Source organism: Eretmochelys imbricata, chromosome 3 (assembly GCF_965152235.1).
Source record: "Eretmochelys imbricata isolate rEreImb1 chromosome 3, rEreImb1.hap1, whole genome shotgun sequence".
In the NCBI taxonomy this organism is placed as follows: Eukaryota; Metazoa; Chordata; order Testudines; family Cheloniidae; genus Eretmochelys; species Eretmochelys imbricata.
This window is the reverse complement of record NC_135574.1, coordinates 203837035-203946321: the sequence shown is the minus strand read 5'-3', so window position 1 is coordinate 203946321 and position 109287 is coordinate 203837035. Positions and strand designations below refer to the sequence as shown.

General features: G+C 45.2%; 2 protein-coding genes and 1 long non-coding RNA gene across 5 annotated transcripts; 1 reads left to right on the top strand and 2 right to left on the bottom strand.

The window, feature by feature from the left end:
- Window positions 1-3222: 3222 nt before the first annotated feature.
- Window positions 3223-12295, bottom strand: LRRN4 (leucine rich repeat neuronal 4). The gene is made up of 4 exons (XM_077814099.1): window positions 11605-12295; window positions 9721-9925; window positions 5361-5498; window positions 3223-4528 (listed from the first exon to the last, which is right to left on the bottom strand). The coding sequence occupies exons 1-4, from the start codon at window positions 12293-12295 to the stop codon at window positions 3223-3225; spliced, it is 2340 nt and encodes a 779-aa protein (XP_077670225.1).
- LOC144263247 (uncharacterized) lies at window positions 6959-33136 on the top strand. Of its 3 annotated transcripts, none has more exons than XR_013345781.1 (3): window positions 6959-7126; window positions 8027-8175; window positions 33057-33136. It is a non-coding gene; the product is annotated as an uncharacterized LOC144263247 (long non-coding RNA). The 3 variants fall into 3 exon arrangements; XR_013345783.1 differs by lacking the exon at window positions 33057-33136 and adding an exon at window positions 25082-25628; XR_013345782.1 differs by lacking the exon at window positions 33057-33136 and adding an exon at window positions 19931-20616.
- On the bottom strand, window positions 25337-58894 carry FERMT1 (FERM domain containing kindlin 1). The gene is made up of 14 exons (XM_077814100.1): window positions 58744-58894; window positions 55073-55306; window positions 50585-50731; window positions 49677-49890; window positions 47747-47849; window positions 46139-46246; window positions 38848-38979; window positions 38639-38688; window positions 35233-35357; window positions 34325-34431; window positions 33090-33311; window positions 30715-30839; window positions 28330-28471; window positions 25337-25510 (listed from the first exon to the last, which is right to left on the bottom strand). The coding sequence occupies exons 1-14, from the start codon at window positions 58892-58894 to the stop codon at window positions 25337-25339; spliced, it is 2034 nt and encodes a 677-aa protein (XP_077670226.1).
- Window positions 58895-109287: the final 50393 nt, after the last annotated feature.

The window sequence follows — 109287 nt, the reverse complement described above, 5'->3', positions numbered from 1 at the left end:
CAGGGTGAAATCTGTCCTTATTGGTACATTCTGCAAGTGAAGAGTCTGAACAAATAGTGACCCCCTACAGTGGCACAGTTATAGGCTACATTTCCATGTTGCATGGTGGTGAAAAACAGTTCAATGCTGCCTGGGTTTGTTTTAAGTTCACTCTTTTCATGAGAGATTGGATTGACAGGGGGAAATAGTTTAAACTCTCCCTGCAGACAAGTAGTTATTTAGGTCTTGATGCTGCATGTTTTTGGAACAAGTAGAGCCAACATCAGCCTAATCTATAAAGAATTGTTAGTGTGGAACAGATTTAAAAAAATTAAACTTTAAAGATAGTAGAAAACCTTAGTTTGCAGGTTTTTAAATTTTCCATTTTGCTGATTCCTGAAAAAATTAAAATTATGATTCATGCTTCCTTTCTATATCATAGATGCAAAAGAGCACAATCCCTATTTTTCTATTTGCAAGTCACCTTTAATATAGGTTTGGTTTATGGAAAGTTAATGAGGATAACTGACCTCAGTGACTCAGAGTGGTATAAAAGGTATTCTCCAAGGCATAGGGTAGTTATCAAAAATTGGTGCCAAGCATTAACTGCAGCTGGAGTGGAGCAGGAGAGAAAAAATTGGGACCCAAAGTGGTGGCAGGCACTAGTAAATATATTAATGCTTGTGATACAGAATGAAAACCCAACAATCTTGACATCAGAGCACATGCTAGTGTACCAGAATAAAAATGATACTTTATTGTATGCTCCAAAAGAGATGGGCTTCGCAGATTATATTCATACAGCACCCCTGATATATAGCCACCTCTAGGATGAAGGGCTGTTAATTAACACTTGCAATCCTGAACAACACGCATGGGAGAGAAATACTTGGTCAAGACAGAAGGATAACTACAGTCTCTTGTGAACAGGGCCTTGGGTGATTTAAGGCTGAGATTTTCAAAGCTTCTTAAGTGAATTTAGATGCCCAATTCCTATGTAAATTAAATTAATTGGAATCTAAATCCCTTAGGCATCTTGGAAAATCTCATCCTAAATGTCCACTGGAGTGGACAGGATCTCAGTTTTTAAGAACTTGTCTCAACCTCTACCCACACTAGGTTGCACTGATACTCAGTTATCTCCCTCAGTATAATAATGACAGTCCCAGTCAACCTCAATATCACTAGTCTACTAACTTTGTAGATCAATCCAAGGCTTTGATAATTTAACATGGTACTAACTTGCTTGTTTTGTTCTTTTGGTGGTGGAATGATTGAGACCCATGTTATAATTGCAGCCATTTACTTTCATTTTGGAGACTCCATACAACATTCTTTCTATTATTTGTATTGTGATAGCACCTCGGAGCCCCATTCATGGGCCAGAACCCCCCACTGTGCTAGGCGCTGTACAAACATGGAACAGAAAGACTGTCCTTGCCCCAAGGAGCTTATAATATACTTTTTTTTTAATTCATTAAATCTTTACATCTTGTTCTTAAGGGGCTAGATCCTGAGTGGTGCTGCACATTTGCCATTCCCACTGCGTTGGCTGGCATTGTGGGTGTGTGGCCCCTCTCAATCGAGGACCGCAAGACCGTTCCCACCCTTCATTTTCAATCATTTGTTTTTCAATTGCATTTTTCTATTGAGTTCAAACCATCTCCAACAGCAAAAATCTCAGAGTTTACACTCATGCCCTTTTGCCCCTGTACAAACCCTCACTTACAGCTATGTATGTTCTGTATTGAGAGGAGCATGCTGTAGTGGAATAATAAGATGGAAGCAAAACCAGCATGGCAGCATCTTAACACACAAAACACTACATAGGCTATTTAAAGGTGATCTGCAAAAGTTTTTTTAAAATGGGCTTGTGGTCATTTTTGTTTCTTTATAGCATATAAAGGACTGACAGGATTTTTTTTTCTTGTTGCTCTTTTTTTCTGCTTTTATGAGGGATGTAAAGTCTGGTGAGCGCTAGTTTTGCTGGAAGACCTGTACAGGTACACCGCAGCTGTAACGTTCACTTCAGGTAAATGTATACAAGTGTACTCTGCTAGAGTCTAATAACAACAGTGTGGCCATGGCAGCATGGCTCAGTCTAGTTACCCAAGTGCAATCCCAACTGAGCCCTTGTTGCCCCAGCCAGCTATTTTGTAGACCTAGTCCCAGGGACATGTGCTAATAAGGCAGGATGGTGACACTTTCAAGAAAAGTGTTTGGGGCTGAGTAGGTATTTAAACAAAAAACCCAAAGGTCCACATTTCCAATCCTGGGTGCCTAAAGGTAGGCTCTTAAATCCACAGCGAGGCTCCTAAGTAAGGTAGACTGATTTTCAAAGGTGCAAGTGGATTTGTGTGTGTACAGCTTTTCTGATAAAGAGGGCATTGCTATTTAGGCACCTAAATAGGGCTGTGGACTTTGAGCCATCTTTTTTAATGGTCTTTAAGTGCTTAATGATGCAGATAGGGGCCTACAGGGATTTTCAAAAGCTATCGGCACCTTTAGGCACCTAAAGACCTTTTTAAAAAAAAAATCTAGCCATTCCTCTTGGTAATTTCCCCATCTGTACAAGGGGGATAGTGATATGATGGATGTTTTTCCACCTGAAATTAGGGGCTTGATGCAGGAATGACAGGACAAAATTCTGTGGTCACTGTTTTGTAGGAGGCTTGATTAGATGATCATACTGGTCCCTTCTGGTTTTAAAATCTATAAACCCTTGTGCCTTTGTAAAACACTGATATCTACCTCTGAAAGGCACTGTATACATGCTAGGGATTATTTTTATCAGGGCTTTCTGGGTGCTTCAACATCATGTTAGATTAGGTTAGAGAAGCACTATAGCCAAGGAACTTCAGGACTATGCCTCTTCCTCCTTCCACATCAGGTTGTGCCACCCCTATCCCCCCCATCCCTCCCCCCCCACTTCATTTTAAAATCATCCTCATTGGGACCTCCCACTCAGCTGCCAGAAAATAATTATACATTATAATAAAAAGGGAAACTTCACCCCAAACACAGATCTTTGGAAATGGAAAATAGAGATCTCAGAAACAGGCCAGGTGGTGTCCTGTTGTAACAAAACAAAGCATTTGGAGCCACAGATGTGCCTGGTGTAATTTCATCGGAATTACAACTGGGATGAAGTCAACCCTCTGAGGAGCTCCTAACCAAGTGAGCAGCTGGATTCCACTTAGATGTGTTGCTATAAGATGTTGATGTTGACAAAGCTACCTGGGACTAATTACATGGCTGCAGTTTTAAGGGGTAATCAAATGCTGGGTTTTTATAAGAGATGAGGTGTGTGCCATATTGCTCAGCGTGAGGCTTTTTACATTTCTGATACAGGCACACAGACAATACGATGGTAGTGATTAGGAAGACCCCACTTGCTAGGGACAAGACCGCAAAGATGGATTTATAGCTGTGTTTTGTTGTAAACTGGGTGCATGGATTGCCCAAAATCTTCTCACTCATCGTCTGGCTCGATCCTGCTTTGTTAGAAGCAATCACGCACACCCAATAGGTGGTGTCTGGTGACAGTTTGTACAGTGTGTACTGCCTCGCTGTGGGATAGATCTCACCCACCAGGGTCTGGGTCTTCTCGCTGCCTTTTGCGTGATATGCAAGCTGATAAGTATCAACGACTGAACTGGGGGCACACCAGTGGATCTGTGCTGATGTGTCTGTCATTTCAGATACTTCTCTGAGTCTTGGTGGATCCGGAACAGTGTCTTCTCCAGACACTCCAGGACACAGACATGGGGACAACCTCTGAAGTTCAGAGCATGGCTTCTGGAGGTGGTGGCAGGGGTCGTAGTCACAAGAGATTATTATCAGTTGAACTGTGGTTTCCTTTGGTTGATCATCATCGTAATAGTCATCTACATAATCCACTTGTATTACAGCATGGGTAGGATTTGGAATAGGGTTTGCCTTTGTGGGGTTTTGTGGCTGTTGATCTGTCTGAGATGGACTTACTATGCCAGGAAAAAGAGGAGAGTTTGTCCCTGTTGGTCCTGTCGCTTCAGTGGAAGTGTTATTAGTAGATTCGTAGAATGTTTCCTCTTGGTGGAACAGAGCAGTGGTCGTTGTGGCATTTCTCCTCAATGGATCTGTTTTGATTGTACTCACAGTGCTTTGCTGAGTTAAGGAGTTGCTATAAAGCTTTCCCAGAATTGTTGAAGAGGTGGCTGCTGTTCCTTCAGTAATGGGATTGGTAGTAGATTTGGAAAAAACGTCCACACTTGTGGGATCATTCTTCATCTGAGCTGTTTGCGTCATCCTTACCATGTTTCGTGGCACCAAGGAGTTGCTGTAAAGTTCTTCGGCAAATGGAGTAGAGTCCATCGTTGCTGCCACAGTAGTGGAATCGATAATGGGAAGGTTGGAAGAGTCTTCTGTGAGAGGAGGAGTGTTTGATGTGGGGAATGTGGTGTTTCTCTTGGCCTGGCATTCGTCATAGAGTTGTAACAGCGAAAGAGACGATGAGGATGAAGGCATCTCTCCGTCTTCTGGGGCTGTGTTGCAAATGGTGTCAGATGCCCTGCAGGATGAAGCAAACAAATTAGAAATGACATAACAGTTATAGGATGGCACCCTCAGTATCTATGAAATGTATCAGGTAGTGAGCTGCTAATGCCAATCAGAAACCTGTTCTCTCACATGAAATCTGGGGCCAAAGCCAAGCAGAGTCTTGACTACAGTTCTGCACTTTCAGGCTTATTTTCCTCACCATATGACCAACTTGGCTGCATACATTTTGCAAGGGGCAGCAAGTATCCCCCAACTGGGAAGGCCACGGGTCTGATTCAGTAAGGTGCAGTGGAAGTTGAAGGCACAATACACAAAGCATTACGCGCCAAAACCACGTTTGAGTAATGCCTCTCCCAGTCTGACAGCAGGGGGAGGTGTAGAGTGATGTGTAGTTACTTCCAAAGTATTCTTGGTCCCTGCTGGCTTAGGAATCAGAGCTCGCAATTTGACTGCAGATCTCCAGGGCACAATGTCATTAAGGCCACTGAGCTATCTTACATTTTATCTGTACTCGCAGTAATGTACTAATGGGGGAGGCAGAGAATAAATTATCAGTAGATGCCATTATTTTATAGTTCTGCTTGTGTTAACAGCACAGTGCTGCTTTCAAATATAATTAGTCCATACTTAATTCTTGAAGGAAACTTTATTTTAGATGTCTGTCCCTTGAGGAACAGATGGTGATTCCGAATAATATTGGTGGGGTTTGTATTTCAACAGGAAAACTACACCATCCATGCACAACTTGTAGCAAAAATTGAAGTAAACAGGCTCAGGATAATCCTTATACTGACTCCTACATTCCTGTTGTGTGAGTAATACGCTGCTGACAGGTCATTTACCTTTGCAGTACAACTCTCTTCGGATCAGAAAGTAGCCAGGAAAGTCCACAGTTGCACTCTAAAGGATTTCCATACAGGTTGATGCTGATGCTACCTGATGAGTTGATATTCCAAGGATTAAAGGAACTCAGGTTACAGCTAGGAGATGAAAATTTTCAGAATCTTTAGCAAGTGTCCACTAAGGAGTCTGCATAAGGGATGACATGCAACCTTCTTTGCTCCCTGGGGAGGCAGTAATCTGTTCCTGGCTCATAGCAGATTACTAATTCCCCCCGCAGGAAAACCAAGTTAATTCTCACGTATCACCCTCATGTATCATCACGTTCACCCCAATTTAGATTCATTCTCTGCAGCAAATTTATGTTAAAGGCATAACCAGAATGCAGTAGGAACGGCAGCAGGAAAAGAAAAGAACCCTGCACCCAGCAACTCTGCTTTGGTAAAGTTTGTCTTATCCCTGAACCCTTGCATTCATCTTGGCTTTCATTTCATCCTACACCTCTTCTCCTGCCCTATGGTCCTCCTAATTCACTCTCCAGCCTCCTTTCAACCCTTTCACGCCATGTTTGGAATAGCTTCAGTTTCTGCATGCCAAGCATCCACCTTATGTTGACTCATGGGTAGAGTCCTTCAAATCTGCAGATGTCCGCTATATATCCACAGACCATGTTTGTGGATCGCGGATCAGATGCGGATACAAATTTTGTATCCGTGCAGGGCTCTAGTCATTGGTACAGTGTTACCAGCTGTGTAATGATATTTGATGTTTTTCTGAAAGCTCTAGCTCCTGGAATCCAGGGAACAATTTGAGAATTTCAGCATTCATTAAAAAAAAAAAAAAAAAGGTAAGTTTTGAGCCCTCATAGTTGCAGAGAAAATCTTGAAAATGTGACCTGAGTGCACATGACAGGGTCAGAAATCAGAAGGCAAAGGAAAAGCACCCCACATTTATTGTTGTTTTAAAAATCTCAGGATTTTTAAGCCAATCTATGATTTTTAAGCATTACTCCTGATTTTCGAACTTGGGGATAGCAACATTGCTGTTGTCTCTGCACCTTCTTGTGCCTGAATTGTCCTGTGCTTTTTCCTTCCGAGTTAGACCTGAGTTCTGTGAACAGGGAGGCCGCCTTTGCCCATCTTCTGTACCAGCGCTGCATGAATTCTGTACCCAAATCCAGCAGTGTAGCTGAGAGCAGAGTTTGATCTTTTCTTTGTTCACTACCACTTAGACTTGTGGTCTGTCCTCTGTTCACGAATCCAGTGCCCTGTTTGTTCATTTTCTGCTGCATTCATATTCCTGGCTGGTGGCTTAAAGGATTTTCCACAATATCCTCTAAATCCTTTCCTAATCAGTCCTGACTGCTCTATTTGCAATATACTTGCTGTTCTGGTACATTGCCTTGACTGTTCATGCTACACCTTTATCTACATTAACTACTTCATAACTGTGTAACCCATGGTATGTGATGCAAAATACATCCTTAGCTCTGTATCCTTCCCTGAAAGAATCACAGAGTTGCTTTCTCCTAACACAGAACAAGAAATTCTCCAAGAAGCAATAACTACTGTCTCTCTCTGCTGCATTGCAGTTTCTGCCTAGAACTCCTCCTGCCTGGCTTCCTGATGGAGGTTTAAAGAAACAGTACAAACACCTGTACACCATCCATAAATGGAGCACTGCGGCTATTCCAGTGGAACATTGGTACTTTCCGAGATTGGTATGAGGGTCTGTTGCAACACGGGTTACCATGGACACCAGCAGTGAGGTACAGACCAACATAGTCTAGTGAATTGTGGGAGTAGACACAATAGCCAGCTGCTTCTGCTAGTGACCCAGTGTTGACTTTTTGGCCAAGCTCCAGCATTGCCAACTCTCATGAATTTTATCACGAGTCTCGCCATATTTGGCGTTTCTTACCTCAAACCCCAGCACCAGAAGTTTCTCACCCCTGTGGTTGCAGGAAAAAGCACTTGAAAACATGACCCGAATTGAACCCCAAAAGCTCAAAAACCAGAAGGCAAAGCAAAGAGCTACTCCCCCCCCCATACACTTACTATTTTTTAAAGCAATCTCGTGATTTTTAAGCCAATCTCCTGATTTTGGAGGGCCCAGCTCATGATTTTTGAAGGCGTGGGGTTGGCAGTGCAGAAGTAACTTGAAATCAATGTGAGTTAAGGAATTTACCCCAGGATGCTTCAGTCTCCTCAGCTAATGGCGCTAATGATACTTCCCTGTAGCACAGGGATGATGAGAGGGTTAGTTAGTTACATCTGCAAGGTGCCCTGAAGATGTAACTTACGATGAAAATACTTTCCCTTTCTCCCTCTCCCTAAAACATCGCATGTCCCACTGCAGTTTTCCTTGCTATTTGCTATTGCTCGAATGCCTGGCATGAGAATTTTGGATACTGATCTACAGGATACACAAAGCGGCTCCAAGCTGTCTCTTGGGGGACCCTGCTCTTAGCCTTATGCAGTGTCACACGTTACTATTACATTCCACAGCTTCCTCTCTCTTTTGAGCCAGCTCCCCCTCGGCACTTGCCTTTCACACCTGTCTGCCCTGAATCCAGTGTTTAACAATTAACCTTCATTATTTTAATTAAATCTTCTTAGGAAAGCTAAGGGTATAACACGGTGTTTCCCTTCTCCACCATCCATTGCAGAGAGAAGCTGCCAGAGCTTCAACACGACAGCAGTTAGGTCAACCCTCCTTATCCTGGTCCGCTGACTCGAATATCCTATCCAAACTGTGTTTGCTTATGCCATCCTAAGCTTTCATTTCCATTCTGGTCTCGACAATCCCCTATCCCAGGTACGTTAATCCTCCTGTTTTAGTCTTTGTAGTCGGTGAATTCTGTAGGCAGGTATTTATTATTATTATTTATTATTTGTATGACTGTAATGCATAAGAGTCCCAGTTGTAGACTAGGCCCCCATTGTGCTAGGTACTTTACACATACAGACCAAAAAAAGGGTCCCTGCCGCAAAGAACTTGCAATCTAAATAGATATTTCAAGTTCCTGGTTTGAGCATGTCTCACTTATTGTTCCCATCTCTCTTCCTAGGGTCTACCCAGTAGAATTACTTGGGTCTGGTCTACACTAATAAGGTAAGTCGATCGAAGTTACGCTAGTTAAATTATGTAAGATACATAAGTTAAATTGACGTAGCTTAGATCGACTTACAGCAGTGTCTATACTGCGCTATGTTGACAGTCGGCAGGAGAGTGTCTCCTTACCTTCTGCCTCTTGGGGAGGTGAGGTACTGAAGTCAACAGGAGAGCATTCTCCCATTGACTTATCGCATCTTCACCAGGCCCGCTAAATCGATGGCTGCAGCATCGATCACAGCAGCGCCAATTTAGCCCCCAATGCAGACAAGGCCATTCTCACAAACTTTGAAATCATCAAGTCAGTGGAGCTGCATCAATTTACACTAGCAGGGGATTTCGCTCCATAAATCTCCAGTCCATCAGCCTTATAACATCTGCTGAACGCACTTCAGCCTGGTCTAGGCTAAATACTCCAAAGGCGAGGGAATGGGGGGCATTGGGTTTTCCACAACCCAGGCGTGATTAAGCTGCAGGGTCATGAATACTTTGGGCCAGATTCTCAGTTCCATTCCTGCATCTCTGCTGAAGTCAGTGCAGCTGAGAGGGAATTCTGGCCTTTTGAGTTCAGTGAAATCTAAATCACCAGTCTGCCCAGGAAAGGAAGAAAGAACCGCACACTGACAGGTGCCAACAACTGCACCAGGCTCATTAAGGCAGTTTCAGGCGGTTTCTGCATCATGATGTGAGTTTGGCCCATGGGGCCAGATTCTCTGCTACTCCCAGTATCCACGGGTGCAGCAAGGCTGGGAGCTTGTGAAGAAGTCAGAACTGTCCCCAGAATCAGAGACATGACTAGGACAGCGCTGGTGAAATTTAGAGCAACTTCTTGGCTGCTCTAGTCTGCACCAGCTGGCTATGGCACCTAAGGGGCTCTCTGCCAGCCAGAGATCTCTGGAGTGCAGTGTACTCCAACCACACCTCTCTAACAGGTGCCCAGTATGCCCTCTATGCTAAAGGCTGCAGGGGGAGTAGCATAGGACAATGGAGAGATCTGGCATCTTTGCACCAGCTGGAGCAGGGAAGAGACTCTGGCACACAGCCTGGGAAATCCTAGTTCTGCTGTGCCAACAAGGCCTCGCAAGAATTCCAAGTGAATTGAAATGGCAGCTCCCCCATGCACTAAAGACCTTCCTATTTGGATGACTCCAGGGGAATTATGGGGACAGTGAGGGAACCCAGCTGTCACTAGACACTTTCAGCAGACAGCGGCATTTTAACACATGGATGAGCAAAGAAAATACCTACTTCTGGAAGGTGAGAAAGGTCAGGTGAGAAGCATCGTCAAATAGCTCCGTCCTCACCCTGCTCAGCGCACGGGAGTCCTGGCAATTCAGTTCTCTCAGCCTGGGCAGAGACTTGAATAGATCCAAATCGAAGCTCTTCAGCTGGGCCATCCTTGCAAGGTGGAGCGACCTAAGGCTGACCAAGTCTTGGGCCCACTCCTGCTGAACTGAAGCAGAGAAGACCCGGGTGACTGGTATGTGAGCGGAGAACTGCTGAATTTAGGACTGGCCAGTAAGCAGACTGCAGTGGATTGAGTTTTACTGAAAACTGATGCACCTGCTGGTTATAGCAAATGCAAAATAACATGAAATAAAATGAAAAACCTCACCCTGCAGCAGCGGCTCCTGGGGAGCTGGGCCTAGCTCCTTGCTCCGCGTGTTGCAACCTGGCGCACACGGTCACAGCACTGCTCAGCTGTGGCCTGGCTGCCCTTCTGTCATGATGGGGGGCAGCTGGGCCAAATCAGAATGGCGCTGTGACCCAGGTACCAGCTCACTATGCCCAGAGTGAAGAGCTGGGCCCAGCCCCGGGGCACAGAAGCTGTCGCTGCGTGGTGAGTGCCAGGTGGGGTCCAACCCCCAAGGTCCTCTCAGCTCCTAGGGCAGGACTCACCCGCCCCCCCAGCATGGATAAAATGGATAAATCAAAGTAACATGAAATTCCCCAAAAGAAAAATGAAAAAATTATAGAAAAAAATATAAGAATTTCCCAGGCCTTTAGTTATTTCCCCAGCAGTTTAGCAGCACAGCTGTAAGGCAAAGCGCCCTCACTCAGCGCAGCGCAGAGTCCTGGATTGACTAGTGACTGGGCTGGAACCTCTGCTAGGGAATGCCTGGATCTGGCTGTATGAGAACAGCAGGTTTATAATTCCCCTTCACACGTCCACAGCTACTTTCCTTTGTCTTGCTCAAAGGATTTGAACAATTATCCATTCACTGAATCTCACCAGGTCGGAATTATTTTACCCATTTGATTGGATGAAATGTTACAGGAGCCCAGGAGGGAGGTGGGGGGGGGAGAGGAAAGACTGTTGTAGAGAGGAGGAGTGGTCTTGTGGCTAAGGGACTAGACTGAGGAAGTTGGGGTGCACTCTGGGCTCTGCCGCAGACTCCGAGTCACTGCCTCTCTCTGGGATTCAGCTCCCCCATTTATAAAATGGGGATGATCATCCTCCCATGGTCCTATCTTGTCTATTTAGACTGTAGGCTCTTTGAGGCTGGGCTTGCCTCTTGCTCTGTGGATTGATAATGCCTAACACAACAAAGCCCTGATCTTGGTGGAAGCCTCTCCATGCTGTGCCAATAATAAGAGGAGAAAGTGAAGGGATTAGTAGGGTTTAGCGGTGGGGGAGGAAAGGCAGACGTTAGACAGGCCACTGAAGAACAAGAGAAGGGCTTCTGGAAGACTCTGGATAGGAAAAGAGGAGGAAAGGGAGGAGCCCAAGGCTGAGAGCTGGATAATCGGAGAGGATAGTGGACAGGGATTGAGGGATTATGAGGACAGATGAGAAATTCTGTTGTGGGCAGGTGTAGTTGCTAGGCTTGTGCTAATAGCTATTTCTCCACCTTCCCCTCTGAAGTCTTGTCTACACAAGAGAATTCCCACCACTGCTGATCGTAACCGACTGGTGGGTGTGTTTTAGAGGTTCCTCCGCTGTACCTGATCAGTGGAGGATATGAGTCTGTTACAGCCCCAGCTAGTGACCTTTAGCTCAAGCTGTCGCAACTCCTGGTAACAGCTCCGAAGGTCCGCAGTTCTACTGCTGGTAGCTGTGACACTAACAGTGGTTTCACTTCATCAGGTTTGATCAGGCCCCATGTGTACCACAAAACTCTTCAAACTTACTTTTCTCGAGAAAGGTCCCACTCAAGTCAAGCATGTCAATGGTGCTCCTAGCTCTGTTCCCGGTGTCCCCCTTCAACATGTTCATTGAAAAGGCTGACGCGCTAATCCCTCCGCCATTCCCACGCCCGAGCAGAGTGGCAGACAAGTTCAGGAACTGTAGCTGTGGATAACAGGAGAAAGCCAGAGGCTGGAGTTCAGTGATGGGGTTTCCGGCCAGCGACAGCCACTTCAGGTTTGGCAGGTGGGCGGTCTGGCATGATGGCAGAGAGGGCAATTTATTAGTGCTTAGGTCCAGGAACTGGAGGCTACTGAGGGCTCCGGTTCCCCACACAACTTCTTGGATGTGGTTGTGCCTCAAGGAGAGGGCACGCAGCTTTGGGACGTTCACTATCTCCACGCCACTCAGCGCAGGCAACTGGTTGGTGCTGAGGTCTAAGGCCTCCAGTCCCCCAGGCAGGCAGGCAGGGAAGGCTTGCAGGCTGTTGTTGTTCAGATGCAAGTGGGTCCATGTCTTGTTCCTCAGATCCTCACAGGACATGCTGGTAAGATTAACGTTGTTTTCCCAGTGGTCTTGCTGGGCCAACTGGAAAAGAGTTGTGAAATCCCCCAGCACAGCTGGAGCTGCTCTGTCTGTCAGGTCGGCCGCCGCCTCCCACTCCAGCAGAGAAAGAGCGAGCAGGAGGGATAACATTCTTTTGCTTTTCAGGGAGGGGGAAACAAAAGAGCAATATAGAGAAGTAAATTAAAGCCCTTTGGGGCTGCCACGAGCTATGTGAAAGCAAAACACTGATAAATGTTTTGCTGGTGCCTGCAGATGGTGGAGGTGATAATTAGAGTCTCTGCTGTAATTAAACTGCCATAAAGATGAGGCATTTGGGAAGGAAGTCTCATCTGAGCATATTTAAAGGTACATAAAACCTTTCATCCCAAAGGCAACCAGCATGTGTCCCAAACTGTACCTGTTATTATTTATTAGTTGTATTATCTTTCTAGCACCTAGGAGCCGCACTCATAGACCAGGAACCCATCATGCTAGGTGCTGTACAAACACACATGCAGCACTATCATCTCTGCCTACCTGTGCAGCAGCCAGCTTAGGGCTGGTCTACACACGAAAGTTAGGTTGACCCATCTACGTACTTAAGCCAACCCAAGTACCCGGTGTAGACAGTGCTTGGTCAATGGAAGAATTCTTCCATTGAACTAGACTACCACCTTTCGGAGAGGTGGATTTGCTACAGCAAGCAGAGAACCCCTTGCATTGCTGTAGTTAGTGTCTACACTACAGCACTACAGCATTGCCGCCATTAGCTCTTTCGAGTGTGGACACACTCTGAGGCTGTAAACTCTTTGGGTCAGGGACCCTCTTTTGGTTCTGTGTTTGTACAGCTCCTAGCACAATGGGTTCCTGGGCCGTGACTGGGATGCCTAGGTACTCCCACAATACAAATAAATAATAAAAACAATATGTACACAGCAAGCTACATGAGGGGATAATTTTGGTCAAAGAGAACAGGCAAACATCTCCTCTTATGTGAAGTTCAGTAGGTTCTTTAATCACCATACAGAGCAGACAGGAGCTTGCCTCTAAAGGTCCAAAAGTAAATTGGGTGGTAATCATGTTGTCCACCTTGCCATGGGTTTGTTCTCGCATGATGTGGTGCACTGGCAGTGGGGAGGCAGGGCTTGGAAGGTCAGACATGCCCATGGCAAGGTGGCTCTCCTACAAAGTGGCCTGCAGAATGCAAGTGTCGGAATCTTATGGGTTCAAAGAGAATGATCTTGAAGATTTTCAAAAGCCCCCAGGAGATTTAAGAGCACGAGGCCCATTGACTTTTCTTTCAATGTGGCTTGTGGGGAAAAGCAGCTAGGTTCCATTGAAAGTCAGGCCCCTTTGGCAAGGTCTACACTAGGAGTCCTTTGATGGTATAACAATACCAGTATACTGTACTGGCAGAGTGCGAGTGTTATTCCTGGGGGAATTCTGTGCCAAAAAATTTAAAATTCTGCACCAAAATATTATCTGCGCACAATATTTTAAAATTCTGCATATTTTATTTGTCAAAATAACTCAATATAATCACTCCAGTTTCAATTATTTTGGTAATTTATTTCAAAAGACATAAAAGATGAGGCATTATGTACTTTCAAGTATATAAAAGGTTGTTACAAGGAGGAGGGAGAAAAATTGTTCTCCTTAGCCTGTGAGGATAGGACAAGAAGCAATGGGCTTAAATTGCAGCAAGGGCAGTTTAGGTTGGACATTAGGAAAAACTTCCTGACTGTCAGGATGGTTAAGCATTGGGATAAATTGCTTAGGGAGTGGTGGAATCTTTGTCACTGGAGATTTTTAAGAGTAGGTCAGACAAACACCTGTCAGAGATGGTCTGGATAATACTTAGTCCTGCCATGAATGCAGGGGACTGGACTAGATGACCTCTCAAGTTCCTTCCAGTCCTATGATTCTATGAAAATACCTGTCAACAAGTATGTCTGTAACCCTACAGACAACAAAAAAGATTCAGGAAATGTTTTTTTGACAAATAGGTTCCTTACTAGGCAAATTAATATAGAACTCTGAGTAGTGAGTCATTTAAACTACAATACGGAACAGTATTTCCCGCACCCCTCAGATGCAGTGCAAATGCTTGGAGGAGTCAGGGGTAACAGAGGAGCTGAGGAAGAGAGAAATAATAGCTGGGAAGCAGCCTGGGAGTGAACCTGGAGGACTTTGGGTGTCGGTGGGAGAAGTATGGAACATGTGTTTTGGAGGGAGGAGGAATTGTTAGAGAGTTGGGGAGCCTCCTCCATGCAGACCCTGGCTGACCCCTAATCTCTCCTATGCACATCTGCCCCTGTCCCCATGTTTCCCTGCATCCCTCTTCCCCCATCCCCATGTGTCCCTGCACCAACACTCAGCCCTCCCTGCGGCCCTACACCTCCCTCCCACCATCCCCATGTGCTCCTGCATCCCCACTCAGCCATCCCTCCTCCCATCCCCATGTGTCCCTGAACCCCCTCCCTGTCCCCATGCATCCCCATGTATTCCTGAACCCCCACTAAGCCACCCCCTGCCCACTTGCACCCCTCACCCCATCCCCATGTGGCCCTGAACCCTTTCTGCTACCCCCATTCCAATGTGGACCTGTACCTCCTTGCCCCCCCGGTGTCCCTGCACCCCCCTGTCCCAGTCTGTCCCTCCCACTAGCCCTTCTGAACCCCCAGTCTGTGTGATTCCCCCAGCAGTCCCGTGTGCTCCACTTTGTCTGTCTCCCCATATCCCATGCCTCCTCACCTGGCCCCACAGGCAGGGTGCTATGAGGAACACAGCCTCTCCTCCTCCCTATTGGCAGCTGGCTGTTACAGTGAGCTGTCTGCTCTAGTGCCACAGCAGCCCCTGGTGGGTGAAAGGTGTAACTGCAGCGCCTCTCTGGCAGAATATATTTTCTGCAGAGAAAAAAAATCTGCAGGGAACATGAATTCTGCGTGTGTGTAGTGGCGAAGAATTCCCCAGGAGTATAGTGTGGACACAGCTTATACCAGCATTGCTGTGTTTTTGCCAGTATAGCCAAGTCTACACTTTGGCCAGCACAGCTACATCGGTCAGGGTTCACACCTCTTCACATCCCTGATCAGCATTGTTATGTTAGCAGAGTTTTGTAGCGTAGCCATTGCCTAAACCACTTCAGGGCTTTTGAAAACCTGTGCTCCTAAATCCGTTGGGCACTTTTGAAACTCTTCCCCTAGATCTGCTTCTAGCCCTTTGATAGTTACACCGCTGCCCCTTTCCCATGTGGTGGCACGGGCCTTGCAGCAGGTGACTTTCTTGGCAGTAGGGGATTCAGTGTCATGGACTTAAGGGATTTTCCAGTGTCATTGATTTCTTAGAGTGTATGCAGGGGTCCTCATTGCCTTGCACCAAAATGGTCAAAACTCAAGAGGGCCCTTTTCCCCCTGCAGAAAGAGGCCTGTCAGCAAGAAGCTGCTCCCTTGGTCACTCATTGCTTTAGCGCACTCTGCTCCCATTCCCTACCTGAGCTCTGGAGCTGTTAACCTGGAAAACCCCCAGCCTCTGAACAGCTTGTCCTGGACCCTGTGACCTAGGTAAGGGGGTTGGGTATTAGTTCTATTTTTGTGCAGCTCTGGTTGGTGCCTGCTCCTCACCAGTCCCCATCCAGAGAAAGGCGAGTGTGTATAAATCTCCTAACCGCCATAGCTGTGAGGGGTCCCTTAGGCAAGGCCAGGGCCACGGAAAATTTCCTGCTGAGTGCTTGCAGGTGGATGATTCGTAATATGCATCACACTGCCATGTATGCAACACCAGTGGATTCGATCCACTGCCCCCTCCCCATCAGAACTGTATGCAGCTCCCAGCCCCGCCCCACTGCATTTCTCCTCGTTTATGCCTGCAGAGCCTGACCCGCCACAGCGAGGAGCACTCTTTGTTCAGCCAGGAGCTGAGGAGCCTGCACCTCAGAAGTGCTCAGCTGCTTGCAGGATCTGGCCTGTCATGAGCATCTCCGGTTACATTTGCCTTCCCCATCCCTCTCCTCTGTTGTGCTTGCTCTCGGTCAGAGCTGGCTGGGTGCGTGTATGCTGCAGCCTTCACCCCTCAGCCCCCACCACAACAGCTGCCAGGCTGCTCCATGAAGTGCAGCTGCCCTCCCTAAATTCCATCTGCTGCCTCCCCAGAGCCCTGTGCACAACACAGCCTGTTCCTCTGCCCTGACATGCAGCCTTCGCCTGGAACAAGTGGGAAGAACTGAACAAAGCGACAGCTGCGATTGCACATGGAGCTAGCTATCTCTGGTACCTATACCCCCCCCTCCCCCAAATTGCCACAGTATCTGAGCAGCTCAGCCTTTAATGTATTTGTCCTCCCAACCCCCTATGAGCTAGGCCAGTGCTATTATCCCCATTATACAGGTGGGGAACTGAGGCAGATAGAGTGCTGTTTTTTGAAGGTGCCTAAAAATGCAGACAGGTGCCTGGTGGGATTTTCTAAAGGGTGTAAGCGGGTTAGGTGCCTAACTTCCATTGGATTTTTTTGTTAAATCAGAGGGAGTTAGGCGACTTTTAGAATCCCATTAGGCACCCAAGTACCTTTAAAAGTCTCACCCTAAGTGACTAGCCCAAGGTCACACAGGTAGTTTGTGGCAGAGTAGGGACTCAAACCAGGACTCTAACCATTAGATCATCATTCCTGCTCTGCTAGCATCTTGAAGCTGAACGCTCATCCAAACAAGTCTCATTGGCAGGGTGATTCAAGCCCATTACTATGTGGAACACAGAGCTCAATTGTGTTCCCATTATTGCTCTGTTAGGAATGGTTACCGTTCACTGCTGCTGCAGGTCCTGCATTGGGCCAGACATTTTCCAGTCCCGCTTGCCTTCTGTCTGCGACAGGCACGGGGAAATGGGTCTTTATGTCCCCTTTATGCTCCCCATATCAGAGGCCCTGCAAGAGCCTGCTCGGCCCTCAGCCCAAGAGACAGCAGCGTCAGGGTCCTCTGCCTCCAGCCCAGTCCCAGGGCAGCAGAAATGCCACAAGCCCTTGTGGAGCCCAGACCCAGGGGGACAGGTGGAAAATGGGCCTGTTAGAAACCCAGACGCTCACAGCCAATCCCACCCACTCAGCCTCGCCAGCATGCACATACCTGTCCAGGCCTCCTGCTGGGGTCTGCACTGCTCTGATTCCCTGGCGCTTGCTTATACACAGCAGTGACTCAGCAGCATCTGCTCTCTTCCTGCAGCTAGGGGAGAGATCTGGACTAGCCTCACTCCCCTACATGTCAGCTTCCCCACCCTCCCTGGGAGTGGGGAGGGGACAGGCCCACTCTCCTCCCCTTTCCACACACCCAGCTCCCTCACCCTTACCAGCAAGGTGGTGGGAAGATTTCCTAACACCCCCTCCCCAGGCAGGACCAGTCCCTCCCCCTTCAGTCTGAGGGGATGGGGGGGCAGAGCGAGAGAGAACAATTTCTATACCGAGCTCCTCTTCGTCCACCCACGCTGGGGTGGGGGTAGTTATTACGTCTCTTCACTAAAGGGTCAAGGTGAAGAAGGGCCGATGCTGACGCTTGTCTGCTGACACCAGCCCTGAGATTTCTCAAGCAGCAGATAAAGTCACCCCAGCCTGCTTACATTTCTCTGCAGGCGCCTGGAGACTAAAAGTGCAAACCCTGGAAACAGCCACACAAAGGCAAGTGGCTTTTAAGAGCAGCCTTACATGGAAGGAGGCCCCAAGCGAATGTCGATACCAAAGTTCTCACCTCAAGTACCATCTCTGGAGGTCTGAGGAACGGGGTGTTTCCCCGCCCCTAACCAGAGAAGGGCATAACCTGTGTTCAGCAGACTGAAGACTTAGGGAGCATGGTTCATTAATTATAAAGTGTCCCAGTTCTGCCCTTAGAGCTGGGGCAAGTCACTTCCCCTGGGTTTCCTCCCTCACCTTTTCGCTGTCTTATCTTGTAAGCGATGGGGCTATATGTTTGTACAGTGCCTGGCACACTCGGGGCCTGATCTCAGGCGGGGCCTCTGGGCACTACTGTAATGCAAATAATCATTAGGAGAAGGAGGAAGATGAAGATTTTATAGGAAAGCACACAGACAGCAGGGACAGGAGTCAATAGGGACTGCACCGGAGTGAAAGTGTAAACAAAAGCACAGAACCCTAGGTGCTACATGCAAGCCAAATAATCATCAAAGCTGTCGTTTGTGTTCTCTTTGGAGCCTTTGCTGTCTCAGGAGAGTAACATCTGTGCATGGCAGACCTGCACAGCCCAAAGACAGGACTTTAATCCATGCACTGCTTTTCCTACAGACCTTGAAAGTATGTGCATACAAGACTTATCTCGGGCCATGTCATTCACTATCTAAGGGGGGCAGGGGCTTTGCAAACTAGCAGAACATCCGAAGAAACAAGATATGGTCTCTTAATGGGACTATTGGAAGCCATTGTGGTTCCCAGGAGACGTACGGATTGTTCCCTTGTAGACTGTGGGGTCAGCTGGTTCAGTTCTAAGCCAAGGCAAAGGGTTTCCCGACCTAGTGCCTGATCCTGCTGCCTTACTCACACAAGCGGCCCCACTGAGGTCTGATCCACACTACAGACCTATATCAGTATAACTGTGTTGCTCACGGGTGTGAAAAATCCACACCCCCGAGCAACGTTGTTATACCGACCTAACACCCCGTGTAGATAGTGGTATGTTGACGGGAGAGCAATGGGAAAGCTCTCCTGTCAGCATAAAGCGTCTTCATGTAGACTTGCCCTCAGTTCTGAGGGACTGCTCACCTGACTGCGTATCCTGGGCTCCTGCTAACAACATGGTAGGAAACCATCCGTGGCTTCAGCTGTTCTGTACCTGCCCCAGTTAGTTGATTCAATTACCACTTAAAGTGGGATTAGCCAAAGCACTCATTATGGGAGCTGAGTTAGGCCAGTGCTCAGAGCTCATGAAAACTCCACCCTCAAAGCATTAAATGCTACTTTTCTTTGGACTTCCCTCATCTCCAGACTAACTCATGACAGGGTGATGCACTCTCTTTGCCTTGAGCCAGGAAGTCCTGCGGGAGCATTTGCTACTGCGAGCTTGGTACTTATGGGCAATGTATCTTCATGGGAAAATGGATTAATCACACTCTTAAAAGGCTGCCCAACTAAACTCTGAGCCAAACTCTGCCCTCACTTTTCACTCAGTCAGCCCCAGTGATTTCACCCCAGGAGTCAAACCAGGCAGCCTTTGGAGAGTTGAAAAGACAGCATGGTAACTAGCAACGGGGCCATTCGGTTCAAGCAGGGTGAAAATCAACACATAATCTTGCCCCTTACGGGCCTGACCTTGAAAAGTGCTGAGCACACAAAACTCCTGCTAACGTCAGTGGGTGTTGCAAGGTGCTCAGCCCCTTGCCTGGGCCCAATTCAGAAAGACACCGAGCATGTTCTGTAAGGTGCTGAGCGCTCTTGCAGGATCAGGTCCTGCCTTTCTTCCTCCTCAGTATTCTCCCCAGCCGTTGTCTGCATTTTGGATGGTCAGCTCTCCAGGGAACGGACTACGCCTTTCCACAGGTTAGTACAGTGCCTAGCACAATGGAGACCTGATCTGACTAGTAATAAATAGCCACGGTCATACGGATGAAGGCTCCTAGGGGTAGATAGTGTTGCCACCACCCTATTTTGAATCACACACACATTGCGATCTGCTGTAAACAGGCGGTAAGCTCTGCTGTGTGTCAGTTTCATCCACCTGCTTTCATCCACACATCACCAGCCTCCGCTGTTTCTTTAACATTTTTATTTTCTCCTCTCTCCATCTCTACCAAGGCTTCTTGTGACAAGGCAAAGGGAATGGCCAGGATCTCAGTTCGGGCATGTGTTTGGATCAGGCAGTTTTGCACAGACTGCGTATGTGGTTGTGTTTTGAAATCTAAAACAGATCCCACCTCGGCTTCTCCCTTGATCTGAGTCAAAGCCTCTGACTGTCCGAGCTGGAATGTTAAGGATGAGGCCTGCATTCCTTAATGACACAGTGAGATAAGCCAAAGCTAGGAGGGAGCAATAGAAAGAGATGGTACCAGGTTGTAAAGGCTCTGGCGCTGAGTGTTTCCCCACCAGGAAGGCAAAGAATTCTTAAAAGGAACCTAACAATGGAAGTATCTAAAAAACTGGAGAATTTCATCAAAAGCCAATAAAAGAGGAAACATTTTTGGATAGGCCAATCAAACCCCAGAGTGAGCACAAGTTAATTCTTCTCCTACAAGGAATATAAAAGCAAGAACACGTTTATTTAGCCTGTGGTCTAAACAAGCCTATGGTCTGTGCACTGCATGCTATTTGTTGTACACATGTATTATAGGTCAGGACCCCATTCCGAAATCAGTGGTAAATCTCTTTCGTGGAATTCCTTGGGAGTTGGAGCAGGCCCCAGCTATGCAAGACATGTGTAATGTTTTACCCTGATCTGATTTTCCTTTGTGACATACAGAATAGGGTGGCAACAATGGACTATTATTTAGAGCCCAAATATTCATTTCATAATTAATTTTGTTTTCGTCTAGACAATACCTCTGTCTCTGAATGCAAAAATCTTATTTCCATGGAGTTTCCCTTTAAATGCAGGGTAGGGACTTTGTAGGCACTTTTGGTGCTATGTAAACAACTCATCTAACTAGAAGGGTTTGATCCTGCAGCCATTACTCACTTCCGTAAACCAGCTGGTATCCACAAGCAAACACTGACTTCAGCAGGGTTTTTGTATGAGTAAGGCAAGCAGGCTGTGGCTCACAGTAACTGAAATGCCAAGTCACACAAAGGGCTGGTTCGTGGGGTCTAGCAAAGCAGCACTTGGCTCAGCGTGGGTGGCAATGCAAAAGGTGGCTTTGAGCTGCAGTTGGCCCAATCCTGGGGCTGCTCATCATGGGGTGTGAGTTAAAGCAGGCCATATTAGCTGCCAAGAGCTATTACAATGGCTTGGAATAGTGGGTCATGATCGGGGCACCGGAACAGGGTGGGTGTGTGTCAGTGGGCCATGCCCCCCCACTTTTTACTGGCCATAAGGGTGAGTGACGGGGAGGGGTGGAGAGGAGCAAGCGGGGAGGGGGGAAAAGGCAGAAGGGGAGCAGGGCCTCGGGGGAAGCGGTGGTGAGGCGGTTGAGGCTCAGGGAGAAGTAGGGGTCTGAGGATGGGGCTTCAGGGGAATGGGTGGCACAAGGGCAGGGGCTCGGGGAGAAGGGGCGGTGCAGGAGCAGGGCCTTGGGGGCAGCACCACAGTTCAGGCGCCTGTGTCCCCCACCTCCCACTTTTAGGGCACTTCCGCCACTCCTGGTCATGCTCCCTCGTACTGCTGGTGTGACAGACGCTCGCTCTGTTTGCCCCATGCACCAGGGACTGAACCAGGGCTAAAAGCATTAGCTCGAGCTGTAGCAGCTAAAGAGCTAAAACACTCCAGCAGGCGCCTGTCACAGACTCATGCCCTCTATGGACGGTCACAGCAGGGACCTTTAACACACACGCACTTGCAGGAAGTAGAACTGAGGGGATTTTCACCTGGCTTAAGGGCAGCTTTTTTCTGGCAAAGCAATAGCCCCAGTGCACCCGAGACTCAGGGCCTGGCTACACAAAGCATCTCAGCCCCTGGGGGAAGCTCTGACTGAGATACCGGAAACTCGTGAAGAGCCTCTCCTGCCGTTTAATTTGCTTTTGAGGCAAGGTGTCCCACACAGCAGCATTGCAAGAGGGGACTGGAGAAGCAAGGAAGCTTTTTGACGAAGACGTGAAAGCACAAGTGGCAGAGCTCTACGTGCCACCCGGGCAGCACTACGCTATTTCGTGTTCCGCGAGAATGCCCGGGGTCAGACTGAGAATTCACAAGCAACTGATCCGATTTAACTGGTGTCTCAGGGCCAGCAACGCCCCTTTGAAAGGTCACCTGCTCTTCCACTTTCTAATTATGAAGAAGTGAAAATGTTGGGCCGTGTTACCGCTTGGACAGGACTTTGAGACCTCCAGGGAAAGCACAAGGGGCTGCCTGTAGCGATACCTGGTATCCTTCCTTCTCAGGACCTTCCTGCTTTGCAGCATAACTGCACCAATGCAAGTCTCTACTGTAGACGCACTAAGTTCCTTGTACCGCTTGGCGCTGGCCGCTTGTAAACCAAGGTAAGACCCTCGTGAGTAAGATCCCAGAATAGACAAGCCCTGAGTCAGTCATGAACCGATGCCCCAGCAAGGTCCTAGACGGCATGGTGCTGTTGGAAGTGCCAGCTTCTGGACAATAGGGGAAAAAAAAATGGAGGTCTGGAATACCTGTGGTCACTATGAAGGCTATGGCGCTTTTGTAACAGTAGGGGCAGCATATTGCTTGTCAAATCAGCTGTGGGTGCAGAGAAAAATATTGGCAATGTGTCCCTCGATAAACACATCACAGAGGCGGTGGACAATATTCCATACAGGGGGATGAGACTCAAGCTGGCAAAGACCAGGAGGTAGAGGAGGGGTGGCCAACCTGAGCCTGAGAAGGAGCCAAAATTTACCAATCTACGTTGCCAAAGAGCCACAGTAATACATCAGCAGCCCCCTCCCCAATAACAGCCTCCTGACCACCAGCAGCCCAGCCGATCAGCGCCTCCCCCTCCCTTCCTGCACCTCCTGATCAGCTGTTTTGTGGCGTGCAGGAGGCTGGGTGGGGGAGGAGCGAGGGCACGGCCAGCTGAGGGGTAGAGTGGGGGCAGGGCCTGAGGCAGAGCCAGGGGTTGAGCAGTGAGCACCCCCCCCCCCGGCACACTGGAAAGTTGGCACCTGTAGCTCCAGCCCCGGAGTCGGTGCCTAGACAAGGAGCCGCATGTTAACTTCTGAAGAGCCACATGGGGCTCCGGCGCCCCAGGTTGGCCACCCCTGAGGTGAAGAATCTTTAGCGTGACCCTTCTAACTAACTTCGGAGTGATGTCAATGGGCTGTACGGGGTACCATTTCCAGCACTCCTTGGGCGGGAGGATGGTTGGCACGCTGCTAGGCTTCTGAGAGTTCACGACTATAAAGGAAAACCAGGGGAAAGACGTCCTCCAGGCTCCTGGATGAGTATATAGGGCCATCCTCCCGGCACCAGCAGGACACCATTGTTTGAAGGGTAGCAAAGATTAGCATGAGCGCAAAACAATGGAAGTTAAAGATACCGCGTGTTCGATACCCAATCCCAGTGACAGCCTTCCTTGAATACAAAAGTGTGTCTTTATTTAAGGGCTGGAACAGCAAAAATGTGTTTCAAGCCAGGCTAGAGTGGGAAACATTTCAAAATCTTACTGCACGAACATTCATATATACACAGCATACCACGTGGTTCCCTCCTGCTGCCGGCAGCTCTAGCATGCTGTGGGGTGTAGGCAGAACTCCCCATGGCATGAAGCAAAGGTAGACTTCTTCAAAATCAACAGCCTAACACAGCCTGTACCTTGGATTGCAAGATCAGTTCATGCTGCCTCTCTCTGATCTCACAGTGTCGCCTAGTGGGTAGAGCACTGGACAAGGACTGAAGTGCCCACGGTTCTGTTCCTGGCTCTGCCATGGTCCTGCTGGGCAACCTTGGGCAAGTCACTTCCCCCGGACCTCAGTTTCCCCATCTGTAAAATGGGGATAATGACACTGACCTTCTTTGTAAAGGGCTTTGAGATCTACTGATGAAAAGAACTACTTACTACTGTTGTTAGCAGCTCCCGAGCAGGCATTAAGTATCATAGATGGCTTTCTATGGTTCCTCTGCACCACGAGTGAATTTCACTAGTAGAACACCATTGGGTCTAACTCTTCCCACAGAAGGCTAAAGAAAGGGGAACAGCGCTGCTATAAGAAGAGGGAATGCTCCCCTTCCTCGGGTTTGTGGTGCTCCTCCACAGCTCCCCCTCCTGTTTCAATCCACTTGAACCCTCATGCGCATACATCGGTATGCATCAGGAATAACTCCACTGCAGCCAACAGAGAGACTGGAGTAAAACCAGACCCAGTGAGAGAAGAATCAGGCCCGACAACAGCCCAAACAAACAACACCTAGCAGTGATTCTGTAGTGACAAATTCAGCATCTCAGGATGCATGAAATCTTGGGGGTGTGGAAGTAACCCACGTACTGGGTGCCGTACTTCCTTAAGTGCATCCATGCCATTTAACTTGTCAGCATTTTATGACTGTACCTGGATTACCCTGTCCAGGGATTGAGCACTTTGCTAACAGTTGAGCACTACAGGCCTGAGCCAAATCCCACTGAAGACAATGGGAGTCTCACCATTAACTCCAGTGGACCTATCTCTCCAATGAAGAGGGATTTTGTTTTGCAGTTGTGAAGTGTGTATCTTGAAACCCAAGTCCAAAGGATTCAGCATTACAGATTTTAGTATCAACGTTCCCACAGATAATTCAGGTCTCAAGTAGATAATGGCATGTAATCACTGTTGCCCAGAATTTAATGCCACGTTCATAAAATAGCGAGGAAGCACATTTACAGGCCTTTGTAAAGTGTTAATAATGGAGAAATAGCTATTAAAACAATTATTTTAACATCAAAATGAAAATATTCCCCAAAAGACTAATGTTTAAGTGCTAAGATTAATACCTGTGTTTGACTTTATGCACAGGAGTTGTCCCTTTGACTTCAATGTGACTTCGTGCCTGTGAATAGTCCAACAACAGCAAAAAGTGTTTGCAGGACTGGGTCCTTAACTGATCCTCAGAGCTTGATAGTTCCATGTGCAAGACAGATCACAGAGTACTGAAAGGACCATCCTATGTATATGATAGGTAGTATTTTGTTCCAGTAATATAGCTTTCAAATGTATATTCATGTAGCCTTAGCTCTATTAATCCTGAGATAACATAGAAAATGGGAAATCAATGGCAGTTGCACCAGTGTAACAGAGAACAGGACGTGTATCCCAATATCCTCAAATTCCTTGTTCAGGATGCTAAAATAGGTCATCTACGTTAAACAGGAAAGAATGGGAAATGTCCATCAACAAATCAAGATAAAGTGAACCTTTGGTGAAATCTTCACATAGCACGAAAACAACCAACCAAAGAAGTCTTACTTCCCTAATGTTGATCAAGAGTCACCTTATCCCATCCCTCTGACACAGGATAAGTACACGGTCTGCTATTCCATCAGCCAACAGAAGAAACAGTATAAGAGAGAAAATCTTATATATAGTCTGCTCCTTTTTGCCAGCAAACAAACATGTTGCTTCACCTCATTCCTGTCCTCCAGTTAATTTATGGAACAGATCTTCATCCAGTGTTTCATTTTGGTCTTTGGAACGAGTGGACAGGAAGATGTAACCTCCAATGTATTCATGGACAACCTTGCAATCTGCACTCAGGCACGTGAAAGCAATGGACACATTCTGATCAAACTCAATTGCAACCTAAAGAGAAAATGAACAGCAAAAACCAGTAATGAAAATAAACAAGATCACCTCTGTACCAGTGATCACGTGAATCTTTAGAATAGACGGAGCCCAATAAATACCTGTTGGTCGATAAATGCCTAAATAAATAAATAAATAAATAAATAGCTGGCATTGCTAATAAGAGTAGTGTGGGAAAAGGATTTCTGAATTTTCAGTAAGCCCTTTTTCCCCAATCTGTTCAGTTAGGGCCCTCTTGTGGTCAAATCTCCCTTACTGTTTTTACAGCCAAAACAATAAGCCATTTCACTGATCACACTAAGGTAGCTGGGGAAGTTCCTAGCTTTTAAACAGATCAGTGGGAATGTTGCAAAGAACAGGAACGACCCTACTTTGAGTCTGTATGCAAACAAGTTAAAGAACGTTACTATTTAATTATTGTTCAGGATGTCATGTGCTGAATCCAAGTGTGATTTGGGGGCTAGAATTCTAGTTGTACAAAGCCTGGCTTTTGGGCAATTCTGCCTCCTTGTGATCCTGGTATAGCAGCTCCTCACCACACCCTCCCAGACCCTGGCACACAAGGGGCATTCTTGGGGGATAGCTGGAGCTTCTCGCACTTCTGTTATCCCTGGCTTCTGGAAAGGCCCTTGGGTCTAAGGGGAGCCAGGTGTAAGCTAGAGCAGGGGCTTTCAACCTTTTTCTCTCTGAGGTCCCCCCAACATGCCATAAAAACTCTATGGCCCACCTGTGCCACAACAACTGTTTTTCTGTATGTAAGTTGCTCAGGTATTGGCTTCAGCCCTGAGTGGCAGGTCTCGGGGACCCAGGCTTGAGCCCCATGCGGTGGGGCTTCAGCTTACTGCCCTGGGCCCAAGCAAGCCTAATACTGGCCCTGCTTAACAGACCCCCTGAAACCTACTTGCAGTCAGGGGGCCCCGGACCCCTGGTTGAGACCCACTGAGACAGAGCAGCCTGAAGGCTGCTCTGACTTATGTCAAGGGTCAGGCTACTCTCTGGCCCCCGAATCTAGGATTCACAAAAGGTGTCTTAAAGCCACCTTTACCCTCCAATTACCAAATCCTACACTGAGCAAAGCTTGGCTGGACCAAGGAAGCTGAGCGTCTTTGTAAAAATGACATTGGGGCGCTCCATATTTACCCTCTCTCAGCAACTTATGCATTGAAGTAGCAGAGCTTGAAGATTATTTCCATGTTATCCCTGCAAACTCAGCCTGGGATCTGAGAGTCAAGTTGGGTTCTTTCTGCATCTCACATCATTCCCAGAAATCAAGATTCTGCCTCTGGAGTTTAGAGAATGATGGGTCAGACAGACTGTAATCCCAGCTGCGTCTGCTATCACTTTACTGGTAAAGCATTAAAAACACATTGGAAGCCGATTCTGCTCTTGAGCTCACCTGTACCATCCCAATGAAATCAGGGGCAGAATTTAACTGAGGGCTGAATTTGTCCCCTTTCTAGTCAGTTACAATGAGCAGATCTGATTTAGGCATAAAGGGAGCAGATATGTTAAACAGGTGCCATTTTTGCATTTTTCTGACTGTGCTTTAAAACTGAGTTTTCAGTCTCTGCCTTTTTAAAAAAAACAGTATAATACCTATGTTGTATGTAGTGTCGTCGTAGCCGTGACAGTCCCAGGATATTAGAAAGACAAAGTAGGTACGGTAATCTCTTTTATTGGACCAACTTCTATTGGTGAGAATGTAGCCTGATCTGTAGATTCTTGTATTAATTATACGGATTACTTAAGAATTCCCAGTTATCACTTTGAGGGTTGACAGGTTCTTGTCCCAGGATCAGGCCCAGTGTTATTAAAATTACTGTAGAGGTGGGAACCCCGATGTGCACAGTTGCAACACTCACCCTATAGGAAAACTTCTGCACTTACAATAGTTTGTTAATACATTTAGCACAGTCACAAACACCCCAACTCAGTAAAGGTAGATAGAGCTACTACAGAATGTCCATCTGCACATCCATATACTCACACCATCTCCTGCAGAACAACCTGAAATGTGAGCCATTATTTTCCTCATCACCAGAGGCCATCATTCTGGCCCCTTCCAAAGACTATGTCTCTCTCCTACCGTCCGAAGGCTGGGATACAACTTGTATAATATGGTACGCTGATGCCACCATGTCTAACGCCTATTCAGCGGGGGTTTCTCCCCTCTTCCTTATTTGTATTTCCTCACCCTATTAACGTTGAGGTGCCCTTCTCCCATATGTTAGTACATCAATGATCTCAACTTATCATCATATATGTTAATTCCTTGCCATGGCACTCTTGTGGGCAGTCATCTGCAGATGTTAACTCATGTTCCTGTGGTTGACTGTGTCATTATGAGCAGAATTTCCCCTTATACACTCTATTCCCAGTTCCTCAAAACTTGGAGGTTACAATTGGGCCATTTATCTGTGCCTAAGTTCATAGCTTCAGCACTTAGCATAAGGCTTGAGGCCTAATGTCTTACAGGGTACAGGCCTGTAAGTTCCTTGCATGGCTGCTGAATATAATAAAGGCAGAATATAATGAAGACAAGGCAGTGAATAAAATAAAGGCAAACTAGTCCTATGGGCTACAAGACAGACAAGATTTCAAGCTTCAAAGAGCTCTGTGTGGCTCAAAAGCTTGTCTCTCTCACCAACAGAAGTTGGTCCAATACCTCACCCATCTTATCTCGCTAGTCACACAAATGGATTATTTAATAAACCGTGACATCAGGCTAGTTTTGGGCTTTAAAAAATGATCTGGTGAAAGCATCTTCAGGAGATTGAAATGTAGGAATTGGACATGAAAAGCTGTTCTGATTTTACCTGACGTATTTCCCAGTTCACATTCCACTGCTTCATACTGGAGAATCTCCATGTTGTGATAGGATCCCCAGTGGCTGCATCGATCCTAATCAGCCTGTTATAGGAAACTCCCAGCAGATCATCCTTCTTGCTTCCTTTAAACCTGGGGCGGGGGGGGGGGGGGAAGGGTGAAAGCAGATTCATTTTGCAGCATGTTTCCCTAGTGAGATATTTCACCTGTTCCTTATGCAAGTGTGGCAAAAAGGGGGAGGAGGCTTCTGCTGCCTTTGCACAGGTCAGCCGCAAGGTGAGCGCCCAGAGGCAGCCTGTACAACGCAGGAGGTTGGAGCAGTAACGGGCTTGAATCAAACCCGCTGATCACAACATCCTGGAACTTGGGAAAGTTTGGCTCCTTCTCTGCTGCAGTGCGTGGCACAAGGCAGGCAAGAATATGGCTTGGTAAAATATGGCAGTGGCTATGAAAATACAGCAGAAGAATGTATTCACATGAGAATGTAGCTATTCAGCCACCAACATTTTAGGGAAATAAAGGAGGACTGTATGAAAAACACAGGGAAAAAAGCTTATTTTAAGGGATGTGTAAGAGTGCTGGCCTGTAAACACAGGGATGGCTGGCACATCTTTATTATTATTGTTATGATTTATCTTGTGGTAGCACATTGGCACCCCAATCATGGACCAGGACCCCATTGTGCTAAGTGTTATACAAACACAGAACAAAAATGTAATCCCGGCTCCAAAGAAACTGATACAGGGACATAGCCCCTTTAAGCCTGGGGGCTGCTGGGAGTTGTAGTTTCCACACAGATCACATGATGGCAGGGCGGGTCCATTGACAGTGTCATGTGACACCTGCAGGAGACTATATAAAGTAATGCTCCTGCCTCACTCTGGAGGAGATGAGTATTTGAGGTAAGACCAAGTAAAGTCCTTCCATGGGAACTTGGCAAGGGGCCTAGGAGATAGCTAGGAAAAGCATTTCCTTCCCCCCACCCCACTTGCTGAAAGCTGGAAAGGCCTCTTTAGCACTTGGAAGTGTTTTGTGTTACTTTGATTCTATTTTGGAATCTCGTCTAAGATGACAAAGCTGGCCCTGTGTGAAAGGACTTGAACCAGATCAGAATGTGTGTGTGTATGTGAGAGAGATATCTGCCTATCAGTTTACAGGACATCATTGCACAAATATGTTATCTATGCTACAAAATCATTCAGTTGTATCACAGTTTAGGACCTTTTGCAGCATTGTTGATGAAACATGGGACAAAGTGCATCCTAAATCGTCTTTATACAAGACAGAAGGCACAAAATAAGGGATGTGCCTTATAGGTTTTTTTTTTTGTTTGTTTTGCTCTGTAAATTTTGCTGAACTTTTTGGAGAGAGCAATTGTGACTCAATGGTCTAAATTCTGCCCTCAGGTTCACCTGTATATCCCTACTGAAACCTTAGGAAGACCCAGTAGAGCAGCATGAGATGGATGCTGCAAGGCAATAGCTAAGAGCAGAATTGGACCCTATTTGTTCAGGCCCAGCTTCCAGCTGAGGGCAGGTCTACACTATCGGGCTAAGTCGACCTAAGTTACGCAACTCCAGCTATGTGACTAATGTAGCTGAAGTCAACGTAGCTTAGGTCGACTTATTGCGGTGTCTACACCACACTGGGTCGACGGGAGAAACTCTCTTGTTGACTTACCTTATGCTTCTCGTTCTGGTGGAGTACCGGAGTCAACGGGAGAGTGATCGGCGGTCAATTTAGCGGGTCTTCACTAGACCTGCTAAATCGACTCCCAGTGGATCGATCACCACACGTTGACCCCCGGTAAGTGGAGACAAGCCCTGAGATATGGAGGAGCTGACAGTTTGCTTTCTGAATGCATATCATACGTAATGAATTGCCAAAACAGGTGTGATGCTCAAAAGAAATGCAGTGTTGCATCTAGCGCTAATGGGAAAGAGCAGGAGTGATGAAATGCAATGCATAGTTGAGAACACGGAGAAGGAAATGGTGCTTTTCCATCTTTGAGTCTATATGAGTGATAAGTCTAGTTTATTCCTCCGGGTACCTTACTTCAGTCAAAACTCATCATGTTTTGTACAATGCAAACACAATGGGGCGTAACAAGGCTCCTAAGTGCTACCACCTAATAAATAGTAATATTTCTATTACCGTAACGCATAGGAGCCCTTGTCCTAGGCCAGAACCTCATTGTGCTTGGAGCTGTACAAACCCAGAATAAAGCTGGTCCTAAAACAGCATGCAGGTTTCCAGAATTTAAGATGGGTCCTTAAAAAAAAAAAAGTGTAAGATCGTGTTCTGAGACCTGAGATTCAAAGGAGTCTCTGACAATCACTGACCAGGAAAACAGCAGGGCAGTCTGACATCATTACCTTACAATGTAGTATGTTAAACCGAACTCAGGGAGGGACTGCCACGCCTGGATAAAACGCAACTTGGCTTCCACTAGCGGCATCCGTGCCACGTTTTGGTGGGCTTCCAGAATGCGGGCGGCCAACTGAGAGAGACAGGGAGAGAGGAAGGAGTTCAGCGGGTGGAGGACTACTGTACAAAAATGTCCTTTGTTTTCTTTAAATAAAATAGTGTCTGCTCCAGGGCCATGTTCAGACACAAATGGTTCAGGATGAAGTAGTCACTGTCCTAAGTAAACAAGGTGCTGTATTCACTCAGGGACAGATCCTGACCTGTGGCCTTGTTCTCCTCAGCGCAGATCAGGAGAGACTGGGGCATAAAGATACCTGCCTGATCCTCATTTTCTGCTGTGCTGGACTCCAGCATAAAGCAGAGCAACCTCAGGGCTGCTCTATTTTATGTTTGCTGCCCACCTCCCCTAAGGAGCATTTCACAGCTGGAGACTGCCGGGATGTTAGGAGGCCCTGGCCACATCCCCTGCACTGCAGGCCAGGTGTCGGGCGGTATAGGAGCTCCTACGGTGGCCCATTGCCACCCAAGGATTCCTCTAGGCATGCGGGAGCCTTGTGAAGCCAGACCTAATGAATTTATGACTGCTCTACCTTGCCTGATTGGTGCAGAGCAGCGGGCGTGCACGGAGGGAATCAAGTGACAGCACAGGAAGAGCTTTTAGCTTCCAAGCTGCACATTCAGGACAATATGGCGCTCCGATCCCAGCTAGCCTGGGGCAACGGCTCATTCCAGCACCCTGCGCTGCCTCAGGCTAGCGATTCTTTGGCTGGCTCGTTTCTGGTTCTCATCCTACATCCTTGTTTTGGCCCGGCGCACTTCCCTGTTTCTGCTTTGCGCTGGGTCCACTTGTGGCTGCTACCCCGACTTGCCCCGCAGAAGCTCATGGCGTGGAAACTGCATTGCCGTGCGCAGAGTCACTCTGGAGCCATGCTGCTGGAATGCTAAATATGCTGCCCAGGAGCCCTGCAGAGTGCTGGGGAAATGGACCCCGCTCACCTGCTGGGGTAGGCAGATCAGGTTGAAAGTGAATGAGAGAAGCAAGCTCCTTTATGACACCAGGCCGTTGTTACATTTGGTACTCATTCATGCCCATTGCAGTCACTGCACTTAGCCTCACTCGTGCAATCTAGTGACAAGTACATCGGTGCAAACAAAGGTGCTCTTTGCTAGGGAGCAGATTTACCACGCGGATTCCTGATCTAATGCCAGGGCTGGGCTCTGGAAGCCTATGAGGCCTGCAGCGGGGGCCGCTCTGAGTCTGTGGCCCTATAAAAGGAGAAAACCCTACAGAGAGAGCTGAGTTGCAGGTAGCTCGGCTATCTGGCTTTGGAGAGGAGCCTGCTGATAAGTTCTGGGAGGAATGGGCTGACTTGATTTGTTACATGCAACAATTCGTTACTCGACAATTGTAACTTGATCAATTCAAACCCACTGAGTGACAAACTGGTACAACTTCGGGGGGGGGAGGGGGTGTAGAGCTTCCTGGCAAACTTTTTTCCAGTCCTCCCCAAATTTTTGAGACTTCAAAACTTTTCCTGTTTTGAAACAGGACGAAACTGAGCCCTTTTTAAATGAAAAACGAGAGAGAGAGAGATCAACCCTCCACCCTAGAATAGCCAAGAGGTTCAAGACCCTGGGCTGCCTCAAGCAAAGCACAGCCTTAAACCTGGGTCTCCCACCTGCATCCCAGGCAAGTGCTCTAACCACTGGACTATTGGCTGTTCTGGGAGGTGGTGTTTGCAAGTACGTACATACATATCTTCTGGTGCCCCCTCCCCCGACCTAAGAAACCTTCTCTCCAAAACAGACCCTGTCCCGTGAACTTTTTCTGTTTCAGAGAACTGGCTTTTTCCAACAAAAAACAGTTTAGCCAAAACATTTCCCGACCAGCTCTGCTAGGGGTTGGGGCACCACGGGAGGTTTTTCCCCTCCTTTCCCAGTCTAGGGGGCTACTGGAGGACCCTACCTACCTAAGGTACAGACAACCGCGTCCCTGGTGCATCCTTCTGGGGTGCCAGCACCATCAATAGGAGGTGGCCGCTGGCTTTGGAGCCAGAGGGGTGGCTGCAGGGGGCTTCCTGGGAGAAAGCAAGTGTTGAGAGCCTGTCGCTGTGTTTGTTTTAAAGAGACAGGCCTCTCATTCAACCCCGAGGAGGAGAATTATTGTTGTAAGATATTCCTGGCTGTGGCCAGGAGCCCCTTGAGAAGTTTCCCAGCACTGTTCTGAGCCAGTCCGACCCTGGGCTCCACCCCACAGCGTATCAGGAGCCTGTCACCTCTCCTTTCCCAGGGGCCAGTCTAACCCTGATGACGCCAGCCGTACCTGTTTGGACTTGTATTTTTTGGCATATCGTGGTGAGACAAAGCGTTCCGGTTTCATGTCCACGCTCTCTGGATCGGAGACCGCCTGCGGAGACGTGGTCCGGTTCTTCATCCTCAGGAATGAAAGGATTTTATGCACCTCGGGCTGGTAAGAGCTGTCTGCCATTGTTTTGCCTTTCGCAGCTAAGACACAAGCAGCCATCCAGCATGCATATTGATTCTCCTGCAATAAAAACCCAATCGTTTGCAATTACTGGCCAAATTCTTGCTGTTTGTTGCTCACAAGCCGTTCATTATGATCATTCAACACCCAAAATTCAAGCTATGTCGATTAGTTTTGTTTGGACAATGCTGCTCTCTGATTGAGTTAGTGTAACTCAACTCAGACAATTAAGTTTGCGAGTTCTAAAGCAGCTTCCCTGGAATATTCTGATGTTTATTTGAAATCAGCTGTTAATATTCCGGCTTGGTAGAACATTCACACAGGGCCTGACTTTGAGAAACACCTAGCATATGTAGTTCCCACTGGCTTCAGTAGCAACTGTGGGTACTCAGCATATCTGACCCACAGGCATAAACAGAGCAGAAGCAAATTCAATATTTTATCCAAGTGAATATTTGTGGGAAGCCATTTGATACATTCTCCTGGCTCCAGCAATGGCTACTGAGCTTAGTGAGTAAAATAAAATGCTTTGGAATAGAGCCGGGGGGAGAGATATTTTCCATGGAACTTTTTTTTGTGACCAGAATGAAAATTTTCACAAAGAATCTTCATTTGGGTCAACGTGACAAATTTCAGTAAAATAAAATTCAAAGAGAGTGTGTGTGTGTGTAAAAATCACTCTTATTTTTCGACTATCCTTCCCACTGCTCGTTTTTCCAGTGGGAAAACGTGAGGGGAAAAAAAGAAAAAAGTGTCTGAAAAATTCAAACAAAACATTTTCATTTATTTTGAAATTTTTCACCGTGTGCGTACTTGTTTCAAACGGCTCTGCATGTGACGACATGAATGAACTCTGTTTTCTTGTTACTTTATCCCCTCTACCAGCCCACAGCCCATTCGCCTGTTTTGTCCACTTGTGGCATCCTGTCTGACGTAGATTGTGAGATCTCTGCGGCATCTTTATTTATCCGTACAGGGTCTATCACAGGGGCTGTTCTGTGACTTGCCTTCCTAGGAGATGCCATAATAAACATCCAGAATGAGGAATGTGCTTTATGTGTCTCATTACTCACATTATCGCATCTGAAATACACTTCATTCATGCCATCAGCAACAGGAACGAGTAATTTAATTCCAAATTTTCTCCCGGCTACATTTACATCCGGTACAACTTCACATCCTAAATGACAGAAGGACAAAAGGAAATGAAGGATACATGTATTTAGTTCCTGCTCCTCTGACGTTAACTATTATCGCCATGGAAAGGCTGTGTTTAAATGACTGTTTCTGAGATCTGTGGGCAAGATTTTCAAACATTAGCCCAAAGCGAGGCACCTAAATGACTGGTCTAATTTGCAAAAGTGCTGAGCACCTGCAGTGCTAAGAGCATGATGTTTAACTCAACACACAAGGATGTCTGAAATCCTCGACATGGATCTGAGCATTATAAAGGAGATGTGTTTAGTGGAATAGGGTAACATTTCCAAAGGCACCTAACTGATTTACGAGGCTAAGGCCCATTTTCAAAAGTGACTAGTTTTGAAAATGGGTCTTTGGCACTTTTTGGAATTTTACCCCAAATCCTCTATTACCAGTTTACTTTTCCCCCACCCCAAGGACAGAGGTGAGAATTTGCCTTAAACATATAGTATAAATATTTGGAAACAGAAGTGTCTCAAAGAGAGGGTCTGATCTTCATCTTCTCTCAACTTCCACTGAGTTCAGTGGCCCTCAGCACTTTGCAAGTCAGGCCAGACAGGCTCGGAACACCTTCTTTGGGGCTAACACCGTTTGGCTGGGCCTCTTTCTGCAGGTAAAGCCTGTATGATCAGGCCCCAAACAGGCCAATATCTGTAAACAGCTGTAGGATTAAGTGCTACCATATTTATCTTTTAGTATACAATTTACAATGAATTCTAGATTAATTTTTCCATACTATGAATGAAAGAGTAAATATGGTAAAGGAAAAACAAATGCCTACCTTTTAGGTTTAGCTTCTCAATGGGTTCCCCCTGCCCAGCTTCCTTGTTTTTAAAATAAGATACTGAAGTGTCTTTAAAGACAAACCAATACTGCTTGAAGGCTTTTAGCGTTAGCTTCTTGGGCCTACAAATAAAGAGGATGTGAATCAGTTTTATGGCTTATATTGCAACCTTCAAATCACTGGGCCATAGACTGCTCTCAGATACACCAGTATAGACCCAGAGTAGCTCCACCGAGGTCATTCATTTACTGACTTGAGAGGAGTTACTCATGATTTGCACTTCTGTAAGTGAGAGACAGCTCAATCCCCATTGTCCAGAACAAACTCGAAGCTACCCTGAAATCCAGGTATGTTTATACCCAGAATATTGATGAAGATCCATTTTTAAGTTTTACATTAATAAAACAGTATCAATCTCTTCTAAAAAGGCTAAATGAGGTTTTGTCTGATAAATACCCTACTGCTAATACAACATATACATTAATTCTGATGCTCCAGATGGTTTCCGAGGCCTTGTCTTTATTACAAAAGTTGCATCAGTTTGACTAAATTGATCTTTACTTAGATTGTACGATCTCTGGGGCAGGGACTGTCTTGTTGTTCAGTGTTTGTACAGTACCTAGCACAATAGGGTCCTGGTCCTTAACTAGGGCTCCTAGGCACTATAATAATAATAAATAATCATTTTAAATCCGTCTAGAAGAACTGCTGTAAACCCCTCATGGACACACACTTAAACCGGTTTGACTCTGGCTTTAATCAGTTTCATTTAATTGAGTACTTTGCCAATGCAAGCTAAACCTCTTAAACCAGTTTAAATGCATCTACCTTAGGGAGGAGTTGCAATTGTTTAATTAACCGAGTAACATTTTCTCCAGGACTATCCACAACTTGGGTGCGATTCTCGTCTTGTTTATATTGGTCTAAATCAGGAGTAACTCTACTGATAATACACTAGCAAGAGGAGGATCAAACTTAATATGTTTGAAGAGACATAATCACTATTTTAAGTTAAAAACATAATCTGCTTAAAATACCGTTGACTTCAGTAGTGAAACCCTTCATGTCCCAATACTAAAGTTATGATCAATCTTTAAGAATTACAGAACAGTACTGTCCATTTAGTACTGGAGCTGATTGGAAAATGAGCATTTTTCCATCTAGAAAATTTTGACGTCAAAAATCCAAAAAACTTTTTGGCAATGGATAATATTTGGTTTTCATTTTTCTGATGGGAAAAACTCCAAACCACAAAAACAAAACCAGTAAACATTTCAGAGGAAAGCGGACACCAGCTGTGAAAACTTTTGTTTAGTCAAAAACCCAATTTTCCAAAAAAGAAGAAGTTTGGACAGAAATTTTTCAACCAGCTCTACTTATTACTCATTTAACAAAACAAAACCAAAACAAAAACAAACACCATAGTTCAGTAGTTCTTGGGCCAGATGCGAGTGAACTACCCAATATTATCTGGTTTCAGAGTAACAGCCATGTTAGTCTGTATTTGCAAAAAGAAAAAGGAGTATTTGTGGCACCTTAGAGACTAACCAATTTATTGGAGCATAAGCTTTCGTGAGCTATAGCTCACTTCATCGGATGCTCAGATAAATTGGTTCGTCTCTAAGGTGCCACAAGTGCTCTCTTTCTTTTTGCCAATATTATCTATCACTCATACAAATGCAAAGATTGTTTTCCCCAGTATGTTGCAATGACACACAGTGATTCAACAGGATGCATGTGAATGCATCTGTCGATGCAAACATGTTCGGGTTTGCAAAACAGTGTATTTAGCGTGCAACAAAGCAAGTATTAGTACACTACTAGCCTTTTAAAGGAATGTTTTACATCTAATCTGATTTTCATATATACTTTGAAATGCCTGTGTGATTTATAACATTCGTAATGGTTAAAAATAATCACTGAATGCTGTCTAAAGATAACCGTCTTGTTGGGGGTGGGGGTGGGGAACAAACAATCCATTCCTAAAACTAAGGAACTGATAGCACTTAAAAGGGTTCAGTTCTCTTTCATCTTAACACACCTTGGAAGCGTCATGACTGTTGAATTGATTTCTTTTCTGGCAACCTTCATATGCAAATATGACAGCTATATATTGCAGGTTTATTTGAGCCATTTAGCAAGCGAGGTCAGTTCAATATGATTTGTCAAGAGAATGAAACTGATAAATAATCCCACAATAGAAGGCTTCGTTTCTCTAAAAACTGGGTCCGTTTTGAAAGAACAAATGGTTACAATCTTGCAGTTACTGTGATGTGATTCTGTACAACAGTCTCCGCATGACCGTTTGTAATGTGATGATAGAATTGCACTTTTTGGACTGTTTCTTGTGCAGGTTACAGGTTATTAGGCTTGGCAGAATTCAATTTTAAAAAAAAATAATTTTGACAGACATTTTTATTTTTAAGCTTATTTTCCAATTTTAATCAACTTAAATTTTCACAGTTGTGGGGACCCATTGGGGTTCAGATGATGGGGAGGTCAGACATTAATTATTTAATGACAATAGATGTTGAGATTAAAAATGTTTAAGTTTTATCATCATTAACACAAATTGTCCACATCACATGTCAAAATATACAAGTAAATAGCCTTAATTCAAACTCTAAAAACTTCTCAAGTAGCATTTTTCTTACTTTGCCTATCTGCAAACTTTATGATCAACAGAAATAACTTTTCATCTGTTTGTGTGTGTATGGTGAAATCGAACTTTACCAATAAAAAAATCGAACCCTTTGAAGGCTAGGTATGAAAGACCTGATTCACCACAGCATTACTCCAATTTCAAACTGGTGTAACTCCATTTGAAATCCTTTAAATCTGGCCCCACGTTTGTGTTACTGTTTCTAACCAGCTGTAATATTTAAGTATTTACTGTTAAAAATATTAGAAAGAAATGCAAGATTGTGAGGAGGACTTTCCCCCTTAAGTTATAAATTTTTGGAGACAAAAAATTAAAAAAAAAAATCAAATTGGAAGAAAAAAAAGTGAAAAATTTGATTTAGGAAAAAAAGGCAATTTTTTTGTCAAAAGAAGTTTTGATGGAGAATTTTCAGAGAACTCTGATGTATAAAGGGACGGATCTTCAGGAGGTGTAGTTCCCTTGACTGCAATGGAGGTACACTGACGCAGCGTACACCAGATGTACACCAGATCAAGATCTGGAAAAAAAAAAAAAGTAACAAAAAAGCAGCAAAAAAGGACATTATGCCGAAATGCCAGTTATGTCATTTGTTATATACAAATATCAGATATCTTCACTGCTCTCCTCAAAATCATTGATATAGTTAGAGATCACTTGGACAGGATTAAAAGGCAACAAAACGGAAGGAATCTTTACATGCACAGCTTTTTTTTTTGGTTTAATCTTTATGTATTTACTCACCTAAATAGCCTGAGATTATCTGCAAGTTTCGGTATGTCTGTAATGTCCTCCTAAGGATAATCAAGGATACATTCTATTACAACACACTTCCTAAACTGCTGTCACACTCTTCAGGTCCTGCTTTCTTACCAGAGTTCTCAGGATATAAAGCTAAGGGATTTGATTCAGTGACTTCAGTGGGAGCGAGCTCGGGACCCCAAATGACATACCAAAGTGTTATCCATTTTTCCACCTTCCAGCGTTACTTCCAGATTGGAAAGCGCAGCTTCCACTTCATCTACTTCAGATTCATTTGTGAAGTCTTGTGCCTCTGATGATAACGATAACTTGCTTAAGTGATACTGTAATAAAATATAGAGAGTTGGATTGAAAGGCCTAGTTTATTTCAAACATACTGTCAATATCACTAGCTACCTGTAAGTGAAGACTCTGAAAAGAGTGCAATCGATTTTCTAGGGTGGGGTCCACCTGGTATGGGCCTCCATAGTGAGGAATTAGGATGGAATTTCCATTGACTAAACAATAGGGTAAATACAATAGGATTTCTAATGCAATTATTGCTAAAAAGCTTGTATGGCGATTCCCATTGGTGACATTCCACTCTTGGATAGTTCTACATTCTGTCAGGGTGCCCCCCCACCCCCCGGCTAACAATCTCACCTCTGGCCCCACAAACGTTTCTAAAAGATGTTCTGGTTCAAACAGGAATTATGCTAGGGAAGTTCTATGGCCAGTTGTGATGGGGGTAAGCAAGGCCCAATTACCCACCTAGGTACACCTGGAGGAGGACCCAGGGAGCAAGGAGGACTAATTAAAGAGGAGGCTCCGCTGGACAGGAACAAGGGGAACCTATATAAAGCCCATAGCTGAGAGCAGAAGGGGGTGGGGCCGGGGTGATGGAGGATTCCCTGACCCCAAATGAAGTCACTCTGGAAACTGAAGAAGAGTCTATTAGAGAGGGAGAATGGGTACAAAGGGGTTGTCTACACTTACAGAGCTGCAGCGCTTAATGAAGATGCTACCTACACTAGGGGTATAGATTTTCCCCTGAGCGACGTAGTTGTACTGATATACGTTTGTAGTGCAGGCCAGGGCAAAGTAGGGGAAAGAAAAGAATAGAAGCAGAATCAGATGATGATAGCAGCAAAAAAGAAAAGCTGAGGAAGGAAATAGCCCAAAATGTTCTCTTGGTAAGATCCCTAGCCAAAGAAATAAGATTACACAATATTAACCCTGTGAAAGTAGCTGCTTGGATTTAAAAAAAAGTGTAGGGGATACTGTAAGAGCTAGGAAGCTGTGGGATGGTGATCTTCTAGTTGAACGTAAAAACAAAGAGCAAGCTGATAAACTGCTAAAAACTAAAATCCTGGGAAAGTTAAAATAAGTTACCAGCTACCAAAGTATTTGACTGAAATAAAGGGTGTAACAGATGGCATGGTATTAGAGCTGACCAGTGATGAGATAACCAAAAGCATAGGAGAAGATAAAGTATTAGTCACTTCCTTACTAATGAGTAAACGAGAAGAAAGCAAGGCATCAACAGCTGTACCGGTTACATTCAAGGGAGCAACTACACCTGGGAAAGTAACATTAGGTTTTCAGATACTGAGAACTCAGCCATATAACCCCCGCTCTTAAGGTGTTATCAGAGCCAATGGTATGGACATGTAGTGGCTGTTTGTAAAGGGAAAACAAGACGTGGTAAATGTGGGGGAAAGCATTCCTATGAAAACTGTTGAGAAAAGACAGAGGTCATGGGTCGTAACTGTGGTGGTAACAACAGTCTGGCATATGGAGGGTGTATTGGGGGCAAGCTAAAGAGATACAAAAAAGACAAAAACTGTCAGTAACATGTGAAAACTGGAAGGAGACTTTCAAAGCAGCACGTGGAGAAGAAAAAGAGACAATCAGCACAGGAAAAGGGGACCCGCAGACAGAGCCTTGTTCTATAAAGAATATGATAAACGCCGCATAAGGAATAGGTTTTCCCAATTACCTACCAGTAGTGAAAAAAGAAAGGTTTATTGCATTTGTGATAAAAGTGATGGACTATATATGACAAACGGGGGGAATCAGAAAAAATGAAAATTAACAGAAGGGCACTGGAGAAATACTTGTATATTAGCAACTTGTCAATGGACCACATTTGTTCAATTTTGAATGAAGTTAATGGTGAAATATGACTAGTATGACAGGTTTCAGAGTAACAGCCGTGTTAGTCTGTATTCGCAAAAAGAAAAGGAGTACTTGTGGCACCTTAGAGACTAACCAATTTATTTGAGCATGAGCTTTCGTGAGCTACATTGCTGGCACATGATGGCATAAATCACACTGGTGGATGTGCAGGTGAACGAGCCTCTGATAGTGTGGCTGATGTTATTAGGCCCTGTGATGGTGTCCCCTGAATAGATATGTGGGCACAATTGGCAACAGGCTTTGTTGCAAGGATAAGTTCCTGGGTTAGTGGTTCTGAAAGCTCATGCTCAAATAAATTGGTTAGTCTCTAAGGTGCCACAAGTACTCCTTTTCTTTTTATGACTAGTATGGGGATCTCAGTCTTTTGTTGGAATGCACACAGCCTGACAGCACATGGTCAAGAACGAAAAGGAAATATCCTGGAAATGAAAGCTAAACCAGATGTCATATGTAACCAGGAAACGTGGCTGAAAAGCTTGCCTTTAAAATTCCAGGGTATCTTGCTGTTTGGCAAGACCAAAAACGAGGAAGAGGAGGAGGTGTTTTGTACTTTCATAAGGAAAAGATTAAACGACAAAGCAGTCGAGAATGAAGAAGCAAGCCGACCGTACAATACTGCGAGATCCCAATGCAGAAGAGTAATATTTCTTTAAGGATTTATACTATTTATAATTTGTGGCAAATTAGGAAGTTCAGAGCTACAAGAGATAGTGAAGAATGCTAAAAGACCATATGTTATATGCAGTGACCTAAACAGTCATCATAAATTGTGGGGGAAGTAAGACAACGGGTAAACATGGTGCATGCTTAGAAAAGTTCATTGATGAAAACAATCTAGTAGTTTTAAAACAATGGCAGCCCAGCTAGATTTAATGCAGCAGGTAGTAGTTTTTCCTAATTACATCTGGGAATTATAACAACAGGTATCGAAAGTAAATGCAACTGAGAAGTATATATGGAAGAAGGAATGGGGAGTGACCATTTCCCTGTATTTATTACTTTCAAGGGCAAAGTAAGGTGGAAGACAATGGCAGTGACCCACCTGGAATTTTAAGAAAGCTAACTGGGAGCTATTTACAAATAAATGTACTGAATTTGTGAATAATCATTGGGTGAGCGATGACAGAGAATTTCAGTGATAATGTAACAAAGGGATTAATGGCAGCAACTACGGTAACCATACCTGGGATATTTAAGTACCCCAAAACTAAAAAATAAAACTAAAAATCACTTTCCATGGTGGAATGAGGAATGCAAAATGGCAGTTAAAGAAAGAAACAAATCCTATAAAAAAAAGCAAAAAAATACAATGAATAATGAAGATCTAATGAAGTATAAAAGTAGTAAGGCAATAGCACAAAGCATTATAAAAAACAAAAATCAAAGAAAGGGTTGGAGTAAGTACTGTGGGTGGATAAACTAAGATCCCAAGACATCAGAAATATACAGGCAAATTAGAAGAACGAATGGAATTCAGACTAAGGCTATGTCTACATGACATCATTTACAGCTGTGCCATTGTAGCACTTCTGGTGAAGATGCTCTAAGCCGACGAAAGAGAGCTCTCCCATTGGCTTAATAATTCCTGCCTTCGCGAAAGGCAGTAGCCACGTTGGCAGGAGCTCTCATATCCTGTCTGGGTAAAATTATGGAGTGAATGGAAGATTGGATGCCTATTTGGAACACAATGGCATTACAGAGATGGTGCAGAGCATTTTACGAAAGGAAGATGCACCAGTGAGCACACTGCATAATTAGAAACTGTAATGCAAAGTAGTAGGAGATACAGGGGTCTTTATTTTTGAGTAGAAGGACCATACAGGTCAGAGTTGGGAAGTTATGTCGAATATATAGAATATTAACACTTCCCTGCGGTGTACCATTTTTATCAACCTAAGTGCTGGGGTAGGTGTCACTCTATTCACCCTGCTCTGTGGGTTAGGAGCAGGAATATTGAGGTGGCAGAAGAGAGACTCAAAGTGTTGAGAGACCTCCGGCTGGGGAAATGCATGGGATTTCAAGTTCTCCATTGCTAAAGCCAAAGGATTGTTTTTTTAGAAAAAGGAATGTAAACAGTATCTGTATGGAGAACACATGTAGTTAAAAGGTTCAAATTCTGAGGGGTAATATTTGATACTAAATTACTTTGGAAAGATCATATAAACTATGTTAAAGATAAATGTACAGGAAGGATTAATCTGTTTACAAGGCTTCAGAGCAGCAGCCGTGTTAGTCTGTATCCGTAAAAAGAAAAGGAGTACTTGTGGCACCTTAGAGACTAGTCTTTACAAGGCTTGCTGAGACTAACTGGGGGTGGATAAGAAAACACTGCTGATGGCATACAGAGCCTTAATCACACCAGTTATGGACTATGGCTGCCAAGCTTTTGGGGCAGCACTAAAATCAGATCTTAAAAAATTAGATTTAACGCAAACCCAGACACTACAAATGGTGTGTGGTGCATTTATAACAACACCTCTGTGTGCACAGAGAGCTGCAGGTGAAATGCCAGTTACGCTGTGAATGAAACTACTGGACCTAACTTTCTGGGCCAACGTTAATGGGAACTGCAACGATGAAAGTGCTAAACAAATTTATGAGCATTGTTGGGAATTTGATAGGCAAACTATAGCCTACCATGTTAGACAGCCACATGCCGTTCGAGATGAAGTGTGGAGGCAGGAATTGAAAGACCAGGAAAAGCCGAATGAAATCAAAACTTTCAGTCATGGGAAAATGAGTTATGGATGGAAAGTCACATGTCCAAACATGGATATATATTTACTTTATAAACTTAAGGGTAAAAGAGAGGCAGTAGGTGTTTAAAAATGCAGTATACCAGTATATAGATGAAAAGTGGAGTCGGTTTTGTTAAATATATGCAGATGGTATTTTTTTAACCTAACAAAAAAACCAAAACAAACCCAAAATGGGAAGAGTAGTGACGGTATATTATATACCAAAATTGGGCATCAGTACATCTAAAAGAATATCTGACTATTTGGCTGTCACGCAGAGGTGGATTAAAGGTCTCCTGGGGCCCTGGGTTGGAGCAAGCAGGGGGGCCCCGGCACTGGAACTGTGGCCTGCCCCACCCCTTCTGCTGCAGCCCCACTCCTGTTCTACCCATGGCTCCACCCCATTCCACCCTCACCCCCCCCCCCGAGGCCTCACCCCATTCCACCCATGGCCCCAACCCATTCTCCCCCTTCCACCTCCCCCACTGTGGCCCCAAGACTGGAGAAACTCTGTGCCGCAACGGGGAGAGCTCCTCCAGTCTCATGGCCGTGGGGGGCGGAAAGAGAGATTTGTCCAGTAGCCCCAAATTGGCCAGAGCCCCTGGGCACGGACCCCGTGTGATAATCTGCCACTGCTGTCACAACAGCTGAACGAGTAGCAATAAATTAGATCTGGGATGTATGCCCAGCAGCAGTGGTAATTTTTTTCTGATTCAATCTCAGGCTTTATGGCAATAAAAAAGGGCATCTCAGAACGTAGAAGTGATTTAATCAATTAAGTTATATTTCTAATAACAGAGTCAGTACAGATGGGGATATGTGTAGCATTAGCTTGGACCCCAGTACATATTGTGTTAACACAGAACAAAATGGCGGACAAAGCAGCTAAAAATGCTGTAAGAAATGGAAGGATTGACATAGAAATACACTTGGGGAAACCTGGTACAGAGAAATGTAAAAGACAAATGGCAAAAAAATTGGATTAATGAAAAAGGAGTCAGAAGATTTTTTGAATGGTGCCCTAGAGTTCTGACATATATCGTAATACAGGGCCTGGATTGGACTATGGAAGTGCTTTTATTAAGAGTACAATCTGACCATTGTGGCTTAAACAGAAATCTTTTTTAAATAAAAAGTCAAGAGATGGACTATATTTACCTGAAGGTGGAAGAAACAATCCATCATCTTTGATGGGTATGTCAGGGCTTTAATAAAGAAAGGGAAAGGCTTTTTGAGGAATTCAAACAGATTAAGGAAAAATAATTACATTATGTGATTTAGTAAAAGAACTGGGAAATGGGGTATTATTAAAGAGGCACTGTTACATTCCCTGAAGGACATCGGACAGAGCAAGAGGCTAAAAACCACTAAGTATTGAGGAGTTATACCATAACAAGGAGAAAAAGAAAAGAAAGAAAGCGGGGGACTGCAGTCATTCTCAAGGTGAGAGACAGTAAGGTAGGAAGTAGCCCAGGGATACAGCAGTGAGGTTCGGTAATGTGCAGACCTTGGCTGCTTGTTGTAGGGTCTTTAGGCTGGAACCCATGTAGAGAGCAGGCCTAGGTTCCCCTACCAGCCACTGAGCAGTGGCACCATTAAGGAGCAGTCAGAGGAAGGACTGCCTGGGACACTGGGTCCTGAGAGACTTTGATACCCCGGAAAGGGAGGACTAGAGTGACCTGGCTAGAGGGGCAAGCCACAAAGTGGGAGCAGTTGAGTCCCAAAGAAGCAAGACAAGGAGAGTGATGCAGTGAGCAAACGCTGGAGGGATGTTGGACGGGCAGAGCTAATCCACAGATGCGGCCAGAAGGAGGCGCTCCGGCAGCGAGTAGAACACCCTGTGACACCTGTCAGATCAGATGATCACAGCTGTCCCTTCTGGCTTTGTAAGCTACAAATCCATAACTCCAGGCTTCAATCCAGACTCTGGGGGCAAACTGGATCTAAATTCTGCAGCTGCAGACTGCATCATCTGCAACTAATAATATCATCATCAACTATTATTTGTGTTGTAGTAGTCCCAGTCATGGACCAGAACCCTGTAGTGTCGTATGACCACAACGCTATTCATTGTCAAGTTAAACTCAAATTTACTTGACACTGTCCCCACATTTTCAGATTTTTATATTGTCAAAATATAACTGCATTGTAGAAACCCTCAGAGAGTAAAGAGGGATTTTGAATGGTAGTAAATAAAGCAACTCTTTTCCCAAACGAAGCCATTATTAAAAGGCTACCCTGTAGGCAGTTAATACTGAAGAAGAAATGATTTCTGAAATGGAAAATAAATAGCTCTCATTTAATGTGGTTATAGTTGATTTAGAAACGGTTAATAAATGGTTACATAAGGCATATGTGTTGCATGTAAATAATGGACATTGTTTTAATCAGAGCATGAAACACTTCACAGAATCCAACAATCAATCTCTGGACGAACTCTAAGCACAACTGCAAACAACTGCTCAAATTGAGGAATTAGCTTGTGCTCTTTCCATTACGTTCCTGCCCTAGCTTGTGTCTACCCCTCTTGAGAAAACCGGTTTTTCAACTAGGATCAAGTACATGCCTGTAATGCAGCAAAGATCAACATTTCTTCCTCTGTGCAGTCAATTTCTTCTAATAGGATGGCCCACCGGGCTTGTTCATATAGCTGGTTTATTCGCACCGCATCATACTGGAGGCAGAGAGATAAAATGCTGCATTAGTTCATGTAGGAACTCCTTGACTAGAGGAGACAGTGGATGACATTCTAGCCCCATTGACGTCAATGGCAAACTTCACATTGACTTCAGTGGGGCCAGGATTTCACCCAGAATGTTTTAATCAGACTAGAAAGGACATTGTTATTTATCTAAAATGCCTGAAAGGAAACAATTAATTCACACCCCCACAAGGCAAGATTTTCAGCTGGTATAAGCCGGTACAGCTACAATTTACAATGGAATTTTCCTGACTTACACCAGCTAAGGATCTGGCCATAATTAATTGATGTTTTTAACACCAAAACAAAAACAGCACTCAACTTACTGTAATCTTTGTAAAAAGAAAAGGAGGACTTGTGGCACCTTAGAGACTAACCAATTTATTTGAGCATAAGCTTTCATGAGCTACAGCTCACTTCAAGTCACTATCAGTGCAAATGCAAAGAACTAAGAGCTAAACTTAAAGTACTCAAGGAACTTTAGGAGCTTAAGTCCCAGTTTCAAAAGCGACTTAGGCACTTGAGAGTCCAAGTCCCATTAAAAGGCAAGGAGACTGAGGTTCCCAGTGGAATTTCAGTGGGCATTCGGCACCTACATATCTTTAAAAGTCTGCCCCAAAGTGACTTTTGAAAATGAGAATTAGGCTAAGTGCTTTTGCAAATGTTACCCTGATTATTCTTGTTGCCCATGTTGAGAGAAATGCAGGAAATAAACAAGCACTTTCGAAAGCCTGACCACTTCTTCTGGTGGTCTTTGGACTAGGCCCTTATAGTTAAGAAAATCTTAGGGCTATATCTTGGCCCTGTCATCTCAAGGGCCTGGAGCCCGGTTAGGGCTACACTCCCTGCTCACAGAGCACTCCATGCATCCTGGCGGAGTTCAGTGTCCTTGATGGGTTGCTGCTTATGGGTTGGAATCTTTAGTGACTCCGTGGAGGGAGGCTGGGGGGCAGGTCTCAGCTCTAGAGATCTGGAAAGGGGGCACAGAGATGAACAGCCCACTGGGATGCAGAGCCCCTCTGCCATGCAGTCAGGAAGAGAGGCAGAAACAGGACCCCCAGCAACAACCCCAACAGATAACAGGAATGTACCTGGAAGTGGACAATCCTGGGGACACAGCTCTGACCTCTCTCCCATTTTTCTGGCCTCTTTGGACCCAACCCAACTGCCAGTGAAGCCAATGGGAGCCGTTCCACTGATTTCAATGGAGCAGGAGCAGTATCAGGCCTTTTGATACCGGAGGGGACCAGGATGCGTGAACAGCCACTTGGGTATCAAATACTCAGCGAAGAGGGCAAACTCTTAGCTGAAAGATCCGCAAGGAGCAGAATTCACTGAATATGAGGAGACTTCCAAGCAACTCTTTATTGCGATTCCTAGCTAAAACGCAAGAGACTTGTGCTGCAGCTCCTAAACACGAAAGCTGGCCAAACAAAGAGAAACAACAGAAACCAAGAGTTAAGAGACTCTTACTTTTGGATTCAGATCAAAGAAAGCGTAGTACTTAAAGCGTAAGAGAAGCTGATCGTCCTCCTGGACGCCTTGTTCCATAAGCGATCGTGATGAATCCAGCCAGCTGGAGAAAAAACGAAAGACGAAGTCAATTGTGCCAGGAAAACAATGTCAGATACAAAGCTACAGAGTAACTCTAATGAACGAATAGTTTTGGCTCCTACAAGCACAGGCAAATTCACATAACTCAAGCATGCTGCATTTTTGCATGGGTGTCTAAAGTACTGAAACAAAGGTACACAAGAACTACCAGGCTGGGTCACAGAATCCTAGAATATCAGGGTTGGAAGGGACCTCAGGAGGTCATCTAGTCCAACCCCCTGCTCAAAGGGGTCAGACCCCACATCCACCCAATCCACTATGCTCTTTTCCAACAGTAGCTAGGACCAGTTGCTTCAGAAGGTAGTGTAAAAAACCCTGCAGTAGGCAGTTATGGGGTAACCTGCCCCCAAGAGAAGTTTCCTCCTGACCCCCATTAGCAAGATGTTGTTTAGGCCTTGAAGTATGAAGATTTCTGTCCCTTCCAAACCTCTCACCTATTATTTTAGCGCCTGCTATTATAACTCCAGCTACTCTGGTCATCCATATAAATGTCTAATCCCCTATTGAATCCTGAAAAGTTTGAAAATCTGAACACACGTTCCAACATTGAAATACATAAAAAGTGAGCCATTACTGTTCTTGAAATGAATGCTAAGAAAATCTAGTGTCTTTATGCCATACGATACAGACAGCACCGTGCAATAGCTTGTTAACTTTAAGCACATGAGTAGCCCCATTGACTTTTAAGTGCTTTGCTGACCAGCTCCCAAGATGTCTAAATGACAAAGTAAAGGCTAAAAGACAGGACCACTGTCGGTGTGCACTAGGTCAGCTTGTGGGATTACAAATCCTGATAGCCGCCATCTAACAAGAGCCCTTGCTGGACATCTCATGCCAAAGCACGCACCAAGATCATCATATATCAGTAAAGACCTAGGAGTGGTCTTTGTTGGTGCTGAAGAGCCAGCAGAGGGAGCATGCAGTAGTGCACTGTTTAGTCAAGGTGCATTCCTGGGAGGAATTACTGATTTGCAATGATCAAGGGGAGGGGTGGAGCCTTAAGTGACAGAAAGCTAAAAAAATGCAGTTTTCCTTTGTGGAAAACACTAGCAGGCTCAGGGATTCCTCTGCCAGGTCTTCAGTAATGGCTGAAGTCTAGGCATGCACACAGAGGAGCATGATCGACACATGATCTACAGAGGATGTGGGTCTGTTATAGCTTCCACTTATATGGCAACTGCCATCTTGGTCAACACACTAGGGATTGAAACTGGGTCCTCCAGAACTGAAAACAGAAGTCTACAGTAGGGCTGATTGAAAAATTTCCATCAAAAGTGTTTTTCTGTTAAAAGTCCAAGCTCTTGAGTTTGGCTCTTTAGCTCAAGCTGTAGCAGCTCATGCTTTTAGCTTTGGAAGTCCCCAGTTCAATCCCTGCTGTGTCAATGAAGAAGGTGGCCATCACACATGCCCTCAGCGCTTTATTTAAGGAGGAGCCACGATTAACAGAGGGCCAAATTCTCCTTTCAGTTACACCAATGCGATCTTACTCATTTCAGTGGCTTTGCAGTGGTCCGATAACATAAAAAGAGTCTGGACTAAATTTTTATTTATGTTGCTGATCACTTAAAACAAAATCCCCCCCCCCCAAAAAAAAAATGTGGCATAAAGGCAAAAAAAGAGTCAACGAAGCATTTATGAGACAAGAACTAGATCAAAGGACCCTTTTTAAGAAACCACGCAGCTAAATGCAAGAGTTATGTTTTCAAATTCTGTGTTTCATTTCTTAAAAGGCCTTGATTGGTGCCAATTCGGCTAAGCGAGCTTACATGCCAAAGAGAAGCATCCTTACCCTGCATTAAGTTTGGCTTTGTCAGCTAAGGTCCGAGGCTGGTACATTTCAGCCAGTGTTTCTGGAGAACAGTTGGGATGGCTGAAGGCAAGGATGTTGCAGTTCGGTGCGGTCAGAGGACTGTCACTGAACCAAGTAATAGTAGAAGAGACTGGTGTTCCATTGACAGGATCATAAATGGGAGTCATAGTTTTACTATACAAACCAGGACTTGCTGCAAGTTAAAAACAATAATGTATTATTATAAGGGAGTTGGTAGTGGCCGCTCTCTTTAAGTTGCTTAACGCTTTATGTTCTACAGGATTCTAAACCTTTTCTTTGAGAAGCTCTCACACCTCCATTGTTCGAAGCAGGCCTTAGATATTTGCTGGGGAAATGCCCGCTGGGTGGAGAAGCACCTTTTCGTTGCCCCATGAAATTCCACTCAGATTTGGCGGAGATATAAAATGTTAAAAAGTCAGCAGTTCCATTCTTTCCCTTGCAGGCTGTCAGAACGGACTGATCATTCCAAGGCTGGTCTCGTGCTGCCAAGGAAGCAGCAGTATATACTGTCTGCAGGGCTGGGGCCTTAGTCAGTTACCCTTTTTGTCTCTGTGGGTCTTTCATGAGCACCGGGACAGAAAAACCATTAAAAAAAAAATAGGAAAATGTGATTGTAAAGCCACAATGGAGACTCAAAGGCTAGGATAGGACCTGAAACTACTTTCAAATAATTTTTTAAAATCTGGCCAGATTTCATGTCAACAGCATCCCTTTAACTTCTGCTTCCCTGCAAACCTCTGCACCTCCTCCTGTTTTAATTGCACAACCATGAAGAACTGTTTCCCCCTCCTTGGGCTTAAAATATTTCTCTTAAAAAAAAAAACAAAACCAAACAGCGGAATAAAGTCCATCTGAGTTTTTGTTACCTGGTGATCCTGAAATCACTGGAGAGTTGTACAGGTTTAAAATGTCTTCTATGACTGGTTCTTTGTTATTCTTGTCTTTTTTCTTTTTCTTTTTCAAAGTATCTTCCGATTGTTTCAACAGAGAGAGTTCTTCTGATCGTCTAATATCTACAACGATTAGTGCTGAAGTTAAGGCTATGGAATCTTACAAGATAATGGCCAACAAAACGTGGCAACATCACTTGGGACTCCTCCGTATTCAGGGCTGTATCCTACAACACATCTCCACAGAAGCACCCACAATTCAGCCGCAAAGCCAAGTGAAGACCAAAGACACAGTGGTGATGCTGAGAACTTTGGAAGTGATGGTCTTACGGTGATAAACTAAATAGATTCATAGATATTAAGGTCAGAAGGGATCATTATGATAATCTAGTCTGACCTCCTGCACAATGCAGGCCACAGAATTTCACCCACCCAAATATTGAGGTTTTTGGGTCTAACAAAGAGACAGTTAAGGGATGACTTAATTACTGTCTATAAGTACCTACATGTGAAACAAATATTTAATAGTGGGCTCTTCAATCTAGTTGAAAAAGGTATAAGGTGATCCAATGGCTGGAAGTTGTAGCTAGACAAATTCAGACTGGAAATAAGGTGTAAATTTTTAAACGGAGTGTGTAATTAACCATTGGAAAAATTTACCAAGGGCTGTAGTGGATTCTCCATCACTGACAGTTTTTATATCAAGACTGGATGTTCTTCTAAAAGATCTGCTCTAGGAGTTATTTTGGGGGCGTTCTATGGCCTGTGTTACACAGGAAGTCAAACGCGATGATCCCAGTGGTCCCTTCTGGCCTTGAAATGTATGGTGTGGGTTTTCCCAGGATTTAGCCCTCTTTTTGTAATAAAGTATGGCTGTTGATTAATCGCAGTTAACTCACGTGGATTAACTCAAAAAAATTAATCGCGATTAATCGCAGTTTTAATCGCACTGTTAAACAATATAATACAAATTGAAATGTATTAAATATTTTTGGATGTTTTTCTACATTTTCAAATATATTGATTTCAATTACAACACAGAATACAGTGTACAGTGCTCACTTTATATTATTGTTTTTGATCACCAATATTTGCACTGTAAAAACGATAAGGGAAATAGTATCTTTCAATTCACCTCATACAAATACTGTAGTGCAATCTCTTTATCATGAAAGTACAACTTAAAAATGTAGATTTTTGTTACATAACTGCACTCAAAAACAAAGCAATGCAAAACTTTAGAGCCTACAAGTCCACTCAGTCCTACTTCTTGTTTGGCCAATCCCTAAGAGAAATAAGTTTGTTTATATTTATGAGAGATAATGCTGTCCGCCTCTTATTTACAATGTCACCTGAAAGTGAGAACAGGCATTCACATGGAACTTTTGTAGCTGGCATTGCAAGGTATTTACATGCCAGATGAGGCATACGAATATTTAGCATTTCATGCTTTGGCCACCATTCCAGAGGACATTCTTCCATGCTGACGACGCTCGTTAAAAAATTATGCATTAAATAAATTTATGACTGAACTCCTTGGGGAAGAATTGTATGTTTCCTGCTGTTTTACCCGATTTCTGTCATATATTTCATATTATAGCAGTCTCACTTGACGACCCAGCACATGTTGTTCAATTTAAGAACATTTTCACTGCTGACTTGGCAAAACGCAAAAAAGGTACCAATGGGAGATTTCTAAAGACAGCTACAGCACTCAACCCAAGGTTTAAGAAACTGAAGTGCCTTCCAAAATCTGAGAGGGATGAGATGTGGAGCATGCTTTCAGAAGTCTTAAAAGTGCAACACTCCAATGCGGAAACTACCCAACCTGAACCACCAAAAAGAAAATCAACCTTCTGTTGGTGGCATCTGACTCAGATGATGAAAATGAACATGTGTCGGTCTGTACTGCTTTGGATGGTTATCAAGCAGAACCCATCATCAGCATGGAAGCATGTCCTCTGGAATGGTGGTTGAAGCATGAAGGGACATAAATATCTTGCGACGCCGTTTACAACAATGCCATATGAATGCCCTGTCTCACTTTCAGATGACATTGTAAACAAGAAGTGAGACTGTCATGATAAAGAGATTGCACTACAGTACTTGTATGAGGTGAATTGAAAAATACTATTTCTTTTGTTTTTATAATGCAAATATTTTTGATAAAAATATAAAGTGAACACTTTGTATTCTATTGTAATTGAAAAATATTTGAAAATGTAGAAGACACCCAAAAATATTGAAATAAATGGTTTTCTATTATTGTTTAACAGCATGATTAATCATTCGATTAATCGTAATTTAAAAAACTGTGCGATTAATCGCGATTAATTTTTTAAATTGCTTAACAGCCCTGTAATAAAGTCGATTGCATTTGAGAAGACCATAGTACAGATTCTCCTCTGACTAACACCCATGCAACTGCCTTTGACCACGTTGACTTCAGTGGAGGGGCTTGCGCCAATCTAAGTGAGAACAGAATTAGGCCCACCATAGCTGAAATACACACATTTCATTTCCCAGTTTATAGCATTTCATTTTCACATGCATGCCCAATCTTGACTATATGCTACTGATATGAATGCAATATTGTGCTAAGCACATATGCTGTTAGATGCATTCCTCGTACTTTGCTTTCTAGAATATAAGAGTATTGTTCATAAACAAAGAAACTTTACATCTGATTCATTCATGCAAAAACATTCCAGGTTGAATTAAAACATGAACCGCATAAGCAATTTTTGTGGGTAGGAATATTCAAATCCAATCAAATGCTGGTTAAGCAATTATGGTGTCACTGCATCATAGCTGCTAAGTGTAATAAAGACATTCCACTCCTTTTATACTCCAATGCTAGAAGACTGAACTAAAAATTGCACTGTGGTTAACATGGCTTGGGTTGACAAATTTTTTATGGAGCTAGGTGTGTTGATCTTTGAAGATCTAGGTTAAAATGGGGATTAGGTATGCTCTCAAATGAGAAGAGCTTAGAGATTGATGTGGTCTCAGTTTAATCCTATTAGCTAAAAAGTTACTGTAGATTTGGCATATTTCAAAGCCACTGCAAATCGCAGCTTGGGATAAATCTGTCATTGGCATACCAGGCTTACTGTGGCTCAGCACTGTAGTATGTTGACAGGGCTGTGCTGGGAAGCAGGATGGATGTCCTGATCTGATCAGTGCTACAAGTTTCTCAAGCACTAAAATTCACTTCTTAAGAAATAAAAAACAATGGGCCTGATCAATTCTCACCTCATTTATGCTACTGTAATCTGGGAGTAACTCCACCCACCCTGTGGGCTACACTGTTGTGAGGCCGGTGCAAGAGCAGAACGGGGCTCAAGCTGTTCCGTGCACAGCGTGAAATGGGTTGGTGGCTTCAGCCACCTAAAGCCACCCTCAGAACTCTCGCTAATCAGCAACCACATGGGTCACAGGCACTATTACCTCTAAGATGTGTACGCACACAGATCCTAAACCCCACGCACACGGCGAAACACTGCGCGCACAAAAATTTGCACAGAAGAAATTTTTTGCGCACACGGCCTGTCAAAAATTAGAGGGAACACTGGTCACAGGAGAAGCTCCTGATCATAGAATCATAGAATATCAGGGTTGGAAGGGACCTCAGGAGGTCATCTAGTCCAACCCCCTGTTCAAAGCAGGACCAATCCCCAGTTTTTGCCCCAGTTCCCTAAATGGCCCCCTCAAGGATTGAACTCACAACCCTGGGTTTAGCAGGCCAATGCTCAAACCACTGAGCTATCCCTCGATCAGGGATCTGTAAGGGCGGAGACCCACCCTCTTAGCCAACCTGCACTGGATACTGAATGTAAAAGTCTGTGCTCTCTTTGGAAAGGTCTGGGACTGAGGTCATAGAGTTTAGGGCCAGAAGGGCCCACCAAACCTGCTGTATAGCACAGGCCACCAACACCACCAGCCACCCCCACACCAAGCCCAACAATCAGAATGAGACCTCAGTGGTTTGAGCATTGGCCTGCTAAACCCAGGGTTGCGAGTTCAATCCTTGACAGGGCCATTTAGGGATCTGGGGCAAAAATTGGGGATTGGTCCTGCTTTGAGCAGGGGGTTGGACTAGAGGATCTCCTGAGGTCCCTTCCAATCCTGATATTCTATGATTACAGCCCTTGGGAGACTAAACGATTGTTCTCTGCTGTAGCAGCGTGGAGGGACAGAGTGCACCAATGCCTGGGGCCCTGTTAGTGGCAGGGAAGTGATATGCCCACATGATCTTAGCCTGTGACCCTCACCCCATGCTACAGAGGAAGGCAAAAAGCCACCAAGGTCACTGCCAATCTGAATGGGGGGAAATTTCTTCCCAGCCTCGAATACGAGGGGTCTCTTTGAACTTGGAAGGAGTTTTGCATGAGTAGGGGGAGCAGACACCAAGCCAACAGGAAGCCCTGAAATACACCTGCAATCAGATGAAGCATCACTTACTGAGGGTTTTGCAGATGTCACTGACAGCCTTGAACACCACCGAAGAGAAGCTGACCTTCAGCCGCACGGTTTTCATGTTCGGCAAGCAGAGGCGCAGCATCTTGTGCTGCGTGGTAAAGAGCAGCTTGGCATCCGCCTGCACCCCACACTTATCCAGCGTCCAGTGGGTCTTCAGAAGCCAGCACTTCTTCTGCTCCCACCAAAGAGCGTAGTCTGACCAGTCCCGTGATAAATCTAGGGCAAGATCAAACAAGGGCATGCAAAGTACGCAATCGGTAACAAACTATAAAGCAGATCCACTCAGAAGTCTTGTTTTGAAACACAGAGCTACAGATCAGATGAACAATGAGAATGTTATTAATATCTGTACTGCGGTAACAACTAGAAACCCTGAGATCAAGGCCCCAGTGTGCTACACACTGTACAAACACCCAGTAAGACAGAGGCCCTGGTTCAAGTTCCCTGAGGAGGAAAACGGAATTAAACAGGGATCTACCATCTCCCAGGTGAGTGTCCTAACTATTGGGCTATTCTAGTGTATGACTCCCTCAATCTCGCCTGCTGCTGCTGTTCCACTTTAATTTAATAATTGAATATTAATTGGGCCAGAGAAAGAGTGAGGATGATTCTACAGGCTTGTAAACCTGAGAGGTGGCAGATCCCTGTTCCAATCCTTTCTCCCGCTCAGGTGGAGGAGGGTCTTGAACTGGGGGTCTCCCACATCCTGGGGTGAGCACCCAATCCACTAAAGATTGTGAGGGAAGTCCCACCCCAGCTGTTTTGTGTGAACTCACCGGAGGGGCCCGAGCTGGGAGGCATGCTCAGAGGCCACCTACTGGATTGGGCCCCTGCACGCGACTTGGGAGCAGAACACCTCTTTCCCAGTTTGTGAACTGCTCCAGGGCGTAAGCAGGAAGCGGGCATTCAGATGCCCATCTCGAGGCAGTAGTGTGCACGCTCAGGAAGGAGATGGGCACTCAGAGAGGGGCTGCAGTGCACCTGCCCAGAAGGGAAAACCTGAGATGCCAAGTGAGGTTAGGCACTACAGGGTTAGGTGGCAGCCGAGCGGGAGGTTTGTGGATCGCAGTGGTGCCTGTGAAGGGGAACAAGGGGAAAGACGGGGGACTCAGGCACTGAAAAATGCAGTGACTTGCCCAAGACGGCTACAGCAGAGCTAGGAGGTGAATCCACATCTTCTGAGCTTTCTCCCACCCTTTGCCCATTTTAGCTATTTGGATTAGAATCTCTTCAAGGCAGGGACCATCTCTCACTATGTGTTTGTACAGCACCTTGCACAGTGGAGCCCTGATCTTGGTTTGGACCTTCACGAATGACTATAATGATAAAAAAAAAAAAGATATAACTGGAGCAAATATGTAGCTGTATGATTTGACAGATTTTCCTTTAATCCAGAATTCTCTACATTATTGCAGAACACACTTCTTACAAAGAGCTTCTAAATAATGAACAACCTGAGCATCATTTCACCCATCACCTAATGAAAATTAACCAGAAATTTAGTTGGATGGATTATCTTTTAAATGCAGGAGCTGCTCGAAAGAGACAAGGTCTTGTGACAAAGCACAGCTTTGTGACAGTGCTTATCTACTGCTGGAAGAATAGTTTCCTTGGTAAAATTATTAACTGATGGAAAATTTTTGACCAGCTCTGAAGTGCTTTGGATGGAAAATGTCTATTTCATCCAAATTGAATTTTCTGTGGGAAGTGTCAAGTTTTAATTCCCCCCCCCAGTTTTCGTTGAAAAAAAAAACCTAAAAAACTGCCTCGCCCAGCACCCCGAACACAGAAATGTGTCGGTTTCTGGCAACCTGACATTTTTTAGTTCCGGGGAAAATTTTTAGGTTTACTGAAAATTTTTGCCCAACTGGCTGAAATTTTTCAGGTTTTGGTTCTCAAAAACCAAACATTTAAAAAAAAAAAAATGAATTGGTTTTCAGTTGCCAAACCTGAAAACAAAGTTTTTGCTTTTTTGATGAAAACCTGAGAAATGGTGGATTCTCCATCTCTTGATGTCTTCAAACAAAGACAGGATGCCTTTCTAGAAGATATGCTTTAACCAGATCTAATGTAGTGGGTTGAATACAGGAGTAACTGGATGAAATTTAATGGCCTGTGTTATACAGGCAGTCCGACTGGATCCTTCTGGCCTTAAAGTAAGAAACAGCTCTCATTTTAAAACAAAAAATTAAAAATATATCGAACAAAGCAAATTCATTTGTTTCCAGAAAGTTGTAATGTCGAAAGAGAACAGACACAGTTCATGTAGGATCTGGGGTGTGTTGTTGACCATTTAGTTCACTTGGTACTGTAGATTTCTTTTTGTTAAACATCACAGGTAAAAGTCCATGCGGCTGTTCGGTTAAAGGGGTGGAGTGCAAGGGATTAAGGGAATGGACTTTGTGACCTTTTTAATTTTCCTTTGAGTTGTGAAATTACCCCGGTTTCCCCATCAGCTTCAACAGCTCCAGGCTGAATAGGATTTAGGCACTCTTTAAGCTCTTACAAATGAATCCAGTGAACTCTTTTCTACAACAACCACCATCTTGGAAAAGAAACAAGCCACTCAGAAGCATGTTTGATGGTGAAATGCCAGGGCGTGTGTGTGTGTGTGTGAATTCTTTAGCATCCTTGAGAACTGGCCTCTCAGTTTGGATGACACTAAGCCCTGGTCTATGCTACAAAATTACTTCGATGTAACTATGTCACTCTGGGGTGTGGATAATCCACACCCCTGCACAACGTAGTTATACTAACCTAAGCACCGGTGTAGACAGCGCTTTGTCAACGGGAGAGCTTCTCCTATCAACATAGCCACTGCCTCTCGCGGAGGTGGAGTTATTAACCGAGGGAGAGCTCTCTCCCGTCAGCTTGGGCGTCTTCCCCAGAAGCGCTAGAGTGGTGCAGCTGCGTGCTGTAAATTTTGTAGTGTAAACCTGTCCTGAATTACAATTCACAGTCACAAAAGAGGTACAGAAAGTTAGTCATGACAGGCCACGCTATGGACTGAGCAAGCTGACCAAAGATGACGGCAGCACTGCTGGTGTATAGGGTAGTCACAAAAGCAAGACGAGAAGTCAAAAGTCAAAGATATGAACAGCGGTGCCCAGATCACATCTCTTCTGCGCCCAGTGCTCTACTCTGAGGAATGCAAAGCCCACTGCATGCACACCTGGCTAATAGAGACAGGCCCTGCTCAGCAGTCAGCAAGAAGGTAACCAAAGATTGCGAGATTTGGAGAGAGCGAATATGCTTGCGGAGAGTGTGGTGGAGGAAATATCTGTATTATGAGAAATCTAGAGACAATGACATTTATAGTCAATATTTTTTTCAGGTATAGTTGTATCTGGAAGCTCCTTCTTGGCCTGTGTGGATCCGACTGCAAGATCAGGACCCGGAATAATTATTTTGGGATGCAGCTTATGTTAGTGGCTGGTACACTGGATTGAGACTCAGGAAATCTGGGTTCTATTCTTGTCTCTGTCACTGAACTGCTGTGGGACTGAGGGCAAGTTACTTCACCTTGCTGCATCTTTGTTTCCTCTCGAACCTTTCCTTTACCTGGTCTATTGAGCCAAGGAAGGGGAGGAGGGGGAAATCCACACATGTAATTTCAATAACAGCATGCCAATTAACTCTCTTTCTCTACTCACTGATTTGTTCTACTAATTTGAGCATCACTCCACCAATATGTAGGTCTCCCGAGACCCGAAGTGTAAATTCCTTTTGCTCTTCTTCATACTGGTGATCGACTGTGACAATGAGCTCCCAAGAATTGTATCCATATTCGTTTGAGGAAGTCATCTCAGCAATCTCTATTGTGAGTTCTACAGAGTAGAAGAAATCATAAATCAACAGATGTTCAAAACACAGTGCATTTCAACAAAAATAATAATCAAGACATAGACAATTAAGGCCCTGATGCGGGCAACAGCTCAGAGAGAAATAGCAGAAATTTAAGCAGAGGTGTGGCATGTTTCCTCCAGAATCTGCTCCCGCTGGATTTGAATGATTTTAGCCACGAAGTCAGGAAATATTTCTTCAGAACAGGGGGAACCTGAACCAGTGAAACAGCAGACGCAGCTCTGTTCAAGCAAGCTTCCCACTCCCTGAAGCAGACCCGCTGATCACGACTTTACAGACGCTATGGTGGAGGCTGTGAAGTTTCGTCACTCCGTCTATGTAAACTCATGAATTCCATTTGATTTTATGCACCCTGTTTATGACTGTGTGGATTATAGCTTCCTTTTTATGGTAGGAGATGCACCACATCTGAAAACCTGAAATAGGGCCATCAGCAACTGTACAGCCTTACCCAGATAGCTCCAGAGGGGTGCCAGGTAGAGCCACTAACTTTTAGCAACCCTCTGCCTTTCAGAGTGGGGGAGGGGGAGAATGGAAAATCCCCCAACGTGAGAAGAGAAGCAGGAAGAGGTGTCAGACCCTGCTTTTCAAAGGACAGGCTCTCTAGCAAAGGGAGGAAGACCATCACCAGAGCGAGGAGACTGAGAAGGAGATGTGGGGGGCAAGATGGACCTGGTCCCCTATGACCAAACCCTAAAGGACTCTCAGGCGTGGTAAGGACTCTGAAGGAGGAAACTGCGTTCAACTGTGCATTGTTTTTTCCATAGGTCTGTAAATCTCTTGTGCCGTCTATGAGTAAGGTGCATGTATGTTTAAGAAGTTCTTGGCAAAGCCTGAGTGAGTACCTTGCGTTATCTGCTGTGTGTCTCCGAAGAGTTAAACTATACACTGGAGCGCCCATGAAGGTAGAGTTCTGGGGAGAGCGTGCATAGGATTTGGGGCACGTTCAGAACTGGTTTTGGGACCTAGGGCAGCTGGACTATGGGGTCCTACAATCCCACAGAGGGGTGTAGGATAGAATGTGCCCAAGAGGTAAGGACTAGAGAGAGCATCTGGACGCTGCTCAGATTCTGTGGGCTTGGGAGCAGGTGGGATCCAAAGACTGGGTCCAGTACAGCAGACTGGTGACGGCCCACTAGTAGAGACCCTGCCAGGCCTGCAACAGAGGCAAAGAACCATTTCTTTGCCTCTTTCACAGCAACAATGTAAGATTTTTTTTTTTTAAAAAGTCTTTGTATCTCATTTGGTCAGATTCAGGATAAGATTTCTGGCACTGGCATGCCAGCATTTCCCTTCTGCTGCATTTGCCACAGGTCACCTGTAAGCCAAGGTGACCTATTAGACCAAAGTCCAAGAAGAGAATGCCTAGGGGCAACCTTATCAATGGCTGAGGAAAATTAGCCTTATGATTCGTCGATTTTAATCCTGATTCAGGATGGGTTGTGTGTGTGGACTAGATGACCTCTCAAGGCCCCTTACAGGCCTATACTTCTATGATGAGCTCATCTAGTCTCACCCTCTATAGAACACAGGCAAAAGAACTTCAAAGAAAGCATTTATGTCCCAAGGCATAGCAAACTGGAGAACACGGGCAATGATCCCACAACCTCTCACGTGACATTCCACTAGGTAGCACAGTCTGTCAGGGGAACGGCATTCTCCCTCAGCTTTCCACTCAGGTATAATCAGTTTCTGAGGGTGAACCATCCAAATAGGCCCTCTCGCAAGGGAGAGGGAAACTGAGGGAAGCAATGGTCAATCAATGAGGTGGGTAGGGATTTCAGGATTACTCACCCCCATCCCAAAACACAAGGTCCAAACTGGAACCCACTGCGAGTTAAACCAACAGCCTCCTTGGTTAGCGTCACGGTAGCCATGAAATCCTGGACCCCATTCAGAGGATTTGTCATCCACATGGATGTTATAGTCACTGATCACTAACAGGATCACCAGCTCTGGCACCTAAATACTCTTCCTCCCTCTCTTCAGTTTGGGTTACAGTGAAACCTCTGTTTGTGTTTAAAGCTAAAAAGGCACATTAGGGCCCCAATCCTGAAGTTGCATTCATGTGGCTGGAACCTTGTATCTGGGTTGAGAGCCACTGGCTTTCACAGAGCTCCGTGTGGGCCCAAAGATCCCCCTGCACCCATCTAAGCACAGCTGGGCACTACGATGGCCAGGGGCTGCTCTGTAATAATTTAAGAATGCTGTGTGTGAGCTGGTTATTGGGATGTTCCCTATATGACTACACTGGGTTAAACAGAAAGGCTAAAGAATGACTTGAGATGATACCTCAGTACCCACGTGGGGGTTGTTACAAGGCAGGGGGGAGAGCCACTGGCCCTGTGGTGACTGGCCCGACCTCCCGTTGAGCCTACCAAACTGCGATTGGACAGCAGGGACCCAAAGCCCACAAACTGAGAGGACGAGGAATGCTACAAACGATTTTCTCTCTCAAGATAGGGAGATGGTTGTTGCTGAGAAGCTGGTCAGACTCAGACACATACAGACACCTGCTGGGGAAGCATGAAGTTAGACCATCCCCAGGAAGGCCTATATCCGTGTCAAAAACCTTTCCCCCCGTTATGTTGTGCTTTATTATTGCTGTCGAAATCAAACAATGCTTTGGTTTAAGGCGGCCATCTGGACACTCTGTTCACAGACCCCCAAAGGGAAGTACCACAGATGCTGAACCCAGCTGGACCTGCTGGGAAAGCATGGTTGATGCAGCCCCTGGCCTGGTCTAAGAGTAGGAGAATCCCATGATTTCACCCTGGAGAGGCATGAAGCGGTGCACTCAGAGAAACCTGGAAGGGGAGAGAGGTGCAGCTAGCTCTGTAACTGTGACAGGTGCCTTATTTGATTTATTTCTCTAAAGCCTCTCTTCAATATTTCTCTTTCAAGCCAGAGGTTTTGTCTGTGATAATAAAAACAAACACGAATAGATAATCTAGCAGAGAAAGGCATAATGAGTACCAGTGGCTGGAAGTTAAAACCACACAAATTCAAATGAGAAATAAGGCATACATTTTTAACACAGAGGGTGATTAACCACTGGAGCAAGCTACCAATAGAAATGGTGGATTCCACATCTCTTGGCATCTTCAAATCAAGACTAGATGCCTTTCTAGAAGATATAATTTAGTCACACACAAGTACTGGGCTCAATGCAGGCATAACTGGGTGAAATTTTACAGGAGGTCAGACTAGGTATAATGATGCCTTCTGGGCTGTTATGAATGTATTAAATCAATAGTTCTAAATAATGTCATAGCAACAACAGAATAGAAATCACTTAATTGCTAGGAAACACATTACAGTTACCTTCTTTAGAAAACGCAAGGGCACATATAATAAATCTTAGCCCTTACTGCTCCAAACTTTACATCCTTTAATTAATTTTAGAGTAAACAAACTGGCCTAAGGCCCAACCCTTCTTCAACTGAAGCCAATGGGAATTTTGCTTCTTTTCCTACTAGTTGAAAGTGGTTTTTTCCTTAGCTTAAATGATCACACCAGTGCAAAAAATAAAAATATTAACAACAACAACAACAAAAAGAACTCTGTTTACCGTAGGTATTTCTTAAGAACCTATGGCCTTGGCATTCAAGAATCGATACCAAAATTTATAGCACCTATTTAAAAACCATGCCGTTTGGGTTAGGAAATCAAGACTCTCAAATGTAAGTTTTAAAACATCGTACAAAGCCCTTAGGACGCAGCTTGCTGAACCCACTACCAAAACTTCCACTGGCTTCCAGGACTGCAGGATCTAGCCCAAATTTCTTCAACAGCAAACACTTATGGGACACCTCAGAATGACACTGAAGAAGTGTAGGAGGCAGGACTATTTATTGATTTAATGGCTACCAGCGGTTAAAGTCAGAAAATCTGGTTGCCCCACATTCCTCCTCCAACCCCTCCCTCCACCTCAGTCATTTCAGCGTGAACTTGGAACCGCTGTTTGTTCTAAAGCGGGTTTTTACACGCAGAAGTCTTTAGAAGCCCGGTGGAAATCAAGAACGCTCCCTGGGACTTCCACCAGGTATTTGTGCAAGCCGAGGATTTGGCCTTAGGTATCCAGATCTCCTTTTCCAAAGAGCCTTTTAAGGCCATTAGGCTTTAAAAAACAAACCACCCTGCAATTACTATGTCTCCCCACAACTAACTGCCTCTTGCCCCCAGGTTACAGATATCACACAAAGCAACCTCTTCTCTCCCACCAACATAGCAGGAGCTGCCCAGAGACCTGCAACCAGTCGGACTTTAAGGAAGAACCACCCCCTCCTTCAATCACTCCTGCCAGAGGAAGCAGAGCAGAGGCTGGGGGGGAAGCTGCCCACTGGGGAAGGGGTCTAGCTGCCCCTGCTCAGGGTCGTTCCCCACCCACCAGCGCTCACACTCACGTGCCTTGTCCAAGGGCAGCTCCCCGACCCGCGGCTGCTCCCTCCGCCAGCACCTGGTGCCTAAGAACGGCGCGGGGGAGGCGCCCTCCTCCCAGCCCGGCCCTGCCCTGCCCTGCGCTGCGCAGCGCCGCGGCGGGGCCCCGGGGAACCAGGGCGCGGCGTTAGCTCTGCCCGCGGCTCCCGCAGCCGGCCCGGCCCCGCGCCCGCAGGGCCCCCGCCCCTTCTGGCAGCGGGGCGCGGGCGGGTCGGGGCAAGCCCGCCGGCGCCTGCAAACAACCCATTGCCCTCGGCCTCTCCCCAGCTTAATACAGCACAAGCTTGTGGCACCGTACAAATTATCCATGGTGCTTCTGTGACTCCCTCCGCCATCGTAACTGAGCACCCCCAAGGCTTTATCCTGACAGGCCCCCGCCTGTGGGCAGTACTAGTATCCCCCGGTACAGATGGGGAAACTGAGGCACGGGGAGGCTAAGGCCAAAGCCCCGAAAGGTATTCCGGTATTCACTGGAATCAACAGCAGCGTCAGGCACCTAAATAGCTTTGCGGATCTGGAGCTAAGTGACTTGCCCAAGGTCCCCTGGGGAGTCTGTAGCAGAGCAGGGAACTGCACTTTTCCAGAGTAGCTTTTTGCCCCTGGGATTCTCCAACCCACGCGCCTCTCTCACGGCTCTGGCAAAATACAGGTCGGTCCCCCTGGTGCTTACTGACAGGCCTTGCACGTTCAGGTTCTCGTGCGTTAGTTTGGGTAAGACGGGGCCACAAACAAGTGCGTGAGGCCAGACATTCTGGCGGAGTCCAGTGTTGGGAAACTTTGTTTAGGATGTCAGCGGCAGCCCTGGACAAAGTATAGCTGTCAATGCCCTGCTCCCGCTCCCGGGGCAGATGTAACAGAGGATGGGGATTTCCGGCCACTCCTGAAAGACTGGGAAAGTATCAGACTGTTGTCACCAGCTGCTGCTGTGGGTCACCACATCCTAATGAGCAGGTAGTTCCCGGCTTCTGCTGCAAGTTGCCGTGTCTGGTGTGACCTTCCTCCCCTGCCAGCAGGCCATGGAGGGACAAGGAGGACAGCAGCCCGGAAGTGAAAGAACAAGTAAGTAGGAAGGGGTCTCCTGGCCCATCATTTCTTTCTAGCCCTGCCACCTTCTATTTTATAAGGCCAGAAGGTTCCTCGGTGTGTACTAATCCCCATTTATCCTGGTGTCACTACTACAGGTAAATGTGGGTATTTTCCCTGATGGGCAGGGACTCTGTGTTTATAAATTACGGAGATTTTTACCTGAAGGAGTAGCCCCCTCCCTGTACAGGGCCTTGACAAGCACTCAAATTGTGGTAGGCCTGGCCTCAGCCCCCTCCTTTGGGCTTGAAAATTCAAGTGGCATCAGGCCAAATAAACGTGAACTGTCAAAAGACATCCCTGAGTGCCCCCGTGTGCTTTCACCTGACACCCTGCATGCTCCCCGCCCCCTCCCAAGCAATACTAACATGCGTGGAAAGTACAGCAAACTGGTCCCTCCTATGTAAAACCCTCCTGCCCCACAGGCTTCTCTCTGGAGAACACAGGGATACAAATGTTTCATGAAGCTATATGGGGCTTTGGTCCTAGAGATCAGACACTCAAGGGAAGAATACAGGGCACAGGGCAAGCTGAAGCAGTCCTTGAAGTGAAGCAGGAGACTCTAGTGCTTTGCAAGCGGTAGCTAGAACAAGTGCTGGGTGGTGAGGCGAGGTCAGTGGCTGCCCCTCAGTTGTCTCAGAGCTATCTGCTGGCTTCCCACCAACCCTGGCTGGACTGGTGACTGGCTCTTTCAATCTGGGAGCAAATGTTTGCCTACAGCTTTGATCAAATGAGGTCAGTGGGCATGGTCCAGAAGGGGTAACCTATGGAGATATGCAAGAATTACAGGAACAGCTGTGTCCTATTCACCGTCTTGGCAACTCCTGAAAATGCCACAGCATAAGTGAAATAGTCAGTTATCTACTTCTGATGAGAGCATTACAATCCAATTCCCATCCTTCTTCTAGCCACAGAGAATAGGGTATAAGCAGAGCAGGGCCCCAGCTGAAAATCTAACTAAGTTCCTACAGGAGATTTATCTTCAAAGCATTTACCATCCTCAACAATTCTTATGCTTTGCATACGGATGGCAGCCGTTTTCTTTCCCAGCTTCCCTCATTACCATTTCCTTGATTCATGGATTTGGAGACCAGAAGGGACCATTGTGATCATCTAGTCTGATTGTTGTATAATACAGGCCATAGACCTTCCCCCCAGAAAGATGGATTTTCCATTAAGATTAAATCAGGACTTTTAGTAAATTGTTCCAATGGTTAATTCCTCTCACTTAAAAATGTACACCTTATTTCTAGACTGAATTTGTCTAGCTTCTACTACCAGCCACTGGATTATGTTCTATCTTCTCTGCAAGAGCGAAGAGCCCATTATTAAATATTTGTTCCCTATGTTGGTACTTTTGATTAGTCTATGTCACCCCTTCACCTTCTCTTTCTTGAGATAAATAAATTGAGCTCTTGGAGTTTATCACCTAAGCCATGTTTTATAATTCTTTAATGAGTCTCCTGGGTCTTCTCTGACCCTCTCCAACGTATCAACACCCTTCTGGAATTAAGGACAGCAGAACTGGATGCAGTATTTCAGCAGCAGCTGCACCAGTGCCAGACACAGTAGTTAAATAACCTTTACTCCTATCCAGAATTCCCCTGTTTATGCATTAGCCCTTTTGGCCACAGCATCACGCTGGGAGCTGATTATCCATCCTGACCCCCAAATCTTTTTCAGTCACTGCTGCCCAGGATAGAGCCCCCCATCATGTAAGTCTGGCCTAAGTGGTACACAGTCTTTGTTTACATACATTTAGTCATATTAAAATGCTGTATTGATGTCATGTGCTTTCAGGGTCTGTCTCCAGAATCAGGGGGAGTACTAATGCTGGCTTTAGGGAAGAAGAAAATTCACTTGTCTTTTCCTGGGCAATTTTTCTGATCAGGATCCTGAACAGAGAAAATTGAAGTAAACACACCGAATGATCAAGATACTCCAGGAGCTGAGATTTGGGACAGACACATGGTGTCAGGGAAGTCTGTCTTTGGCCTGGGCTGAGGATAAATACTGTCAGATACAGTCTCAGCCCAGGGGAAGGTGACCATAATGGAAAACAAGTGGCAGCCCAGAAACAAAAATCAAGTTCTTATTGGAGCCTGTTGGGAATGTTGATCTCATCCAGACACATGTGAATGAACCAGAGTTCATATGATATCTGTCCAGTAATTCCTATAACCTGACCTAGGCCCCATTGTATATGTCAGGCTGTCTAGAGAGGCTCATGACTGTGAGTGCCAACCTCAGGGCAGACTATTAAGAAACAGGGCACAAACCCCAAACTGGTTGAGTGGTCTATACATAGATTTCACCAGCCAAGTAATCAACTGTGAACTCCTCAAGCCCTGCAACAGCCTTAACATGGAGTCAGAGAGTCCACGTGGGAACTCCAATATATCCTATCACCTAGGCAAGCCTGCCTTTGTCCCTTGCACCAAAAATCACAACAACATTCAGGTTACTCCCAGTCCCAAAGGACCAGTCACTTACCCAGGTCAACTGTACCTTAGATCTCTCACCAAAGACCACGCTCAGAGCCAACCTGGTAATAAACTGATTACAGATTTATTAACTAAGAAAAAGAAATAAGTTATTTACAAGGTTAAAGCAGGTAAACACGCACACAAAGCAGCTTGGGGATCCCTTGCTTATGCTTAGAATTATTACTCTTCCGACATTCCAAGCATCAGGGTGATAAAGTTCCTTCTGGTCAGGGATTTTTATTCCCTTCCCCTATAGTTCAAACTGGTGGAACAAGTGTCAGCACCTGTCTCCTCTTCATGGGTGTGCGTGTGGAGGGGCAATCAACAAAGTCATTATGTTCTGTTTCACAATGGCTCATTTGGCTTCAATGGGCCTTATTGTGTGCAGGACCAGCACTCCACACTAGTTAATGCTTCTTTCCTGTTTGACGAGTTACACAATCACAGAGATTTACAATGCAAACACTCAATGGATGCAGATGTTATAAGTGAAACCAGGACATGGAGCATCCTACAAGCATTTAATCGAGTCTAAACATTCTTATCAGCTTAACATCTATTATAACCCACGGGTGAGCCAGCCTGGTTTCTAGCTGTGCATTTGTCCGTGTTCAGTGAGGCCTAGGGCCGTGGCATGAGTTGGCACCTGGTCTGCCAGAGTCACAGAACATTCTCCACTCCCTCAACTGCGGAATGCAGAGGATCTGATTTTTTGTTTTGAAGGGACCCTCCCAATTCAGTCCAGGAAATGGGTACTAGAAAGAGAGTGAGCGAGCCTAGCGACCACCAGATAGAACACAATGATTCAAGGAGCTCTGCTCCTTCCAGGTTCCTGGTCCTGCTCCAAATTAGGGAAAGCAGGGATTTGAACCGGGGTCTCTCATATTCCAGGTGATTGCCCTAATCGTTAGGCTTTTCTCTCTCTTCTTTTTTTTCAATAAAATGTCTGAGAAGCATTTCCCGCTGGAACGAACCCAAATGGTAAAACCTTGAACTTTTTCATGAAACAGTTCTTGTTATCTGGCCAGCCCTCTGGACGGTAGCAGCTTTGGGAGAGACTGATGAGACCTGGGCAATGGGGTTTGTAAGAAATGTGCAAAAGGAATGTGCAAAATGGGGACTGCTCCATGCAGAGACTGCATGAGATGTTCTTCTCTTGTTAAATCCTGTGTCTTGTTAGCAGAAATCCATGGGCTGGGCTCCAAAAATTAGTAGGCATTGGTGGGAGGAAATGCACCTTGTTAGACCACAAGCTGCATAGTGGAGCAATGGTTACTCTGATGTGGTCAGTATGCCCCTGCAGTGTCTGGAATAAGCTCATGTCATGCAGCTGGCAATGACCCGTATTTGCTGTGGTGAAGATAATGGTATTGGAATCCTAGCTGGCATGAGCAGAGGCCCATTGTTGTAAATGTGTCCCTGAAACAAATAGCCTGATGGCCTGGAGGGACGGAAGAAATGGGAAAAAGATAAATAATTTATCTTTTTATAGTGGCTTTTGATGCTTCCCTTTCCCACAGCGGCATCATCTGCCTCCTACAAGGGGTTCCTCTGATCCTGTCTTTGTGGGAAAGGAGTGGCTGCGTCAGCTGGTTAGTTTGAGACACAACATGGGCCTTCCTTAGTAACTTAGTTCTGACGATATTGCGGCCCTGCTTGCACTGAGTTACAGCTCCCTGACTTTGTGATGGGACTCCCTGACTTTTTAATGGCAGGCAGGTGACTTCCCCATTACCTAGAGGGAAGGGTGATCTGTGTGTGTTGTGTTGGAGCTGTTGGGGATTATGCCCCTGCTAATCCTTTTTGTGGAGGAGGTTATCACCAAGGCTGGAGAGGAATTTCCTAGGCTAGGGCTGGGGAGTTATAACAAAGAATAATGGGATGTAGTGAGGAAAAGGAAAACATAAAAGGAATACATGGAAGAGTATCCCGAGTCTGAGCTCCATCGGGTTGTGGAATCGTCTCCCAAAGAGGGAGGCCTTAACCCCACCCATCTCTTGGGACTTTAGAACTAGATTTGAAATCCATCAAAGGTAAGAGTTTCACTAAATCACGGGGATGGATTGGATGATCTTCAAAGTCTTTGGCATCTCTAATGCCGATGAAATTCTTTGTACCTTCCCAGATGCAGTATCAGAGTAGGAGCTCACCTTCACCGATGGTGCTGAAGTCCAACCTCTGCAAAGTGCCGCTGACATTCCAGGGCACCACCCACTCCCACTAAATAGTTTCTTCCCTCTTCTGCAGGTGATATGAATACTTCAGGGCCGCTGCTCCCACAGTGGAGGGGACAGCGTTATCTCTTCTGAGGCTGTATTGCTAATCTATGACCAAACGTGGGACATTTCCCCTAGGAAGCCATGCTCTGCTTCTCCTCCCAGCAGATACTGCAGCTCCGTGCTCCTCCCAGGACTGACCAACTGTGTGAGAATTCAGAGACAAGCCATCACCCCATGTGTCCTCAAGTCCTTCTGACCCCAAACCCAACTGCTTTTCTGTTCTTTCTGGGTGGTCTGGGGACATTAGGGCCTTCGCTGCCTCTGGAAGAGCAGGTGGGGATATTGGGCAAGCACTTCTCTAGTGCTTTGTCTACACTTAGTGACGTGTAGTGTACAGGCGCCGCAGTGAAATGCTCTAGCATGGGGGAGGCAGCCGGGAAAGGCTTCGACAGCGGGGAGGCAATGGTACGCTACGTGCAGTGTTGTCGTGGGATGCCCTGGTTGCGTGTGTAGAGAGCCAGGTGGGGCTCAGTTGTGTATATGCCCTCGGGTTCAGGCATGTAGGGCACTCTACTTGCTTAAGTTGTGCCTCATTGTCTCCAGCGCTATTGAAATACCCATGCGAGCTGGGGGTGCAGTGTGTGTATTCCACATGTCACCATAAGCGTAGCTGTACCTTACGGGTATGTCTGCCCTTCCAGTGAACATCTGATTGTAGTATGCGTAGGCCAGGGATTTGCAATACAGCCTCAGAAGAGAGAACAAGTAACAGGTAACAATAGTCATGTAGACACAGGCTTCAGCAGGGGCTAGCAACCTGAGTACAAGACTTCCAGGGACTTTGGGTACATATTCTGGTTGCTAGCCCAATGCCACAACTGCTATTGTTACCTGTGTTAGCTAGATTAAAACTAACATGGGGATGCCTACCCATGCGACAGTCAGACCTTCACTTTTTTTGCAGGGTAGACATACCCCCAGAGGCAAGTTTCCTGCAGAACGTCCTTTGTACCTCATTTCTAGCTGCATGTGTTGTTTCTTTTCCAGAAGCAGCGAGACAATCAGACAAGGGCCTGGGAGAGAACAGAGAGAAAGGTTTCTTGTCTTTCTAAAGTCTAATTTGCAGGGAAAGCCTCTTTGGGGAAATCGACAAAGGACCTGTTCTCTATGCCAGTGACTGAACTTGTAAACCCTCGAACGCTGTCCAGTTGTGTTTGGCTCCTGAGCTAGAAGGGTTGGGGGGAGTGTGCGGGGGGCAGTGCGGGAACCTCCCGGTCAGCCCTCTGATAAGGTCTACTGCATGCGGTCCTGATGTATCACCTCCACATGATTAAGGAGTGTGGTTTCTGGTGTGTGATTTGGGGTCCCATGTTCCAACCCACTGCTAGGGTGGGGTAAAGGAGAAATCCTGAGAGCCGCAGTGGAAACATGTAGTGCCCCACCTGAATGACAGCAAACTAGGCAATTCACCCCTGAGCCAGGAACAAAACTTACTTGAGAACGTTGCCCTAAGGCCTCCTGCCCAGATCTGGTCTCTGAGATGCTGCAGCCACAGTGATGGTTTCTCCAGTTTGACCGTTCCACTCGTTGAGTTCTTCTCGATGGCCCCACCTATGCATGCACATTCAGACTACTGCATAAGCAGCAGAAAGAGAGATTCCCACACACTGCCTCTATAGATTTCCCTTTCCCTTTGGGTCTATACACTACATTCCTACAGGCCATCTGGGCTGTTTGATATACACGTTTTATGCATGTCTATTATGAATATTTCTTGACAAAGCTGAAGAGGGATGTGAAATTTAGATTTCACGCTATTCAATGCTTGTCAAAGTAATTCACACTCAGAAGAAGATCTTTGTAGGGTCGAAGCACTCTGATGTCCAAATCTTTGCCCTCTTATTTCCATGAGCTTGTAACGTGTTATATGCAGGCGTGTTTCTTGGTTCCCAAGCTGGGGGTGTTAATTAAATTCAGTTCTTTGGCTTCCCCCTGTGGACTCCCTAAACTGATGCAACCCTCAGCTTCTCTTGGGAAGCTGGCATTATCATCTCAGTGCTCCAGGGATGACTGACCAAAGGGGAGAGAAGGCAGAGGTAAGCATTGGCCACATGTCCTGCTGCCCTCTAGCTCCTGCAAGTCGTGAGGCCCTAAGCAGAACAATGTGGTCATTAGGGTCTGGGTGCTCTGAAAAGAACTATGGGATGTGTGCCTGTAAAAGAGCTGGAGAAGCCCCATGGTAAGAATGAGTCTGATTCCCCATAGGGAATGCCTCTCACCTCAGCTCCCAGAGCCGTCGGTGGAACAGGTGAAGGCCTGGGAGAAAGGAAAAAGAGCTCTGGCTAAGCTTCCTTGTGTCTTCACATTTGAATTGCCACAGGACTGTGTGCAGGGAGTCAGAAAGCAGCTGGTGTGTCAGCCCGTACGCGCAATATTACTAGAAAAAAGAAGCCACAGGTGTGAATCCCCAGTTGTGGTTGCTGTTGCTGGGCTGGGAAGTTTAGGCCTGCGGAGGTGGCGTGCTCAGCGTGAGCCTGCTTGAAGTTTGTGAATTGTGAATTCACAATTGAAGTTTGTGAGTTCAGACTTGCAGTCCTGTTCTTCTGTCCTCCTTCATCTAGGGCAGGGTGGAAGAGAGAAGTGAGGAGATCCACAGAGCTCCAAGTAAATTGCCGGAAAGTCACTCTCCCCCGGCTTCCCCGATCAATACATATTCTAAATGAGCCTCACTTGATGCCAGCATGATGTGACCTCATGCCCGGAACCAGTCAGTCCTGACATTCTCTCTATGGTTTGATTCCTCCTGTTTCTTAAGTGTCCACGGAGGGACTCCTGCAGAGATGGCTATAGTGACAGATCAGGCTGCTATTCAGAGATGGACACAATTAATGCAACGTGTCTTTGGAATTGTCCATCCCTCGCTCTGCACAGCGGGGGCTCCCCAGTGCTCAGTTCCCACACTTGTTATTCGGTGTGTTCCTGCCTTCACTGCATATTTCTGCAGCTTCTCTGCATTGTATTTCAAATTTGTGTTGTTCGCCAAGTGGGCAGAGGCTGCCGAAGTCAGACATAGGGTGACCAGACAGCAAGTGTGAAAAATCGGGATGGGGGTGGAGGGGTAATAGACACCTATAGAAGAAAATGCCCCAAATATAGGGACTGTCCCTATAAAATAAGGACATCTGGTCACCCTAGTCAGACATCACCAAGTGTTCCCCCTCTGATCTTCTCATTTTCATGTGCCGTTACCCTGCGTTGTGGCAGAGGCATAGCCGGCTTTTCTTTTCCACTGACTAAAGTCCCATCTCATGCTCTCTAACGACTGTATTGGGGAACTCGGAACTGCACTGGAAATACCGGAATGTGCATATTTAGTATAATAAGTACCACCTATAGCGATAAATATGCAGTGCTTAAAATGCAGAAAAGCCTCTTAACTATAGGCATCAAGCTCTCACTTTATCATGCCCAAGTCGCATGGAAAATCAATGGAATTTAAGCGTTCAAAAAAAAAAGTTTATCCAGTTATTTAGCAGCCTAAGTATCTGAAAGATAAAATTCCATCCCCCCTGTGCTTTTTTTACATATAGCTTCTGCATTCTCTCCCAGCTGGATCAGCCCTTGCCTGTTCAGAGTCTTAAAGCCTTTTTAATTACGATTAATTGTATTGTTTTAAGATCCAAGACATACTGAAGGGGGGATAATTTAGGTGCAGACATAAGACAGGTCCCCCCACGAGAAAGAAAGTGATGCCTTGTGCCAATGTTGTGCATAGAAAAGACTTGAGGAGCCCGAGCTGAGTGCTGGGAAATCCTGCCAGCAATTGATGATCCTGTGTGATTCATGCCTGTGAACATGTCACCCCTCAAGGCCTGGATTCTTCGTGGAAGATTTCAAAAGCCTGCCTTTCCTTTATAGCTGTCTCTCGTGCTTGAAAAGCAGAACGAGGAAGTGGTAGCATGACCAATGTGAAATCTGAGACACTTAAAAAGCATTTTAGAAAACCCCTGGAGTGTGAGTAACAAGGAGAAGTGAGCAGAGGGGGACTCATTACTCAGAACAGAGTCAGGCAATAACGCCTGGGCGTGTATCACAACAATATGTGTTTTCCCCAGACATCTGATGTAATGACTCTAACCTTTGTCACGGTGTTTTTGACTCGAGTTCTGAAGGTCTGTACAGTATCAGCTGCAACCAGAATCATTTGTCATATATCGGAGGATTAGCTAATCCATTAAGCCTACCACTCAGTCTTCCTCCTTGATTCAGTACAGCAGTGGCTCCAACACACACACACACACAACTCCCCCCCTCTCCCCCCAGCGGCTTGGAACGTCTTGCAAGATTGATAAAAATAACAAATGGGCCAGTTGTGAAAGATGTGAGGCAGTGAGGGTGAGATTAGGTAGTGCTAACAGTTGGGTTTTAATCTCAGTTCACTGAAGTCAATGGTAAAGGGGAGGCAGTTGGACCAATGCAGGATGCTTTTGCAAATCCCACCTTTAAATTCATAGTTAGGCACCTAAGCAGAAGTAGCCTCTTCTTCAAAGATGCTGAACACGCACACCTTTCTAGCAGAAGCCATGGGTGCTCAGCACCTTTAAAAACCTGGCTGCTTTTATTTAGGTGCCTAAATGTTGACATAGGTGCCTGAGTTTGAGAACATTGGCCAATAATAATAAATTAACCGAAATACTATGCTTTTCGGTAGCGCCGTGCATTTTGGTGCTCAAAGCAATTTTTACCAGGTAGGAAAGTGTTCTTGTTCTCACTTTGCAAATGGAGAAACTGAGTCAGGGGGGCTTTGTCCCTGGTTGCATAGATTGTCAGTGACAGGGTCAAAAAAATAGAACCCCAATGTCCTGAAAATCCGTCCATTGCTTTAATCACTAGCCTGCTCCCTAATGCAGAACGCTTTGTGTTGCACACATCAAACCCTTCATGTCAGGTCTTTTGTTGCCATACAGTTATTTCCCATTTAACAATAGGAGGGCATCTGTGACCTAAAGGGTTATGCATGGGATTGTGAATCCTGGGTTCTGTTTCCAATTCTGCCACTGACCGGACAAATCACTCAACCACTCGTGCCCCAGTGTCCCCATCTGTAAGCTGCTAACAATGTACTTCCATTGTTGTACAGTGCTGTGAGATCTAAGGATGGGCAACTCTACATACTGTTTTGTTATATGCCAGTACGTCTGTATTAGGAATGCAGTTATTGAGCATCGTCACCTGACGCTGATTTATTGTCGTGCTGTGCTGGGTAATCAGAGAAACGCGAGGTGAAGAAATCCCACGGAGTAACCTAGGGCCTGATCCCATTAAAGTCGAAGTAAGTAGGTCTGGGTCCAGATCAACCAATGGCTTTATCCAGTCTAGTTTTAAATGTCTCTGTTGATGGGGGATCCCACTGTTTCCCTTGGGAGACTATTCCGCAAGCTAAAAGCGCTCATGGTTGTGCAGCGTTCTGGGATAGTCCAAATCCAGTGCTTAATATTATGCTGATGGGAACCTGGAAAAAAATCTGAGGTAGATAGATCCTCCTTTTCTTGATTTTTTTTATCCCATTGCTCCTATTAATATTGCCCATAAGAAGTCCTATTCCCTGCTGAGTTCCTCTTTCAAGTATGTATAGAGGATATCTAGAAATAGTATTTTTATTTATTTTGTATTATTGTAGCACCGAGAGAACCCTCCTGAGATTAAGGCCCCATTGTGCTAGGCACTGCAGAGACACGTAATAAAAGACACTCCCTGCCCTGCAAAGAGTTTACACTGTAAATAGGCACTACAGAGGGAGAGAGAGGGGAAACAGAAGTGGGAAATGTGCTAGGCACTGCAGAGACACATAATAAAAGACACTCCCTGCCCTGCAAAGAGTTTACACTGTAAATAGGCACCACAGAGGGAGAGAGAGGGGAAACAGAAGTGGGAAATGACCTTCCGGAGGTTACACAGTGGGTCAGTGGTAAAACCAGGACTAGAACCCAGCTCTTTTGAGTCATAGTACAATAGTCTAGCCACTAGACCTCTCAATGCAGAGCTGTGCAGTAGTTATGTACTACAGACAACTATGAAATGAAACACTTCAGAGAAATCTTTGTGGATCCAGATTTTTAATACATTTTGTTTCAATATTACTTTTCCAGATCTATGTGATATCGATTGCTGACACAGGTCAGCACTTAAGCTTTAAAGTTCAGCCATTTTGGAGTCATTCAGAGTCAAAAGACATCCTGGTAACTTGTTCTCTGAATGGGAGGCGTATACTTTCTCTAACACAGCATTTCTCAAACTGGGGTCCGTGGATCCCTGGGGGTCCACGAGAATACTCCAGGGGTTCGTGGGCCCCTCTGATCAACTCCTCCCCCTTCTTCCCTCAACTCCTCCCCCTACCTCCCAGCGCCTCCAGCACGCAGGAGGCACTGGGAGAGAGGGAGAGGAGCGGCGACAGGGTGTGCTGTGGGGGGAGGGATCATGTATGGGGCTGCCGGCCCTGCTGATCAACTCCTCTCCCTCCTTCCCAGTGCCTCCTGCACCCCAGGGAACAGCTGTTCAGCAGCATGCAGGAGGCGCTTGGAGGGTGGGGGATGGGGCGCGCTCAGGGGAGGGGGAGGAAAGAGGTGGGGAAGAGGAGGCGCAGGGGTGGAATGGAGGTGGGAAGAGGTGGGGTGGGGTGTGGGTAGGGACTTTGGGGAGGGGGTAGGGCTTGAGGGAGGGGGTGGAGTGGGGGAAGAGCCTGGGGCTGAGCAGGGATCTTGGGGGTCTCTGAAAATTTTTAAATCAAAATGGGGGTCCTTGGGTGGCTGAAGTTTGAGAATGGCTGCTATAAGTACACCTGCATAAGCCTTTGCAGGATCTGGGTCTAACCCAGAAAGCTGTCAATAACAGTTTCCAGCCGGTGGCATGCTCTGGGTCACCATGCTCATAGATTTGCAACAATTGGACTCCATCCCTTGGTTAACTCCACTGATGTCAATGGAGTTATTATCAGGGCTGAATTTAGCCCCAGGTGGTGTTTTCTGTGTTGAAGTGCAGTGCAAAGTGCAACATCATCAGTAAGGACAATGGGAAGAATTGTCTTTTTCTTAAGAGTGTTGTTAAAACATAAATTGTTGAAAACTGTTCCCATTCCACTTTTGGAGATTTTTTTTTAAAATTAAATTCAAAATTAAGGGCCAGATCCTGTAACCGGGTCTGTGTGGACGGACCCCTGCTCTTGAGACAGATCTCTGGGCAGCTCCATTTACAGGATCTGGCCCTTCCTATTCCAGTTTCACAGTGAAAGGGATCACTTTCCCCAGCAGTGGGGGAATTTCAGCACTGGATAGAGTGCAACAGCTATTTAACAGAGCACGGGACCAGTGCTTTGCTAATCGTGTTGGGCAGGAAGTGAATGAGATGACTGAACCGAAACTGAAAATTTTAGGCAGGGAGAATGTGAATATTCAGGCTACGCTGATTCAAACCAGCGAAGGATCTGGCCAGCTATTCCTACCCTTATATATGGTACTGCAGTACTACGGTGATAGGTGTATAGCTAGATAAATAGCTCAGTCAGTGTCAAAGGAAAGAATACATTTTTGGCCTGATTCTGCAGCCCTTATGTTTGAGTAACTGCTGTCGAAACCAGTGGGACTATTGTATGCAAAGGAGTGTAGAACTGAGTCCCAGATGTCCAACTCTTCAGGAAAGCTAGGTCCAGATCTTCAAAAATAGGAACCTAAAGTAAGGCGCTTAGGTCTGTATTTTGGCCTAAATCAGTGGCCTGATTTTCAAAAATGCTGAACTCACTCCTGGTGGCTCCCTCTTAAGTTATAATCAACCCATGAGAGGTGCTGAGCGCTCAGCACTCATGAAAACCAGGCCATTAGGTTCATTTTTATAGATTAGGAGCCTGACTTTAGCATGATTTTATTGTGAATTTGGGATATTTGTGTTTTGTCAGGGCCGGGTTTGTGGTTTTGTTTTAGTCTGAAAACTTGCTTTCTTTTGCCTTTGCTTTGTAGCTGCAGACAAAGGCTGGAAACCGTGATCTAAGGGGCATGCCAAATCTTCAGAAACCAGAAGGCAAGCAAAAAGCACCACATTTATTATGATTCTGGGGGCTGCCCCATGATTTTTGAAACCTCAGGTCTGGGAATCCTGCTTTGGCTCTCATTTTTAAAATCTAGGTCTTTGAAGTAAAAGGATAGTTGTCAAAGTGAGGGGGCTAGCAGTGCCTTTTTGTGCTTTCTGGTCTCTCTGAATGCATCCACCTCGAGTGTTGGGCCTCTTGACCTTTCCTGTCTGAGGTGGAATCTTCTTCTTCCGTTCTGAGACCAGAACCTAGATAGACTGCCCAGGTTATACCAACCACTCATCACATTGCAAGGCTGACTGGGTGTCGGGCACCTGCGTTTCCTGCCTTTGGGAACCTGTGGTCGGGGAGGTAGTGCTTCTTAAAACAAAGTGCTTCGTTCTAACTGTTAAATCAAAACATTAGAGAAAAACTGCTTACACACACATTTAATCTAATCTAACCTTATTCTCTGCTCCCAGCTAAATGAGATTGGCTTTCCTCTTCAGTTCCAGGAACAGAACCAATTCATGTTTCCTAGCCAGCCCAGATCTGTCCAGGAGTATCTGGGGTTTCAGGGCTGGTTTCCACCTAAAACGTAGGTCGACTTAGCAATGCTACTCAAGGGTGTAAAATTTAGCTCTCTTAAGAAACCCCCCCCCAAATATTTCAACTCTAAAATGCTGCTGTGATGCCTTATGCTCCCATTCCTCTCTATAGGCCAGGCTCTCTTGTCAGACTGCATCTCGCATGATATACTCTGGTCTCCCCTCATGATTGTTGAGGGGATGTGGCTGCATTAATAGAGTCTTTGGCCATGGCACATCATGGGATATGCGGTCCAGCTGGGGAGCTTGGCCCATTGAGGAGAATTGGGAGAGCAGGAAACCAAACTGCAACTCCCATGAGGCACCAGTGTGTGATATCCTAATTATACTATTTTGATTTTTGGCCAAAACCCAACATCTCTTTGGTTTAGGGATGCCTGTTTTTTTCAACAAAAATCTGAAATTTTCCACATAAAGCAGATACTTTGAATGACCCTTTTCACAAAATCAAAACCTCACTTTTCTGTCAAGTGCTTAGATGGAAAAATGTTTGACCAGCCCTAGTTGTTATCACAAGCCTACTGACTGTCTTCCCCTTGTAGGTGAGGGGGTTGAAACTGTCTGATCTCCTTTGTAAATCAAACATAGTTTTAGAAGGCAAACACCTACATCTCACTTTGGATACAGATCAAAGTATGCAATTAATACAGACACTCATGGTCATGTATTGTCACAGTAGTGAATGTCTTTTTTTGAATGCACGTTAATCTTATTTTTAGCCCTAAAATTGTTTTAAGGGACTTATTAAAAACAAAGAAGTTAAGTAATAGCTGGGAAATAAAAGGGTGAGAAGATACAAAAGAGCTTTCTGTATTACTGTGTGAACTTTTCCAAACCAACAGAAATGTAATCTGCTTACCAGGCTATGACCAGCAGATGCTGCTATAGTCACATTCTCCAAACTTTTATGTGACCCTTTGTGGCTTGTCAATTTTTAGCTCAGCATGCAGATTTATTGCTATTTTATGACTTCTTTAAAGCCCTGCTTTTCTGTCCTGATTTCCCACCTCTTCTCACTGCATACTGTGCTCCTTTTTAATACCAGGTAGATGCCTGGTGGCATCTCAGGGATCCCCTGAGAGTCAACAAAGTCATTACGCTTCCCTCCAAAGAGCGATGAATGTGTCCAATTACTCCCCAGGGAATGAGAGTTCCAAGACTATTGGCAGGTGCAGGTCCTTTCCTATGGCAGTATATGGTTGGCACGGCCTATTGCAGTACTTAAAAAAATAAACCTCCCATTGCATATCAAGAAGATACCAAGTGCCACCTTGTGGATGAAACTGGTGGCACTTAATACATAAGAGACATGCCCTGCTTCCTTAAACACCTTGAAGCCCCTATTTAGAATCATAGAAATGTCAGGCTAGAAGGGACCTCGAAAGGTCATCAAGTCCAGCCCCCTGCACTGTGATAGGACCAAGTAAACCTAGACCACCCTGACAGGTGGCTGTCCATCCTCTTCTTAAAATCCTCCAACAATGGAATCATAGAATCATAGAATATCACGGTTGGAAGGGACCTCAGGAGGATTCCACAACCCTCTCTCAGCAGCCTATCCCGGAGCTTAACTACCCTTTTATAGTTAGAAAGTTTTTCCTAATATCTAACCTATATCTCCCTGGCTACTGCTTAAGCACATTACTTCTTGTCCTATCTTCAGTGGACACAGAGAACAATTGATCACAGTCCTCTTTGCAACAGCTCTTAAGAAATTTGAAGACTGTTATCAGGTCCCCGTCAGTCTTCTTTTCTCAAGACTAAACATGCCCAGTTAGAACATAAGAACAGAAATACTGAGTCAGACCAAAGGTCCATTTAGCCCAGTATCCATCTTCCGACAGTGGCCAGTGCCAGGTGCTTCAGAGGGAATGAACAGAACAGGTAATCGTCAAGTGACCTATGCCCTGTCGCCCATTCCCAGCTTGAGGCAAACAGTTTTTTAACCTTTCCTCATAGATTAGGTTTTCTAAACGTTTTATTAGTTTTCTTGCTCTCCTCTGGACTCTCTCCAATTTGTCCACATCTTTCCTAAAGTGCAGCATCTGGAATTGGATGCAGTACCCCAGCTGAGGCCTCACCAACACCCCGTAGAGTGGGACAATCACCTCCTGTGTCTTACATAGAAAAACTCATGTTAACACCCCAAACTATTAGTCTTTTTCAGAGCTGCATCACATTGTTGGCTTATAGTCAATTTGTGACCCACTATAACCTGCAGATCCTTTTCAGCTGCATTATTGCCTAGATAGTTACTCCCCATTTTGTAGCTGTGCATTTGATTTTTCCCCCTTCCTAAGTGTAGAACTTTGCACTTTCAAAGAGAAACAGCAGAACTAAAATTCATTTGCAAATTTAACACCATTAATTTGGGCTTGAATAGGGACTGGGAATGGCTGGCTCATTACAGAAGCAGCTTTGCCTCTCCTGGAATTGACACCTTCTCATCTATTGTTGGGAGTGGACTACATCCCCCCTGATCGAATTGTCCCTGTCAACACTGGTTCTCCACTTGTGAGGTAACTCCCTTCTCTTCATGTGTCAGTACATTTATGTCTGCATCTGTAATTTTCACTCCATGCATCTGAAGAAGTGAGGTTTTTACCCATGAAAGCTTATGCTCAAATAAATCTGTTAGTCTTTAAGGTGCCACCGGACTCCTTATTACTTTGCACTTGTCATTACTGAATTTCATCTTGTTGATTTCAGACCAAGTCTCCAATTTGGTGTTCTTGATAGAGACATCAGGTCTATTGTTAAAGGCTGGGTGAAAGTTTTCCATTAAAACTCTTCTGTCACAGACCAGGACCCTGTTGCTTGGTGCTGTACAAATGCAGAGCAGAGACAGTTCCCTGCCCCAAAGAGCTTACAATTTAAGTACAAGACAAGAGATAACAGATGGATACAGCCAGATGGGGGAGTCCAAGGACACGGTGAGACAATATTGGTCAGCGTGATCGGCAGTGGTATCAGCACACCAGCAACCTAGCTGTGGTCCATAGTTGAAGCAGAACAACAGCCTAGTGTAGACAAAGTTAGATCGGTTACAAAGGTGCTTGTATTGCTGTAGCTTATTCTCAGAAAGGTAGCCACCTTTACACCAGTATAGCTTTGTCCAACTCGGGGTTGTACCGCTTTAACAGTGTCAGCTTCTAAACTGATGTAGACATAGCAGTACAAACCTGGGCTTTGACAAGTCCTAACACCGGCACCCCTGACCCCACGTGTCCAAAAATCATAAGTCAGCCCCTCAAATCAAGAGATTATCTTAAAAACCATGAGATTTATATGCTATAAACAACTATGTACTTATAGACTATAAAGACGAAAAATGAATGGAGATGCTTTCTATGTCCCTCTGGTTTCTGAGCCTTTAGAATATACTTGGGTCATGTTTTCAATCTCTCTTCGGCAACCATAATGGCTAGAAACTTACTTTTTAAAAAAATGAAAGCTGTGATTCCCGTGTAAAATCACAAAATATCCCGAGCCGGCTACACTGTAATTCTCTCTCCCAGTTGTGATGGCTTTATGAGGTTTTTTTTTTTTTAAAAAAAAATACAGGAATCCAGCTGAGGTTTTCTCGCCCCTCGGTGGCAGAGCACAACTCTGCATTTCTCCAAAGGAAAACAAATTAGCTGAGATTTTTTTTTTTTTTGTGTGCGATTGAACCTAAGAGTCTTTTGTCTCCTTTTGCAGGCCCTTCTAAACTGATGACCTGTTGTGACTGTTTCTGTAATTTAATTATCTCTGCACTCAATGAGAACACTTTCCTTTGCTGGATGAAATGTATCAGATTTTCTACATGAAACCTTTTGGCTTTTGTTTCTTTTCTTTTTTTGGGTGTGGGCTGGTTTTGTTCAGCACAGCTGTGCTTTCTATTACATAACCTATAGCTGGCTTTATAGCGCTCCCTTTCTATAGGCTGGACAAAATTGCCCCTAGGGATTTGCAAATGTAGGTCAGTGGTATAAAAAGACAAGTCCCACTGATGCATTAAAGTTTGCTCCTCAACGACCGATCAGCATAACTTCCAATCTCTTTGGCGTATCCCACTGCACTTTTCCTTTGAAGTCAAGATGCTCAGTGGGTGTACAGTGTAAATGTCAGGCTTTCAAGGGAAACGCAGTCTCAGTAGCTTGCTTTTAGAAATAATCTTGTGTTTTGTTTTGTTTTTTTTTATTGCAGGAAAGGGTTTTGCTTTTGGAAAGCTCCTGGGCCTAGCCTTGGGCTACAGTAGCATCAGAATTAAGTAGGGCTGGGTCTGGTCAGTGTTTGGACTGGAGACAACCAATCCTTATGAATTGGTAGCTGACACACAGCCCTCCGGGTACACATTCTCAGCACGCTGGGAGGCACCGTGCTGCTGGATGAGTCATTGAAACCAAAGCATTGAACTGTTACCGGTCATTAAAGATCACACAGTACTTTTCGTTCGAGAGGCTGTTCCGATTGACTTCTCACTCCAGCTCCCCCTCCCAGCAGTTCCAACTGCATCAGTTATCCTCTGCTGTCCTCCTAGAACGGTGGCATAATGTGTCTGGGACCCTCAGCAGCACAGAGGAGATCCCCATGCACATCTGAAGGGCAGAACTAGAGGGACAGAGCCCCAGATGCTGTAAGCTGGAGTAGCTCCACTGATCTGTGCCACCACGAGCTGAGGATTTGTTCCCCCTTCAAAGGACAAATCCACCAAAAGGGGTCAGGAAACTGAGTTTCGAGTTGGGGAGTTTCCTCCTACTTAGGGTGACCAGATGTCCTGATTTTATAGGGACAGTCCCGATATTTGGGGCTTTTTTTCATATGGGCTCCTATTACCCCCCCCCACCCCCTGTCCTGATTCACACTTGCTATCTGGTCACCCTAGTCCTACTTGTTCCAATCAGCAAGTGAGGCTCCTTTCCCCTTCCCTGGAATGGGCCACGAGGCCCTTTCTAGCTGTAGATATCTGTGTGGATCATGTGACAGGAGTGCTTGGTATTTCCACAGATCTTCCTAGCTCATCCTCTTTGCTTGCTGGAGCTCCTGCGTGTCTCCTGCATATTCTTTTTATCCCATTCCCCAGCTCTGTGCCTAGTGAGCTGTGCGTTAGGGATGTTGTGGCCAGGGTGTGGGTACTGCAGCAGCATGGATGCATTGGGAAGTACCTGGTGTTAGAGCATGGCTTACGCACAGCTGCTTAGCTGCCCCACGCTAGCCTCAGGACGGCGATGGTCCCGTTGTGTTGTCCTTGCCCAACATGGGAGACAGCTGCTTTGTCTGCAGTGTGGTTTGGGATCTGCATGGACTTGGAGGCCATTCCCAGCTTTCAGGGTTGTGGGTCAGTGCAGAGGCGCTGTGTCGAAGTGGACATACCCCTCAGGACACTAGCCAGGCTTGTTTATTAATTTACTTTTCAGACTGACCTGTGTTGTGATTTACCCAGACTTCGGACTGTCAGATGCTCCTGGAAATGTTTCTCCAGTAAGATTCCTCCTTTGTGTCTCACCTTGAGCTCTTTCACTTAGAACGAGACACCCGATACAGCATTATATTTCCTGCCAAATTTGGCACTTGACTATGGTCGACACCCCCTCTCGGTGCCATGGGAAATTGCTGTTCATAGGGCAGGTGTGACATTTTGGGGTGCAATCCAGACGAGTGAGGGGCTGTCAGCCCTGCCCTGCAACCTGGGGTGCCTCACAAGGCTTTTCTGCTGTAGCTTCCGATGTGGGTTGCTCACAAATAGCCTGCCAGCATGCAGGTCACACCCTGAGTGTCTGTGTATAGTTACAGCCCTGGTCTAGCAGCTCTGATCCCAGCAGCCTGTCAGCATACACCAGTCACCCTCTGGCTTCTACCACCCTTGGTTATCACTGGCAGGGTGACTCCAACACACTCCTAGTCCTGGATTTACCCCCAAAATGCGTATTTAGCACTGTCCAGCCCTTTTCTGGACGTTCCAGATATATTAGCTGTGTTGCCCCTTTAAGGGGATCAAATTCCAGCAGTTTGCCACTTTAAATGGAGTTACCCACACAGTTCACAATGCTGGATTAGTTTTTAATTAAAGAATAAAACAAGTTTATTGAACTACTAAGAGATTTAATGAGTATAAGTACAAGTCATGAGGCATAAAAGTCAGGAATGGTCACAAGAAAAATAAAGATAAAATGCTGCCTCGTACTAAACTTAACCAACTAGACGTGGTTCAAAGCGAAGTTCTTACCACAGGTTTCCGGTAGCACTGCTGACCAAGTTTCCGGTCAGGATCTGCTCTCAAGGTCCAACAGCTGTTTTCTTTTGTCCTCTTAAGTGAAAAGAGAGAGAGAGAACTTGGTGTTTTTGCCCCTCAGTCACACTTTGAAAAACACTTTCCTGAGAGGTTTCAGAGTAACAGCCGTGTTAGTCTGTATTCGCAAAAAGAAAAGGAGTACTTGTGGCACCTTAGAGACTAACCAATTTATTTGAGCATGAGCTTTCGTGAGCTACAGCTCACTTCATCCGATGAAGTGAGCTGTAGAAGTGAGCTGTAGCTCACGAAAGCTCATGCTCAAATAAATTGGTTAGTCTCTAAGGTGCCACAAGTACTCCTTTTCTTTTTACTTTCCTGAGAGTGACCCCTGGATGAAGTTCTTTCCCGCTGAGAGCAAGGAGACATGGAGTCTGGGGGGAGGAGGTTCCATGCTGTTTCTTCTCGGCTGTGTATGCTGAAATGCAGATTTGTCTTGTCTCTTGCCTTCCCCCACTTCGATGCCAAAGAACCACTGCTTGACGGGTGATGGCCCATCAGCTTTGATGACACCTGGCTGGGTCCTTTGTCTTTGGGAAACAAGTTTACCCACTTCCCAGACTTGTCTGGTAAACACACTTTGATCCTGATTTCAGCTTAAGTTCATAACTTTACATACATTTCACCATGATATCACTGACCACTGCATTACCAGTTTTCAAATGACACCTTACAAGGCATATTGTGTACAAAGATCATCACAATAGTGTGTAGAGTGTGAGTATGGGTGTGCATTCCGTCACAGCAGCACAAATTATGCCAGTTCATTTACTCTTCTCTCATTATGGGCCTGATCCAAAGCCCCTTTGAAATGAAGGGCAAGACTTCCATTGACATCAACATGCTTTAGAGCAGACCGTATAAGAACCAGCAGGGGAGGCCATATCATAGCGGTGGGTCATGTGTCTTGTGTCTACAGTGCTGGGGAGCTGATGTCATGTTTATTAGAAGCCAAGATCAGAGTTCACAGGCTCAGGAAACATCTGCAGAGTTTAGGAATGGTTTGTAGCTTCTACCCCAATGACAGGTTTATTTGGCATTTTTTGATAAGTGAGGTGTTTGAAATTTCCTCTCCAAGTCAGCAATTTGTAATTCCCACTTGAAAGGGCTACTGTGGGGGATGGTATTTGAAAGCCATTGATGGTGGTTAATATCCTGGCATATGTCATCCAGGAGTTCTGTGTTCATTTTTTATTGGTTTGATCTCTCCAAAACAACCTCGCTATATGGAAACTGGAAAATGAACAAAGATGTCAGAAATATTTGAAGTCGCTTTATGCCCATAAACAGAGCTAGTGATGAAGCTAAGTGTTGTTAGAAATGGGTTTTCCTATATCTCCTCCCTTTATTTTGATCACTGTGTCTTTTACGACATTCAGTGCATTGTTCTCCACTTCTTGCCAAACTAGAGCCATTGTGACACTGAATCTGCCAGTTTTGAGCAATTTGTGCTGATTCACAATCTCTTAACTGGACCCTGGCTTCTACTTCTTAAAGAAGCAACAGCATCATTTGGCAGGTGTTGGGGCTTTCTGAACCCTCCTGTAGGCTGCTGACGCCAGGCAGATAAAGCTTTGTTAGCCTGCTTCAGTTTAATCATGTGTGTCAAGCACCATTGCGATCCCTGGTTGACAGGCGCATTATAGGTGCCTTACAGCATTATGATTAGATCCCAGAGCCAGTCAGAACAATGACAGTATTGGTTCTCAGTGATCATTTGGATTTGTGAGCTTTGTTTCACAAATTATGGGGGTAACTGTGCCTCTAAGGCACAAAGTTGTTCAAGAAGCAGCTCTTCCTTCCAACAGTGGGAAATCGAAATGCTTGAGATTTTCACCTTGGCTTAGGGTGACCAGATAGCAAGTGTGAAAAATTGGGACACTTTTTTTTCGGGGAGGGGGGTATAGTTGCCTATATAAGACAAAGCCCCTAATGTCGGGATGGTCCCGATACTATCGGGACATCTGGTCACCCTCCTTTGGCTGCTCCCTCTATTCCTGTCCTCAAAGTTTCTCTATTATTAATTATTATTTATTTATTATTCAGTAGCACTATAAGCCGCAAATGAGATCAGCAGATTCCGTGCTGAGCTCCCATTCACTAAAGTTGGTTAACAATCTGTTCCACCTGGCACTCTGAGTACCTTTCCCAGACTGGAAGAAGAGCTCAGTGGAGCTCAAAAGCGTCTCCTTGCCCAGAAGAAGTTGGTCCAATAAGATATTACCTCACTTATCTTGTCTCTCATAATCTTAGGCACTCTTGAAAATCCCGCTAGCCTCCTAAATTCCTTCAAAAATCTGGCCCATGTCTGAAAATGGGACTTTAGCTCCTAAGTCACTTGGGTGCTTTTGGAAATTTGACCCCAGCTCCCTATAATGCCTGAGAAATCGCATCAAAGCCTTAGTCCCAGGCTGAGAGCCTGAGGTGAGGCAGGGTTGTACCATGCTGCAGGGACAGCCTATGTCACCCTTTGACAGTGCATGCCTCCCACTGGGTGGGGTGAGCTCTGTTGGCCAGTGCACCATCGGACTGGGTCCTCCTCTGGGCTCTTGGGCCTGAGATTGTGTTCCCCGTGTCCCCTGCCTACCTTCAGTGTCAGCTGGGCACAATGCCTAGGGACTGGGCTCATCACAGGAACCCGGAATCCTAGGCTTGGGGCCCAAGAAGTTATAAAGGAGGGTGGTCCTTTCTCACATTATTTTTCTATCGCTCCTTTTTCTGAATCCTCTCTTGGAATTAATTCCAAGAAGTTTGTTGTACAGGTGGCCAGATTGGATGCTCACAATGGTTCATTCTGGCCTTAGAATCTACAAATCTAACCTAATTCAAGATAAAACCAAATGAAATTATTCAAACAGCATTTGTTTTACTGTTTCTAATTCCTCCCATATTTACATCTCCTGTTTTGGACCATTTGATGGCTTATTCACGACCATTCCCCAAGACCTTGGGGAAAAATCCTATTAGTGTTGAATTGTAGGCCGAGAATCTTGTTTCTTCCAGCAGAGGGCAGCATTATTTAATACATTTCTCTACATATGCGTCTCTTGCAACGAACAGTTAATCTTACGCCTGATGTTTTACAGAGTGATAATTTGTCATGCTTTTGACGTAGCATCTTTGGAGAAGTGTGAATTCTTCAGTGGCACTTGTACAACAAACTGCAAGGGATAGAACAATATGGCTGGAAGCCAAACACTCTATTTGTCCTGTTGGGGACAGACACAAAATGCTGGACTGTGTAGTTTGAAAATAACTGTTTCTGAGACCTTTGAAAAACTAGTCACTGATGTTCAAAGCTCTGATCATTTTAGGTCTGCTCATATACAGTGAAGCTTGCCACCCAAATGACCAGCAAACAGAAACAGACCTTTAAAGGTCCAACACTTTTATTGTAAACTTTGGGATATTTTAAAGCAGTTGCTTAAAACGGGCAGTGTGTGTGTGGATGGTAGTCATCAGTGGAGATTTCACGGTGTCTTCTTCACATGCACATTGGGTAGGATTTTCAAATGCGCCCAGCTGAAAGTCAATGGGATTTATGCTCCTAAGCCACTTTTGTAGTTCCCATGCTTAGACCCAAATCCTCAACCCTGCAGCCAGCCCGAAAATATGGGTTTGGGCACCGGGGAGTCTGGTGAGGCCAGCTGGGAAGGAATCCATCCATTTAGGCTCTGAAGCAGCAGTAAGCCTGCATTGTTCAAATCCATCATGATTTTTTCAGCAGTTGATAATTCCATATCTGGGATATAAATTTAACACAGTTGATAGTTCAAGATACCTTATTTAGACTGTCAAAAACCAGACCAGGCTTCTTATCTCACGAACCAAATGCACCCTGAATACCACTAGAACTAGCAAGTGATTTGAAGCATATTTATCTGTGCTGGGAAAGCCATGACGACACATAACGGCTCTTGGTTTTAAATCAGTGGAATAAACTCCATCGGCTTCAGTGGAGCTACTCTGGATTTACACCAGTCCCAAAAAATTCTTTATATGTAATAGAGGCAGTGTTATCTAGTGGGTAGAGCTCTGGACTGGGACTCAGGAGGCTGGGGTTCTGTTCAGGGCTCTGTCACTGGTCTGCCGGGTGACCTTGGGCAATTATCACCTTTCTGTGCCTCCATTTCCACATCTGTAAAATGAGGATAACAAATACTGACCTCCTTTTGTACAGTGCTTGTCATCAGTAGATCTCAAAGCACTGTATAAAAGTTAGGTATTAATGCTAATTCATTATAATTGTAATGGGCCCTCAGCAGGAATCAACCCTGGGATGTCTGGGTCTAAAACTAGGGGCTCCTAGCAGAGCACCATACTGAATGGGTATGGGTTATATTTACTGACACAATGGGTTAAGATACACAAGCAGGGAGAGGAGCCTGAAGCATTTTGTGATCTGGGGCCCTTTTGTTGGCAAAGGGGAAGAGTCATGTGCCATGGAGTAGGGGCACCATTCTGCAGTATGTGTGTTTATTCCACTGTCACATGCCATGCACATTAAGAACCTGATCGAAAGCCTGCTGAAGTCAATGGATTGACTTGATTTCAATGGGCTTTGGATCAGTCCCTTACAGGGCTATACAAATAGCATCACATGTGGCTTTCCGTGTGAGTCCTGCCATCTGTGTTGTGTCATAAAACAGCTACTCTACAGCCTACTGGCCTAGGACAGATTAAAAGCATGGCTTTCCCTTGCTGTTGTGAAGGCCACGAGCCACACAATTTTGCAGCTCTCAATCAAATGCTGGATAAGCCATTCCTCTTCTTGCATGCATTCCCCTATGTGGTATCCATACCCAGTTCACTCACCCAGACCACTGCAATGTGAACACTTATTTATATTTGGTGCATTTATATTTGGGTAGGACATGGATCTCAACCAGAGTGGGTCCCTGTTATGCTGGGTGCTGTACAAACAGATGGCGACCCTGCCACAGAGGTTAACAGTCTAGAAGCAGACGAAGACGTAGGCAGAGGAGGGGAAGAGGGAGGAAGATGTAACAAAAAGAACAGGATGTTTTAGCGCACATGTGCTGTATCATTTGGAGACTATTAGTAGCAGTGACCACAATTCATGCCCTTTTGTATTGTCACTGCAGTAGGCTCCCTCTCCCCCACAAGCTGGGCTGCAGGTGCAGGAGAGGCTGTGGGAACGGGAATGGAAAAAAAGTGCTTTATTTTGTTCATGTGCCCAGCTCTAGGGGAGGCCAATGCTGTTCTGGGAGGGCCCTGGCTGCATTAAACTTTATTGGCCTTAATGGGGGTCTCACCTCATTCATTCAGTCCCATTGTTGTTTGTATTGCAGTAGCGCTGAGGAGGCCTGCTCAGGGATCGGGGTCTCATCGTGGGAGGTGCTCTCCAGGCAGCTAACAAGGAAGACAGGCCTTGCCCCAGAGAGCTCATAATCTAGGGCTTGGCCTACATTTAAAAATTAGATTGACACAGCGACATCAGTCGGGGTGTGAAAAATCCAGAGCGCTGCTGACCTAACTCCCATGTAGACACAGCTCCGTTGAGGGACGAATGCTTCTGTCCAAGTAGCTACGGTCCCGACGCCAAAGTAAAACCCCTTCTGTTGGGGTAAGCTGCATCTACTCCAAGCCGTTATCCTGACCTACAGTGATGGAGCTCTGCCAGTGTAGTCTCCGTAGTGTAGCCATTGTGTCAGACTGGACAGGACGGGTAAGCAAAAGAGACAAACTGGGTAGGAGGAGGATGCAACAGCAGAAATAGTATTTATCAGAAAAATGGAAGTCTCTGTTTAGCCCCTGCCCAACCAACAGCAGCTGGTAGCGACTAGGCATCATCCGCATGAGGATCAGAGGGTGGCTTTGTGAGGGTTGAACTCCTATGTGCGTCGTGAGCATCGGCTTCGCTGTTATTCAGTGGCAGTCTTCTCTATACATTATGACAGGGGTGAGGTAACTGGCGTATCTATTTTAAAAAAGCCTGTGTGTTTCTTCAACGACCCATGTTCAAAACCGACCTGGTGAAGCTGGAGTTACAGAAGCAATCAAAAAAAAAAAAAAAAGAAATGAATATAAATCTAAATGAATCCTATTTATACCAGCAACAGGACGTGGGCCCAAATTGCATTCGGGCAAATCTCAAGTACCGGGTGAGTTCATGTGCGTCAATGAACGTGCCACCGTTCCCTGTGGGACAGTTCCATGTTTTCGGTAGCAGCTGTACTTTGAAATGTGTGGAAGTTTCCAGTTGGGTGAAAGAGTCTGCTCTATGAATCGGGCTTTACAGGAACTCTCATTCCCTTGTTGGTTCCTCTCTCTGAAAGGAGGGTCCCGCTCAATAATGCTGGAGCAGTGTGGATTTCTGCTCTGTACTCAATAGGATAAACAGTCCAGGCTGTAATTTCAAAGGGGGCCTTGGGGTTTCAGTAGGAGTTGGACACCCAGGACTTGAAACTCCGACTCCTAAATCTTAAGTATTTACAGACAAAAATGATCAACAGTGACCATTAAAGTTGTGAGAGGGCACGCCCCTTCCCCCTCAAGCCTGAAAAGCATGGAAATAATAAAGGGAAAGACTTGTGCATTCCTTTCCACCTTGGAATCACCTACAGCAACACTTCACGTGGCTTTCATGTCCATCTCCGACTGGACGCCAAAGCAGTATGTGTCTCACTTTGCCAAACCTTAACAGTGACCTCCGATGGTTTTATATCACTTATACCAACGGACTGTCTTGCATCCCAAGCATGTGCGAAGTGATTCGGCCTTCCCATTGGTGCAGGCGCTGCCAAGGGTTTGTGCTAGAGTACAGTGACATTGGGGTACGTATTGCAGCAGGACTGGGGTCTCATTGTACATGGTCTATAAACAGCTAGAGCGATGTGATCTCAACCTGGAAGATTTCTCCGACAGGCTTCCTTGTTTCTAACAGGTCCAGGGAATGAAAAATCAAAACCAGCTGACAACAAAACAGATGGAAGCTGAGAGTGCACTCCAGGGCCACAGCTGAGAAGGTGCAGCCCAAAGGGATGGGAGGGAGGACAAAGTTGGCCTTAAGCCACCTTTGTGCCCTTCTGATTCTGGGCTGCTCAACGGGCCAGCAAAGGCAGGTGATCTGTCTGGTTTTAAACCCAACAGTCCTGTTTTGAAATGGCTTGTCCCCTGTCTCGTACTGAGACAAAGTGGGATGTGGTTTGTCCAGTATCATGGAAGGGGGATGCCATTGTGAAGAGCATGTGGTTCTGCCCCTCCCCCAACAAGTGTGACTGGCATCCTCAGCACATAGTGCGTGCAGGGTCATGCCGACAGGGCAGAGCCATGCAGCCGGAGGTGGGCCCACACCATTGCGGGGAGTACTGGAATGGCCAGCATTCTCGGGCTACATCAGGAGCCATCCGAGGCCACGGTGCCACCGGACATGAAGAAGAGCAGGCAAATTACAGTGCCACCCGCCAAATCCCTCCTTCTCCGTTCTCCATCCCAGTTGCCTGCTTTGCTCAGAATCACTATAGTTTTTAACTCCCCCGCTGGTTTTGACATGCCTCCTCCTCCCACTGACAGCATCCCCTTCTGCTGGGGCTTGAGCGGGCCAGCCTATGGCTTCCATAGCCAGATATGGGATCCTTCCCCCTCCTGAGGGTTGTTTTCCAATCTCCCCTCTTCTCCTTCCAGGCCCTCCTCCAATCTCACTTCTTTCAGCAAGCCCTTGGGGTTTTTCCGGCTTCCTCTGCAGTGTGGGGCGTGGGTCACTTGCTGGAGGATTCTCTGCACCTTGAAGTCTTTAAACCATGATTTGAGGACTTCAGTAGCTCAGACATAAGTTAGGGGTTTGTTACAGGAGTTGGTGGGTGAGATTCCGTGGCCTGCGTTGTGCAGGAGCTCAGACTAGACGATCATAATGGTCCCTTCTGACCTTAAAGTCTATAAGTCTATGAGCAAGGCCTCTGCTGTGAATCAGGGGCTGTTGAGTTCCATTGTCTTCAACGGAGCAGCATCCATTTCTATCAGAGGGGGATGTGACCCAGGGTTGACATTTCCACTGTCATTCTGGGCTTGCTGAGGTTCAAGTGACTGATTCCTCAGCCTTGCTGTTGAATTAATACTGGTATTCTTTGCATGGAACTTACTTTGGTTTCCTTGCTTTTAAAGAAACACAGTTGCTCCCATTGCTATCAGTTCCCAGTCCTGGATCTATTTGGCTCGATGCCTCCTAAAAACTACCAGCTCAAATTCTGGGTTGGCTTAAAAGTTTAGACCCCTACAAAAGTTCGGGTCACTTCTTCAGTTTAGATCAATCAAAAACACCCCCTCACCAAACAAAACTCGTGTGAATTGGTGACAGTGACTTCAGTTGAACTATGCCAACTTATACCAGCTGAGGAACTGACCTCAAAATTCCACTGGGCCTTTGCTTCTGATAATTCGCACAGGCAGGCCTTCAGGTAAAAAAACACTTAAGAAAATATCACCCTTAAAAAAATCCTAGGTCTAGAGCAGTGGTTCTCAACCCGGGGTACGTGTATCCCTGGGGGTACGCAGAGGTCTTCCAGGGGCTGCATCAACTCGACTAGATAGTTGCCGAGTTTTACAACAGGCTACATAAAAAGCACCAGCAAAGTCAGTACAAACTAAAATTTCATACAATGACTTGTTTGTCCTGCTCTATAGACTATACAGTGAAATGTAATTACAATATTTATATTCCAATTGATTTTATAATTATATCGTAAAAATGAGAAAGTCCGCAATTTCTCAGTAATAGTGTGCTGGGACACTTGTATTTTTATGTCTGATTTTGTAAGCAAGTAGTTTGTAAGTGAGGTGAAACTTGGGGTACGCAAGACAAATCAGACTCCTGAAAGGGGTACAGTAGTCTGGAAAGATTGAGAACCCCTGATCTAGAGCTCTGTGAACTCCATGTTTTGCAAAGCTTACCACACTCTCCCCAAAGCCAAAAAGTTCCAGAGCTTGGCGAACCTTGGTCTCCACAAAATTTGCCCATCCCTAATGATTAGGCTAAGTAATCATATCATGTGCAGACTGTTAAGTTAGCTAGTAATGGTAATGGAGAGGAGGAAGCATTCCCCTGGATGCTGGACAGCCCCCTTCCCAATAAAAATAGCAAAATCAAAGTTTGTGTTTGGAAATATCAAAGTTCCTTGGGCGTCAGTGTCCTCTGAAGTCATTTCTTCCACCATGAGCAGCAGTCAGCCTCCTGTTTATCCAGAAACATTGCAATGCTTGTGGGAGAAAGAAAGGCACATGAGTACGTGTGGCCTCCGGAGTGAAGCCCTTCCGTCTGGCGGACAGAAGGAAGCTATGTGCACTTGAGAGCTGTGGTTTATTTTTCAGGTTTGTTTGAATGCTTCCCCACACCCTCTGATGCCAAAGGGAGAATGAGGGCAGTCTGGATTATCCAGATCCCCAAACTCAGACACCGATTCCCATGCTAGTCCGCCATTCCCACAGTCACGCATTCCACGGGCACCAACCCTGATCCAGCAACCCTTACCTGGGCAAAATCCCCATGGATGTCAGTAGGCATCAACCAGTCAGGGAGAAGCTGAGACAGAGAGAGACAACTATCACGGTGACAGCAATGGACTGGGAACCAGAACTGCCTAATCATGTAACCTTTGGAAGTCATTGAGGGCTAGATTATGTTTGTCCAGACCATGGATATGAAAGAGGACACGTACAAGGAGTTCCAATGGTCCCATGGATCTTCCTGCTAATGCTCTGCCACCTACCCCAAAAAGGGGCAGAGAGAAGATGGGGTCTTTGACCATTCCCCTTCAGCACCAGCCAGGAGAGCTGGCCAGCTACAGAGAGAGCACCTTCTTATGGGGTGGCACAGAGGACATGCTCCCCCTTCACAATGGGGAGATCCAGGATGCATCGGGACATGCCTCGGGGCAAGGGGACTTTTGTAGCCTCATGATGGGTTGTACCCCGTATTCACCCCTTGCACTATTGTAGTAATCTTTGTCCAAACTATGCCTTGTGAGGTATCATTTGAAAACTCACAATTTGCTGGCCAATATTGCCCTGATAAAATACATATGGCGACCCTGCATGTAAAGTTATAAGATTCCCCTGGATGGTGTTATTAACACATGTTCCAAACCCCACCACCCTGCCCAAACAGAAGTTGGCAAACAGGTCTGTCTCAAGCAAAAGAATGTGTGCTCTGCTTAATTTGTATTTAAGCAGTAAACAGAGTCATGAAGCAGAAAGGGAGTTCCAACAGGTGGGAAAAGCAGCAGGAGATATCCTCCCCTGTAGATTTTCCTGAAACTCAGCTGGAAACGTTTACTGACAGGGGACTGACACTATAAAAATGAAGGACGAACACCCCTGAGGCACCCCTTCTCCTCTCTCATTCTCTGTCCATCAATTGACTGAAGCAGAAGAAACAAAGGAAACAGCCATGACACAGAAAAAGGGGCCCTCGCCTAGAAGTTTGGCTAGTAAGACTACTGCGAGCATGTGTTGCTTTGCATTTAACGTAGTTTGTTAAGTGAGGCATTAGTTGCGTTTTATCTTTACTTCTCTTGTAACGGTTTCTAACTTTTATGCCTCATCACTTGTATTCACTTAAAATCTGTCTCTTTGTAGTTCATAAACTTGTGTGGTTGAATGGAAGTGTCTGGAAAACTCCATTTGGGAGAACAGGAGTTGTGCATATCACTTCTATTAATAGAATGATGGACTTTTTATGTGAGCAGGAGAAGGCTGGGCAATACAAGAGGGACATTTTTGGGGAAAGTCTGGCACTGGGAGTGTGCTGGGGTCACCCTGCAGTGTTATTCAGGCTAGTGGAAAGCGTGGGTGTGATTGGCAGTTTGCAAGTGCACAAAGATGTAGCTGGGAGTGATTTACATGCTAGAGGCTGTTTGTGAGCTGTCCAGGAGTGGAGGCAAAAACAGTAAAGCATCTGGGTGAGAGGGCAGGGTGAGAGGGTGGGGTGACACAGCTACTCGCTAAATTGTATCCTGGGTATGTCACAGGCCTATGCTCGGAAGTGTACAAGGGTAGTCCCTGCTGTGTGTATCAGGGGGTGGCAGACTCCATCCTCTCCCTCAAGTGCCCTGACATTCAGGGTAATAATGACATTACCCAGGGTATAATTTGCACTGTTGAACAGCTGCGTCCCCTCGATTCTACAATCTGGGGTGCCTTTTACCCTGCTTTGCTATGAGACCAACCACTTCTGGTGCTGCTCACACACAGCCTCTGGCATGCAAAATCACTCCCAGCTGAATTATAAGAATGCTTCTAGCAAGCCATCCCTGGACAACACCACAGAGCGACACCAGACAAAGCCCAATCCCAGAGTTGTCCTGAAAACGTGCATCTTTTACTGCCCAGCTCCCTTCTTCTGAACAATACAAGCTCATAGAAAGTCCATAATTTCATCAACGGAAAATGATATCACAAACCCTGTTATCTCAACTGGAGTTTCCCGAACACTTCAGTCCAAACACACTGGTTTAGATAAAACAATAAAACAGGTTTATTATCTAGAGAAGGATGGATTTTAAGTGGTTGCAAGTAATGAGATATAAAAGTTAGAATTGATTACAAAACAAATAAAAAGTAAAATGCAAACTAAAACCTAAACTTAACAAGCTAAGTGAATTTCAAAGCAAACAGGTGTTTCTCACCATAAGTTTACAGCAGTCCAGCTGGATTGCTTCAGCCAGGACCCCTCCCCCCCAGTTCAATGCTGTTTCTTTTGTCTTTCAAACATTGTTGATATCACAAGTAGAGATGAGGGGAGAGAGATAATTTGGGATTCTCTGTTTCTTATTCTCATACCCTCCTCCAGGATTACCTCCAGCTGGGGTTCAGGCAACGGTTAGTCTGTTTACATGGAAACTTGCCTCTGTTCCATTGCCAATATGTAAAGTTCTTGCTCACACCCGACTTGCTGCCAAAGAATGGCCGCTTATCCAGATGATGGTCCATTTGATTATGCTGATACCTGGCTGGGGGCATCAGTGAGTCTTTTGTCTCTGAAGAACTGGTCTGGACCTGTCTTTCTAACTCTGGAACATGTCACAGCAATGTTATACAGTAGAATCTTCTAACTTGACATACAGTGTTGATACACATATTCTACAAGGGCAATAATGTTCAGCAGATTATGGGTTTTCAAATGTTGTGTCACAAGACATACTTCTACAAAATTTATCATAGGCTTGTAAAAGTGGTGAACATGGGGTACAGTCCATCACAGTAATGTTTTCCCATTTGCCCACACAAATATGTGAAAGTCATAATGATCCCAACAAAATCCTAGTAAATGGTCTAAAATGCTAATCCAGATTCTGAATGTCAAGCCTTGGAAGTTGGTGGATGTACCACAGATCCATGCCTGTGTCCTTGGTTAGATACGTACACAGGAATGGGGCCAGTATGCCGTGCAGCAGACTGTGTAGATGCACATCACCAGGTACACACCAGGATGCAATAAAAGGCAATTGCCCCTTCCCTTTTCCTAAGGCTTTGTGTCTCTGCTCTGGGTTGATCACCTTAAAGTCAAAGAAAGGGCCTTGGATTTTTTCCTCTGTGTGTTGCCCATTAGTAATGGTTAGCAGTGCACACATGATCCATAGATGTGGGACTTGCTTTTCTGTTGCCATTTCCACTAGTGCCAGGGCAGTGTGAATTCCTACCATTCAGACTCGGCAGCATTTTCACCCACCTAGCCCTCACTGTGCGTTGGTGTCGATGACTACACAAGGTGCTGGGCAGTGGAGAATCGGGCCCAGTGCGTGCCTCGCTTGCTGTTGCCAAAGGTTAGTGCTTAGAACAGATATTCCAAACCAAGATTACTAGCTACAGTTGAGATCAGTGGCCAGTCTGCCGGTGAGAGATGGCCTCTCCCCTCCGCCTGCAAAACACACAGTTGTTTTTCAAGTGTTCTTCCTAATCCTGTCATAGCCTCTTACTCCTCTATCCTACCACCAGTCACAAAAGCTATGTCTTCACTGCACAATTCACCCAGGCGCCTACCTGGTTTTTAGCCCAACCCCCACCCACAAAGAAACCCCCCGACCCTCGTTGGGATGTGTTTTTAATTGGGATTAGCTAACCCAGCTGGAGGTGAGGGTTAGAATCTAAGCTCTACTTTAACTTAGACTAGAAGCCATCCACTCTGTAGTGAGGATGCAGGCCACATCATTCACATGCTGATAGTCCTCCAATGCCTTCCACAGTTCCCCTGCAAACGACAGGCATGATCTCCTACAATCGACTGGCAAAGCATTCCAGAGCATATCAGTCCAAAGACCCATGGGATGTGCCCCCAGACACACACGAGCAAGTGCAGAAACAGTAGGACACAGTAAAGTGAGCATGGCTTTGCAGTGAGGATGCTCACACCCCAGTATGACTGCAGTATAACCTGCATGCTCAGAGTTGGGTTCCAATCACCTGGGCTCTGTCTACAGTGAAGAGCTAAGATCTGCTCCTATCTTCCTGGACACCTCTTCAACTATCTCAGTTACATGGTCTTTTAAACGGAATGTTGCTCTCTATTCCACGTGGAGTTCTGTGGGGTTGCATACATGGAACTATCAACAAAATTTGGCCAGCTGTTTTAAAAAAAATCCACGGTGTATAAAACATAGAGGTTGCACGAGAATGAACAGTAGAGGAATTTGCAAGGAGATACCTCGAACTTGATCTTTCTCTGTAGAATCTCCTCAGATTCGTTGTCCTATTTAGATGAAAAAGATCCCTTGTCTTTCTTTTTTGTTTTTGGTCTGATTATAGGATAAATCAGCTTGAAACTAAAGAGAACTCCCTAGAATGTTGAAAACCGGCCGAAAGAATAGGGATGAATATACGGAACGAGATTTTTTTCAAAGTTAGGTGCAAGCGATTCCACATGACCGAGGTTTGCAAAGTTTGGGGGCTAACATTAGGCTTGTAAATCCATACTTATGCATCTCAGCCCAGATCCTCAAACATATTTAGGTGCCCAACTCCCATTGTCTGGGTTCTAAATAAGGCCCTGACAATGGCTCCTGATTTTTGAAAGTGTTCAGCAATCAGCAGTTCCCACTGACTTCAGTGAAAGCTACTGGGTGCTCAGCACTTTTGAAAACCAAGCCATAAGCCCTCCGGATCAGCAAGGTATGTAAACGCGTGCTTAACTTCAAGCATGTGAGTTGTCCCATTGTGGTATGGCTTGTTTAGGTGTGTGTAGCTAGATCAAGGAGTCTAACTTTAGGCATGCCTGTCTGAAAATCTTAGTCCACAACAATTGGGCATAGCCGTAATGCACAAATACCTAGCATGCATCAGCACATCTGGGGTGTATGCATGTGTGAACACCCACTTTGGCACCCAGCTAGCCATGTGCAGTCACAAATCCACATTCACACACCCACCTCTGTTGCCAGAGTGCAAAAGTTAGATATGCATGTGTGGGTACATTTGAATGTGTCCAAGTTTGAAAATCTGGCCCTTCATATTTACAGCTTGTAAATTCCCCTTTAGAAATGACTTTTAGTGGCTTAATCTCCATCACTGTAAACTTTATTCTTCTAAGGATGGCTTTTCCCACTTGTTTTACACCTCTTCTTTTTATTTAGATGTCAAGACTGATATTTGTACTCACTCTTCTTTCATACAGAACAGCAGATTGTTTAGCTATTAGTGGATATTTATAGTTAAAAATGGATGTTGATGCTGGTTTTCAAAAGAATATTGGAAGCAGCTGTCAGTGGAAGAGCAACAAAGCCATAGATTGGGGATCCAAACAATTAACATAGGAGTGGAATACTGTAGTTACATCAGTCTTCCTTTAAAAAGCCAGATTTTCTGCCCTATTCCCAAAAGTGCATTATTAATTCTCTTGGCATGTAACATAGCAAAATGAATGCATTTATGAACTTGACTACTTCTTTTAACAAGTTCCAATAATGGCTTCCTAACCTTGTGTTTTTATATCAATTACATACAGTAAGCATTGAAATCAACCAAAGAGAACGGCCGAGGCCAAGAAGGGTTATTTATGTTAAATGAGGATTGCCAACTGCCAAAAGTAAAATGTGGATATAATTTTATAACACCATTTTATAATTAAAGTCATAAGTGAGGTTTCCTGCTATTGTTTAAAAATGTGTCACGATAAATTTAAATCAAGGATAAAGGCACAGAGTGGGCCGTTGAGGAACACATCAGTGCAACAACGATGGTACGGGATACATGTCTGTTGCAGCAGAAAAACACGTGCTAACAATTTCAGTGAAATAATTACATTTATTGCATATAGATTCTGTTATAGGAACTATAACCACTTAGAAACTGTTTTAATTCATGTCAGATTGAGGTTAATTTGTTGTTACTGTATGTCTATAGATAGATTTTACTGTCAGAGAAATTTAATGTGTTGGTTTCATGATAAGACAATGTTTTAACCAGGCTAAATTAAAAAAAATGCCCCCCAAATCCAGAGAAAGCTAATAATCTTGTCTCTTATTTGTGTCCACAGCAGTTGGGAGTCAATATTATTTCAATAAAGAAAAGAAAACTTGGGCAACAAAGTACTACTGGCATCTTCTGTATGGCTCCAATCCAGGAAAGCACTTAAGTACACGCTTAACTTTAATATCTTTAGTGGGACATTGGTTTTAATGGGGCTTAAGTACGTGCTGAAAGTCAAGCACATGCATAAGGACTTAAACAATGATGAATCAAATGATGAATTTGAAGTGAAATCTAAATAAAAGTAATCAACATGGAAAAAGGATTAGATCAATTTTACTTCTTCGTTTGTGAATTACAAAGATGTCTGAATACTTATTTTTGCTAATCTACCATGGTTCCTAGGATCTTATTCAACGTCAGCTGAAGTCCATGAAGAAGTCTTGCCATTAACAACACTGGATTGGCCCCATAAAACCTACTGGTAGTTCATAACATTGTCTTTCTCCCAGAAAGAAATGGTTTGATTCGCGGATCTAGATAAGATGTAATCATTAAAACATTCCTGACTTTGGTAAGTCATGTTCCTTGCGTAGGTAGGCAACTGACAACGAGTCATTTAATTGAGTGCTTTGCTGATACAACCCATGTGTTTCATATCAGAACGGAAAGGACATGAATCAGAACACACCACTTCTGCCAGACTTGTTTACTCCAGGCGAAGCCCCTGGTTACATCTCAAATGTCAATATGTGGAAAAAGCTGCACAATAGATATCACCTTTTACACGTGTCATTTGTACATTCGTGGCACAATACATTGTGGAGCCAGAACCTACAGTAACAGTGCATGGGAGTTACACAGGTAAGCACGCAAGAGTTAGGAAGAGCCAAAGCCAAGGTTACAGTCTTAATTCTGCCCCCTTGTGCAAATGCATTAGCATGAGACAGCTGTTAATTACATGATAACAAACTTTCTCCAATGATTAAATATTGTGTCTGCCTTTGGACACTACTTCTGCACCCTCACACCTTTCAAGGGATGCAGGAGCCCTCCCCCATCCAGAGGTGTCCCTATCAATTTTACCTCAGGCTTAAAAAGGAAAGAAAATTGCGGGGTGGGAGGGGGGGAGAAAGGCTGGTTTTGTGATTGACCCTGGACTGGGGCTTGGGAGGTCCTAACTCCACCACAGACCCCCCTTGGTGACTTTAGGACAGGCACTTAAGCTCCCCATTGACAAAGTAGGGATGACTACACTTTCTTTTGTCTGCCTTGTCTACTTAGGCTCTGTAGGAATACGTGCTTTCTCTTACTATGTATCTGCACAAAAGCCCTGACCTCAGTTGGGGCCTCTGTGCTACTGTAATACAAGTGATTATTAACCATAAATAAGAATGAACATTCAGGCAGATGCCACCCCTGAAAAATTTCAGTCTAAATAGCTAAGAGTTTCCAGAGAGTTCTGAGTGACCTGAAAACAAGGGGCTAGAATGAAAACAATTCTATAACCTTAAGTATAGGAACCACTGTTGTTCCTGCTCTAACACATGCTTATAAGCACAATCTTAATAATATTGGTTTTGATTTAGTTCATTAGCCATGTGAGGCCAATTTCTGTGATCCGTACTTGTACAAAACTCCTCTTTGAAATGAATAGGATGTTGATAAATTGGAGCGGGTTCAGAGAGGAGCTGTGAGAATGATTAAAGGATTAGAAAGCCAGCCTTACAGTGATAGGCACAAGGAGCTAATTTATTTAGTTTTACAAATTGAAAATTAAGGGATGACTTGATCACAGGCTATAAGTATCTACATGGGGAATAAATATTTAATAATGGGCTCTTCAATCTAACAGAGAAAGGTATACTACGTTTTAATGGCTAGACACTGAAGCTAGCAAATTCAGCCTGGAAATAAGGTATACATTTTTAACAATCAGAGTAATTAAAGGTTGGAACAACCTGTCAAGAGTCGCAGTGGATTCTCCATCACTGACAATTTAAAAATCAACTTGGGCTGTTTTTCTGAAAGAGCTGCTCGAGGAATTAGTTTGGTGAAGTCCTATAGACTGTGCGATACAGGAAGTCAGACTAGATGGTCACAGTAGTTTCTTCTGGACTTGGACTCTGTAAATCAAAAGGAATCTTTCCATTGTCTTCAATGAGGTTTGGATCAGGTCCTTATTACTAACCCTTTTGATTCTAGTATACTTTGAGGGCATGGGCTGGAGGTGACTAAAGGAAGCTTGAGAAGCATTTAAGTATATCACAGTTCTTTGCATTTTATAAACGACACCATTTTAGGTTCTTATTCCACTCATCCTTTTGAAAGGTGCATTTAACTCTTTTTTGGTTTTTGAGATGAACTTGTCCTTAATCAACACCTGCTCCGTTATCAGGATATTTTTGTCAGTCTAAATCACCATCAGCTTTTATGGCTCTACCAGGTGAGGCAAAACAATGTTTTTAATACGTAATAAATATCCAGGTCATAAAATCATCTGAACTAACGTGTCAGTTTTTGAGAACTGATACTGAATGACCTCATGTTAGCAGCCAGGGATTGGATAAATAACTAAAATTAAACCACAGTAGTGCCACATAGTAAAAGGCCCCACAAATTATAAATAATGGGTATTTAATGATGAATGACTTAGTTCACCAGGTCACATGCTCCTGAATTCTCAATTATCTCTAATGTTAGCAGCACCTTCTTGTTCCTCAAAATTGTTAATATATTTTGAGGCTCTGCTGTCTCTGCTTATCGTTACAGGCAGTCGAAATTTTTTGAGCAAAATGGGTTGTCATTAAATGGCCTTTTAAAAAAAATAGGAAAAAAACCTGTTGACTTTTTTGAAATTTTGTCTTCAATGGAAATTTTCGTAACCATTCCATCGAACTTTTTATCAAAAGCATTAGAGTAATTTTTCATTCGCTGAAATAAATGAAAAACATCTTTAGATGTTCTCATCCAATTGTGATAAAAACAGTTTAAATACACTCTGAAAGTGGTCCATTCCAAAACCTGCAAAGTAGATCTAACTTTGAAATTTCAGAATCTTTTGCAGTTTGAATATTTTTTTAACCAACTCTACCTAGAAAGTTACTAGTATGGATTGTCCAGCACATCACAGTACCCAAACATAACACTGCATTAACAGAACATTAAGCTCACAAAGTCAAGCATTCAGAGATTAGGAAATGCCAGAATAAAAATTGCCCATGCAACCTTAGTTTGCCCTTGTGTGAATGTATCATGACATGATACATTTAATGACACGAACACATACTATTGTTTCCAATTTCATCCTCCCCCAGCCCTTTGTCTGATCTCAGGTTTCCCATCCCCCTGATTAGCAACCAGTCCCAGTCTCCTCACCAGCTCCGAGCCCTAATCTACTCTCTTGATTACTATGTGTTTGTCCTCTTTGCATTTGAGACAGGCTGATTCCTCCTCTATGCTGTCTGGGTACCAGCAGGGGGAGCACTGAGCACAGGAGAGAGAGTCAGCTCTCAGTTCTGGTGCACCCCTCACACCCCCTTATCACCTGTAGCAGCTAGGAAGAGAAATTGCAGGAAATGGGAGTAGATTTAAGTGCATTAGAGCAGTGTTTCTCAATGACCAGTCTGTGGACTGGCTCTGGTCCCTGAGATCTCCCTGACACAGTTTAGGAAGGCAGCAAGCCGGTCCCTGGTATCAAGATGAAAAACACTGCTCTAGGGGACTTTTCGTGTGCGGCAGCAGGGTGCACATAGACAGGTAGGGCGCAGCTGGCTAGGGCAGGGTAGATTTACACTCCAGCTTGTTGTGCGGTTTGTGTAAGCAAGCCTCTATTCTTATTCTGTATGAACCAAGCCCACTAAAGCTCCTGGACACCTTTCCATTGACTCCACTGGGTTTTGGATCAAGTCCTATATGTATGGTAGATTAACTAGCTAAATGAAATGAATGCAACTTTTGAATAAACTGATTATAACTTCATTCTCTGTGGAGATGCCCTTCTATTCTGACTATCTCACCCCTTCTTTTTAACAAGATACACTGAGGAGTTTAAAACTTTGTCTTCCAAAAACACCCTGCAGCCAATCTAGTATAATTAGTGTGATAAGAGATATTAGGATTTTAGTAATGTGATTTAATTAGAAGATAGTGCATGCATTGAGCTAAACTCCTAACGGTGGAGTGAGCTCCCATCTACTTAATGAGTATGAAGAATTCACATGAGAACTTTTACAGAAGCCCCATCTCCACCTGAAGGAAATCAGGCAAATTCCCCATAAAGAGCAAAAGGTGGTCCCAGTAATGGGAATGAGATTCAGCCTTAAGTGGTGGTGAAGCCCAGCTGGGAAAGAGCTGGGGAAACAGAGGGAGCTACAAAGCTTAGAGAATAAGGAAAGCTTGGCAGGCAGGCAAGACCTGGGAGAGATGCTGATTAAGCAGGGAAGAGGTAGAGAGGACCCAAGGAGAATTTAAGAGGCTGGATAGGAAATGGCCTAGGGAAAGCTACAGCAGAGGGAGAGTAGCAGACCTAGCTGCCCAATACTGGGCTGGAACCTGGAGGAAAAAGTGGGAGTGGGCTCCCTTACTGGTCTTGAGGGAGGCCTACAAGCCTAGAATAAGGATTATTGAGCCCAATATGGGGGCTACAGGCTGAGGAAAAGCCCCAAGATGAGGAAGGATGCCTTTAGGGACTTTCAGTTTGGACAGTTCTAAACCTGGAAGGGATAGACTTAAGTGACCAAACTGGAAGGCTGAGTAACTGGAAGAGGAACTGCTGGAGTGACTGTCAGCAGGGGATGCTAGCCTGTTGAGGAGGGGGTGCCTAGCAGTGAGTGGACCCTGTTACAGAGGGGAGTTCATGGATTGATGCTGAAGGGAACATGAATGTGGTCATTGAAACTGGGGAGTAAATAACTTGATCCACAGACTTTACCTCCCTTTCACATGCACCCAGGGTCACACAGGGAGTGAGTGGCAGAGCCAGGAACTGAACCCAGGTCTCTAGGGCCCCAGCATTCTAAACCCAAGGCTGTCTGTCTTTGCAAACACCTCTTAAATAGTCTAAACTGTGCTTTTGGTCTTACAGGGTCAGCCTATGCTCTCGCAGAACCTCGTGACTCAACCAGCAAAATAAGCAAAGAAAACTCCTCTCTTGGGTTTAGAGGATATTTGGGGAAACAGCTTTGAAGTATTGCCTCAGCTCTGCTACCAAGGTTTGTCCAACACTGCTCATGCCCTCCCCTTGCATCCTCAACAAGCAAGGTGGTGGTTTTCAACAGAGCTATTCAGATTTAGGCACCCACATCCCATTGAAATCCATAGTTATTTGGGAACTGTGCTCCCTCTGGCTCCTTGGAAAATCCCAGATTAATATGTGTAACTGTCCTAAATGCTCCTCTTAATTCATGACAAGGGTTGGAAATGTCTTCAGACTGTAGCGGCTTGGCCTGGCTTGCATTCTACATTAGCAGCAAATATTGTTAGGAGGAAGGATGCGCGCTGACTAGCTGGTGTCCGAATTGATTCCAGTCTAAGCACTAAAAGCTTCTGCTCTTTGTCTTCCCAGGTAATAAGTTAAAGAGAGTTGGTAAGCTTCTCTTGGAGGAAGGAGGATTTCTTACATTCACAGGCATTTTTCAGGGATGGAAGTAGGGCTCTCAATCATCTACTAAAGGGATATGGAGCAGCTGGTGGCTGGCATTGCAGCTGACCACGCACGGAAATAAGGGGGAATAAAACTAGAGCAATAGCTCCGCTCTAGTCATGGCAGTAGAAAGCACAGACCCACACATCTGATATTCCCCCCACACTGTGTGGGTAGATGGAAGGAGGGGGGAAGCCTGGGCTCTCCCCTGCCACCCCTGCTTCCAACCAAGCTAAGCCAGCATAATGGGTGTCTGATGCACCTGCAGAAGAGCTGTAGCAAAGTTTACCTTGTCCCCAGTAGCAAGTGGGAGAATAGCGACTGTCCAGGGCTAAGCATCACCCTATACTCGGAGCATTGAGCAACGACTTCCCCTACCCTGCTATGTGCAAGGTTACGTGCACAAACTATTCAAAAACCCCACCGGGGTAAGCATAATATCTGTGCAATCACTACCATGGTGCAACGGACCTAGAGCCAGAGTGTCTGCTTCAGTGAACACAAGGGTAAAGTCGATGGAAACTCACTCACCTCCTTGACGGGGCGAAATACAAATAACCGGACAACCAGCTCCACAGGGGAAAGATCCCAACTCAGCTGAAAGGGCCCAAGATGGTTGGAGTGATCCACAGTCTGTTGTAATTGACTCTAGTTGTATGACCAGATTGTAATGTATTTGAGGTGTTTATGTAGCCCCAGTTATTACGGTATCTGAGCACCTCACACTCTCTAATGCCCTTAGCCATGCAGCACTCCTGGGAGGATGCATTTTACAGATGGGGCACAGAGAGGCTAAAGCCCAGACTCTTTCTTTTAAAGGCATTTAGGTGTTGCTGCACTCAGCATTGCAATCCCTACATTTTATGTTAAAAGGGATTTAGGCACAAATGTAGCCTTCTAGGTGCCTAAATCACTTGAAAATGACTTGGGTTCATAAATCAGTTTGTTGCTGGGTGCAGCAACTCCTAAATACCATGAGAGATCTGGCTCTCAGTGACTTGCCTGTGGTCATACAGGAAGCCTGTGGCAGAACAGGGAACTGAAGGCAGGGCTGCCAAGTCCCAGGCTAGCACCCTAACCACTGTGCCATCCTCCCTCTGGCATGTATATTCTGCTCTGAGAAAGGAGTGGCACATAGCAGCCCCACCTCGGAGAACAAAGAGTGGGTCTCAGCTCCTCCTTGGGCTAGGGAGTCAGTAAATTATATCACCCTTTTTGTGGATCAGCCCCTCCCTACCCCCTGTGCCTGGACACCTGCTCCAGCTGGTGGGAGCAGGGGGAGGAGGCTGAAGTCCAAGTTTCTCCCCTTTCCTGCCTCCTCCACCATCTCCCTAATGGGCGATGAGCAGCCTGTTCTCCCCCTTGCAGCAGCCATCACAGTCTGTGCGAGGCCCAAGTAAAGGAGGTGACTATCAAGCCCTGAATGACTTTTTGTCCAGGTCCTGCTCACACTGGAGCTTTGCTGTTGACTTCAGTGGGAGTGGGATTAGGCCAGTTAACATGAAGTGAAGTCCCATTTGCTTCTTGTACAATCAAAAACTCAGTACAACCAATGTGTGCCTGGTGTGCTTCTTTTCATGAGTCGAGGGGAGCTTGCATTTATTTACTACATTAGTTTTATTCAAGCATCATGTAATGCCACATTCTTGGGTGGGTCATCAGCGTTGGGGATTGAACCTAAGACCTCTGGATCTAAGTCTTGACTGCCTGAGGTAAAAGAGCCCCCTCCGATAGTCAATGCTGCAGTAGATTTATCAATCTCTGTGGCCCAGCCACCACTAGAGGGAGACAGAGCACCATACGGAACGGGTGTGTGTTACAATTACATAGCACAGCAATGACTGCCTGCTGTAAATCACAGCCAGTCGATGTGCGTTTGTCTACGCTGCAGTTAGACATCTGTGGCTGGCCTGTGCCAACTGACTTAGGCTCGTGTGGCTCAGGCTAAGGGGCTGTTTAATTGTGGTGTAGATGTTTTGGTCTCAGCCTGGAACTCTGGCACTAGGACCCTGAGAGGTGAGAGGGTCCTGGGGCTTGGGCAGCGTTGACATACCCTGTCTGATCTGCCTTCCACAATGGCTAATGACCTTTGGTCTCTGTAGCCTCACTCTACATCTAGAGCTGAGTAGGACATGGTTTTCCCATCCCAGGAGAGTTCTTGAGACTTCAAATTTTTATCCCATCCTGAATTGGGATGAAAAGTTGAAATCTCAAAAATGTTCACAAAGCAGTAATCAAAAGTGTGGGTGCGTGTGTGGGGGAGGGTTTTTTTAATTGTTTTTGTTTTTTAAGATCAGGTCAATTGAAACCATTTTAATTTGATTCTGAAATGTTTTTTTTTCAGTTTTCCTTCCTTTTTATTGAAAGGAGGTTAAAATGTTGAACTGTACATTTAATTAAAACTCAAAATGAAAATCCATTTTGAAATTTGTCATTTAGGAAACATTGAAACAGGACATTGATCATTTTAAAAATTTTTGAATTTTTTTTTAAAATCAGGAGATTTGTTGAAACTGACCCTTCCCCACAAACAGTTGGGAGTTTGATGAATTAATATTTTCCAACAAAGAAAATGTTCTGTTGAAAAATTCCTGAGCTTCTACCTCCCTTCTTACGTACCTATTGTAGCTGCTCCATGCAGCTTGTGCCCGGTGTATATTGTCTTTGGTAGAGGCAGTGGTGGCAAAGGGGTTGGATGGTTTAGGGCTGAAACTGAGCAAAACACTTCACCAGATTCACGTGGAACTCACTTGGTTTCATGGTTCGTTACTAACTCAAGGTGCCCACCAGGTTTACTGAAAGATTTACTTAAGTTACTGAACGCTTTTGAGTGATGCTCATCAGGCAAAATTTGTGGTTCCAATGAGAATCCAGAAGAATCCTGGCTTTCCCATTTGGGTTTTGCTTCAAGACTTCCTTTTTTTGGGGGGGGTGGAGGGAAAGCTTCACTTGGCCCTGACACAGTGAAACTCAAGAGATGGAAACTGCTGTGGAGCACACAAAGCAAAAGGCTTATACAAACTCCTACAAAGCAAAACCATGGAGTCCTGTGATGCTATAGATGAAGCTGGGTTGAAAATTGGGCAGGTTTTTTTTTTCTTTCCCCCAGACAGGAGAAGAAATACATGATAAAACTAAACCTTGGAGAACTGCCCCTACAGATTCCCACAAGGGAGTGGAGTTTCGGGCCCCACCAAGATTTAGGTTTCATCAAGACAACCAGACTCTATCCATTATTCTTACAGTAGCACCTAAGAACCCCAGTCTAAGATCAGGGCCCTGTTGTGCTGAGCACTGCACAGAGAAGTAACAAAAAAGCTGGGCCTTGCCTTTCAAAATTTAACAAGCCAGGCTGGACATTTCAAAAGAGCTTAAAGTCGTGAAGTGCCCACGCTCCATTCAAATTCAGTGGGAACTAGGTGCCTAACTCCTTTGACCTCCTTTGAAAATCTCAGCTATAAGTGTCCGGCAGCACAAAACAGATAAACTGGCAAGGGGTGGGGTGTGAAGGCAAGTTAACCAAATAGAGTTTAGCAGAAAACAGAAAATCAAAGGTTTCAGAGTAACAGCCGTGTTAGTCTGTATTCGCAAAAAGAAAAGGAGTACTTGTGGCACCTTAGAGACTAACCAATTTATCTGAGCATGAGCTTTCGTGAGCTACAGCTCACTTCATCGGCACTTGTCCTGGAGCCCCATGGCTGTGTCTACAATACCATGGTCATAGAATCTTCTTCTTTTTTTTTTTTTTTCTTTCAAATTTCAACCACAGGTGCCTGTCCTTATCCATGAATTTCCCGTGGCTGCTAGCACTGGTGCCGCTCCACTGGTGAGACACCAGCCTACAGCTGATGATATTTTTAACCATCCAATCGTCTCCCCCTGCTCAAAGCAAGTTGAAATGACTTGATGTGGTGTTAATGCCTCCACAGAGAATGTCTTATTTATTGCTAGTGCGCTCACCATTATTAGTCGTGGAGATGCACCAGCATTAGGAAGGGTGGGGCAAAAGTCTCTACTGTAGGCAAGGTGAATGCCATTCGATGTGCCCTGGGATATCCTCCAGTGGTTAAATGATATCTGGAGTGGCTGCTGTCTCCTAGCAATTC

Excerpts from the sequence above, each read along its gene's own strand:
- FERMT1 (XM_077814100.1), bottom strand. The coding sequence starts at position 58,894 with ATGACTTCCTCAAACGAATATGGATACAATTCTTGGGAGCTCATTGTC. Across the intron at positions 49,891-50,584 it reads AGTGATTTCAGGATCACCAG|CAAGTCCTGGTTTGTATAGT; the intron begins GTAACAAAAACT and ends TTTAACTTGCAG. Across the intron at positions 38,980-46,138 it reads TGATCTTTGCTGCATTACAG|TATCACTTAAGCAAGTTATC; the intron begins GCATGTACTTGA and ends ATTTTATTACAG.
- LRRN4 (XM_077814099.1), bottom strand. The coding sequence starts at position 12,295 with ATGTTATCCCTCCTGCTCGCTCTTTCTCTGCTGGAGTGGGAGGCGGCG. Across the intron at positions 9,926-11,604 it reads TGGGACCTTTCTCGAGAAAA|TTCAGCAGGAGTGGGCCCAA; the intron begins GTAAGTTTGAAG and ends TCTCTGCTTCAG. Across the intron at positions 5,499-9,720 it reads ACCTTTCTCACCTTCCAGAA|CTGTAACCTGAGTTCCTTTA; the intron begins GTAGGTATTTTC and ends TTCATCTCCTAG.